At 38.9% G+C, this 103,811-nt stretch overlaps 2 protein-coding genes across 9 annotated transcripts; one reads left to right on the top strand and one right to left on the bottom strand.

Moving 5' to 3' along the window:
* Positions 1–4,220: 4,220 nt before the first annotated feature.
* zgc:92429 (uncharacterized protein LOC445063 homolog) lies at positions 4,221–15,965 on the top strand. The gene is made up of 11 exons (XM_057320906.1): positions 4,221–4,753; positions 5,298–5,347; positions 5,515–5,571; positions 6,095–6,249; positions 7,094–7,197; positions 8,000–8,052; positions 8,923–8,993; positions 9,292–9,394; positions 9,536–9,655; positions 15,340–15,402; positions 15,564–15,965. The coding sequence occupies exons 1-11, from the start codon at positions 4,690–4,692 to the stop codon at positions 15,882–15,884; spliced, it is 1,161 nt and encodes a 386-aa protein (XP_057176889.1). The 5' UTR covers positions 4,221–4,689; the 3' UTR covers positions 15,885–15,965.
* Positions 15,966–16,138: 173 nt separating this feature from the next.
* On the bottom strand, positions 16,139–95,235 carry si:dkey-172j4.3 (diacylglycerol kinase delta). 8 transcript variants are annotated; one of them, XM_057320536.1, is made up of 29 exons: positions 95,102–95,235; positions 93,889–94,115; positions 37,664–37,774; positions 37,477–37,557; positions 37,246–37,350; positions 32,776–32,908; positions 32,404–32,510; positions 32,203–32,328; positions 31,839–31,941; positions 30,761–30,920; positions 30,386–30,494; positions 28,311–28,450; positions 28,148–28,232; positions 27,534–27,619; positions 27,296–27,395; positions 26,900–27,104; positions 25,614–25,712; positions 24,841–24,931; positions 24,171–24,278; positions 23,338–23,434; positions 22,887–22,994; positions 22,286–22,399; positions 21,935–22,069; positions 21,623–21,783; positions 21,249–21,363; positions 19,148–19,246; positions 18,946–19,062; positions 18,371–18,479; positions 16,140–17,940 (listed from the first exon to the last, which is right to left on the bottom strand). In XM_057320536.1, the coding sequence occupies exons 2-29, from the start codon at positions 94,063–94,065 to the stop codon at positions 17,891–17,893; spliced, it is 3,231 nt and encodes a 1,076-aa protein (XP_057176519.1). In that variant the 5' UTR covers positions 94,066–94,115; positions 95,102–95,235; the 3' UTR covers positions 16,140–17,890. The 8 variants fall into 8 exon arrangements, with proteins under 8 accessions (XP_057176201.1, XP_057176267.1, XP_057176435.1 ...); XM_057320789.1 differs by having other exon boundaries at positions 18,946–19,059; positions 19,157–19,246; XM_057320617.1 differs by lacking the exon at positions 95,102–95,235 and adding an exon at positions 94,637–95,010.
* Between the last annotated feature and the right edge of the window lie 8,576 nt (positions 95,236–103,811).

The raw sequence follows: 103,811 nt of genomic DNA, 5'->3' as shown, positions 1-103,811 counted from the left end.
GTAGTGCTTTGTTGTATTTTCACGTCCGTCAGTGTGCGATTTCTGTTGAATTATTGCACGGTTTCACTGCAACCGGAATCCATCCGATAATTACGTTGTAGAATCAATCAAGCAATGTTTCTTTTTGTATCTTTTGTTCAAAGATTACGTGAAGTTGTTAACACAAAAGCAAACAGGAACTGGAGCTGATTGTAATGTGTGGAAGGAGATGTTGTACAAACGCATTATCCACCAACTCGTTCTCACTCCCGACTCGTCACATATTTACGCTCGGTCAGCGGCCCACGGCGTCACTTTTGAACGCGCAGGGTACCCCTTTGGCGTCGTTTTTCGACGAACAGGGAACTGCTTTGCTGTTTGCTAAATGCTCCAGACCGAGATTCGTGCAATTCTTAGCGTTTCATAATTATTTATGGTTTTAATATTTTGTAGCACGTAACCCCAACCTAACCCTAACCACTTCTCAGCCATATAAAACACAGCACGCGAATAAAAGTACAGTCACGGGTATTTATTGCACAAACTGACCAAAAGCATTACAAAATATAACAAACAGCTCGTTTCGCAGACCTTTTTGCACCAAAGCCATACGATAACTTTACATGAAGACGCCGTGTGTGTCCGTGAAGGCATGAAGTCGGCTCCCATTCAAAATATAAACCGGAACAGCTAGATGCAGTCGGTCGCGGGAGCCAATACCGTTTCACGTTCAAAGCCAACGAATTGACGCCATCGGTCACGAGACATGGGAGAGCCAATGGCATCGAAGATGACGCAACTTCCTCTGGCGGCAATATTTGAACGTCGTTCTTCGCTGGATGTGAGATTTACGGCGGACGGTGATCGCTTTCACATCTGTTCCTCATTCAATTCAATCGTTTCGCGTTGGTACCCTTGGAATATCTGTATTTTTGAACGACATTGTGACTGCTTGTTTTATGTGTTTTATATTACGATAAATAAACTGTAACATTACTTGCTCAAACTGAAACTGTCTGAATAGCGTCATGTAAACGCAATTATCCTGGCCATTAAATTTAAATTAAAACCCCGAAACATAATCATTGCAAATTATATTCGATATACATTTTCATAATGACGGTAAAATTCGCATGCCCTTCACGTCGAAAAACGACGCCAAAGGGGTACCCTGCGCGTTCAAAGTGACACTGACCGAGCGTAAATGTGTGAAGAGTCGGGAGTGAGAATGTGTTGCATCCACCTGACAAATAAAGAAATAAATAAAGAAGCTTAATATAGATCTTCGTAGCGATGCCACAGAAGAATCATTTTTGGTTTTGCAAAGAACCTTTAAAACTAAGGGTTTAAAAAGAACCATTTGGGGTTCGTTGGATGTTAAAGGGTTTTTATGGAATGATACCGCCCGACAAAGAACCCTTAAGGAATCTTGAACATTTAAAGGGATACTCCACCAAAAATTCATTCATTTGCTCACCTTCAGGTTGTTCCAAACCTGTATACAATTTCTTTGTTCTGTTGAAAACAAAGATATTCAGAAAAATGTTAGCAACTGACATTTCTGGGACATCATTGACTGCCATAGTAGGAAAAATGATTTTATCATTTTTTTTGTCTGTTTAACACAATTAGATATTTTGAAGAATGTAGGAAAGCAAACAGTTCTAGGGCATCTTTGACTATCATTTAAAATTTTCCTACTATTGTAGAATTGTACTACTATTGTACTATTTTCCAAATATCTTTGTGTTCAACAGAACAAATACATTTATATAGGTTTGGGAACCACTTGGAGTGGGGGGGGGGGTAATTCATGACAGAATTTTCATTTTTGGGTGGAGTATCCCTTTAAAGAGGGATACTCCACCCAAAGGGAATGCATTTTGCATTTAAAAAATTAAACCTATGTGCTAACATTAGTTAATGCTCGATGAACTGACATTGACAACTTCAAAATATTAAGCTTAATAAATGCTGTAAAAAGTTGTTGTTCATTGTTAGTTAATGCTGAATGGGACCTTATTGTAAAGTGTTACAGATGTTATTATTTACCCCAAAAGAAGTATGTTTAATAGTTTTTATTGTATAAATGCTTTTTCAAATGCTTTGCACACAGTGTAAAAACTTTCTGGTTTTTCTTCAGATGTGTACAGCAATTTTTGGGAAAAGGCTTGATTGTGCTTGTACAACATCTCTGTCAAGATTGGAAAAGCGCTTGTATCAGTCAACAATGAAAACCTTTAATACTTAACCTGAAACTAAGCCGTCCTCTTGAATTCTTAGTTTTTCCTGTGAGCTTCATTAAACAGCACTGGTTGAAGTTAATGGTCTTATGATACCAGTCTCTCTGAACTCCTCATTTGTATGCCTGCAATGAGATGCTCGACCCAGGACCAAGAGATCTGATAGATTTAACTTGTTTCAATTTGACTGATATAATTTGTACCAGTTTTATGCATGTTTTTGTATCTGTCATGCCTGGGAAAGTTTCACGATTCCATGTAATGTTTGCGAAGTTAATAAATATGGTGCTGTTTTTTAGTAAGCTGTTGTTATTGTAGTGATGGACGGGTTTTGTGTATATCTGTTATTTTTCTCTTTTATCTGTGATTGTTTGTGCTGATCTGGGACGTTAATTCTTTCTTGCAATTTTGCTTAAGTCGGGCTTTTGTTTCGTTCTTTCTTTCCATCTCGGTCTTTATGTTGTCTGTATCTGTGAAGAAAATGTATGGTTGCAAGCCACTAACCTGAACCATGAGTGAATGCCTTGTGAATAAATGGATTTAACGCTTGCACTCACCAGTTTCTTAATAAAGAACATTTTTAACAGATTTTTATCTTGACAGCTTATTCTGAACATCTATTAATATTCATCCACGTAGTCGAACCTTGCTTCTGACTCCATCCCTCAGGGTTTCTCTTACGCAACTTGTTTATTAATTGTATCAAGACTCCAGATGTTTTTAAGACTTGACTCCTAGATTCTCCTAGAATTAAAAGTACAGTGGGTTTAGCTAAATAAGGAGTTTGAGTTTATGCTGGCTGTGGATTTATTTGATCTTTCCTAAATAAGCCGTATGTCACAGAAAAAGGCAGAAAGATCAGTAGAAAAATTCATCTTCTTCTAAATTGAAGACTATATCTGGAGGCAGCATACAGTATATTACATGATTTAACTAAATGGATGAAGCTTTCCTTTATCTTTTAAAATAGATAAAGTAAAGTAAAACAATGCAAGCATCACTGTTATTATAAATCACAATTAGTTTTAGGGATTTAAACAGATTACACATAAAGCATATAACCCACCATGTGTACTACAGACATGAATGAAACTTCAAATCACTTCAAGTCTTTTTGAACACTTGTGGTAATACATTTTTAAGCATCACTTTTTTAACGTCCATCAGAGTCCTATACATGCACTTAATAGCCAAAAACTTGGACACAGGCTTAACTATTTTATCTAGAGCAGATTATTACTATTCATAAAATAAAACAACTCCTTAGACAAACATTTGACATAAATCGCCTTCACAAAGCTGAAGCCAACAGAACAAACATCAGTGCCTGACCTGAGTCTCAATAGGACCAAACAAATCTTCTTAAATAGTCTACAATGTAAAGCACTCTGTGAATAGTGAAAGTTAAAATAATTGCCACGAAAAGACAAACACCTTAAGTTTTTACACCTGTAAAAATACATGTAAAAACGCCAATATTCTGGCAGCTGGCAGCATGTTTTTTACATGTTTTTCGCATGTGATCACATGTATACAACATGTGTTTAACGTGCAAAAAACACGTGTGATCATGTGCAACATGTGGTGACGTGAAGAACATGTGATCACATGTGGAGACATGTCACATATGTTATCCCATGGGTTTTTACATGTTATCCCATGGGTTTCACGTGGGAATTCACATGGAATTCACACCAAAATGTTCCAAAAACACACATTTCACATGTGATCACATGTTTTTTTTGCACATGTGAATTTCGTGTGTCTTTTCTGTAAGGGAACATTTCAGCAGCTGGAGCGCCATGAAATACCCTAAAATAAACATTTTTGTAAAGTGAAATTACATGTCTTTCATTATACACCTAAGTTTTGCTGTCTATTTCTGTAATTTGAAATTTTTTACAATATGTGAAAAATCTGTAAAATACAGTTTTACAGTGTACTAATATGCACTTCTTGGGTACAGAGGTGTACTTTTACTAATTTTGACCTTTGTTTTGGTAAGAACCCGAATATCACTGAGGCACTGTACTGTACAGACAAGCACTTACATTTACTTCCATTGTAAAATCTAGCATTGTTTCTGTTTTGAAAACAATTGATAATCTGTTTAGTAATGGCATCTTGTAACCTTTAAGCTCACAGTATCAGCTGTGCCTCTACCCCCACTGCCCCCTCTCTCTGTCTCTGCCAAAGCCTGGACCCCGGAATGTCACACTCGCTCAGATAGAACCCAACAGCTGTAAGGAGAGAGAGAGGGTGGCTCTTGCTATTTATAGAGTTCATTCAGACTAGGAAATCTCTTTCCCGCGACTTGGTTGTTCTTTCTGGATCTCTTTTCTGAAAGTTCTAGAGAAGCTTCACCGTAGCGGTGTCAGTTCATAAGTACGGCGAGCAGATAAACAAGCGAAGAATCCCGTGATAGACTGAAAGACCAAAAGACAACGTGAATCTCAAACAGGCCAGCATGGCTTTACTTTGTTACAACAGGGGCTGCGGAGATCGATTTGATGCTGACAAAAACTCACATGGTATTTTCAAGCTTTTGTTTTGCTTTTATATTATCAGTGGAGAATGTTGAGTCTTCATGATCTTAACACTAAATATGGGTTGAGCATGTGAAGATCGTGATTGGTGTTACAGGCTTACATCTTAACTATGAGTAAAAACGTTTTATACAAACCTATGAAGCTGTTACAATAATTGTATTCATTGAATTATTTATTCAAAACAGAGTCGACCACTAACTGCATGAATGAGTCCTGCTGGTCTCCGAGACCTTGGGTTTGAGTGTTAAACAATTTTTGAAAGCGTCATTTGTTAACCACATTTCACAATAGGAATTTACATGATGATGTGATTTACAGATTTACACAGATTGGATTCATAGTGAGTTTAGATAAAGTCTAGGGCACATGTTGCTGTAGATGTTCTCATTAAATGGTACTTCCATAAATAGCCCTTCACAGCAGGGGTATTGGGCGCTGTGTTTGGTTTGCTTGTAGAGATGCATAAAAATAAGACTTGGATTAAATGTACGATCTCCAACGTCTTGTTTTCTCTCACTGCCTGAAGATGCCTGTTGCTATCACCCCGGTGTGCCAATCTTCCACGATGCTTTAAAGGTGAGCACAAACTCAACAGCATCCCGTTCTCAATACAGACCGTTGGCTGATCTGTTCATGCTGCTGGAACTTGATTAGCACATCAATGGTGTGTTTGTGTGCTTGTTGGGGTGCCAAATATTCATATTGTGCTGTCTGAAGTTCTTTGTTTTGGTTTTTCTCCTCAGGGCTGGTCCTGCTGTAGAAAGAGGACAACAGATTTCTCAGAGTTCCTGTCAATCAAAGTATGCTTATAATATGATTTTCATGACATTTTAATATCCCTCTGCTTTTTAATGCATTGCACGCAGTGAAACAAAGAGACAGAATGTGGCATCCTCAAACTTGCTTAGCAGGTACAATATCTTACCAGATATACCCTGATACTTGTGTCATACCACCTTGCTGAAGTATCACTGTAGTACTGTATCTAAAATCCTTGAATTCGGTGGAGTGACAGAATTAATTACATTTCATTTATTCGTGTAGCAGATGCATTAAGAAATATACAGCAGGAGCCAGAATTCATACTGCAAAACCCAGAATAGGTGAAATCACTTAAATCAGAAAGAAGTTACTCTTTTCAAATGTAATAATGGTAATCATTGTGCATTTTGTACATCATTGCATACATTCTCCTAAAAGAATGCGTAAAGATACATTCACAGTCGCACTGCCTGAAACATCTTTCTTTTCTGGGTACACTAATTATTTGCGCCTCTTCAAATATTGATTGGCACATCCTGCCCTCTGTGCTCATCCTCTCAGGGTTGCACCCGCGGGCACCATAGTAACGAGAAGCCTCAGGAGCCGCTGCGACCCGAAGTGACCACCGATAAAGGAGATGTGAAGCAGCACAATGGAGAAGAAATGATCTACCAGGGACCCAAATCAGCAGAAGCTCTGGAAAAGGAGAGACCCAGGTATGTCTACATATAAATAGTAGGTGCAGAGAGTGATGTCTCGTAAAATGTGCCAATTAATCGATCAAGTGTTCGTTACGTATTCGGTCACTAAATGCTAGGATTTTATCAGAGGCAGGTAGCAAAAATGCACTACAGTCATTGCATCTTTTGCTGACAAGGTTTATATTTTAGTAGGGAAATATTGACGCTCTTAAGGTAAGGTTTAATGGAATTACATATCCAAGAAAAATGCTTTGCGCAATAACAATGTCAATATTAGTTGCCAGCCCATAGTTAAAATGGACCACTTATGCAGTATTTGTAAAAAAATCACAATTCAGTCTCACCCCACACCAGATTACACAAAAAATGGTATATAGCAATGCATTAAATGTCAAATCCAGTAAATTATGCCCGAAATAAGCAACGCACATGCACACACACATACAAAATAATTGATTGTAATGTACTGTATTTATCAAAACGTGGCCCATAGTATATGCTCTATATGTGCAGTTGATAGAGTAATAGCAAACATTTTGAAATAAAACTAACAATGAAGATAAATATCTAAATACATATATTAATAATATAAAACAATTTAATATTAACTGTCTGTTTTCTAAATTTTGCTATGTCACACCATAGGACACGTGTACCATATTTGTCAACTACCCATATGTAGTGCAAAAATACCGTCTTCCTCACATTCAGTTCCAATCTCCTTACCAGCACAGAGCTCTGCACAGATATTTCTCCCTCTGAATACAAAATGTAGAATACATTGTATTTTCTCTTTCAAATCCACTTTGCTTTTTAGGTAAAAACAGACTGTGACATGTTTTTTAATTTCTCCCCACAGTTCAGATGAGCCAAAGTCGAAGCTGAAGGCGAAGATCTCTCCATCTCTGGCTCAGATTGCAGAGACAATGAAGATCACTGAGAGAGAGAAGAGAGAGAAGTTAGGTGAGCATTTTGAGATTGTACCCTTACGGTACAGCACGTACAGACACCTACACAGAGTCACCTGCAGAAATGTTTTGGCTTTTATATGCATTCAAAGTACACAGTCTCTCTCTATACATGTCGCCCTATCATCCTGTTTCAATAGAAAATGTCTCCAAAGCAATTAAAACACTTCCTACAGCCAATTGACTTAAAGGGATAGTTCACCCAAAAATGAAAATTCTATCATCATTTACTCTTCCTCTGGTAATTTCGGACCTGACTTTCTTTATTCTGCAGAACACAAAAGAAGATATTTTGAAAAAGGCTGGAATCCGAACACCGGCGCTACCCATTGAGTTACATTGGTTTTGTTTCTAAAAAACACTAAAAGTGGTTCCCCTATGATTATGAGACAAGAACCACTTTTAGTGCTATATAGCACTATTTTTTTAGAGTGTACAGTATACAATAGAAGCAATTGGGTATCGCCGTTGTTTGGTAACCAAGATATTTCAATCTTTTGTGTTCTGTAGAAGAAAGAAAGTCATACAGGTTCGAAATGACAAGAGGGCGAGTAAATGATGACATAATTGTCATTTTTGGCTGAAACTATCACTTTAAGGGCATACAAATGTAGCTAATGTAAAGTCCACCTGTCATGTTTTATAACTTTAGGGCCCCTGTAAAAACTCTGTTAATGGAACAACACTATTGTCAATTTTTGTTTTGTTGTATTTTCATGTAAAATTTCGGTTACTCTACAAATATCTGACTTTGTTTTCATCTCCTCTTTTCCCCATCTTCCCTTTCTGTCTGATAGAGAGTGAGGTTATCTTTGTTGGAGTCCGGTGCAAAAACGCAGGATGCAAAACGGTGAGTTACTGTGTGAATGTGTGTACCTGTAATTTTTTTCTCAAGTCCTGAGGGACAGAACAAACTTGCTACAGGGCACGGTACACTTCTTCATGACTCCTTTGAGAGTGAAGCTTCAGTATTGCTTTCACTAATGCAGAAATCATGATGCAAATCAGCCTATACTTAACATGTTATGATGCCCTCTAATGGTCATAATGAAGAATAACACGGCAGCACTGCGTATAAAATGGATTCTATTGTGAACTAATCCAGGCCCTGTGAATCAGTGTAAAAGGACTGATCAGGGATCAACCTTCACTTATCACTTGTTTTATAAGAACAGAATGTTTAATGGACAGAGCTTAGATGAATGGCTTCTGTTAAATGATCTCTTCTCTGGGAAAAGATCTCCTATAGTGGATTAGTTTGCTGAAATCCTGAAAGTTCATCATGTTAATGCAGTGAATGTTAATTACTCACAGGAGCTGTTCTTCGCTCCAGGCGAGAACCGGATCCTTGTAACAGGTTGATAACATGATGTTGATTACACTTCATTTTTTTCACCACTGAGAATGAAAGTGCAAAACGTCAAGCTCTGCTGCAGCTTCTTCTTCATTTATCTGTTTAGAACAGCAATGAAATGAGTTTGTTATCAGGTGTGAGGGCTGTAAATGAATGAGAGCGAGCTTGTGCTGATTCGAGCTGGAACATTCAGATGTATCTGCGCTTTATAGTTTTTTTGTCTACTGTAAATATGCCGTACGAGTTACTGTAAGAAGAATGTAGGCAGATACTTTTAAATGCAGGTACTGTGTGCAGTATAAGATGTACAACAGTTTGTAGGTAATTCTTTAAATGGCCCAAATGTCCAAATGTTTTTGTGTTTAGACTTATCAAGGTCCAGAGACTGATGCAGACGTCTGCTCTTATCATCCAGGAGTACCAGTTTTCCATGAAGGGTAAGAAACTTGGAGCATTCAAGACTTTTTTGCTTACTCAACCTCTACCCTATTCATATAGAAAGTGTTGTTAATAGCAATATATTAAAGCGCATACAATAAGGCCTGTTTTCATGTAGCTTCTCTTTGTCGGAGACCTGAGCTCAAACTGGATTTTATATGCAGTCTTGTTAAAAAATAAACAAAAACTGTAAATAGAAAAGTGCTCATAATAGGAGTATGTTAAGACTAGACAGTAGTTGTTGTTTTCATGAGAGGTGTGATGTGCGATAATTCATGTCTGTCAATCATTGTCCAGATACAAATATTGGAACTGCTGCTGCATAAAAACCACTGACTTTAATGCTTTCCTGGATCAGAAGGGTTGCACTGCAGGCAAACACCGCTGGATCCCAAAACAGGTAAGACCTTCTGGATCTTTATGATACGTATTTAACAAAAGAATATAAAAAGTAATATACTGTATTCATACACTCCCAGTGTCCCACTGAAGTGTCAGTGTTGATGGCAGAAAGTTAGATTTTATTTTCTTTGGTCTACAGGACAAAAAGAAGGTGGGTTGCCGGCATGATTGGCACCAGACTGGAAACCAGGTCGTGGTTACAATCTATGCAAAAAACTCCAGTCCAGAGCATTCATATGTGGAGGCAAACCGCACAGTGGTAAGTTACACATAACATGTAACATGTAACTATCAGTGTAACATCAGAGTCACTTTACATACTGTAAGCATCAAAGGAGTCAAAAAGAAGCACTCCACATCAGTCTCAGAAGAGTCAACAAGTCACTCAAAAAGAGTCAACAAGTTAAAAAAGAGTGACTCCACATTAGCATCAAAAGTACAAAAGTGTCAGTTTCCATCAGCATCAAAAGAATCAGAAAAGAGCCACTTTACATCAGCATTAAAAGAATCTGAAAAGAGTCACTCCACATCAGCATCAAAGGAATCAGAAAAAAGCCACTTTACATCAGCATTAAAAAAATCTGAAAAGAGTCCACATCAGCATATAAAAGTAAAAAGGGTCACTTTACAGCATCTAAAGAGTCAGACTCACTTTACATCAGCATCAAAAGAATCAGAAAAGAGTCACATTACATCACATCACATCAAAAGAATCATATCAGAGTCACTTTACATTAGCATCAAAAGAGTAAGAATCATTCTAGATCAGCGTTAAAAGAATCAGAAAAAAGTCACTCAACATCAGCATAAAAGTAAAAAAAGTAAATAGAATCAGAAAAGGGTCACTTTTTTAAAAGCATCAGAATGAAAAGAATCAGAAAAGCATAAAAGTAAAAAAGAATCACTTTTACACCAGCATCAAAAGTCCAAAAGATCAGCATCAGAAGTCAAAAAGAGTCAGAAAAGAGTCACTTTACATCCGCATCAAAAGAGTCAAAGTCATTCTAGATCAGCGTCAAAAGTAAAAAAGTAACTTTACATCTGAATCAAAAGAATCATAAAAGAGTCACTCCACGTCAGCATAAAAGTCCAAAGGGTCACTTTACTCAACTCAACTCAACTCAACTCAACTCAACTCAACTCAACTCAACTTTATTTATATAGCACTTTTACAATTTTCATTGTTACAAAGCAGCTGCACATGAGACACATTGACTACAAGCAAAACAATCAAAGTTGTACCTGCAAAAACAAGAAAAGGTTAAAAACACAGAAGACAGACATACCCACACACAAAACACTCCACACACACAACACGCACACGCACCAACACACACAGACACAGAGACACACACACACACACACACACACGGATGCGCATGCACACACACACAACAAACACACACACACGTACGTACACAGACAAGTACGCACACACACACACACACACGCTCAGTGAGAGCACACATTTAGGATAAAGGAGAGAGAAGCACAGGTCAAATATAACAGACTATAAATTCCTATATGCAATATTAATTAAGTAAAACTTTAAAATTCTAAAGCAGCCCCCCCGGTCAGGCAGATAGTGCAAAAACAGTATGCAAACGGTGGCGAGGAACCCAAAACTCTAATCGAGAAAAAAAACCTCAGGAGAACCCAGGCCCAACCAGGGGATTCCAGTTCCCCTCTGGCAAAAGCTGCTGCCTCTGCACAAGCTCCAGAGAACTTGCACAACAAGGCTAAATAAAATAAATAAACTTAATAATAAAATAAATTATAGTTTAAGATTATCATTAATAATCTAATAGCATTTGAAGTTTTGTGGTGAAGACATGTCAAGAGACCGCGTCCTTCTTTATCCAGCTCTATCATCTCAGCTCTTGTCAGGTCCCCACTTCCCATTCTCCGCTCTACCATCAGGTCAGGCCATGAACTGCATCCTGCTCGCTGTGGTAACCTTGGAACAATGAGACAAGACTGGCTGAGAGTAGAGTACTGTTCTGTACTCTTTGATGCAACAAGTACATCAGTTGTGTTTTTGGTTCCGGTTGATCTAACTAATGCAGCCTAAACCCTCTGAAGATTTATATTATGGAAGAGTAGTGTATGCAAGATTAAAAAGATGCGTCTTTAGTCTAGATTTAAACTGACAGAGTGTGTCTGCCTCCCGGACAGTGCAGGGAAGACTATTCCAAAGTTTAGGCGCTAGATAGGAAAAGGATCTACCACCTGCACTTGATTTTGAAATTCTAGGTATTACCAACTGACAGGACGCCTGAGAGCGTAATGCACGTGAAGGACTGTAATACAAAAGGAGTTCATTCAAGTACTGAGGAGCTAAACCATGTAAGGCTTTATAGGTAATAAGCAAGATTTTAAAGTTAACGCGATGCTTTATAGGTAACCAGTGCAAGGTTGACAGAACCGGGCTAATATGTTCATACTTTTTTGTACGTGTAAGAACTCGAGCTGCCGCGTTTTGGACCAATTGGAGTTTTTGTAATAAGCCTGCAGGGCAACCACCTAACAGTGCATTACAGTAATCTAGTCTTGATGTCATGAATGCATGAATTAACTTCTCTGCATCTGAGATTGACAGCATATGACGTAGTTTAGATATATTCTTAAAATGGAAAAACGCAATTTTACAGGTGTTGGCGACGTGGCTCTCAAATGACAGATTACTATCGAATAGAACGCCAAGATTCTTTGCTGACGACGAGGGTTTTATGGAACATCCGTCAATAGTTAAACAGTATTCTTGGTTGTTACTTATAGCAGTTTTCGGTCCAATAAGTAACACTTCCGTTTTGTCCGAGTTCAGTAATAAAAAGTTGTTACTCATCCAGTTTTTTATATCGACTATGCATTCCATTATTCGATGGAACTGCTGTGTTTCATGAGGCTTCGAGGAAATATAAAGTTGAGTATCATCAGCATAACAGTGAAAGCTAACTCCGTGTCGCTTTATTATATCTCCTAGAGGTAGCATGTATAATGCGAAGAGCAGAGGCCCTAAGACTGAGCCCTGTGGTACACCGTACTGGACTTGCGATTTGCGTGACACCTCATTGTTTATTGCTACAAATTGAAAACGGTCGGATAAATAAGATTTAAACCATTTCAAAGCTATTCCCTTAATGCCGACATAATTTTCGAGTCTATGTAGGAGTGTGCTGTGGTCAATGGTATCGAATGCAGCACTAAGGTCTAGCAGCACCAATAACGAGATACAACCTCGGTCAGACGCCAATAGCAGATCATTTGTAACTCTGATCAAAGCAGTCTCTGTACTGTGACATGCTCTAAATCCAGACTGGAATTCTTCATTGATGTCATTCCTTTGGAGGAAGGAGCATAATTGAGTTGAAACTACTTTTTCCAGAACTTTAGATATGAAAGGTAGATTCGATATAGGCCTGTAGTTCCTTAGTTCTCTAGGGTCGAGTTGGGGTTTTTTGACAAGGGGCCTTATAACAGCCACCTTATATGCTTTAGGCACATGTCCTAATGTCAGAGATGAGTTAATAATACCAAGAAGAGGATCTATAATTTCTGGGAGCATCTCTTTCAGTAGATTTGTAGGTATAGGGTCTAGTATGCATGTTGTTGATTTAGATGATCTAATAATTTTAGACAGCTCATCTTGATCTACGGTATAAAATAATTGCATTTTCTCCTTAAGGGCGCTGTAGTTAGTTTGTTCAGCGGGTTTCACTTCTGATTGCATTGTTATAATTTTTTCTCTAATATCTTGGATTTTATATGTGAAGTAGTTCATAAATTCATCACTGCTATGCTGATATACAGGATCAGAAGTCACTGACGATTTATTTTTTGTTAATTTAGCCACCGTGTTAAATAAAAACCTAGGGTTGTGCTGGTTTTCTTCTATTAGTGATGAAAAGTAGGCGGATCTAGAAGTTATTAGGGCTTTCCTGTATTTTCGAATACTATCCTTCCATGCTGTACGAAATACCTCTAATTTAGTTTTCTTAAAGTTGCGCTCCATTTTTCGGGCCGCTTTCTTTAAAAACTTCTACTTTAAAGCATCTAAATAGTCCAAAAGGTCAGCATCAAAAGACTAAAAGAGTCACTTCAAGTCAGCATCAAAAGAATCAGAAAATAGTCACTCTACACCAGCATCAAAATAAGCAGATAAGAGTCCCTTAACATCAGCATCAAAGGAGTCATTTTATACCCTGTCCACACTAGTGCGTTTTCGTTTGAAACTCATCTTTTTCTCTCCGTTTTGGCCTTTTGTCCACACCGAGACACTGTTTTTGTCAACGAAAACAGAGCTTTTCGAAAACACACTCGAAAGTGGATACATTTGTTTTTTAAACGCCGTTTTGGCGTTGTAGTGTGGATGAGGGAAACGGAGGGGTTTAAAAACGATGACGCGTTTTTCGTCATTTGACGCAGTTGTTTCTGCTGCTCTCTCGTTTTCGTGTCTACACAGGACGCAACCGACGCGACACGATGAAAGACATTAGAGACGCATTAGAACCCATTATAATTTAAAACATTTTCCACACTTGATGCGGCGCGCCGCGACCAACCAAACCCATTAAGAACAACCCAATAAGAGCGTCCGGTGTAGACACGGTGTCAGTTCATGCATACGTTAGATCGCATTTTAGGAGACGGAATATTTAATTACTGGCAGTTATTGTTTGGCAGCGGAGCGCGAGATAAGTTTCACTTTGGCAGCTTTTGGGGCGATTCACATTTCGTGTGTAAAACCTCGAGGAAAACGCGAGCCGCGCCACTTTCTCTAGTCAAATGAACTATTTCCATCTTGATGCGGCGGTGACACGCCTAGAAAAATATGCACGCCGCACCGCATGTGAGTCGCGACCGCGTCGCTCCCTATTTGCGTGCGCCTGCGGCATGTCTACATTTTAAATAACGAACTTGCGTGCACAAAAGACGCGAAATGTGAATCGCCCCACCCGCCGCAACATCTCTTAAGTTACCTCATAGTCCGTCTATTTAAAAAAAAACTGTGTCTTCGCTCCACATTGCCACGACATAATAAGGCATAAAGTAAATAAACGCCTGACATAAATGTCTTAGGTTTTACCCATGCGCAGAACATGGATGTAAGTGTTTTCAGTACGTTTCAGTGTGGATGTGCAGCCCAAGGTTGTCTAAGAAGTTGTCTACACGCCTAGTGCGTTTTCATTTGAAAACAGAGTTTTCGTTTTCAAAACGCTCTTCGTCTACACTATACACTAAGGCCCGATTCACATTTCGTGTCTAAAACGCGCGGAAAACGCGAGCCGCACCTCTTTCTCTCTTCCAATGACCAGTGGTGCGCGCGCGGCACTCCGAAAAGTTGAACTATTTCCGTCTCGATGCAGCGCCGAGGCGCCTAGAAAAATGTGCCCCCACGTTGCCCCCAGTTTGCGCGCGTCTACATTTAAAATAACGAATATGCGCACGGAAAAGACGCGAAATGTGAATCGGGCCTTTTGTATAGTGTAGACGAAGAGCGTTTTGAAAACGAAAACTCTGTTTTCAAATGAAAACGCACTAGTGTAGACAACCTCTTAGATCAGCGTCAAAAGTCAAAAAGAGTCACTTTACATCAGCATTTAAAGAATCAGAAAAGAGTCACTTAACATCAAGATCAAATTAATCTGGTAAGAGACACTTTACATCAGCATGAAGTTAATCAGAAGATTCACTTGATGTCAAAAAAGTCAAAACGAGTCACTTTACAGCATCTAAAGAGTCGGAGTCAATTTTTTAAGTAAAAAAGAGTAACTTTATATCAGAATCAAAAGTCAGACTCACCAGCATTAAAAGATTCACTCCACATTAGCAGCAAAAGCATGTTACGTGAATTTTGTGCCTATTTCTGTCTTGAATCAAATCAAGTATCTAATTAATCAATTCATGTTTTTTTTTCTTTTTGTCATCTCTATCAAACTGCAGTTAACATGCCATATTCAGTTTGAGGGTGACAAAGTGTTTCACAAGGACATCCACTTATGGGGGGTAAGATTACTGTATTTACAAAGTCTTTCATGATTTTGCACCTCTGTATTAAACAGAAAACAATCTGTAAAAATTTCCACTGTTATTTGTACTACTATACCATTTAAGTCTTATAGCAGAATGCAACAGCCAACAACCCTTGTCAACCCTTGTTCTTTTAGGTGATTGATGTGAACAACAGTTTTGTAAACATGGTGCCCTCTAAAGTTGAAGTGACCATGAGGAAGGCTGACGCTGTAGCCTGGGGAAAACTGGAGGACCCCAAGCACAAACCCGAGCCGGAGTTCACCAACGAGATGAACGAGCCGGAGCAAGAAGATGCCAAACCAGACTGGGACATCTCAGATGATGACATCAGTGAGTCGGACTGGGAAGATGATGAGGAGGACAAGAAAGACAGCAAAGAAAAGAAAGAGGAAAATAAGACAGATGATAATCCTCCTGAGCTAGAAGAACCTGCTGATGTTCCCCCAGAAAAATAAAACTGTGTTGTCAAGCGTAATTTATGTATTTCTTTACCAATAACACATGATGTTTATACAGCACATAGATTGGGCTGCTATGCTATAATATGATTTCTTGCTAAAATATGTTGGTCTTAAAACCGTTGGCCCCCAATTTTGCACATCAGGTTCAGAATATGCATGTTACTTTTCATTCTTAATTGGACTTAAAACGTGGTAAGTATCACCAGTTTTCTGTGAAACCAAAATAATAAACAGGAACACAGATCAAACAGCAATGGTCACACTTTATTTTTGCTTCAAGTCAACAGCAACAATCCTGAAGTAGGTGCGTGCCCGTCAGTCAGTCAGGGCCCAAGGCCATGGAAGCTTGACTGCACCCATATGGCAAAACATTTTAAATTAAAGGATAAATAATACATTTAATTTAAGTAAACAGTAGTCTTGACAATGAAAAGGGTACCAGCGAAAACAAAGTCAATCTCTTTTTCTGTTCAAATAAAAATACATTTCTGTTCATAAAATAACTGCCTTCTTCTTGTACCTGATAAATACAGTCCTATAACCAATGGCTTGATACGTGGAGATGATAAAGTGATGCATTTCTGCACCAAACAGCAAACGTCGATCAAAACTAAACAGCACACAGCAACAATTCATCACTCATGAGGAACTTTTCAACGAAAACGTGCAAAACAAACGGTTCAAAATAAAAATACAGTCCATCTTTTAATGGCAGTCAGCACCTAAACTGTCCATCACATTTCTGTATCAAGCCCACATTTGCAATGTCTTTATTTTTGTACAGAGCAATACTGCTAGACTTTGGCTCACAACTAAGAAAACAAATAGGTTGTCCAGTATGTATATTTATTTGAATGGAAACGTACCATTGGAATTTTGATAAATACTGCTTGCAAACTATACAGCAATATTACGATAAAAGTTCAAGTTTTCTTCACCTCTGCATTTCCATTTACAGTAAGATTGAACCCTGAAAAGGGACAACGTCTGAATAACATTCATAAAGTTTGATTATAAACTCTCTTGTAACATACCTTAATCCATGTATTTTCAAGATAAAACAACACGCACACAACCTTTAACTTCTTTTTTTCAGAAATTTGTTTTCTATATTAAAGTGCAAGGCGAGATAAAATACATTTTGAAATGTACGACATACAGCATCACTTTCTTTCACAAGATTTCCCTGCAGAAATAAGGAAAGTATGAGAAACAGCTCACTTTAAACCACTGCGCTCCATTTACTGACTTGGCACAAGATTTACGGCACTGAAGCTTCTAGAACAACGGCTCAATTGACACACTAGTGACACACCATCACAACTTAGCTGACAATCAAGAGATAAAGAGAAAATAGACCTTTTTTCTGCATAAGGGCATGAAAGGCATGCAGAAACCCAGATGGTCTTCTTCTAGAGATATACAGAGACTAAATGCAGATTTCTAACTATTCGGCCATTTCGACGAATAAAACAGGCCCACCATACATTCATTCATCAGGATATTCGTTTTTGCTTTTGTTTCATTGTCAATACAATTTTTTCGCATTATTCGGTTGGATTTTGTTCTTTTCTTGTTCAGATGGCGACAGGACGTGACGAAAATAAGACTTTTTGTTTTCTCTGGAGAACAAAGAAAGTTTGTGTCTGACGGCTTGAACACTAAGGAAAAAAGATGAAAATAAAGTCGATCATGCTTGGGAACGGCATTGTTGAAACAGAAAGAGACGAGCAAGAGTGGAAAGATTGTGAGAGATGTGGTCCAATTTAGTTCTCTGATGATGGCTCCATAAAAACCATCGACAGACAGAGGATAAATCAGAACAATAACCACAAAAGTAATTTGGTGCTGGGCCACGCCCCTCCAAAAGAAGCTCATAAACACTGGGGGGTCGGAGTTCGATGTGTGTCTGAGCAGGTGGTCTCACACCCTCATTAACCGGGCTTAAAGCAGCATCCCATGGTCCTCACGGTAAAGGTGCAGCAAACCATTTTACTTCTTCAGTTGCCTGCAGGATCTACATCACACACCCCCTTGATGTCCCATGTACCTGATAGGGGCATACACATGTGTTACCAAATAATTTATAGTTAATGATAATGCAATGAAATTTTTTTTTTCTTTTTTTGGTTCACCTTAAAATGGTTGCCTTTCTCATTGAGTTGACTAATATTTTTAAGTTAAATTAACTTGTTTTTTAAGTTGAACCAACCATTTTTTTTACAGTCGCCTGCCATGATTCAATAATACGCTTTAATTTTTTATGTGGTGTCATAAAATTGAGCTTTCCTGTAGCTCAGTGGTAAGAGCATGGCATTAACAACGCCAAGGTCGTGGGTTCGATCCCATGGATTTGCACATACTTCGAAACAAATGTATAGGATAATGCAATGTTAGTCAGCGTAAATGTCAATGGGATTAAGAAAACAAATCTAGAAACTTGATGAGTAGTGCAGGAGAGGAAATGTCTCTTAGAGTACCTGACAGAGAGCTGTTAGACCGCTGCTTATGCAACTTCTCTCTCTCTCTCTTCCCCTTGGGCATCATTTTCAGCTTCATACTGCTTTTCCCACTTACACGGGTCGATTCCTGCAGCGACATACACACGAGAAACATCAGATCTATATTACTGAGACACAGCTGGAAATCTGCCTTCAGGCTTGTCAATAATTCGCTTCAGCAGGAATTAAATGCATGTGATTTTGAATTTTTTTAAAAGTTGAACTCATTAAAAAAAGCTCCTGGTAGCTCTGTCTTGAAAGGTTTGTACGTCATGGCTAAAAATATATTTCTTATTTTTTTGAAGAGCAAATGAAATGGATCTTTCATGTTGCACTCTATTGACCAAGAGAAACTGATGGCACCCAGAAAGCATCACACTCAAAGCAAAGCAGCTAAAGGCTAAGCCTTCAATCATGGCTAATAAAAGCACAACGCAGGAAGAGGACCAGACAGAGACCAGAGGCTGTTACTTTTTGAATGAATGTCAATGGAATAGCTAAATAAGAGTATCTTTGCTCAAAGTTCAACATTAGGAATTGAAAATATGGCACACCTCCTCAGAGCAGTGCATGCTGGGACAGATCCAGTGAATATCCTCCAACTTGTGTAACTCGGTGCTGAGACTGTCCACCGTGGAAAGAAGCTCCTCTTTCTGAGAGGTCTCCAACTGCTACACACACAGTACAAATCATTATCATACTTCAGTCTGGATCTGAGCCTGAACATGCCAGAGAAAGCAAGAGATTAACACTGACGTCTCTCACCAGTAGTTTTCCTTCCAACAGCATCTTGGTCTCTTGCTGAAGGATTTTACTGCTGTTGACAATGTCTACTGCTGTACTGCGACTCAAACCCTGCAGAGAAAAACACACACGGCTCTGACTTTAGTTCGACTTTCTGACAATCTCATGCTGTTAGTGATAAACACACACAGTGTTGTTTAGTTATTCTTCAGTTCACTGGTCAATAGAGCTCCTGTGGAGAACAGCTTGAGTGGCTAAATACAAACACAATGAAGCTTCTGCAGGAAGAGAACTATTGACACTTAAGCCCATTGCACATTGAGTCCGAAATTTGCGTCCGAAATTTCCGCACGTTAAAAAATAAATACGACCTCACGTTGTGTCAATCACATTTACACACTGCCTCCAATATTTTCGTCCTTCATAAAAAAATTTGGACCAGGTTCGATTTTCTGCATTTCCGCATCCGTAGGCCTTTTATAACAATTCAGAGACACCGTACAAACGAGAGGCAAATACGAAAAAACGCACACGAAAATTTCGGATTGTATGTGCAAAGACCTTTAAAGGCGCACTTGTTAACCTTGACTCACACATATAAATATATAACCCTTGGGGAACTAAAGGTCCAATGTCTAATTTTTTGGTGGATCTATTGACAGAAATGCAATATAATATACTGTACATAAATATGTCTTCAGAGGTATATAAAGACCTTACATAATGAAGCTTTTTATGACCTTAGAATGAGCTATTTCTATCCACAATTCGCCATGTTGTTTCAGTAGCCCTAAACGGACAAACTGCTCTACAGAGTGTGTTTCGTGAATACGTGCTCTACTTCGGGAAAGAAGCGAAAACGTGAGGTGAGGTTGTGAATTGTAACCAACGGCTCACTCCACCCCTCCCTTTCGAAGCACTGTGGTGTCTGACACACATTCGCTTCTTTGCCGAAGGAGATAACGTATTTACGAAACTCGATCTGTAGAGAAGTTTGTCCATTTAGGGCTACTGTAGAAACAACATGGCGAATTCCATACAAGGGGACCCGCGGTGTATGTAGATAGAAATAGCTCATTCTAAGGTAATAAAAATGTAACGCTAGGGCTATCGCGATTATTAAATAATCGTCTCATCGCGATTGTTTGACCTCGTTGTGATGGTTTCAGATCATCGCAATTATTGCACATCTCTATAGAAGACACTAGGGCGAGCTGTAGTGCATCTGCATATTGCATATTTTAGTGTATATATTGTAACTAAAGCATGGTAATACTTGTAAAATGTACCACCACAACACAATCACTTAAAAAAAAGTAAAGCATATACCATAAAAATAACCTGCAGTACAATTTAATATTATTTCAGTGTGAAAACCAGGCTACCAAAATCTCATTAACATAGAAGTAAACTTTCATTGTAGTCTTGCAAGTGAGAAAAAAACTGACTAGAAGCTTTTCTATGACTGATAGCATTTAAATGGTGGCTTCAATTCACTCCTGATCAATTTACTTAATTTACAAGTATTTGGCGGTTGTATTATTGACAGGTAAAAGCCTAAACCTCAAGTATGATGTCCCAATTTTTTCTTATGTATTTCCAAGAAAAAGAACATAGTCTTTATATTCAGAACAATATTGTCGTTTCAAAGCTGAATAAAAATGTATGAGAATTAAAAGTCAAAGCTCTAAAACAGACAATTAATCGTCATAATCGCAATGATTTATTAGACAATTAATCGTCAGCCAAATTTCATAATCGTGACAGCCCTACGTAACGCTTCATAAGGTCTTTATACACCTCTGAACACATAGTTATGTGTATCATATTGCATTTCTGTCAATACACCCTCCAAAAAAATGACACACTGGTCCTTTAATATTTTAGGAATAAAGTCAAAACTATATGAATACATACAGTATACTAACTACATATACCTGATTTTTGTATCTCATTCCAAATCCAGTACTTTCTGAAACCTTGCTTTTCTGCGCACTGACATACTTAAAAATATCCACCTGCCCAGTGCACAATACTTTTTCTAACAATTCATCAGTAATTATTTCTGTGTTTATTATTCACATATGCATGCATCCAGGTATCCGTGTGTCACCTCAGGGCTGGAGGGTTTGGAGGGAAACGCTTCGCTTAAAACCGCAGCACTGGCATTGACAGCATGAGCCAGCTCCTGCTCCACCACCTTATGACTTTTAGCCACCTCGCGAATTCTACAAAATATTCAACAAAAACATAAGCATGATTGTCAAGTATTTAAGCCTTTCATACAACTACAAACTCATTAACTGTAATAAGTAACTATAATAAGAGTCATTATTAAATCTGACCAACCAGCATACAGTCCATTTCTTCAATAGCTCTCTTAGCAGTTTCTCAACACTTAAAAGCTTTAACTCTGATTGTGGTGTTTGAATTAAAACCAATTTTATTCAGGTGTCATTGTGGTCAAACAGGTACACACAAACACACCTGTTGATGAGGACGTCGGCCACTAAGCCCAGCTGCTGAACCTGAGCACATTCTTCCTCTGTTAGATACTCCATTGACTGCTGGGAGTTCAGTCGAGGGCGTGGAGGCCGGCTGTCACCTTTGCGTTTGTCCTCCCATGATTTCAGCGTGCTCTCGAATGCCTATCACCATAAAAACATCCAATATTGACCGAATGCTGAACGTCTCTACCTGAAAAGACCAGCTTTTGAATAATTGGTAGCTGGTGAATGAAGACCAAATCTAAGCTGTTGAAGCTGGTTAACAAAAGTCTTGTCACACACACAGACTGACCCTGTCTCTGGTAAGCATCTGGGCTCGATTCTTGTGGATGATTTTAACAATGCCAGGCGGCTGAATCCAGGCCTCTCCATCCACCTGCACAGGTACACCTTCATCACCCAGGATGGTGATCTTCACCTGCCGACACTGAGGAGAGAAAGTGTCAAACAAATATACAATAAAAAAATTGATGTATTTTGTGCACAGGTGTTCATTTCTAACTAAATGAAATTTCTGTTACAGAACGGGTAATGTTACACTTTAAATGATTGCTTATTAAAGTCCAACATAAATCTTTTGAGTTTTTGAGCTGTCTGATGTCAGCGTGTTAGCGTATGGGAGTGTGTATGTGTGTGTGCAGACCTGGGCGATGCGGTGATGCTGTAGGTTGATGACTCGAGACATGGCCATCTGCATGCTGCCAAACACAGCCACCACCTCCAGCTTCTTATCGTCAAATGACGGAGCCCCAAAATTCTACATAAACAAATACAACAAGAGAAATGCCTGTTTAAGGGCCTTTATTGTACCAATTCCCACTGATACCCCACGATGAATATATTTAGCATTTTGAAAGTGGACCGTTCAGTGTTTTATTTGCATTTCTCATCCTCATACTCCTCCGTTTCCTTCTACATATTCTACACCTGTTTGCATCCTTCCCCCCCATATATGCAACTTGTCGCACTGACACATTTTATTGCATTTAAAAAATGATGATGAAAGTGAATTGATGGATTGATGACTGGTTGTAACTGTGGCTGATGTATTCTGAAAGCTTTATTTGCAGGAAATAAACAGGCCGGGCTGTTATTTATTGGCAGCTCGGAGATTTGAGATGCGCCGATGATAAATGCATGGCTCTGATTCAAGTGTATATCTCTGAGCTGATTCTACAGTTTGTTAACTAAGTGCTCTTCAGAAGTGAAGTTATAACTGCTGCGTTGAATTGATGGATGCTTACGTTGTCCTCTTTGGTGCCACCCCAGAAATTAATTCCTCCTGCATAGCTGGGGATGTTTAAGACAGCAAGACCCTGAAGACTCGGCAGGGACATGGGCACTCCATCACACTGCAGAGAGAGAACGAGAGAGAGATGGGGTTACATGACGTACAGTTTCTCAGAACAACACCTGAAACATAAAACCATGTGTGTGCAGTAAAGTGAGAAGTAAAAAGCATGTTTCCTTTTCCTCAGAGGTTACTAGAGGGTAAAATCCCATTAAGCCTGTGTTCTGTAGGTGTTCTTGTAGCTCAGCTTGTCTAGCAAAGACCATGGGTTTAATTCCCAGCAAATGCACTGTACGTACTGATAAATTGTAAAACGTATCGCAGGTCACTTTGGATAAAAGCATTTGTTAAATGTGCGTGTAAATGTGTTCTTCTTGTTCCCTGCCTTTGACACACATGCTCACCTCCAGCTGAACTCTTTGTTCCAGGTTCTTGTAGGTTTTTTGCACCAGTTCTTTGGTTCCTAGAACTCCGTACCACATCATGTTTTTAGTGCGACTGCTGTTAAAAACACAAGATTTTACAGTATCATACAAACAAAACCAGTCAAGAGGTTTCTTCAAAAAACAACAAAACACAGACGGTTTAGCACCTTTCTGTTAAACACTGGACGTGTTTCAGTTCTTTCAATGTGTTTGTATGAAGTGCTTCTCATAAAATAAATGAAGTGTAGTCAATGATTGAGCAAATTCAATACAGTTGCAACGGAGATGCATTACTGTAATGATATGAGTTCAAATGGGTTGTGAATACATCTGAGAGACACAAAACCCCATTAAGATTCTCCATACATGAAAGGATAAGTTTATCATGTTTTCTCAAAATGTAAATCTTTCACGTAGTCATCACACTCTTTCTTTTTTCTAAATTGCGGCCTTTGCTGCTAATGTGCAATAAAAGTGTGATAAGATTTCATCTTTACTAAGAGCCTCACTGTGTTTAGCATTTGGTCATTACGGTGGCCTGGAAGTGCAAAACAACAACATATTGCAAAACTAATAACAAATCTGAAAAACACAGTAACTATGCAATTCCAACAAATGACCTACCTTTTCCAGTTTGACTTATTTTGTTAACAGAATTGTTGTAGTGTTTAGCAATTTGTTGTTTCATTCTGCACTTCATGGCCTTGGTGGGTGATTCTTAATATTATGCAACATAACATAAAACCTCAAAAAACGATACCCTCACTGCTACATACCCTCAATGGTGCACAGCAGTTTGCAAGCTCTCTTACCTGCACTTTTTGGGGTGTTCGTCTCTCTTGTTGTTGAATTCTAGAGATATTTTGGCATCCAGCCCGATGCCGAAATAGTTATTCATCACACACTTCTCTGTGCACTGCCTGTGGAACAGAGAGACAAGCAGAACTGATGGGAACTGCTGTATGGCCAAACGAAACATCCGTAAAAGTCCAAAGGGACTCAATTATGTTATGACTGGAACAATCAAAAATAGCTTTTGAGGGTGCAGAATTGATGGTGGAAGTATTTGTAATGCTCAGACCACAACTATCTACAAAGAGGTCAATAATCCTAACTCTCTAATCTTTGCTAGATGATTATTATAGGCTATAAAATATAGGCTTTGCTTTAAATCTACTCATTTAAACAGCATTTGTGTGTCAGCATCATCTGCATGTTAGCACATTCAGTTAATCTCTGTGAATCAGTGAAAACAGGTTCATGTCCACTGATACTCTCATGTTTTAAAGGTGTCAGTGAGTGCAAGAGCTAACAAACACTGAGGTCTATTACAGTGTCAACCTAATTCTATTGAAACCTCTCATTCTGTATCATGACTGCTCAGCTCTGGAGGAAGATAAGAGCTCTGTCACACGTGTGTATGTGTTGGTGTGTGTTTGCACAGGCGTGTGTATGTGTTGGTGTGTGTTTGCACAGGCTTACACGGAATCTTCAGAGAAAAGCACAGTGCTGAAGCTCTCTGACTTCTCCAATAAAATAGGGGTTGTGGTGGTTGGACTCAATGTGGTTTGACCTGTCAATAAAATAAAGAAGTGTAAATGTGTCAGCAGCCACAAATAAAAAAGAGATGCAGTTTAATGAAAAAATGAATCTTACACTCATCGGATCTTTTTTTTACCATTGTAGCTGTGTCATGTCTCGTGTTTTGACGCCCTTTAACGCGAGCTGTGCAGTGCTACACATGAGCTCTTGATATTTCCAATGTTAATTAACTTTGAGCCTTTTGAGCCTTGGCCTTTTGTTTTTTTTTAGTTCTTGTTCGTGCTGACAGTTTTGAAGGACGACCTTTTCTACTGTTTAGTCTCTCAGTTTCTGAAACAGCCGAGCCCACCAGTGCATTCAAACACATTATTATTATGCCTTTATTGTTTATTGTCTTTATATCAAATATCTTCAGCATTCCCTTTATTCTTCATCTGCACAGCTGTAGTTCACATGCTGTTTTTTGCTTAGCAACTGTGGTAGGTGTTTTATGTAAATGATGTTAATTGATTCACAGGTGGAGGTTAACTGCAAATGCAACTGCATTTAGGGAATTATGAATCTGTGTGAAGTTCACTGTATAGCTTCTTTGCATAAAACAATGTGTCAAAAACCCAGTTTGATATGAAATTTAGCAAAATGGGAGAACAAAGCATATAAATAAATGTGCAAGCCACTTGATACTATGAATATGCATTGAGATTGTCACTCACGTGACTCCGCCTCTTTGAGGTCCTCACTGCTGCCTCTTTTCATTTTTGAAGAGGAGGACATTCTCTGCACCTGGGTGTGTCTGTTCTGCTCATCCACCACTGAGGAGATAGCGGGATGGAACCAATGACATTAATAGTCAGTAAATTTCCCAGTAACCATATACATACAAACCAGATATGTTCATTTTAGATTCAATTACAGTCAAGAAAAAATATATATCAGTGGCGATCCGTGACTCCTCTTCCGGGGAAGCAGTAATGCGAAGCTCGGCAAAACATGTATTTAGCCCGTCATGTGTGTGGCGCGGGTCATGTCAAAATACGTGCCTGCTGCAGACGTGTCTAAAGGGTTTTTAATAAAAGAGACGCTCGCGTTTGCTAGATACTCGCTTAGTCTTATGTGGAATCAGAGTTAAGTGTTAACGCAGTGTCTTCTGAACACGAGCGTCTCTTTTATCATAAACCCTTTCGACGCGTCTGCAGCAGGCACGTATTTTGACATGATGCACATAGGTTCACGTGAAGCGCTGAACGCGTATTTTGAATTCCTGCTTCCCCTGAAGATCGCCACTGATATATATATATATATATATATATATATATATATAGCCACAGAAAAAAAAAGAGATTCCAAATGTTCATTCAATCAGGATTTTCAGATGTATTGTGGTCATTTCAGTCTAGTGTCTGTTGAATTTCAACAGAATCAAACCTCAAAGTGACATAAAGTCATCCAACAGCAATGTGAAAAGCTGACAGCATGACAAGACACATGAAAACTGTGATTAAAAATAGAGGTTATCACATAAAAAAATAATTGTTCAACCTTTCCTAAATACATGTACAAATATTACTGTTGTATTACTTAAAAGTGAATATGAACTTGTTTTCTTTGCAGTATTTGAGGTCTGAAAAAATACAGAGCATCTTTTCTGTTATTTTGATCTGTTTCTCCCGTTTTCATTTTCTGCAAACAAATGCAAATAGTTTACAGAATGAAACAAATATGAACATTTTACCTAAACACATACCTATAAATAGTAAATTCAGAAAAACTGAAAATAATTTTGAAACGGTCTCCTTATTTTTTCAGCAGCTGTATTTAGAGGAATTCTTTTTATTATACAAGATTTTATTAAAGCATTTCCTTGCTTAGCTTCAAGCTTTCTGTAAATGCAAGGTGATGTGCTACTGTACTGTACAATCATTTTAAAGTCATTTAATTCTGGCCCAAATTTGTCCTGTGCACAATTATATGGATGAAGTCATATAAAATGATGTATAACCTTTTTCGGCTTGGTCTATGATTTGTCTGAGTGCTTTCTTCAGGCTGTTGGCCCTCAACATCAGCTGCTCTCTTGATCTGAAGGGTTTGGACTGATCAGTGTCGCCCTCCTCTGGTGAGATGGACCCGGCCGGTACCAGCTGGGCATTAGCATCGTCGCTCAGAGCCTTTACCAGAGAATCCAACTTTTCATTCAGCATGGCACACTGAGAGAGACGAGCAAAACAAAACAGTGATGTTGATTTCTGTTGAGTTTACCTGGCTAAAGAATAGGGCACGCCGTGCAACTGAGCTTTCTCTGCTTTAGAGTTTCATTATTCTAGTCCCTTCTCGCTCAATGCACATATTATACAACTGCTCACAAATACACACACAAACTCAAATCAGCTGCCTTTACCTTTTTTGCCATTGCATCAGCTTCTTCTTTATTCTCTGTGGCTCGTTCGTAAGTTTTGCCGACCTCACCCACAAAATCATTAATCGTCCCACACAGAAACCTACAGACAAACAAACAGAAGGAAAGAGAACGACAAACATGAGGAAAAAATGAGTCTGAACATGACTTCTTTGTGAATGTATGTTATACTACAAACATACCATAACCTTTATAACACATACACACAGATTTCACTCACTTAGCAGATGATATTACATCACTGTGTTTGTCTGAGTCCAGGATTTTGGTCAAGTGAGTGGCAACAGAATCAGCATATTGTGTAATCTGGAGACACGTTTAAAAAGAAACATTTTATGCACAATTCAGGTCATGGTGCTTAAAGGGACAAGCCACCCCAAAATAAAAATTCTATCATCATTAAGTCACTCTCGAGTTGTTCCAAACCTGTATACATTTCTTTGTCTGGATGAACACAGAGAAAGATATTTGGAAGAATGGCCACCATTGACTGCCATAGTAGGAAAAATTACAATGGTAGTCAAAACTGTTTGCTTTACAACAATCTTTAAATGATCTTCCTTTGTGTTTAACAGAACACATATTTTTTTCCTACTATGGTAGTCAATGGTAGCCAAGAACTGGCTAAGTTACAAGCATTCTTCCAAATATCTTGTGTTCATCAGAACAAAGACATTTATACAGATTTGGAACAACTTGAGGATGAGTAAATGAAGACAGAATTTTTATTTTTGGGTGAACTGTCCCATTAAGATACTATATGTGGGAACATGTCACAATAACGTCATATTATTGACAATACTGATTATGTATTTATGTGTGTTTGAGGATGACCTGTAGGGGGCAGTCTGATGGATCCTCCTCCTTTATGATCGCTGGAGTGTGTTTGGTGGGCACTTCATAGGTCATCACACACCATCTGACAGTAAAACACACAGAGTTTGATGACGATTCTTCATTAACATGTTCCTTCTCTCGTTGTCCTGTCGTCACTCACCTGTCCAGCATCTTGGTGGTTGCTCTCTCCAGTTTCTCCAGAACCTGCAGCAGCTGAGCATCGTCATCACAGAGCCCTCCCCAGCCCAGCACACGCGCCAGGTCATTTCCTGTGCCCAACGGCAACACGCCCAACTGGCACTGTTAAACACAATAAAGACCTGCGTCACATTTATGTATAGGGCAGACTTTATCTGGGTCTAAAATAAAGTCAAATTTATGGTACAGTGGTTGTAATATTTTATTTGTGATTTGGCACATACTATTGAACTTTAAACTTGCAAACAAAAGAGGAGAGTTGTTTGCGCATGACTCGAAAAAATAACCAAGAAGGCCACAGTCCACCAATTTTCTCGTTAAAATGACTTGACACCAGTGTTCATTTCATTGATGAAAACGAGACACTAACTAAATAAAAATGAATGCATGATAACTGGGTTTTCTGAAGTCCGCAGTCAACGCAGCCATCTACCAGGACATTTTAGAGCACTTCATGCTTCCTTCTGCCGACAAGCTTTATGGAGATGCTGATTTCATTTTCCAGCAGGACTTGGCACCTGCCCACACTGCCAAAGGTACCACAAGCTGGTTCAATGACCATGGTGGTACTGTGCTTGATTGGCCAGCAAACCCACCTGACCTGAACCCCATAGAGAATCTATGGGGTATTGTCAAGAGGAAGATGAGAGACACCAGACCCAACAATGCAGATGACCTGAAGGCCGCTATCAAAGCAACCTGGACTTCCATTACACCTGAGCAGTGTCACAGGCTGATTGCCTCCATGCCACGCCACATTGATGCAGTAATTCAGGCAAAAGGAGGCCCAACCATATAATGAGTGAATAGAAATGAACATGCTTTTCAGAAGCCTGACATTTCTGTTTAAAATATCATTTTTTTTATTGATCTTATGTAATATTCTAATTTGTCGAGATTGGTGGGTTTTTGTTAAATGTGAGCCAAAATCATCACAATTAAAAGAACCAAAGACTTAAACTACTTCAGTCTGTGTGCATTGAATATATTTAATACACGAGTTTCACAATTTGAGTTGAATTACTAAAATAAATGAATTTTTCCACGACATTCTAATTTATTGAGATGCTGTATATTCTGTGTCTCCACGCGGTTTACAAAGCGTCTTATTTTCCTTCACGATCGCCAGTAAAATGCCGCAAACTTGAAGCGCGACTGCAGGTGAGTCACCCCGAAACACATTATAAAGGCAAGCTAAAACGTTTTTATATGCCTATGTTAACTTATCCGCTAACACGAGCTGCTGCATAACGTGAAATGCAACATAAAGTCAGCCAAAAGAAATCCAGCGCTGTCCTCTACTGATTATAGAAGTGATGAAGTGAGTCAAACTGTACATTCGAACCAAATATGTAACATGTTTGCATGACTAAAGAAATGTAATACAATTTATATAATATGTCTTTTTGAAAGCTATTTCTCATTCATTGCAGCTCTTTCTTCAAAGAGGCATGCCATGAGCCAATAGCCTTTGAGTGTGAGCCCTGTCACAGCGTTTCATTGGTTGAATGAACTGAATGAATACGCCCTACTTAACGTGTCATTTGAGTCAAATGGGATTGAATGAACTGGAACATGTCGTTCATGGTCTAATATTCTGTGTCCCAACAATGCAAATCTAGTTACTGAACTTTTCTGAAAAATAAAGGTATATGACCTGGTTTAATTTCATTCTAAGATGAAGTAAATGATGTCAAAACAGTTGAATATTTGTGTGGAACATTTAATTACACCAAGTAAATGATTTAAACCATTTAGATTTTAGTAGATTAAATATAATGTATATTTATTCGACTAAAATGTTTTTCATATTTCGTCGACTAAAACTAGACTAAAACTAAAATGATGCGTTGACTAAAATGTGACTAAAACTAAATTGCATTTTCGTCAAAAGACTATGACTAAAACTAAATCGAAATTTTCTGTCAAAATTAACACTGCTTGACACTTACAAGTACAGTCCTGCAAATCTAACTATGCATTGAAATATTCCATTCGGTTGTTGTAAAAAGTAATAATAATACTGGGTGTTCAGACCTGTTTGTGTAAGCCAAGTGTGTCTAGCTCAGACAGAACCCAGCCCACACTCCCATCTCCACCACAGACCAGAATACGGAAAGTCTCAAACTTCTGGAAGAGACGTAGCCTGTACACGCAAAAATATGAAAAAAACACCATATGTGTCAAATTCACTGCCAACAAAATGATATGCTTCTAAATGTCACAATATTTTTAAAAGCTGCTGTAAGCATGATAGTGCATGATGCTTTTATGTTTTGACTAAGACTATTACAGCCATCCAGTAAAAATGTTAAAAGCTAGATCTTGTTGACTTTGACATTAAATTAAAGGAATCCTGACTCTTCTAGTGCCTTACAAAGCTTTTAATTGAAAGCTCGGTGTGGACTTTACCCCAGCTGTGGACCGCCGTTCATGAGGTCGAAAACCTGCGCCGGGTTCAGAAGCTGCTTAAACCTGCGCAGGAACTTAACGCCCTGATTATCACCGCTCTTACTGTTCACCAGCACCAGCAGAGGACTCGTGCAGGACGAACTCGTGGCGTTCCAGAAGCCTGCAGGAGAGGGATGTGAGGGATGAAGGAGGAGAATGAAAGGATTGGAGAGGGAGGAGAGGGGAAAAGAATTTAGGAGGGGTGTCGTGTGTAAATGTAATGATATTTGACTACTGTCTCTTTAAGAATGTCTCTAATAGCACAGTTGGACGTGGTTATTGCATGTCTTTGGGCATGTCCTGCGCCAATAACATGTTTTGTTTGGACATGCATTACCATATAAATGCCATGAATATGATTCATTCAGAAACAGGGTATACCGTATATGAAAATTCAAGCGTATTACCATCTATTAATATGCTTTATTATAGAGGTTCATGTGAGCTTAGATTCAAAAATTTTTGTCTGCTGTTAATTGTTTAAGGAACAATGGCACACATTTGATGCCGGACTAATCCTCCAGAACATTCTGGCACGATAATTCAGAGAGAGAGAGAACATTCTATATACAGTATAGCTCTCTATTAAAATTGATAAGAAATCATTGTCTGCAGAGTAAAAATTGTAATGCGCATTATAATAATTTAGGACTTTTTAAGGTCCTTTGAAGAACCTCATATTACATTATTGAATGAATTTCTTTTTACTTTTGGGCATCTGTTGGCATCTTAATTTAACCTAATTTAAAAAGATGAAAATATAGTTTAAATAAATAAATTGAATGATTGCAGGAATATTTTTTCCACTATAAAGCGAATCACCTTAAACACGCTAATAGTGATAATTATATTTGAAGTAAATATAGCAAAATATCAGTCAAAATATTGACATTTATTCATTTAGCAGACGCTTTTATCCAAAACAACTTACAGTTGAGGAACACAACAAAACACAAAATATGTAAACAAAAGCATATGAAAACATATACGGGTGTTATGGACGCAGCAGAGCTGATGCAGTTGCCAGGGAAACCCTTACCGTCAGAGTCAATGCTGTTAAGTGCAGTGGGCGGAATTATGGAGACCTTAAACTGACCCAGAGGACAAACCTTCCCCAACTGCTCCTTGCAGCTGTTATGCACCTACACGCACAGGGAATGTATAGTGAGACATCATTACAAAGACGGTGCAATGACCATCAGTATACCAGATGGAGACACACTGGTTCCACAAGGTACACACCTGTATAAATATGATGTCATAGTTTTTTTTCCAGTAAACTGTGGGTGTTTGTGAGATGTTTCTAGTTGTCATGGTTACAGAACGAAGTGGGTGTTAATGTTGAGGTGTGTGTAGGATAGAACATATACGCAACACTGTGAGTGGGCTGGAAGGTGACGTACAATGGCTTTGCACCAGAGGCAGCGCCAGTCCTGCAGTCGACGAACGCTACCGCAATTTTTGTCGCACACCAAACACTTAGCACTGACCGGCAGGTTCCCCTCCAGCCACTGGTGTGGCATAGACACCTGTACATACACATACAAACATTTATTTAGGCACAGTAAACACCATTACATTTACAGTAAATGAGGTTCACTTACTCCCTCCTCATCTTCGATGATGTCATTTCCTATGGAGGCCAAAGTGGTCCACTTACAGTTGTTTGTGGATCGCACGGCACATCGTTTATGGGCTTTAAATTTGCACACTTTGACGTGCACGCACACACAGTGAAAAGACAACATTAAACATTATTCTATAAACATCATTAGAACGTAATAATAGGCTGACTGCAATGTTCCTATTTACAACTCATCAATTCAGCTCTAAACAAACAGTCATTGTTTGTTCTGGGTACTGAAGAAACATGCGTGAAAGGGTAAATTGCACAGAAAGGAAAAAATAAAGCATATTGTTTATAAAGGGTGAGCTAGAGAAACATTAAAAAGCACAAGACTTGTGTGTTTGTTTACCTTCACAAGAAAGGCCGTGAGAGGTGACCCCGGGCAGAGCCTCTCGACACACATTGCAGAAGGTGGGGCGAGCGTGAGAGCAGGCGTACCAGTTATGCATCCCGGAAAAATGCTCCATGTTAAACTGACTGGCCTGAAATCAGCGAAAACATTGACATTTACGCATTTGGCAGACGCTTTTATCCAAAGCGACTTACATTGCATTATCCTATACATTTGTTTCTAAGTATGTGCAATCCCCTGGGATCGAAACCACGACCTTGGCGTTGATAGCACCATGCTCTTACCACTGAGCTACAGGAAAGCTAAATTAAACAAACATAACACATCTATATCTCTGGATTATACTGTGGTTATATGTATCAGATACAGATACAGAAGCTACCCTCAAACCTTTGAAAAAGATAAAATGACTGAGAATTTTCATTTTTGGGAGAATTATTCAACGCACCGAATTGTTTAAACCAGTGTTCAACAGTTTTGGGATATCTTAGAAGAACAAAAATATCAAATATTTTTGCTGCACAGCTTTTTGTTTATTGGAGACGCTTAACTAAGACTGAAATGTACCCATGAGGAAGAACTGTATTAGCAATTATCAGCATAGGATAGTCCTGTCACGGTCCCACCGTCTTGTTTATGAAATTCTAGTCCTGTGGTGGGATCGGGGCAGAGTCCTTGGGTTTTATGTGGGAAGACCATGAGATGTTTATGTTTTTACCTCTCATGTGTTTTTCCAGTGTCTCGTCTCTGTTCCCATCCCTCTTGTTTCCTCGTTATCTTTCCCTGAGTGTTTAATGTCTCACACCTGCCCCATGTCGTTATCCCTCGTTTGTGTTTCCTATAAATACCCTCTTGTTTCTTTGTCTTGTGCTTGTGGATTGTATGTGTTTGGTGCCTGTACTGTGTGGATTATGTTTGTGCTCTCACCCGTGTTCCTAGTCCTTGCCCTGTTCGTGTTTCGTGAGTTTTGTGCTTTATGATTTAAGACGTTTGGTCGTGTCCTTTAGTTTGGTTTATTTGTCTTGTTTTCATTTTGCCCCCTCGTGGGAAGTCTCTTGTTTTAGTTATAACTCTTAGTTTTGTTTTTCCCCCATCGAGGGTGTTTTGTGTTGTGTTTTTGAATAAAGTCTTTTGTTAACCCCTTCACTGCCTGCCTGCGCTTGGGTTCTCTCTCCACACCTCATCCTTGACAGAATCCACGAGCCAGAATTGAACCCAGCAGGCAAATGGAGGCAAGGCGATCCAGGCAGGCTCATCTCCTCTGCGGTCTGCGACAGGGCTACTCCGACGTCTTGGAGTTTGCCGACCGATTCTTGAGACCGCAGGGGAGATGGTCCATGATGAGATGGAGCAGATGGCTATGTTCAACGGCGGTCTGAACGAACCGCTGTCACGGGCAGAAATGAGGATGCTGAGACCGCTGGGCTTCACGGACATGATCAGGTAAGCCATGAATCGGCCGGAGCCCAGGGTCTCAGTCCAGCCCAGTCTTTCTTCCCCACTGCCCAGTGATCCCGGAGGATCGTGCCATCCAGATCGGGTGTGGGCATCACCTCATCCTCGCTCACCCTCGGCAGCCTCCCCTCCACCAGTCGCTTCGAGGAGGCGGGGGAGGCGAGGTCCTGGGTGATCCTACCTCGAGGCAGTCCCCCGGAGCCAGCTGCGCCCTTCAACCTCCTTCCTCACCGACCACCAGCCGGGTGGTTCGGCTGAAGAAGAAGAGGCAAGCGGGAGGGGCTCCAGTCCGGTGCAGCCGGCAGTCCAGTCCGGTGACCAGCCGGCATCCAGTCCGGTGTCCAGTCCGGCTCCAGTCCGCGTGTCCAGTCCAGTGTCCAGTCTTGTGTCTAGTCCCTGTGTCCAAGTCTTGTGTCTAGTCCCTGTGTCCAGTCTTGTGTCTAGTCCCTGTGTCCAGTCTTGTGTCAGTCCCGTGTCCAGTCTTGTCTAGTCGTGTCAGTCTTGTGTCTAGTCCCGTGTCCAGTCTTGTGTCCAGTCTTGTGTCCAGTCTTGTGTCCAGGCCTGTGTCCAGTCTTGTGTCCAGTCTTGTGTCTAGTCTTGTTGGTCAGTCGGGTCTAGTCTGTGTCTGTGTCAGTCTTGTGTCCAGTCCTGTGTCAGTCTTGTGTCTAGTCTGTGTCTAGTCTCAGTCTGTGTGCTCTAGTCCTTGTCGTCCAGTCTTGTGTCCAGTCCTGTGTCCAGGTCTGCTGTCCAGTCCGGTGCAGTCTCCAGCCGTGCTGTCCAGTCTCTGTCGTCGGGCAGTCTTGTGTCCAGCGCCTGTGTCGTCAGTCATGTGTCCGGCCAGCACCTCGTCAGCCTGGCCAGTCCGGGCCAGTCCGGGATCCAGCCGGCGTCCAGTCCGGGTGCACCGAGCGTCCAGTGTCCAGTCCGGTGCAGCGGCGTCCGTCTTGTGCCAGTCTTGGTCCAGTCAGTGTCCAGTCTTGTTCCAGTCCGGTGATCCAGCCGGCGTCCAGTCCGGTGATCCAGCCGGCGTCCAGTCCGGTGATCCAGCCGGCGTCCAGTCCGGTGATCCAGCCGGCGTCTCAGCCGGTGATCCAGCCGGCGTCGTCCAGCCGGGGATCCAGCCGGCAGTCAAGCCCTGTCCAGCCGGCCTTCCAGCCGGCGTCAAGCCCTGTCCAGCCGGCCTTCCAGCCGGCGTCAAGCCCTGTCCAGCCGGCCTTCCAGCCGGCGTCAAGCCCTGTCCAGCCGGCCTTCCAGCCGGCGTCAAGCCCTGTCCAGCCGGCCTTCCAGCCGGCGTCAAGCCTGTCCAGCCGCTTCCAGCCCATGGCCGTCGAGGCCACCTGAGTCAGCCTGGCCTATTCCGAAGCCTCGGGGGCGCTACGGGAGCGCCTGTGCAAGGGTCTCGCTGGCTTTCAGCCTTTCCACCCCGCAACTTTGGCGGTCATTTGAGGCCCTGTCCAGCCGGGCCTATTCCAAATGCCGGCGTCCTCCGCGCCACTGTCCAGCCGGGCCTCTTACCAGCCGCTCACCGGCCCACTCCTGGTGCGGGTCCCTGGGAAAGACTCCCATGGGAAGTCACAAGACTGTGTCCACCGCCAGGCGTCCTCCTAGCTGCTCCTAGGACTCAGCAGCTGTCTGCGAGTGCAGCGGGTACTGCGGAATCGTATTTCCCCTCACTCGCCCTCCTCGATGTGTCTTTGCCCTGCCTATGTCCCTTGTTTTGAATACTCCCAGCCCCTTTTGACTGCCCCCTTTGAACCCTTGTTTTGCACCACCCCCCCTCCCTTGTTTGTTATTTTTATTATCTCATCCCAATCCTGTGGTCTTGTTGTCCTGTCTGCCCCTTGTTATGTTCATCATGTTTGTCTGGTTTTTGTCTTTGGTCCAGTCTGTCATGTCTTGTCAGTCACCCCTTGGTGAACGACCTGGAGGTGTTCATTAAGGGGGGGGGGCTCTGTCACGGTCCCACCGTCTTGTTTATGAAATTCTAGTCCTGTGGTGGGATCGGGGCAGAGTCCTTGGGTTTTATGTGGGAAGACCATGAGATGTTTATGTTTTTACCTCTCATGTGTTTTTCCAGTGTCTCGTCTCTGTTCCCATCCCTCTTGTTTCCTCGTTATCTTTCCCTGAGTGTTTAATGTCTCACACCTGCCCCATGTCGTTATCCCTCGTTTGTGTTTCCTATAAATACCCTCTTGTTTCTTTGTCTTGTGCTCGTGCATTGTATGTGTTTGGTGCCTGTACTGTGTGGATTATGTTTGTGCTCTCACCCGTGTTCCTAGTCCTTGCCCTGTTCGTGTTTCGTGAGTTTTGTGCTTTATGATTTAAGACGTTTGGTCGTGTCCTTTAGTTTGGTTTATTTGTCTTGTTTTCATTTTGCCCCCTCGTGGGAAGTCTCTTGTTTTAGTTATAACTCTTAGTTTTGTTTTTCCCCCATCGAGGGTGTTTTGTGTTGTGTTTTTGAATAAAGTCTTTTGTTAACCCCTTCACTGCCTGCCTGCGCTTGGGTTCTCTCTCCACACCTCATCCTTGACAAGTCCAGCCAAAAATGAAAATTCTGTCATGAATTACTCAACCTCAAGTTGAAACCTGTGTAAATTTCTTTGCTTGGTTGAAGACAAAGAAAGGTATTTGGAAGAATATTTGCAACTTAGATTTCTGGGACTACCGTAGTAAAAAAGAATATTGCACATTTTTTGTTCTGTTGAACACAAATTGAGATATTTTGAAGAATTTAGGAAAACAAAAAGTTTCTGGGGCACCTTTGACTACTACCATTTTAATTGTTTTACTATGGTAGTCAGTGGTCCCTCAGAAATTTCATTTGCTTACATTTTCTAAATATCTTTCTTTGTATTTGACAAAACAAAGAAATGTATACAGGTTTGGAACAACTTGATGTTGAGTAATTCATGACAGAAATGTCATTTTTGGGTTAACTATCCCTTTAATGCACATATTTGAACTCTTAAGTAAAGGGTGGATAGGGTCAGCGGTCAGGGTTTAAAAACTGACCTCGTAAGTCTCCCATTTCTGCACAGACTTCAGAGAACTGATCCAGTCTTCCATCTCCTTCCTGCTCTCTGCACACAACATCAACTTACGGAATGGAGTGATAACCTGAAAGAGAAACAAAGTTAAAAACGGCCATAATGAATGAATGACTGGAAACCTGGTGAGATTGGTGAGATTTTTCAAAATGCTCACTAGATTTTGGGACAGCTAGACGGTGGGGGATTTGCTTACTGTGAAACTGTTATTGATGTTCTTGGTGCTGGTCTCGGCCACACTGGCATCTGAGAGGTCGACCTCATCAAATATGAGAGACTGTAACAAAACAGCAACATGTTTCTGAGAGACCCACCAAAAGCAATCAACCTCAATCTATTGGGGTCAATTTACCCTAAAAGGAGGCAGTGCCCCCTATTGTTACCTTTGCATCTTTGGCATAGTAAAGAGTCCTGCCTCGCAGTTTGAAATATCTCCTCTTCCATCTCTGAAAAGAACTGGTCTGTTTCAATAGAAGTCCCTCCTTCACACTCTTCTACATAAAAAAGAGAGAATGAGAGAGAAAAGGTTAAACTAGCACACAAGCCAGCTAATGAAATACAACATCTGTTTATATAAATGTGTGTTCATGTGTGTGTGGACATTTTTCATAATGAAACATTTTCATGCCATGGTGGAACGTGCTATTTTTAGAAACTGCTTCACAGTCCTTACTGGTGTTTATGAACTTGCTTTCTTTGCAGGTGCATGAAATTCAAATCTCGTGCTTGTTATACTAAAGCACAATAAACAACGAGTAGAAACTCTTGAGGTGCCTTGCTTTAAAAAAGCAGTCCAAACAAATTTACTTTTCATTATTGTTTCAAACCAATATGACCTGCTACGATGGAACATAAAAGGTAGACTTTTACTGACTGACAGCCTCAGTCACCATTCACTTTCATTGTTGGGCAATTCCAGCATTATGGATGTGACATTTTCAGTCAAAACTTGAAATATAAATTCTCAGAGAATGTATTTATAATCAATATACTGAATCATCTGCAAATATTTCAATAAACCCCTGATGAGACCAGACATCAGAAAAATATCAGTCTATGCACAGGTTTTATATTTTAAAAGAGAGAAAAATTCATGTGTTATGGATGTGCAATAAAGGATACAAGTTTTTGAGACAACATAGTTCGCAGGAATTCTGTGAATTAAAATGAGCAAAACTAGAAGCAATAATACCCAACAAGGTTCGTTCTTTATAGAACATAAAATAGGTATTAATTTTCCATTTTCATGTCTCCATTTATGAAGAATATGGACGGTTATGGATGTGACAATTCACTTAACGGACTATAGAAATTATGCTTTAAAAACACAAAAAAGCTTTAAAAACTTTAAGCGAGACTTTACGTGGATATTTAAACCACCATTATTGCATTTGCATGGAATAACCCTCTTTCTTTTCCATATAATAAAACATGATTTGTATTGAATTGAATTTGGGACTATAGTAAGTCTGTCAGTCCCTGAACTGTACATAACTTAAAAAGTTTAACGATTTAAAGGTTCTAAACGTTAAGAATGTTTATTACATGGCTCATTTGAATGCTTGATTCTGATTGGCCAGTCGCGACATTCCAAGGGTTGCTCAAAACTAATAACACCCTGTAACCCGGATGCTGCAAATCATTTTGAGAGGTGCAGTTTTTTACAAAAACTGTTCATTTTGAATATTACACAAAAATGAATTATAAATATGTCTTTTAATAACATATATGACATTATATTTACAAATGATTAAACCAATTTGCCTGTTCGTGCCGTTTGAACGTCGTTTCTTACTTTAAAACCGAAACTAAACGGCTTTTCCTTGCGGAAGGTCTGCGAAATAAGCCCCTTCAGTGTGATACAAGATCCTCCTCTTCACGTTGGGTCCTGATCACACTGTCGGGTGTCACGACTGGCGTGGCGAGAACCCAAACGCAGGCAGGCAAAGACGTGGTAAACAAGACACTTTATTTGCAAGACAAAAAGGAAAAAGCAAAACACCCACGATGGGGAAAACTGAACTAAGAATATTTATAAGACAGGCAAACAAAAACTTCCCTCAAGGGCGCAAAAACGAGAACAAAGAAAAATCAAATTAACAAGACAAGAAACTACCTGAGAAACAAAGACAGATGACGTGGGACGAACTGGATACATAGACACGACGTAGTATACGACACGCAATACAGAACACCATGAACAATCCAACAGCACAAGACAAAGAAACATGAGGGTATAAATAGAGAAGACAAACGAGGGATAACGAGCATGGGCAGGTGTAGAACATAAGACACAAGAGGGAGACAATACAGGAAACGAGAGGGGCGGGGCCAATGACAAGACCTGAGAAAACACATGAGATGTCAAAAAACAAACATCTCATGGTCTTCTCACATAAAACCTAAGGCTTTGTCATGGCTCTGCTACAGGACCAAGAAAAACATGACTAAGGAAGCAGAGCCATGACAGAAGCCCCCCCTTTAATGAGCACCTCCAGGTGCTCACCAAGGGGTAGACGGACAAGACAAGGAAGACTGAGACAAAGACAAGACCAGACAAAACATGGAGAACAGAATAAGAGGCAGACAAGACAAAATAACAAAGGGACTAGGGTGAGACAATAAAAACAACAAACATGGGAGGGGGGGAGGGGCCAAACCAGAGCCCATAGGGGGCAGTCCATGGAGGTGGGGAGAAGTCCCAGTCCCCGGCTGCACCTGAGGGTGCGTAGTCCAAGGGGACGTAGGAGGAGTCCTGGGGGGAACAGTCCTTGACCCTGGGGGTCTCCCCGGGGCCGGCTGGCTGGGCAGGGCTTGACGCCGGCTGGAACGGCAGCGGCTGGACAGGGCTTGACGCCGGCTGGAAGGCCGGCTGGAACAGGGCTGAGCCGGCTGGATCAGCCGGCTGGGGATGACGCCGGCTGGACCAGGCCGGCTTGGGTTGACGCCGGCTGCACCGGACTGGAGCCGGCTGACCACCGGACTGGACGCCGGCTGGACCACCGGACTGACTCCGGCTGTCACCGGACTGGTACTCCGGCTGGACCACCGGACTGGACTGCCGGCTGGACCACCGGACTAGGACGCCGGCTGCCCGGACTACACGCACACGACTGGAGCCGGCTGCACCGGACGGATCGCCAGCTGGATCACCGGACCGAACGCCGGCTGGATCACCGGACTGGACGCCGGCTGGATCACCAGCCTGGACACATGACTGGAAAGACACAAGGACTAGGACACAGGACTGGACACCGGACTGGACGCCGGCTCGCACCGGACTGGACACTGGACAGACATCTGGCAGCACCACCGGACTGGACGCCGGCTGGCACCACCGGACTGGACGCCGGCCGCACCACCGGACTGGACGCCGGCTGTCACCGGACTGGCACGGCTGGACAGCACGGCTAGCACCACCGGACTGGACGCCGGCTGTACCGGACTGGACGCTGGCTGCGACGGACTGGCGTGTCCCCCTCCTCGCTTCTTCTTCCTCGACCGGCCCACAACAACGTGTGGCCGGTTGTTGCAGGAAGCGGTGGGGGACACGACTAGCTCCTGTTGGAGGAGTCGGACGGGGAGTCCCACGACTCCCTCCGTCCACGCCTACCACGGAGGCTAGCTGGTGGTGGAGTTACTGCGGGGGGTGAGGCGGATGGAGGTGCCGAGTTCCCCAGGGTAAGGGGGCCAGGACGCGATCCTCCGGGACAGTAGCCAAGGGAGTGGATACCCAGTCTGGCACTAAAGGCCAGGGATCATCCCGGTTGACCACGTACTGATCATGTCACCCAACCACGGGGAGCTCAACATCTCCACCTCGGCCCAGCTTGAGAGGCTCGGTGAGGCAGCTGTTAAAAATAACCTTGAGCTCTGCCTCACCGAACTCAGTCTCCCCCGCAGCAGCCACAAACTCCCGAGCGAAATCTCTGATCCCGCGATCCCCCTGCTGAAGCCCAAACAACAAACAAGTCTGGCGGGCTCGCAGGGAACCGTTCATGCCTGCTGGGTTCGTTTCTGCTGTTAGTTTTGTCACGACTGGCGTGGCGAGAACCCAAACGCAGGCAGGCAAAGACGTGGTAAGCAAGACACTTTATTTGCAAGACAAAAAGGATAAAGCAAAACACCCACGATGGGGAAAACTGAACTAAGAATATTTATAAGACAGGCAAACAAAAACTTCCCTAAAGGGAGCAAAAACGAGAACAAAGAAAAATCAAATTAACAAGACAAGAAACTACCTGAGAAACAAAGACAGATGACGTGGGACGAACTGGATACATAGACACGACGTAGTATACGACACGCAATACAGAACACCATGAACAATCCAACAGCACAAGACAAAGAAACATGAGGGTATAAATAGAGAAGACAAACGAGGGATAACGAGCATGGGCAGGTGTAGAACATAAGACACAAGAGGGAGACAATACAGGAAACGAGAGGGGCGGGGCCAATGACAAGACCTGAGAAAACACATGAGATGTCAAAAAACAAACATCTCATGGTCTTCTCACATAAAACCTAAGGCTTTGTCATGGCTCTGCTACAGGACCAAGAAAAACATGACTAAGGAAGCAGAGCCATGACAGTCGGGGGGTTTATTTCTGCGATAACAACCGGCTGCCTGTACATTATCCCTTACTTAAAACAACAAGAAGGGGAGTAAATTATTACATTTATTCTGAGCTATACCTTTATCAATTCTGCAGTGCAGTAACAATAGTTTATCACTTCAGTACAAGTGCTACAGTTATATTTCAACACTGTCATTGACCGCAGGGGAAAAGACTTACGAGGGCTTATGTAAGTTTATTGGTGCATTAAAATACTGTCGAATGTGCTGTTCGAGTCTCTTTCTGATCACATTTTATCTGAAGCAGGAAACAGATTTACTGTAACAAACATAATTAAAAATCAGTTTGTACTCATAATCTTTTCTTTTCATTTGTTTCCTCCTACGTCCTTTCCTCTAAACTGGCTTTGTTTATAAGAAAACAGGAATTAGGGTAAAGCAAGGTTAGGGAACAGTAAAACCTGCTCTGCGTTGCCTAGCAACAATTCTGGCCACATTCCATAAAGTTCACTGTGAACCTCTCAAACACAGTCATGTCATCAACTCATCTCCAACTTTTGTCATAAACCTTGATGCTCCAATCTGGATTCAGCCTTCCGATAAAGGACTTTAAACAAGTCATCAAATCCACTACACTCTGAAACTAGCTGTACCTCGTGTCGGATATGCAGTGCAATCGAATTACAACCAATGTCTGTCCATGTCTAAACGTGCTGAAACATATTCTGTCTGCTGTGCTGAAGTGAGAAGTGTTTCAATCAGTCAGAAGTGAGAGGAAACGATAGCGTTAGCGTCTGTCATGCTGCATGGCTGTTCCTAATCATTAAGGGAATCAGAGTCGTCACCTCGCCTGGCGATCTGCCAAGAGTTATGACGTACATAAGTAGGTAAGCAATCAAAAGAAACGGAGGAGAAGAGATGTGAGGAAATGGAGAAAGTGTGTGTGAAAGAGAGATCTATACACAGTGAGTCACCTGTTACATTCTGAATGTCCCCTTCAACAGCTGTCTCATTTCCTTCACCCTAAAGAGTCTCTCAGCAGAGCTGAAAAATGTCTGTGAATATAGTAACTTAAAGGGATAGTTCACCCAAAAATGAAAATTCTGTCATCATTTACTCACCTTCGAGTTGTCCCATATCTGTATAAATGTCTTTGTTCTGATGAACACAGAGAAAGATATTTGGAAGAATGCTTATAACCAAACAGATCTTGCCCCTCATTGACTACCATAGTAGGAAAAATACAATAGTAGTCAAAAGTGCCCCAGAACTGTTTGCTGTCTTACATACTTCAAAATGTCTTCTTTTCTGTTCAAATATGACTGTAATGATCTTACAAAAATGTAATAGAAAATATTGTAAGACATACTAAATATATTATTCTTCATTCAGTTCTATGCAACAGAATCAAACCTTTTTTCCAATTATCCAAATAATAATTACCCTAAAAATAATAAGTGCACAACTTCACACGCTTATATTTTTAAACAGAAACGACAAGTCACCTAAAACATACTTATTAATTATTCACAGTATTTACTGTATCTTATTAGCACAAATTTTAGATTTGTCTTTTTTTAATAAATTTCTCTGAGGGACTGTTATGGTTTCGGTAGACGAAGGAGACGAAGGTAATCCACAGTGAGAATAAATTTAATGAAAGAACTCGATACAAATAAACAGAACTCCAAGAAGGCATTTACCACACAGTAGACAAGACAAAGAACAAATGAAAAAGGCAGTGGCTAAATAGTGTAGGCTACAAGTGATGACGATAACAACTAACAGGCGCGAGTTAAACAAAGGAGGTACAGGTAAGGGATCGTGGCAAAATTAAGTCCAATGGCAAAAACCGGAGAAAACTAAATAGGGAAACAGACGTAAATGTGACAGGGACCCCCTTAAGTGTATTTTTTACTTCTTATAGGGGGTCCCTAATGCCATATGGGGGGTCCCCTAATTTAGGGGTTCTCAGCCTTTTTGACTCCAAGGCTCTCTATTGTATTCAACAATATTCACAGGCCCCCCTCCCTCTCACAAAAACTAAAAATTGCTACCCAGTAAAATATTTTAGAGCTTGACATTAATAAAAAAATCATTTATTTAAACATACTTTTGGTTTAGGAATACATTAATGCATAAAATATAATCAACTCAACACAAACAATATATAAAGAGATCCCTTTAAATCCCTCTAAATCCGTCAGGCAACTTTTTGTTTGAATGATCATTTGCGTCATGCTCCTACATTTACTTTAGTAATTCCAGAATTATTTGAGTAACTGATACTATGTGTGGAGAGCATTCACTCAACATCGTAATCTCATTTTTGACGGATGTGGCTTTTAGAGGGTTTTGCATCTGAACTCTTCATATGTAAACGAAAAGATGATACATACATGTACTGTATGTGAATACTGAGGTGTGAGTGTCTAACGCCTCCTTCAGACTACACAAATTCAGCCCAATTTTGACATGATTTGTGTGTCGTAGCATGTCGTGGTGATTCATAAACGGTGTGTCGGGATGCAAGATTCAATTGTTTCGCACCCAATAGTCTGTCATAGTATACCACAACCGATACTGTGTACTGAAAGAAAGAGTATCATAATTTTTTTTCATTTTTCATTTCATTTTTATCATTTTTTTCTTGTCAGTTAGGATGGGGTTCTGTCACAGCCAATACAGGCCCGTTGCCAGGGGAGGTTCGGGTGGTTCGAACAACCCACCCCTCACTGTTAAAGGTCCAGAATTTAAGTCAGTTTTTTTGTGAATTTTTGTAATGAAAATGTGTCCTTTTAAATAACTGCCAATAATTAGGATCATGGGCGTCGGAAGCACAAAAAATATTTGTGCAAAAACGAATCCACCTTTTGCCAAACTAACTTCTACATTTTCACATCACATATCATATCGTACAGGCATTTATTTTTCAACAACCTACGGGAACATTTTTGTTATTTTATTTTTATCCGACTTCAAGGATTGCTCTATCGACAGATAGAACAGACACTGGTTTGAGACCCGCACGGAACAATTAGTTATTTTGGTAAACCACTAGCTATCAAGCCCCGTTTATAACCACATAATAAGTTTATCACTTGTTAACTTTATTATTCATTATATTTATTGAAGTTGAATGATTTATAGGATTTATTGGTAATAGGCCTATTAGGTATAATTATTGACACCCCACCACAGACCTCACTAACTTTCAAACCCTGGCTACAGCCATGAAAGGGCTAACCTTGGGTAATACTGGAGTCATGAGGATTCATGTGTTAAAACCGCCCAGGTTAACTACATGTTAGTGCATGTTTGTTAGTTAATGTATTAATTAACACCTCAAAGTAAAACTTACCAAATGGGATGCAAGTGGGAGAAGCCGGTCATCATGATCGCAAATGACAAAACTGTTCATGTTCCGCAAGGTAAGATTCAATTCATTTACATTTAACCAGTTTAATATGGAGATGCACTGACATGTAGACCTTCGTTCATGTGTTTTTGATCTGCAATGAACATGACGTGAGAACAGTTAGCTATTCAGGTTTGTATGTTCGCATGGACTCGCTAACTTTACCGTTTTTAGCCATTGATACCTTGCTGCAGCACATGATGACATTAATGTGTTGATACTCGGCTGCCATTGGCTCATCTGCGTTTGAGGGGAGGGGTCAATTATGTGATGAAGGAAAGGTCTGTGGATCTATGGCAACCAATACTTCTGCTTTTATGACGTTCCCTCAAGCAAATAGCACCACAGAGTGATAAAAGATAAATGCTGGTAAACGATAGCGGATACGCAACCCCGTGAGCATTAAACTTGAAACCATTCTTTCTGACGATGTGACAGCCAGTACAAAACACACAACATTGGTACAAAACACACAGCATCGGTAAAAACTGCGTATTTATGCTCTTGTTTGTGAAAGACACTTGCTAATTCTGCATGTCTCAATGATATCGTGCACATTGTTGAAGAGACAGACATTATACCCAGACATCACTACCTGCATCTCTTCAAAGCAGAGCAGCTTCAACATTCATAAAATATGAAGATTCTCACACTTCACTTTCATCATTCACACACACACACGCACGCACACACACACACACACACACAAGGTAAGGCGTCCAGACAATGTTGCATCACACCTACACATTTACTCACACGTTGCTTTGTTTTACTATATTGTTGAGGACCTCCTATAGATTTCAACTGTTTTAGTCAGGCTAATAATATTAATGTCCTTCTTAGGGACACCTAAAATGTGCTCAGAAGTATAGCCAAACCTACACATACCCCCCCCCCTCTCCCCACACACACAGGGATGTCAGAATGGTGACTCAGAGCTCTAAGGACAGACATTCTCTCACAATGATTGCTATTTTTGTTTAATCTCTACCCCAGTTCCTACCTAATATTTCATTCTCCTTCGCTTTATTTCCTCACCCTCAGCTTCTATATTCTCCTTATTCTTTTCCTCCTTAATGCGTCATTGCAGTTCCCCCTGTCATTTCTTTTTTCCTTATGACGTCATTGTCTGTTTCATCCTCCTCCTCTTATTTTGTCCCCTCATTCCTCTGAAGGACACAAAATCTGCAGTGCACCCCATAGCCCTGGAACTCCATATCCCATGATTCTTTTCAGCAAGATGGAATATGCTAACGTCCATCTCAATGGCAGTCGCTCAGCCTACTCATGGGTCTTTAAAAGTACATCATTTAAAAATCTGCCATTTTCCCTTGGAGTTTTTTAACCAGTGAGCCGTGAATGTCACGTCATTCTGGATCCACAAAATAAGGTCACGCCAATGCTGTTTGACTGATGGCACTACAAGAATGTCCTCAGTCTTTTAGAGTGATATTCAGCAGTTACATCAAAGGCTGCAGACAAAGAAAACTCATTTTCAAACGTTCAAAAATAATATTCTAATTGCACAAAAATATTATTGAGAGATTTAATTTATCCTTTTTAACTATTGATATTAATATACTGTCTCCTGACCCCCGAGTTATTGTTAATGTGGATGTGAGTGGCTGGTTTAGTCAAAGCAGCACAGCCATTAGGACAATCATGTGTCATTACACAGATAATGAGACTAAATAACTCATCTCCAACCCAGTTCAGCAACTGCACGATTTATGTTAGAAGGAGAGGGATGTACAGCGATTACGCCACCAAACACGTAAAGAAAGCATGAGACAAAATGAAAAGAAAAGTATAGCAGGGTCCTTAAACAAAGGATCCTAAAGCAATAAAGCCAATAGAAACCAATCATTATGCTTCAGCCACTCTGGTGGGATATTTTACCACATGTACTGTACATCATAGACATACATGATGAAATGCAGCTAATCCGAAATTTTCAATTGCATATTTTACAAGGCACAATGTGAATTGTACAAAAATATAAATCCCCAAACCCCATCCCTAAACCTAATGTCACTGACATGAAAGCAAAACATACAAATTAGATGTTAGAAATGCATTAGCCACCTTATACAAAAATTACAAATTCCTGAGATTGTGTTGTCTGTTCCTCACACAAAGTGAGACTTTAGCATAAGATTCATTCTGACTATTACAATATATCTATGTTTTTTGCTTTACAAGCTTAATGTCTGCTTTCATGACAAGATCAATGTAAACATTTCCAACATGTCTCCTATTATATTTCATAATATAAGAGTTATGCAGGATTAATCTTTTAATCTAAACGAACAGAATATTTAGTTTTGTTCAAAAATGACTATACGTCCTATCAATCACGCACAGATGTGTTAGATATAATAAGTCTCACAGCATATAAAACATCTAAAACCATGTCGTATGACCAGACTGATAATAAACCAGCAGAAGCGGTCATATCACCACACAATCGCGCTGATTAGATTACTTAATAAAAGCAGAAACCAATCACCCAAAACATACAATAAACTGACAGCCTAATTTCAACCAATCACTCTTATCTTTTAGTTGCCATGTGAACACCAATGAGCTGTCTGCAAACACAGCTGTCATTCAAACAGTGTTCCAAAGGTGTGACCAAAAGAGAGTGAATAATAACATGCCTGTAATAACCTTTCTTGCATATAAATGTTCTTCAAAAAACAATAAATATGTTCAACTACTTTCCCTTAAAGGGGATGTGCAACGGTGTTTCATGCATTCTGACTTCTTTACAATGTTAAACGTGCTGTCTTCTCATGAGTAAAATGGTCAACTTGTCAAAAAACGATTTGGGCGTATTATGTAGCCCTCCCCCCGGCACACGCCGTATGCTTTCGGAAATAATCGTACAGCTGTATCTATCTTTTATAAATGTGATCAAACTAAATACTCTTCAAAGATACGAAGTATGCAATACTACTCTATAGGTACTCAAGATTAATATGAGATTGGCAGAAACCGCGAGTGTAAGAGTTTAATCTTCAACAGCAAATGTCGAACTTCTCATTTACATAACGTTACAGAATGCTTCTTTCTGTGAAAGCCATGGAACAAGGCATGTAAACAGTCAATAGGGCGTCCTTGGAGTTGCGAAGGCTGAGAGCCGCTGTTCAAGAGCTGTTAATAAGAGATGTTTGATTCCAGACTCTGTATGTGGCATGTATACAGTATGTGTCCAATGAGACCGTCTGGGTAAGAAGGCACAGTCTGGTTAAAGTTGAGTTAGAGCCAGACCAATTACCCAAAGCGCCCACAGAGACGATGAGTCCCTTTCACAGCTAGTAATTAACCTAATGAACTGATTACAGCCCCAGCAGTACATATCTATGTGAGTGTTTGTGGATGTGTGTGCATGTGCCATATAATTAAAGACTAAACTTGCCAAAGGCGAGAATTTAGTACCTCTGAGGTGTTGCCTTGAAGAAGCCAAGATTCGTACAGTTATGGTGTCAGACGTGTGTGCTAATGGGAACTACAGCACACATACATGTTAAATAAATATTTCTAAACAATTATAATAAATCCTACTTTATTTTTCGGAAAATGTTGTGCATATGCAATATGGGTGATGTTAAATATACTCTGAAAATATTACCATGTTATTGTGAACCTGATATTGACAATAACATCATGGGGGATTGACCCCTCCTAATGACTGACTTCCACATAGTCCTAAATATGTGGTTACAGTACTGTACAGTACTGCTTCGAAATATAAAGTACAGTACAGTAATGCATCAAACTTTTTTAATTCAGACGTAAATTGATGTAAAACTGTCTTTAAAAGCTTTACTTGAAACCAGGACAACATTAGCGTGAGTGTTTGCTTTCCCAGCGTGCATCTTGCCAGGGGGCGACGAGGGATGCCGACAGCCGGAGAAAGGGAGAGAAACGCTTTCAAGTCTTAAACAGGATGAAGCTAGTCACCAGAGAATGAGAGACATAAAAGACAGAGTTCTTCGAACTGCAAAATGGTCAAGTGATGTACTCCCCCAACACCCCAGAGGGCATCTAATGCTGCGTCTGCCAGCTGTTTCACACATTAGTGTTTATGGCATGATAAATGAATCCATTTCACTTTGTTACCACATTGATCTGAGACATGTAATGTCTGTTTCAGACATCAGGGGAAGTGGTATGAGATATATGCAAATAGGTGTATGTGCAATGTATGGAGGAATGCTGATCATGCTGCTAAAAAGATTGGTGTGGTTGGACTTCAGTTTAATATTTGGATTAAAAGACTTAATCAGGTGTCGGTTAGGTTTCATAGTTGTCGTTAAATGTTGATATTGTATAACCTGGTCTTGCTGGGAATGTGATGAGAAATTTGATTTTGAGTCTGTGACACTGTTGGGGAAAAACAGAAAATCAAAAGCTCCCTTTGCCCTACAATTAATAAAGAGAAAGTTCACCCAAAAATGAAAATTCTGTCATTTATTTACCCTCATATTAAACCAGTATGACTGCAGAACACAAAAGAAGACATTTTGAAGAATGCTGGTGACCAAACACTGGCCGTACCATCTGACTTGCATTGTTTTTTTTCGTCTATACAATAGAAGTGAATGGTACTGCCGTTGTTTGGTTACCCACATTCCTCAAAATATCTTATTTTGTGCTTAGCAGAAGAATTTTCATTTTTGGGTCAACCGTCTCTTCAAAGGCGTAGTTCCCCTTCAAAATGAAAATTCTGTCATCATTTACTCACTCTCTTGTCATTTCAAACCTTTATGACTTTCTTTCTTCCGCAGAACACAAAAGAAGATATTTTGAGCAATGTTGTTAACAGCCCCCATTCACTTGCATTGGTTACAATAGAAGTGAATGGAGGGGGGGGGCTGTTCTGTTACCAACATTTTTCAAAATATCTTCTTTTGTGTTCTGCAGAAGCTCCTTTAAGGCTAAAATAGGATTAGATGGGATAGTGTTTTTCTTCTAAAATAAATGTATGTACATACACACGCACGCGTTTATGTGTCTTTAGCAGAATTGTTATTCACAACAAGGTTTTCATTAGCGTTACAGTAATCAAAACAGCACACACACACACCCTGCATAACTCATAATTTGAGCAAATACAGAAATGCATGAGCACACAATGACAATCATAAATCAGCAGGTGACAGAGAAAAACAGAGGAGGAGATCACCACATGGGTGAGACAGAGAAAGCATCTCTCTCTTGAGAGCCTGTCAATGCGAAACAAACAAATTAGATCAGAAACGAAGACTACCTTATTTCTCTAAAATAACACACACACACACACGCACGCACGCACGCACACACACACAAGTTTGTTTTGGCCTTCTTAGGGAACTTAATTGCTTCTATTGTTTTTTTATGTTTTCTATGCCCTACGCCTAAACCATCCTCACGGAAACCATTTTCACATTTTCAAATAAGCATCATTCACAATGTTTATGAATCATTTTCCTTCATAAGGACTGCTGGCTGGTCCCCACAAGGACAAACACACAAAACCACACACAGACAGCAATACATAAAAGTCAGTCACACACATTAAGGAAGACCAACAGAATCTAGTATCTCAAACCTCTGAGCAGATGCTACTGCCGATTGTCTGTCTTTCTCCTGTCGTTCTTCCTGAACTGCTCGATGAAGTTTCTAAAAAGTCTTCTTCTCTCAAACGGCCGACATCTCCCTGCCTGGCCCCATCACAGCCAAACAAGAAAGGAGCAAAGCAGCACATATCGCCTGGACACAGCCGGGGCATGATGGGTCCCTTAAAGCCTCTACTCATACATACAAACGCTAATAAAACGCTGCAGAAGTAGCAAGCGGTAACACGTGCCGACTTCCTCTTTGCCGCACCTGAAAAGACACGCCTTGCTTTAAAACGTAACTTCCTCTTACAGGTGAGGTGATATGTCAGCACAGCCTGTTACATATGACCTGCCTTCTGAGAATGAATACACACACAGGCGTGAGAAGGTCTAAATTTAGACCTAGATAAACAAGTTTGGTGAGCATTATTACTGAGCACACAGATCCGCACTACTGTAAATCAAAACACAACCAAAATAAATGTTCTTATTGGCTTTCATATCCTGAAATATACTGAAAATATATATATATATATATATATATATATACATATATGAGGAGACCACCAGATAAATACATTTGACTGTGCTAATATACATCCACACGAATGTGGATAAATAGCAATGAGAATAAATAGGCAGCAAAGTGAGACTTTTGATGAAGTTGCCTGCTACACTTTCCTGTAGCTCAGTGGTTACGCTGCAAACAATGACTTTCTTACTTAGTCTTTTTTTCTTGTTTTCCAATAAAAATGTCTACAAATTCTTGAATCAAGATGCATTTTCTTGATGAGCAAAATGAGCAAAAAAAAACAAGACTTATTTTCTTAGGTCATTTTGCTCATCAAGAAAATGCATCTTGATTCAACAATTTTTAGACATTTTTACCGGAAAACAAGAAAAAAAGACTAAGTAAGAAAGTCATTTTTTGCAGTGTAGAGCATGGTGCTAGCAACGCCAAAGTCATCGGTTCGATCCCAGGGATTGCACATACTCTGATACAAATGTATGGTACAATGCAATGTAGGGGCTTGCGTGTGTGCGTAAATGTAAATGTTTTCCAGATTTTTTCCCCCAGAAAAAATGGTGCCCATTTCGTCACCTCAGAATTATAAGGTAAATTTTTTGGTCAAAATGTAGTTATTCACATATTCTTATTCTGTGACAAGGTATTTACATTATGGTGTTTTTCTTTACGTTGTGTTCATGTTGAGACTTTTTATAAAAACAAAAAGGTTCTGTCTAAAGTCAAATGGAATGCAAAAACTTTAAACAGGGTATCTGCAGGTTTCTGAGAGTTTCATTTAAGACTTTTTAAGACCTTTTTAATACCGTGCAGAATGAAATTTAAGACCAATTTCATAGCAACAAATTTGCACTTCCCCATGGCTAAAGCTCCAACTTTTCTCCATGTGGTAATGTCCAGTCCACTCACCTAACGAACCCCCCGTGAACGTGTTATTTGTTAGTTGGTTGCGCCTATTTTGTTCTGCTTGACAAATAGATGTACATGATTTTAAAACGAAAATGAAATCTTCTTTACAGCGTCGGTTCGACTGCATTTCTAAGACCTTGGAAACGCGGATTTAAGACATTTTAATGCTAATTAAGGCCTTATTTTGACATTATGGAATTTAAGACTTTTTAAGACATTTTAAGGATCCGCGGACACCCTGTTTAAAGCTCAATATCTCAAAACTGCTCAGAATGCACACAGAACCTTATAATTCCGAGTTGGCGATTTGTCTATTTTTATTTTTCCTAAACTATTTTGAGTAAAAAGTTGAGGAAAATTTAACTACACTGAGGGTCTTGAGCAACAAAACTTCAATATCGGACCAATAAATCTTTCCTCTGCCCATTTCTTTATCATCTGATCTAAGAGTGTTCCAAGGCAAACAGACAGGCAATCAGATTTCTCAGTGATAACAAGTTCCTTAAATGAAAGAAAACGCTGGAAAATTAGTAATATCTGGTTAACATCTTGACTGTGGAACACTGAGAAAATCTAGAAGTGTTAGTTGTCACAGAAACAGGTGGGATGTGGAAGATATGAGCAAGATGCATTTGGTGAGTGGTGGAAAAATATGGAAACACAGACCGAAACGCTCACACACACACACACACACACACACACACACACACACACACACACACACACACACACACACACACACACACACACACACACACACACACACACACATGCACGCACACACACACACGCACGCACGCACGCACGCATGCACGCACACACATATGCATGAAGGGTGGGCTATGACGTGCTTTGGCGGCTGTGTCATTTTCTCTTGGAAGAATTGGACAAGGAGACACTTTAATGAGACCAAGCAAAATGATACGATCATCATCTCCCTGACAGCAAACACAGACATGATTCGTTCTGATGGATTTCCATTCTACAAAACACACAAATAGTCTTTTGCCTAAATATTACGGTCACTTTAAACCTTCTGGCCTAGTCTGCGATTTTATGACCTAGTAATAAGATAAAATCTTCTTATATTACAAGACAGTTTTATTTCTTAAGGCTCTGGTTATGAGAATAAAATGTGTAAGGGAGAGATGTAACTCTGTTGTACCGAGACAGCCAGAACAAGTGTTTTAGTGGATTGCAATTCATTGTAAAGACACTAGGGGGCACTTGAGCTGTACTTTAGTTATTTGTAACTGTCTGTTGCTGTTTCTGGTGAGCTGCAAACACTCATACAACAGTATGTGCTGAAAACACACACACACACAAACAGATAAACACACACATTCATAAACCGCCAGTAACATTCACACTGGTGTAATTCCTCACACGCAGCAGACATTAAATGGCGGTACATTACGCATGACATTATCAGATCTGCACGCATGCAGAGGTTCGTCAATAGAAGCCAACTGTAGCATGAAAAGATTCATCATCGAGACTTCTGCCTAGTCGATATGCAACGCAGAAGTAAACAGGAGGACGGCTTTTAAAATGGTCTCATACCAAGGCCACGTTACGATACCATATAAGCACACACACGGCTGAAATGACATGGACAATTTATAGAATTCCTCACACATCATGCTGGCGGAAGAAGCAGACTGCTGCTGGAGAGTGAAATAAAATGCTGCACTTCCTCAGACGCAACGAAGCAAGTTAGCACGAGTATTGAAATGGTGAGCCAGCTAAATCTGTGCTATATGAGAAAAGAAGAATAGACTCTCTGTACACTAAATTAAACACCAATGAACCCCGGGCATGCAGATTGAGTTGCTCTGTCAGTCAAGACTACTCTCTTATGAATACTTCAGCATAAGAACCGGCTGGATGTGGAGACAAGATTTTAGTGTGTCATTATGATCGACAATTAGTAAATGGAGTTCCTATTCAAAACACTTACACATTGGAAATAAAATGAACGCACTGTATGTATATACGCACAGCTGCTACGGGAAATTGGTCTAATCTCATTGTGAGTTATGGTGATGCTTCGCAGCCATACACCACAAATCTGAGCTGATTTTACATAATCCCTATGAAGAGAGAGAGAGAGAGAGAGAATAAGGAGATCAACGTAAATATGACAGGGAGGACTATCTTGGAATTCTTGTCGGAAGACCGATTCCATTCAGTCCTCTAGTATCGTTAGTTCTTTCTCTTTCATATTTTCTTACATAAAGACAACCACGAAACAACACTTTCTGTGCCTTCTGATTTAATACATTCATTTTCTATTGGCCGCTCCTCACAGAGGAGCCACAAGTACTTAGACAAAGTAAGAGAGGCTCAGAGATTTCCAACAGAGGTGACATCACACACAGAGTGAACACCTGTCGTTCCTCTCATAAGCACTGGCGTGAACAAAGCTTTCAGATTGAAATCTTGTCACTGCTGTTCCTTTATGACACACACACAAACACGCAAAAAGTGGCCCAGTCACGACATGCTCCTCAACCTTGAGTGTGCTGTTGGATGTGCCGTCGCCACAGGAACAATCCCCAGCCATTCTGGGCGGGTAAGTGGTGTTCGACTGAAGAGCTTTTGTCTCTCCTCACACTCATCCACAACATCCCAGACCTGACACAAGCTACTGAAAACCTCATGATGCTATAAACATATACTTGTAAAACAAGACTGGGTTAAAATTCAGAAACTGCAATAAACCTTTCTGAAATGTCACTAAAATGGATTTGGTATTCCTAGCTCAATAGGAGGAGCACTATGGAGGACTAAACCTGCAAAAATTATAAATAAAATATAATATATATATATATATATATATATATATATAAACGAATAAATGTAATAATATGAAAATAAATAAAGGAATGAATGGTTTGATAAAACAAAATAATTCGTTTTAGCTATTATTGATCTTAGCTGTAACTTTTTTTTCATTTCTTAAATTGATTTATTATTTTTTGTGTTCTTTTTTAAATTAATTTTTATTATTATTATTATTTACTTTTAGATTATTTTATTTATCATTTCCTTTTATTTTTTACATTTATTTATTTATACGTTTATTTATTTTTATTTATTATCGCATGTATTTATTTCCACTTTTATTTATTTATTCTTGAATTTATTCTTACTTTTCTGTGTCTTGTATGATAATTAGATGGGTTGGTCTTGCCTACTATTGGTTCAGCGTAGATTGAAGCGTTTGATCGATTACTCTTGACTTGTTTTGGACTAACGTCACGTCACTCACTGATCGTTTGCTTCGTGTATAACGTTAAGTAACTATGGCGGGCGCACAATTAGCTAGAGAGTTACGGCATTTAGCCAATGAAGTCGATAACCATGCATCAAATGACTACGTGTCATTTAGATTAGGTGCATTTATTGATGTTTTATTACAGATTGACGGCGAGATTATACAGATTATACATGCGATAATAAATAAATATAAAAATAAATAAACGTGTAAATAAATAAATGGAAATGATAAGTAAAATAATCTAAAAATAAATAATAATAATAATAATTAAAAAATGGACACAAAAAATAATAAATCAATTTAAAAAATGAAAAGAAAAGTTAAAGCTAAAATCAATAATAACTAAAACGAATTATTTTGTTTTATCAAACCATTCAATCCTTTATTTATTTTCATATTATTACATTTATTCGTTTATATATTTATACATTTATTTATTTATAATTTTTGCAGGTTTAGTCCTCCATAGGAGCACTGCGTCAGCAGTGCAAAAGTTATGGGTTTGATCGCCATGGTATGCAAATATGATCAAATGTAAACACTAATGTATAAAATGTATAGTCACATTAGTGTTTACCATATACGTAAATGTAAAATGTAATTACAATACTTGAATTATATTATGTTTGATTGTGCTAGTTAGCTGTGTTTTTTAGTTATTATTACAAAACAACCCAACAAAACTGAGTTATCTGTTTTTGCAAATGAACTCTTCACTTATTCTTATATTTCACTCATTGATTCAATTGAAGGACTTCTAATATACCTATGGAAATTTCCTATTTTTCGCAAAGACACCTGCCATTACAGCTTGTGTGTGTCCTGTCAGCAGTTCCTTTCTTTACTGGCAGTGCTCAGCTTCCTCGGGCGGTGAAATATTTTCTGCAGAATTAATCAATCACAGAGCATGATCTCTATGCAGATTAATCTCTCTAGATACACCAGTGAACACAAGCTTCCCAAACATTCAAGTAACATCCTCTCAATGTCAACTTGAATAACGCTTATAATAACTCAGCACCTCTGGAGGATGTGCATGGGCTGATCACACGCACATCATATTTGACTCTGCATCTTTACACAGCTCTAAACAACAATTTTTCATAGTTATGAACATGCATAGCTGTGAGACTATGTCCCAAATAACGTTTGGGGTGGTTTAATGGACAGGAACCTTTGATACAAACAATTTGACAATGTCACAATGTGTTTGCCTACACTGGCTTGCATCAAGAATCTCTGCTGGTTTTGTATACGTCTATATTTCTTTAGGCCCTGTTAGAAATACGGATACTGGTGTGAGACCAACATGTGTAAGTGGGGGGTTCACAGTCAAATTTGGAATGTTCTCATACTGGGCACCAGCGCTGTGTTGTTGGTAAAGAGACACACTACCCCTGTATGTCTCCCTAAGTGTAAGATTCCACAAGACCCTGTGATCACTGACTCTCCCCTAGGAAACCATGTTGCCCAGTGTGACCAGCAGAGTGTCTCAGCGGCTCATTAGCGAATCGGGCCTTTCATTGATCGGCGAGCTAATTACGACTTACGCTCTCCGTCCTCTTTCCTTCAGTTGACACACTATCCTCTAGGGTTGCACGGTGTACCAGTGCTACGGTAGCATAGCGATGCTAAAGCTTCAAAATACCCGCGTTGCCTCTCTATTTTTGAAACTGTAGTATCGTAGTACCGTAGTTAATGTTGCATATGCGCATTAATATTTATTTGAACACTTACATATGCCTGTTTATCTCCAAAATGAATATGTGTTTTGAATGTCTCGGATGAGTTAATGATTCAAATTGGTGATTTGAACGAGTTGGTTAAATCAGTGGTTCTCAAACTTTTTTGTTGTAAGGCCCCCTTTGTGTAGAGTGCATTGCTTTGCGGCCCCCCAAATAAAGGCTTATAATCTTAAACTTAAAATTTTAATTAAACCAAGAAAATATTCAGTTAAACAATGCTAAAACATCAATTCTTATGGTTGGTGGCGTTGTTTTTCTGATGTTTGATTGCACAAAATGTATGATAAATATCTATATTTCTAAAATGCCACAAAATCTGTGGCCCCCTTAACCATCTTGGGGCCCCCCAGGAGTCCACGGCCCCCAGTTTGAGAACCACTGGGTTAAATGATTCACTAACTCAGAAAATTGACGCCACCTACTGGCCGTTTTAGTTCTGCATTTAAAGTAAGCCTAATATTTCCCTTTATAAAGACTGCTGTATCAATGAAATTTGTCCCACATTTGAATTAGTTCCTACGTGAAAAATGATCTAGTGGACTTTAGTATTTACTACAGTAAACTACTAAAACTCATAGATACTAGTGTTTTTGAGTCTTATCATAGTAAATATTTAAGTATACTACAGTATTTATAGTATTTACAAATGACTAAATGTAAATGTATTTGCTACAATTTATCCAGTTACTACAGTTAATACAACAACATATTCTAGTGCAAAATATAATACAGTTTACTATAGTAAATACAAAATGTTTAATCTAAATCTGTGTTTTTGGTATAGATTTGAATTATATGGCACAGCATCGTGATACTACTTGGTATCGAGATACTTCAGCTGGTATAGTATCGTAAGACATGTTTATGGTACCGTGACAACCCTCCTCCCCTACTCGCCATCCAAACTACCTGTTTAACAAGGCTTACGTGAGAGCAGCTCTTCCATCTCTCTGTCTCTAAAGCGGAACGACAGCAGATATCATCTTCCATGGGACAATCAGACGGGGTCGTATAACCCGTTCTAGTTCAATTACAGTACAGTACACCACTCCAATCAGCTACTTCCAGCATTAATATTCAGCAAGTGACGATTAGCATGTGTGTAGTGTATTGTCTAGTGTGAGTGTATGTGCATGTGTAAACAATATACATTTCTATCACCTCGTATGTTTCGATTCATTATGGATTTCTAGGATAGATTTTCTCACTCACAAAAAACTGTTTTTGGGACATGCATAATGTTACTTTAGTATTTTTGAAGTACCATGGAAGTTCTCATTTAAAAACTATTACAATACAATACATTAACATGGTAATCATTCAGTAGCGTTGTATATATTATTATCTTATTGTTTCATATACTTTATCATATTGTTTGTATCATATCCTACTGTAAAGGATAACCATAACAGAACCATCTTCCTACCACAATACTTTGTGTAACACCGTGTCTACATCGGATGCGGCGCGACAAAAACAATAAAACGCAATAGCACCCATTATAATTTTACATCTTGTCCACACTGGATGTGGTGCGGCAATCCCTTTAGAACAAGCCGTGCGTCGTGTCGCGCCCGGTGTAGACACGTTGCAAGGGTTCCTTTTTCTTTGTAATTGTTTACCTCTCTCATCTGTCTCTTTTTCTCCATCTTTCTGTATTAGGAATGAATATGTGGGTGGTTTTATATGAATTCAGTAAAAAGAGAGAGAGAGAGTCATGACCATCACAGAATTATTTTTATACACAGAGAGAGAGAGAGAGAGAGAGAGAGAGGGAAATCACTAGAAAATCACAAAGTAGATTTTACTTTTCAATTGACCCTTATGAAACAAAAAGATATAAATAGAATGCAAAATATTAAATAATACATTTCCATATAGCCTACTGCAACCAAGTGCTTACATTTTTCAATATATGAAAAGCAACGATTCCTTATTATTCGATATATTAATATAATGTATTGATAATCTATTATTCTACATATTTTCAAATATTAAATGATTTCATAATGAGCAGCAGGGACTTCTTCCACAAATTCACTGAGAATGCACACACTGTATTTTGCAGGGTAAACAGTCTTTGACCGCTCACTGTACACCCAATAAACACCTCATTTGCGTGCTCATTTGCGTTTAGACTCAGGTCATACAGTCCACACTATTGCTAATGTGTTAAATGTGAAATTGTTTAGTAGGAGATTCTACACAGAGTAAATTCTGTCAGTCCTGAAAGAACTCCATCTGCGTGTGCGCGTATGTGTCTGCTCGTGGAACTAACCCTATATGCATGTTTGTTAGTTTATGACTAAGCTTATGTGGGTGTAGGAGAGAGAAAGTCTATGCCCGAAGAAGTGTATGTTAGACTATGTACTGTTTCAATGCTATATGGGTTAGTAAGTAAATGCATTCATCTTATTTACCTTATCATTACTTTGTCTTTCTTAAATGCTTAATTACTTCCTTAAATAAATCCCGTTTTCTTTATTAAATTCAATAACTGCTATATTGGTTGTTTAAACTTTTTAAGCGCTTTGTTGTTTGCTCTATTACTGTCATTTCACTTCATTCAAAACGTATGATTATATGATGAATTATGGCTTGATGTGTGTGTGGTCTGGACTTGTGTGTAAAAACTGTCTGTTTTTGCAATACAGACTGATGGTAGTGAGTGAGTTACTGTGAAAGTGTGCATTTTACTGTGAAGGTTCCCCCTCTCTCTGCCATCCACAATGCAAATTGGCCCTATACACAAGATCTCAATAACACTCATACACAACCCTAATCTCACCTAACCAGCCTCCCACTCTCTATCTCTCCCCTTTTCTCTCTTTCTTTTCTCTATTCATCCATTATCACTCCATCTTTTAGGCCAATGCAACTTTCTCCTCTCCGTTACACATCTACGTATCGTTTAGCGCTCCCTTCTTTTATTTATCTCCTTGTTTTCTTGAGTGTTCCTTTTTTAGCAAAGCAAGGCCCTAATTTACATAATCTATGACCACTGAGCAGAGAGAAAAATTCCTTTAGTGTTCTTGATGATACTCAAGGCTAAATCTTCACCTCTCTCTCTCTCTCTCTCTCTCTCTCTCTCTCTCTCTCCAGCAAACTCTTGTAGGCCAAAGAGCAAAAAAAAACTGTAGCCAGTAATAGTTTGTGTGACATCATCATTCTGCTAAAGAACCCCATTTTATCCCTTACTTCTATACTTTTCTTAAAAGGGTCATATGACACGGCTAAAACGTGTATTATCGTTTGTTTTAGATATAATGCTATGTTTATACACGATTTAAGGTTCAAAAACGCTGTATTTTCCTCATACCATGCATGTTTGTATCTCCTCTTTGCCCCGCCTCTCTGAAACGAGCAGATTTTTGACAAAGCTCATGGCTCTGAAAAGCGAGGTGTGCTATGATTGGCCAGTTAACCAGTGCGTTGTGATTGATCGAATACTGCAAGCGTGTTACGGAAATGTAACGCCTCTAACCATATTTGGAACATCAGGTTCCAAAGCAGTTGTACTGACAGGTACGCCCACCTTACTTGCGTATACATTTGGGCAGTCTTAGTCAAATCATACCATGAACTGATGTAGATTTGTGGGGGTGTGGTTACACGAGGTGTTTCATGCAGGTCTGGGTGAGCATTCGCTTTTAGATAGAATGCATCTTTTGTTCCGACACTTTCATTTTTGCAATTTTACGTGTCTAATACATGCATGGGCAACGTATAACACACCAAAAACAAAGAAAAACACGTATTCGCATTATATGACCCCTTTAAGCCCTCCTTTCTTTATTCTTTTACACTTCTTTGCATTCACTCTAAAAATGCTGGGTTGTAGTCAGTCTACTGAAAATCACCACAATATTCAAACGGTTCTGCACTCATTTGAATATCCAGTAAATGGCAAAAAATAGACATCTAAATATAGCCCAAATCAACATGCATGACCTAAAAACCTTATGACAACATTGAGGCGTTTCGCCCAGCCTCAGATGTGCAACTTTACATGCAAAACATGCATATTTGCAAGTCAAATTGCAATTGTACAACATCCAACAAGACAAAGATAGACAAAAGTACATAAAGGCCGCAATAATTCATTAGTTTTTTTAATTCAAGTTCAATGATTTAATTATTAGTGGTGCTTGTTAATGTAAGCATTACTGTTATTACTGCTTATACTGACATTAGAGTTAAGGTTCTAAACAAACACTTACAAATACTTACAAACTGTAAGTATTAAGCTGATCAGGTGGTTTGATGAGAGTGGTGGTTTGATGTATTTTCCAAACAAAGAGATGAATTTTGCTTGGTATAAAATTGAAGAAATCATAGTTTTGAAGTCATAGTCATAGTCATAGGCATAGTTTTGTAGTCAAGACCACCTAAATCGAGACCAAGACAAGACCAAAACCAAGGCAGGCGGAGACTGAGTCAAGACCAAGACCAGCACTCCTAAAATTGAAAACCTTTTTTGCAATCATATCTTGGAAATTGTGGGCCTTTGTATTAATTGTGTTGACAGATTTCTTCTAGGACAATCCCCCATTCATCTCTTACCAGCACAACAGTAACAAAAGAAATCAAATAAGAAACAAGTTAATGATTGCCAGAAGTTTCACATCACATCACATCAATGATGTTAACACATAAATCAGACACCAGCAAGACCAAGACTGGTATTGCAACACTAGGTGGGCAACCATTTAGCAATCCTATCAACCACCCAGAACATCCTGTTAAACACATAGCAGCCCCTGACAAAATCTCAAAACATGAACATTGTGGAGGTGACTTTTGTGTGGGCAAGCACCACTCAGTTTGAAAAAATAAACGGTAAAGTAAAATTTAAGTTTAGAATCAGAGAATCACTCTTAATGTTTGACTGCATGCACAAAACTGTATACACCACTGTTTAAGAAACTAGAAAGTTCTTTTGGTCAAAACCAAGAACTGACATTTTCAAAGGAGATATACGTGATGTTGATTTTTTAAGAGAGAGGGCACGCTCAATGTGAATGCATTTCTAGAAAGTGAATAATAAAAATAAACGTCGCTTGGAGCTATACTGAGAGAGAGGAAGCAGAACTGTGGGTGTGTATTCTCCTCCGCAGTTTGTTGAGGTCAGTGAGAAGAGTGCTGGTGTGTAGTACGCTCTCTCTGGCCGCCCCCTCAGGCCCTGCTGTTGTGTAACCACACCGCACTGCAGCTACACACACAAAAATCATAAAAAATCTAAGTGAGATATATGTAGGATAACATAAGTGTCTTAATGTGTAACGGCGTGTTGGTCTGAAGCCACCTGGATTATGGAGACCAGACAACAGTCCCTATGAAAACAGCTTAATGAACTCACTGTCTTTATCTAAATAAATCTTAAGATGCTAAGAGTTTTCACTACTGTATGTAAATTACCTGAGGACATGTGTTTTATTAATTATGTCTCTTAGTAGAGTCTCCCTTGTCACAGGGCAACTTTCCTGTTAGCTATAATATACCATTATTATCCCAATATATAAACAGACGTCAGTGGAAAGTCCCCATCAAACAAAAACATGTTGTTTAGCAGTGTGAACGTTCATTTTAAGGTCATATAGAGAGAGCACTAAATACATATATGCATATGAGAGAGGGTCAACGCAGTGGCCTGACTAAATGCTCCAGTATTGTGTCAAGAGAACATTTTCCATTATTCCTTGTTTCATTCAGCATTCATGAACAAGTGGCGAGGAGAGACCAAGCGCTAGAACATACATTTTGGTTCATAGGGCACTGTGAAACATGCACAGTTTGACACAATTACAAACCCTGAGGGAGACAAGTTAAAGCACTAGAATGTGACAAAGAGAGATGGAGCCGGATAACTGAGTCTGTCTATTTAACAGTGACATCTTTTCAATGTCCAACAGCAGGTGATAAACAGAAAAAATAAGGATAGAGAGAGAATGATGGAGTGAGCTTTAACAATGTTTGAGGACATATAAGAGAAAACACACTTTTGTTTAACAGTAAATGCAAAGGGTGAGTTCAAGTAAACCAGGACATTTTTGTCATCTCAATGTCAAAATGTGTCCCAATTTACCTGAATGAACACACACAAACATACGCTTTTAAAGGGGTGTAATTCTTGTTACACAAGAAGGACAGAAAGGAATTGCAAAAACAATGTTCCACAAACACACTCCTAGTCTTGCATTGGTCTGACAAACATGTAGCAACCCCCCCCCCCCCCCCATGCCACTAATTGAGGAAACAACGTTAAGAAATGATACACTTCCACACAACGACACAATTCAAAGTTTGCAGTATCATTTCAACCAACAGAGTCACAACAAGGCTGCTGGCACAGGAACAGAGACCACAAACCCAGACCAGACTGAAGAGCTAAAACTAAATATAGGCTGGTCTAAATTTAACCCAGTGTACGCATGAGAAACTTTGACAAGCTTTAATCAACATCAGCTGCCGTTGTCGATCTTTGCTAAGATTGAGGGAAACCATACTGGCCACAGCGACATCTCCCAATAACATCTGCTCCTGCATCAGAGCTGTGGTGAAATCTGCACCATTGCAGCAGGCCTCCAGTGTGCTCAACTGCAATACAGAACTCTTACAATGTATTCTTAAGTAAGTTTCTTAAAGTTTCAAAACATGTGAAGAGTGGTTTAAAGTTCAAAACTGAACTGTGCTGGGTCATTTGGGTGAACCAAACCAAGCTTCAAGCTGAAGGCCTTGCACAATTTGTTTTGTACACTTATACACTTAAGTGAGAAGAGAAGAAATTTCAAAAGGGGTTTTCGTAATGATGTTATTTCGTTATAACTATATTTACAAAAAGGAAAAGAAAGAACACTCTAAAAAATGTAACAGTTATTTTACGTGAAACAATTTACACAAAAAAAGAGAGTCATTTTTAAAGCTGTAAAATAAATGGAGAATATTTAAGTAAAAAATCTGAATCTGAGTAACTCAAATATTTCTATTAGAATTCACCAAAAATATTAAATGTATATTAAAAATAGAATTTGCTAATTAAATACTTTTTTTTCATTAAAGGCGCAGTTCTTGAAAATCAGCGGCCACTAGCGTTGTATTATAGTTTTGCAACGAATCTCTGAGTCATTTGCTCACCCCTCCCTTTCGAATTACGACGGTGGCCGCAACAATAAAAAAAAATGTCGTCTACTGAGACAGCGGATAGCAGTGATACAAGCAATGATGTTTCTTTACAAAGGTAATGCATTAACGTAATTAATCCTTTAACATGTATTCTATTGCGAAAGTAACTGTTACGATTCTATAATTAGATATATTTCTTGCGTGCTATCTAGTACACGCTGAGAGTAGTGAAGTAACTAAAGTTAGCTAATCGTAAATAGCAACGCTGTTCAAATCGTTTGATCTGACAGCGACATAGGCAGTTAGGTGTAAGTTAGTAGACGTTTGTCTCCCCCTTTGTAAAGTCAGGAACAACCGGAGTACGTACCGCAGGGACGGAAAAACATTATTATTCGGAGGTTATATGGCCATTTGTATAAAATGCTAATGTTACCGTTTCAACAAAACAGTTGTTTGGTAAACATTGAAAAAGTGGAAACATTGAAAATGTTGAATTATTTTACCAATCTGGTAATAGACACACCGATGTTTATCCTGGATTTCTGCCGCCGTTTGTCTCTAATTCGTCTGGCAGCATCACGTTTGCGCTTCTTTGACGACGGAGATTGACGCTCTGTCAGCTCTTGTGCACAATACGCATGGTCCTCCATTTTATCAAAACTTCTAATCAATTGCTTCAGCTAGACGACGACTACTCCTCCTTCTCTCCGTACTACGACTTAATACTTTGTGCGTCTTCAACTCAGTGATGACGCAAGCTGCGTCTAAAAACACACACGAAGACCAACATATACGAAACGCACTCTGTAGAGATGTTTGTCCGTTAGAGCTTACTGTACAAAACATGGCTGCGCAACATAACAAATTCCATGTAGATAGGCCCGCTCCCTAGATACAACTGGTTTATTCTAAGGTAATAAAAACATAATTTTTCATTACGTGAGGTTTTTATACACATCTAAAGACACAGTTTTGTATGTTATAGTGAATTTCTGTTAAAAGATCATACAAAACATCCCGCACTGTACCTATTTTACTGTAGAATTTTTTAAAATATGCCCCACTGAAAAAATCAGTTAAATTATTCTAAAAGATTTTATTAAGTTAATATAAATGTTTATTTTTGTGATATTTACTAAGCCACACTAATTTCCAAAGTGAGGGGTACTTAAAATAAAGTTATAAAGGTTTGAAGGAGAGGAAGTATAAATGTGATTTGTTAGGAAAAAAAGACATGTGCTGCTTCTTTTTCTCATACACATACTGTATGTGCAATGGTGTCTTTTGTCTTTGGGAGTTTTTGCGTGTTTTTCTATATTCAGGCATGCTGCTTTCCTCCCAAACCCTCAAACACATTTGATCGAGGAGGTGAGGTTCAGTATGTGTGTGTTTGTGTGTGTGTGGGTGGAGAGGGTGCTTCAAACCTTTCATCTCAGGGTGAAGCAGAATCCCTCCCCAGTATTATATCATCTGCACCTGCACTCAGTTTGTGTTTGCCTGTATGTGTATTTGTATGCATGAAAGGGTGCAACCACACCCATACCTTATAGAAAGCATTTGACACTGAGTGATGCTGTCTTAAAATGGATCCCTGCGAAATGTGGCATCGCCCCCAAATTCAACAAAGCTTTACTGGCATGACAGTAAAAGTAACAATCTACACTAAAAAAGAAAACTTTTTTCTACCACCATAACACAGGTGCTAAAATGGACAGCCACGTGATGAATCGAAGTTTTTCACAAGCCTTTTCCATAGTCTGTTGCCAATAATTGTATAGAGATGGTGCACGGTGTAATACAGATACAAAACAATCAGCTGACACTAAAATAATGCTGCAAACATTAATTAAAGAACATAAAATGTAACTTAAAACACTTATAATTTAAAAAATACAAAATCATCATCTTGATGTTCACAGTTAAAATATATGGTAATTTACTTTCAAAAACATATTTCACAATTTTATTGTTTATTGCAATGTATCTATTGGAGTTTTTCACTGTATATTTATGCTGTAGCATTTTTTACACTCTTTCTCCATTGAAATGTCAAGTGAGTATCAAAGTATCAAGGCTTTGCAGTTATTACATAGCAAAGAAACTCCATATAAAGGTTAACATTTAAAGAAATTAATTTCATAAAGTCCAAAGACAAATTTTTACATACAGTAGGGTGAAAAAAATCACCATACACATCAATTTTTGAAATGTGTGTATTGTATTTTTTGATCATTGATAATAATAAAGTGTGCTTCCTTCAATTGTTTGAGCTCTTTACAATTATTTCCTTATTTGGTTTCCAGGATTTTACGTTTCTGTTCTTCTTTAAATGGCTAGACTGTGGTTGCTAAGTCTGTACTTGATCAGATGGTAATGACTCTTCTAATTCCTATGATCTTTTTAGGGTCCTGAGGCACTTTAGTTTGCTTTGTGTTTTAGTAATAGTTTTATTTTTCCAACATTCCATGTTTAGTAAACTGGTTTATGCTTGATTCATCATTGGTGCTGGTTGGAGATTAGGAGAAGAGTTTTCGGCTATAACCAGCTAAAAACAGGAGTTATTTAACAGTTTTGACCTTTTACTTAAAGCGGCCCTAACACACGCGGTTTCTGCCAATCTCATAGTAATCTTGAGTACCTATAGAGTAGTATTGCATACTTCGTATCTTCGAAGAGTATTTAGTTTGATCACATTTATAAAAAATAGATACAGCTGTACGATTATTTCCGAAAGCATACGGCACGTGCAGGGGGGAGGGGTAAGATGAACTAAAGCACGTGCGCACCCATTGCCAACAAAACACAGACATCAGTTTCACTCACCGCGTGCGGTTCATGTCCGGCATCTTTTAGCGCTGGGACGGCTCAATATATCAGTTTCAAATGATCTCCAAATCCAGCATTATATCCACTGTTCATATAACATTCATCATCCAGATGCAGTGAAGAAACAAACACCTGAACTTCGCGAACGTATACTCTCTCTCTCCTGCACACAAGTGAAAGTGACGTCTGCGCATCTTCCTTCTCCTGCTGTCCTTGCTGCCGTGTGGGCGTGCCACGTGCTTTTCCGGGAGAATTGTCCAATAAGGGACTAAGAAAAAATGTTACGAAACAGTTTTATATGTTCGAAAAAAACTTTCAGAAACCTGTACGATCGCTGGGGGAGTGTATCGAGCACAGAAATACTACGCATTACACCCAATTCGTTTTTTGACAAGTTGACCATGTTAAGCATGAGAAGCATAGGCATAATTTGCGTGTGGACGGGTGGGACATGTCCCCACCACTTTTTGCCAAAGTCAATTTTGTCTCCACCACTTATTGGAAGAAATAAAAAATACGGAGTGTCTATTTACCGAGCAAGTAGCCTGCTTTGTAAGCAGAGGCTATTTATAGTAACTCCGCCCATCAGTTTCAGATTGGAATAGACAAAATGTAAGGCACACGAAAATCGACTGCTATAGTGGCATAGAGTGTAACGTGTTACCTACTTCATGTCGTCTTGGGTTCGGGACTGCTGTTTGCTGAACTTATTCCCTGTCACATATCAGATTGTAAAGGTATTTTTTTTTAATAAAACGATGAAAATATTTGAAAATGGCTGTTCAAGTCATACATGTACCAAACATTTTGCGCTTAATTGCACTTTGGTGCTATATATTCGTCCTTATTGTTCTCGACATGCAGTTGCTATCGTCTATTGCAAGATTAATTACATTTTGATACTTGATAGAAAACTCCAATAAATGGAAAAAGTCACAACTTTGTAGTTTCATGAGTTCAAAACTAAATTTAGAAATTTTGTTGTATATTTGTAGCCTATCTGGCAATGCCCGTAGTAAGAAGTGAAAATAAGATTTTTTTTAAAGATATTATTTTTCCATCTGTTTCCCCTGTATACTTGAATGTTTGTCCTTATTAGCAGGCGGTTCCCAAACGTCTCAATCCTTGACCCACCGACAGGTAATCTGTGTCAAACACCAAATTTTTAACATGGGGAAAACACACATTCGTTTCAGTAGTTTTTATTTTATCACAAATTAATAGATTTAATTGCGTATGGCAACAGCCATCCTTACATATAATAAAGCACAACATGCTTTAAATGATCTATTGATGAAAACATGATATAGTTTAAAAACAATTGGAAGCAGATCTGATATGTGAAAATTTAGAATAGTGAGTTCAGCGGATTCGAACCTGCTTCACGGCAGTGTCAATATTATTTGTCATGCGTCTTTCAGAATTAACGTTACACCACTGAAGCCGTCGATAAAGTGGCGCAGTCTTTATACTGTTTCTAGAGGAGTCACCTACATTTTTTTGCGCTTGCGATGCCCATGAATATTCCCAACGAGTTATTACAGAAACAATTTATTAAAGTATTTTTTGTGTTGTCTTTGTCTCCACCACTTTTCAAAACAAAGTTACGCCACTGATGAGAAGACGGCACGTTTAACATTGTAAAGAAGTCAGAATGCATGAAACACCATTGCACCACCCCTTTAAGGACTTTCTATTGAAGTTTGTTGTGTAATGTTGATTTTAAATATTTCAGCGGACAAGCAGTAGACGTTAACTGACAACACAGACCTGCATAATTTAAACCTACATTTTCATACGTTTAGTTCTTCTTTGAAGGTTGATAGATTTCAGAGTAGGGCTGCCAGATTTTCACTACACGATTTTCATTATTTATATATATTATAAACAATATCATGGTTATATCATGATCAGCATATTGATAATACCCCTACTTCAGAGATTGTCTCAGTTGACTTTGGTTGCAATCAAAAATGTGCAAAAAATGTTTAAGAGAAAGGATTTGAAATATAAAATATATATATATATATATTTATATATATATACAGGCAGAATCTAATTCCATGAAACACCCAAAGATTTCTGTTGGATTCATACACACATAATTTAGGAACTTCTTTCCTTGCATGTTTGTTTATTGCAATTTTGGCAAGTTTGATACTGCAGCTACGAAAAAGTGCAACACGTTTTACCACATCACTCGTAACTTGTGCTCTTGCAAGGGTGGTGAGAACTGTTCTTAATACATTCACTTCTAAGTACATATACTGTAGACCAGGGGTCTTCAACTAAAACTGCTTGAGGTCCAGTAAATTAACCCTCCTTACCAGCCAAGGTCCGGACAATTAACGTAAATACCTAAAAACACGAATTGATGGTTTTTGGCAGACAAAAGAAATGAGCATGGAAAACATTTTTATTGAACAAAATATATTATGTTCTCATATGGATAAACATGTCTTTTCATATCTATAAGACGACACAAGTAATACTACACAAAATATATATTTTAATGCTGTTCTGTAATGTCCTTTAAGTTGCTTTGTTCTGAAATATTTAAGATCAACCAGTAACAATGTCTGACATAAATATAATGAAGGAAACAAATGAGACTCTGAGCAAATGAGACAAACTGGCCTCAAGAATAAATGCGTATCTGTCGACCCATTCACGCTCAAAGCGTCAACGTTTCTAACATTTGAAAATGCCATTGTTTTTCAATCACTGACAGTTACACCTGTCTGTGCGCCGCTCTCGGCTCTCTGCACGACGTCTGAACGTAGCAACAACAGTCAGTGCGCAACTGTGCATTCTGTCCGTGGCGCCGTAGGACGCAAACTGCTACTGAGCGGCCCTTGATGTGCCTGGTATAAATTTGATTGCATTAGAAAATAGCGTTTGGTGTTTATTTATTTACTATGTCAAAAAGCTTGCGGTCCGGACGGATGCATCTTTTGATCCAGATTCGGACCGGAGTCCACTAGTTGGCGACCCCTGCGGTAGACTCTAATATGTTTACATTATTATTTTTGAAGCACTGTCATCATGTCGAACAGAAAATAATAGATTATGTTTTCATTTCAAATGTAATTTATGTGAGCTTTTCCTAGAGCTGCGACTGCAGAGGTGAAGCAATACATTTTCAAGTGGACTGCTACACTACAGTAGAATGATAAGGGTTAAGTCTTACCCCAGATTTTGAAAGCAAGGTCTGTAACTGAAGCGCCACTCTTCTACTCTTACTGTAGATGTAGAGTCTTCTGTTGGAGAGCTGCGTGTCAAAGTGCGTTGTGTAACTGACACGCGCGGCTCAAGTGTTCACCAGCAGGATGTGCTCTAACCTTCACTACAGACCTCAGAGCTGCAGGTTTAATTCACAATAAATATATGCTCACACACATGCACACCCATGAGACCCTCAACCTTAAACCTCTGTATCGCTAGGAAAACAAATTCTTCCTGTATAACTCTTGGCCATCTTATTTCTCTCTCCCTAGAAGTTTCCACCTTATTCTCTCGTTCTCCGTCTCTCTCTCCCGTTTGTTCTTGTTTTACAAATCTGTTTTGGACACCTGAAACCTCTTTTGTTTCAGAATCCCTCCTTACCAGCAGGGTTGTACAAAATTCAGAATTGAATTGAGAATGACCCCTAAATTCCAATTCAATTCTTGAATTCGAAATCGAATTTGCAAACAGGAAGCTGAATTGCAATTCAAATTCAAATTGCAGAAATGAGAATTGGAATTCCATATAATTCAAAGAAATTCATGATACATAATTAAGGTGTATTTAACAATGAAGCTTTACAGTATATATTACATATGATTACACCATGAATTTCATACAGATATTATTGTATGGACTTTATGTACACAATACTTTATTATAGTAAATAGGCCTATTTTTTTTTACCACAAATTAACATTAAAAACATACTCTATAAAACAGATCATTAAAATTGTAATAACTTTCAAATTGTGGAAAATGATAGGATAGCACTTCATTTCCCAGAATACCTTGCTGTATCCAAGTCTTCAAAATGGTTGAACAAACATTCGAGGAACTGTTGACCATTAGATGCAACAATGTTACCCTGTAAAGTACTTTAATAAGTGATAATTGCATTTACCAAAACATTGTTTCATTTGATTACTTTGAAATGAAGATATTGCTAATTATTCAACATTAAGGGAATGTATGCTAAATGTATGCTAATTAAGAAAAATGTATGTTAAAAGTATCACATTCTCACTGATATGTGATAAGAATGAATTTCTCTGAATTGCAATGAATTCAATTCCACTTCCTGTAATTCAAATTCAAATTCAATTCAACATCCTGTAGGGTGGAGTCAATTCAATTTCAATTCATTCATTTAATTGAATTAAATTCTGAAATTCTGAATTTTGCACAGCCCTGCTTCCCAGCTCTACAAAGATCTCACGTGGAACATTACACGTTACAGTAAGTGTGGCTGCTGGGGACCTACATAACCATACTTTAGTTGTACCCAAAGTGAGCACCACCTTTATTTGGGGTTGCCCTCATGTGTAAAAAATGATGTAGAATTAGTGTAATTTTTAATTGTAAAAATGCAGAATGTTTTCTGTTGGGTTAGGATTTGAGTGAGTTATAGTATTTATAACTAGTTGTGTCTAAAAACACTAATTTTATGATATGTATTTAAGTAAATGTGTGTGCGTGTGGAGAAAGGTATTTTCTCAAAAATGCTACAGCGCATGTGGGTGGGTGGGTGTACGTGGGTGTGTATGCGTGTGAGGGATGGCACGATTGGAAGCTCTTTCCTACAGAACTACTGTATAATCATAACACCACTGTTTTTCTCTTCTCTTTAAGCAAAGATCTGTATAAATCTGAAGCTGTCTGACCAACGCTACTGTAAATTCAATTCTCCTCCACATCAGAAAGCAAGTTTTGCTTTATTCGTCTGTAAAATGCTACTCCATTCACAACAGAAAAACTTTAAGCAATGGATTGCTGATAGCAATATTTACTACTTCAGAAGACCCTAAGAGAAATACAGATGGGTAACATTACTATAGGTGACATTACTATGGGTGAAAGTTTGAAATTACATTGCTGTAGACTAAAAAATTAACAACATGGAGTGACATGTAGAAAACATGCTTGTGATTAAAAGTGAAACATGAGAGACGCTTGTATGCCTCGCAGGCATCAAACCTGACAGCAGGTAGCGTGGAGAGAGAGATTGACTGTTTGTGTGTGTGTGTGCGTGTGTGTCTTGTTCTAATAAGATTAGATGTTCAGATGGGATTAGTTTCATATTGCCGACATTCTTATGCCAAGCCTGCCCAAAGACAATACCATCTTCTTATCTGCACTGCACATATTTAAACTAATAGCGCGCACACAATAACTCTCTCTATAAATATCAGTTGACCATCTTCAAACAATGTACCTATAACTAACCCATACATTTTAAATATAGCAAAAATATGTTTAAGCTTGGTAATACAGTTATGAAGTTTTTTTTTTGGTCGCAGTACATGTCACAAAAAAGTACTTTACAAGCCATGGTTCAACAGTTAACACACATTCACTTGACTTGTTAGGCTACAGGTTTAAGTTTGGCCTGCAACATGTGCCCATTCCTTACATTTTAATGTTGCGCAACTGTAAAGGTAAAATATCATTTTTTTACTGTTTAATCTAAAAAAATGCTGTAATAAATAAAATAACCATTAACTTAAAATAACATAAAGCGATGAAAATTCTGTCATTAATTAATTACCCTCATGTTGCTCGAGAACCGTAAGACCATTGTTCATCTTCAGAACACAAATGAAGATATTTTTTAAGGAAGTCCAATAGCTCTCCTACCACTCCCCTAAAGACAACAATGTAACTTATATTCAAAGCGCAGAAAGTTGGTCATGGAAGAGAGAAAATTTTAAATAAAGTAGTTTTTTTTCTGCATAGAAAAATGATTCTCATCCCTTCATAAAATTAAGGTTGAACCACTGTAGCCACATGGCCTATATTTCAAATATCTTGAACTTTCTGTTCTTTGAGTGTAGAGGTAGGTTGCGTTGCTGTCTAATTTTCATATTTAATGAATATTTAAATATTTAATTTAATGCATACTTGAAAATCTCATTGTATTGTCGCCGCCGCAGTCACGTCGTGGAGACGCTGTGTGTTTCGTTGCGAAACGAAAGCCTCTTTGTTTGCTGTTCCAAAAGATAAGACAACTAAAATTAATGGTTACATTTTATTTACAATACTGTTCCAGAACAGTACAATCCGAATATTCAAGTGTGTGCAGCGCATTTCACAGATGATTGCTTCATGAACCTGGGAGAGATCAAGGCCGGCTGTGCATGAAAGCTTTTGTTAAAAAGTGGGGAAATTCCAACCGACAACTTCGCAAGGACAGTCTGGCGCTTCAGATTCGCAGCCTGTAAGTATAATTTCATTGTAAAAGACTTGAGTTGAGTTTATCGTGTTTGTAGCGCATGTTGTTTCTTTGTGTGATCTGCAAATGCAGACACGCGCATAACGTGAAAAAAGACAACATAAGTCCTAATAATCAGTAATTATATTTCAACTAGAGGCAACAAATGTCGTGTTTATAATGGGGTTTATTGTCTTTGTTGAGTCGTGACGAGACATGGCGTAACACTGGTTGATCATTAACGGCAAATCTTTTTAATGTCGTATATAAAAGGTAAAACAGTTAGCTATAGTTTTTAACTATTTAACATAATATATATTTTTAAAACCTTACCAATCCTTTACATCCTGCTCAAGTCGCATTGGCAAAGTTGATGTATCGGCTTGATCATCTTCATTTTCTGGATCAGATTCGGGCTCGAATTGATAAGGAAAGTACCGATGACATTTTATCACCTGTCAGTACAATTGCTTGGGAACATGATGTTCCGTATATGGTAAGAGGCGTTACATTTCCGTCACACGCCTGCAGTATTCAACCAATCACTACGCACTGGTTAACTGGCCGATCATAGCACACCTCGCTTTTCAGAGCGATGAGCTTTAAAAAATCTGTGCATTTCAAAGAGGAGGGGCAAAGGGGAGATACAAACATGCATGGTTTGTGGAAAATTTTAACCTTAAATAATGTATACACATTGCATTACTATGGAGCTATTTTAGTCTCATTAATTATTCACGCGTGAAACAAGATACACACATGTGTAAACAGTTTCACATGAATAAAGCCTAATTTACATGCACAAAGTATAAATATACATTTAAAAAAGCTATTCACGTGCGTAAAACAAAACTATTTTCTCATAAAGTAAACATACGAATGTGCACAAATATTTTGAAAGTTTAAAATGTACACGTTTATCGTGTTATGTGAATGTACAAATCGTCACTCATGTGAAAATCGCCTTGGATGTGTGTGTGTTTTTTGAGACTCTCCTGGCAGCGCAACCCCTCCCACATGGGTTGTTGTACACTTTAGCCAATCAGATTCAACCTTACCATTCAACCAATCATAAACGCGGAGAGCATAGGACTCAAGGAAAACGGCTCTGCACACCTTTTGCGCAGTTTGACTCACTTCATGTGTTGCCAATTTAGTGATTTTTCAGCCCCCTCTAGCGATATATTTCCCAAAAGGCGGTTAGCTACAAATCTATGTGCCCATACAAAACAATGTTTCCAAGAACTAGTCATTTATTGTCCTTGTTTGCCCTTGTTCATTTAAAACATACATTGTATGGACATACAAACATGAACACATCTCATCTATCAGGCACAGTTTGTTAACCAGACGGATTTTAGCAGTTCAGTGGAAGTGACTGCTGGTTGTGTAGTTTTAAGTGGTCATGTTCACTCACTATTTCATACTTTTTTCTACAAAATAAGTTAATAAAAACAGATTTATTGTGTGGCTGTATTATGTTTTAATACAGCTCAGAGAGTAGAGTAGCGAAGCTTTACAAATGAGCCTTTAGTGCTAACACTAGTGCTCCTTGAGTTCTGTGCTCTCCACGATTATGATTGGTTGAATGGTAAGGTTGAATCTGATTGGCTAAACAGGATGACAACTCAAGTGGGAGGGCCAGCGCTGCCAAGAGAGTCTCAAAATACATACAAACAAATCCGATTCACATGTGAGTGACAATTTGCACATTCAAATTCAATGATAAACTTGTACATTTTAAACTTTCGAAATATTTGTGCACAGCGGTACGTCTGTGAATTGTATTAAGCATTTGTGAAAAATAGGATGTAACAGAGGATATAATTTTATTTTACGCACGTGAATTGTTTTTTGTGAATGTATATATATAATTTGTGCACGTGAATTAGGTTTTAAGCACGTGAAACTGGCTACGCAAGTGTACATCGTGTTTTATGTGCGAATAATTAATGAGACTAAAATCGCTCCATACATTACATCTCAAACAAACGATAATATTCGTTTTAGCCATGTCATATGACTCCTTTAAATGCACCTGAAATAAACTCTCAAGGCATCTCTGGACATGATGTTCATGTGTTTATGTCCTCATACAGTGAGACACATACAAATCCATGAGCGTCACGCGTGTAGCACGTTAAACTGTGCAACACATTCACTCATACACGCAGAACCGGCAGATGACGTTTAAATAGCAGGATTCTGCGTCCGCATCACGGAAGTCATAGGGCTCTAGATATAGGCTATAGGGAAACGAGTTTCAATCACAAAATAGACTAAAACTAAGTAAATTAGCAGTGCCCCATCGATTAACGTCACACACAAACAAGCCGCTCTGTCTAATGCACTTGCAAAACTGTATCGCACTGCACTGCCCTGGTGAAAAACACTATAAGTTGGTGCCAGAGTCCTTTTTTGGCACCAACTCCTCGTCTGCCATGCTGCTAACTTACTGATTTGTTTTCAAATACATCACATATGGAAACATCCGAGGCAGACACGTACAGTATATACTTTGGCCAATCAGCACAGCCATCTAGCAGAAAATCATTAAGCTGTTCAACTTCACGCGGCACTTCGCAGACCTCGCAGCACGGCGAAAGTGATTCGAAAGCATACAGAGCTCTCTGCTCTCGCAGTGCTTCAATGTCATACGCCAATGGGTCTGTGCAGCACTGAATGATGTCGAACACACCTCTTGTTTTAGACGACAGACAAGATCATGATCCTCGCGATTCTGTAGAAAAGTGGATTGAGGACGCCTTCAAGATCAAACGCGATTTAAGATCGTAAGGTGGTAAGGTAAGGAAAGGAGGTTTGAACACTAACCAAAAAAAAGTACGGACTGCAGCTTTAAAGTTATATCTTCATTGCTGTTTTCCTAATGTGTTATTATCACTAAATGAAAATGATTATATACGTTGTTAGTCACTCTCTCTTTCTCTGTCATTCTTTCTTTCTTATTTTTGCTCATGCAGTAACAGTGACCTGTAAAAGGGTGTGAGTTCAACCAACGTGCATTAGACACACAGACCAAACCTTCAGTTACTTTACACCTCTCAGCGACAGAGGCATTCTGGGAAACATGACCACCATGTCAAGGCACCCTGCTTGCTTTCAGTCTGTTTCCCTTATTTAGCCAAGTTTCTCTCTCTCTCTGTACATCTCTCAGTATCATACTTTTGGCCTTGATTCTGCTGAAAGTTGCAGGAAATAACAAGCAGACGAAAACCATCTTCCTGCAGACCTGACCACAGCCACAAATAGATCTGAACTAGCCTAAAAATGACTGACCTGCTACCAATGCTTACTGGAACGGGAGTAAAAGAGAGAGAGAGAACAATATGAAACCTCTATATGCGTGAAGCCAAAAACCACATCCTTCATGTACTGATGACAACATGCAACTGCCACATTAGCAGGCTGGGTACAATCGAACAAAAGCATTTTGATTTAGACAAATCTAAACACCACACAAATGTAGTTTTGCATGCATGTTTGAGAGTTTAGCACTTCAGTGTGTGTGCGTGTGTGTGTGTGGTTTAGTGCACAGATGCTGATGTATGCGGTCATCTACAGTATGAGAGCTTTTATACTGGACTCCAGATTTGACAAAAGCTGGACACAGAGCAATGACCTTTGATTGCATCTCATCTCAAAAAGAGCTTTCTCTCTCTCTCTCTCTCTCTCTCTCTCTCTCTCTCTCTCAGAGCTGCTCTCCTCTAAAACTCCATGAGCGGAGCAGAGTGACGGTGTAGCGTATGAGTCATTCATCCCCGCTGCCCCTCTCTCTCAGCTCTGGGTCTGCACGAATCAGAGGCGTATCTATCTTTTAACTTTGGTCACAAAACCAGCAGAAGACCTGTTAGTTTTAAACCAAAACCACGTTTTGATAAGTGTGTTTACAAAAGAAAGCTGTTCTGGGATGTGGGACATTTAATCCATACTGTACGAGCCCAGCTTATATAAGAACTAGACATATGAGATGTGCTGTATAGTCTGAGTCATCTCTGACCTGGGATCAGACTTCTCTGCAAGTATATTACTCATACTGGGAAAGCCATTTCAACCATCTGTGCTCATCGATAGATTGGAATATACAGAGGGAGAGTTTGTGTGGGGGTGCAAAATGGGGGATAAGATTAAGTTTAGCAGTTTAGCATTATTAAACACATGCTAAACAAAGTTGTGTTTGACTGTCCTGACTGCATTAGGCCTCTGAATGCTTCCTGTTTTGCGGATAGTGTAGCGTGAATCAAAACCCTGCTCCGCTATTTTTAGCACTACTTTAACACTTTGAAACACAGAGAGTGTAAAAGAGGAAACACAGAAGTCGACTTCCTTCCTGTTTCAGTTTTCTTCATTTAAACTAGGAGAAGAATAGATGTGAGAAACTGAGTGGGTGTCATCATGTCTTAATGACTTTTTGCCCTGACTGGGGAAGAGCAGATGATGTATGATGCAGTGAATGCTTTTAGCTATAATCTGGGCTCAGACAGCAAACAGCAAACTCAGACCAAACAAAGTAACATATAATAGTAAAATCTAAGTAGGCTAAATGTTTGTGGTCCTGATTAACCCTACAGTGTGGGGACCACACAGAGATAGTAATACCTCTCTAATCTTTGTTAAAAAAAACAAAATTATTTTTATTTGAAAATGTCAAAATGCAGAAAGGTTTCCCTCACTCTTAAGGTGCTTCACGATGCCATAGAGGAACCTTTTTTACTGCCTAAATGGACCCACAAAGAACTTCTCTGTATCACAAAAGGTTTTTTGTGGCGAGATGCTTCTTTAGATTATAAAAAGGTTAAAAAGAGATGGTTCTTTAAAGAACCTTTGACTGAATGGTTCTTTGTGGAACCAAAAATGGTTCTTCTATGGCATCGCTGTGATGAACATTTAATGCACCTTTATTTTTAAGTGCTGCTGAAAAACAATAGAACCATGCCCAAAACACAATAGAAAATTAAATGGATGAAATGATTTTAATGGGAATTGTATTGGATTTAATGGACACTATAATGGTATCTACTGGTATGTGATGGATTCTATTGGTGGGGTGGTATCTGGCAGATGGGAACCAATAGACCAGGGCTATTCAATTAGTTTGTTATGGGGGCCAGTTCATGAAAAGCATCCCAAATGAGGGGCCGGAGAGATATGGCTTGCAATACGAGGGATGACACAACAACAATAAGAAATCTGTTTTATTTTTTCCCAAATTCATTTTTTTCTGTTTAAATTTTTCTGGATTCTGTGTTTTGCGTCCTTTACTATACAATATATTTGCCCACATGAAAAAATACTTCAGTATACTACCACTTATAAACTATTAAAAAACCTGCAGTAGATACGTTGAACGATACAGGGAAAAATAAAAACAGAAATACATTTTTTTTTAGTCTACTTAAATGTAAGTAATATTTTTTATAATAAGTTCTAATTTTGTATAATTTTACTAGCACGTTTACTTTAGTTTACTAGGGCTTTAGTTTACTAAAGTAAATAATATACTCAATGGTTGAACTATAAAAAAATCAAGAGGGATGGTGTGGTAAAATGTGGGTGTGTTATAACTTGTTCAAGTTAACCAGACTTTTATTTTGACGGGTCGCCGCAAAGGGTGTTTGGTTTGACAGTTGCTTTTCTCACATGAAACAGTGAAACAGGTCATGTACATGCGTTCTCTTAAAGCTCCACGAGCACACGCAAAACAATTGCAGATTACATATTTACACACCATCTGAATATTTCTAAAATTTCTCATCCACAATTTGAAATGTACTTTTTGAAATAATACATTTGCCATATTCTGTGCCATTCCGCATTATACAGCAACATATGCCTGGATTCCATGATTCAATCATAGGGTCCTAAATTAACTATGGGAGCCTGTATGTTGTATTATTGCCCCATAAGGCACCCAAAGTTTTTTTCTACATTTAAACGTGCTGATATTGTATTTTAAACTGCACAACAAAAACATTGGTGCATTGTAAGACGCCCAAGCAGGCTTTTCTACATTCAAACATGTTCATGTGTTGTATTTTAAAACGGCATAACAAAAAAAAAGAGAAATTCAGTGAAACAATATTAACCTACAGAGACGCTGTTCTCCGACGAGCTATTCTCCGCCCTTGCCTCTGTATTTTTGAAATGGTGGGGCTATTCGTGCTAGCAAAATGTCAGAAATGAAACTAATAAAAGTTAGTCCGTCATCTATGGCGTTATTGTAATGACAAATGTCGCAAGCACATTATTACAAGGCGAGAGCGCATTCTTGTAATACGAGCGCGCGAATCTCAACGCTATTACGCCGATTTCCTTTGCTCATGCACAAAACTGGACGCGCGCTTTCAATTATACGCTGCTCTCTTATGAATTTTCTCTCCTCTCCCTCAGTGAGCGGGTGCGCACTCAAAATGCGTTCCGTGTGTCCACGAATCCTTTGGTACTCTTGCTCTCGAGAGGTCCTCCTGTGTGTTCCAGGCATTATAGGCTGTCAAAAGTAGTCAACCAATCAGGGATAGGCTTCCACGACGGGCCAATGAAAATGCGACCTCAACTACAGTAGGCCTAATTGTTAAAAATGCTTGATAAAAAGAGTTGTTTTTTGTGTTCTTTTCTACAAAAGTGTCATGTTAATGTGTAATTCTTGTAAAACAGTATATTGTAAATTGCTGAGTTTCATTCTTATAAAATCTTTTAATATATAAATCTTTTAATGAGTGGATTCTTGTAAATTACAGAAAAAGATATGTGATGTATTGTGATATCGGCTGGGTACGACATAAAATAAGATCAAAATAATACCTTTTTTTGCGTGTCTTTTATTAGCACCCGCTAAGTTTAATGTGTACAGTAAGACACATGGTAAGTACAGCGTGTGTGCTGCGTTCTCCTGGGCATCTGTGCCTCAGATAAGCTTCAGGCAGCACTAAAAGCAACCTGCTGCATCTATGAACCTCTGTGTCTTTGTTCACTTGTCCTCTGCTCTCTCGCTCTCTCTTATACACACACGCGTGCTCTCATGAAGTCAGAATGAGAGCACTCATTATGACAGGCTTTTCTCCGGCGAATAAAGGATTGTTAGTGTTTGTGAAATGCTCGTGGGCCCAGAGTGAAAACATGAAAGGAAGATGGCAAAAAAGAGAAACGCTGGCAAATAAAACGTGCTGTGTACTTGCAGATGGCATTTTGTTTAACCTATGTTATATCACTTGCTCTCTGAGACCATTTTGGTAGTTTTTATGTTTCACCACCGGTCTTAAAGGGGTCATATGTCTTTGTTGCTTTATAAGTTGCCCATGCATGTATTAGACACGTAAAATTGAAAAATTAAAGTGTCGGAACAAATGATGCATTCTATCTAAAAGCGAATGCTCACACAGACCTGCCTGAAACGCCTCGTGTAACCACACCCCCACAAATCTACATCAGTTCATGGTATGATTTGACTAAGACTGCCCAAATGTATACGCAAGTAAGGTGGGCGTACCTGTCAGTACAATTGCGTTGGAACCTGATGTTCCAAATATGGTAAGAGCCGTTACATTTCCGTCACACGCTTGCAGTATTCAACCAATCACTACGCACTGGTTAACTGGCCGATCATAGCACACCTCGCTTTTCAGAGCGATGAGCTTTGTAAAAAATCTGCTTGTTTCAGAGAGGCGGGGCAAAGGGGAGATACAAACATGCACTGTATGTGGAAAATACAGCGTTTTTGAACCTTAATTCGTGTATACGCATCGCATTACATATAAAACAAACTATAATATTTGTTTTAGCCATGTCATATGACCCCTTTAATTAATATAGAGCCTTACAGTATCAATTCGGATGCACCATAAACAAAAAGCTTTTTGTTTGATAAAGCCATTGTGTAAATACCCAATTTATAAATGTATTTGTCACCCATGTGTCCAAAAACAAAGACGTTATGGTGTGGCTGGTCATGTGATCTAAACATGATAGTGTACTTGCTCCATGTACTGTAGAAGAAAACAGCTTTTTCAAGGGAGTCTTCCCCTTAGTAAAAGTCACATTGTACTACTTTTTTATGCAAAAACGTCAAACTCTTTCTATCCACCTGTATTCCTCTCTATGATCGTCAGTCCTGTTATTTAAATGCTCGACAGTCTTTCTGTCCTCTCGGCATCTCTAGACAAACCAGAGATCCTTCAGGCCCCTGTCAGGCCCTTCTTGTCTCTCTCACTCTCTCTCTGTTTCCCTCTCTTTCTCCTATCTACTCCCTCTCTCTCCGCTCCATTGCCCTAATGGACTGTCAACTCAATGATGTACGATGCTTTTCTAATTAGGTTTTCAAGTTCAACCCAGAAAAAGAGAGAGGGATGAGCAGAGGAAGAAAAGCGAAGTGAATAGGGAAGAGAGATACATGAGAGAGAGGCACTGTAAGGTGAAAGCAATAATGAAAATAAAAACACCCCACAACAAAAAAAGTGAAAAGAAATGAAAGGATTTTGTGTTAAAATGAGAAAAAGAAAATCTGAGTAATTTTAGCAGACAATCAACTCTCAGGTGCTCTCAAGAGTCATTTCTAAAGAATGAAAAAGTATAGCAACCATTAGGGGTATATTTATAGGAGATGATTACATTTTTTTTGTCTTTTATTTGTTTTGTTTGGCTGCAAAGATATATATTTTTAAGACCAATCATGTTCCTTCTAACATTGGCAGATTTCTGAAAGAGGATTACAGTAAACATCATCAATTAATATTACCTCAAAGTTGATAAGTTTGATAATGTCTCCGGAAATTGTTCATATGCTTCAATAAATAAGCTATATCCGTTTTTTTGGACAATCAGATTTGTCTCCATGAGTTCCTGCTCTCTCTGTTGCTTTATTTGCCATCAGCATGTCTCACTGTCTTGAGTTTACAGCTCTCTTACGCTACAGAGACCTGCAGAATCCACTGGAACAGAACATCAATACAAAATGGTTTAAAGTCAGAATGGCTTTACAGATAAGGGACAGACATACTGGCTATCCTTTTCTCGCATTACTCTTACCTAATTTAAGAAAACCAACGTATCATTTAGCCCATAAAACAGTGTGATGTCAATTGTGGTGTTTTTAGGCTTGTTTGTTTGCTTTGGTCGGAAACGCAGACAAATTTCTCTTTGGTAATATTTGTTCATAAAAGTCAAACATTAACAAACATTTTCTCTTAACTGCATTGTCGCTTGCCAAGAGAGTTGGGCAAGAGCTCCAAATTTTGTTGTGGCTTTCTTTCTGTTAATAGTTTGAGGTGGGCAATCTCATAGTTTTGGTGGGCCAAGAAAAACTTGCTGTTAAAACAGCCACTGGTAAAGCATTTACAAATGACATGATATGTATGTGATATATAAAAATATTTAGTCAGAATACTCCTAAAAGGCTTTTCATGGAGAAAGATTTATGGAACCAGATGGTATAACAGGAGCTAACTGGATGACATAAATGTAAACGCGAGAACTGACGTTTACTTCAGGACTCTGAGAAGTTAAAGCTGTATTCCTTCATCACACACATCTGACATACATTAACAGGTGATACCAGGCCTTGTTATGAGAAACAGGCCTTGACCATCCAACAAAGGCTGTGAGGTGTCTTGTCACACCAGCCATTAAACAGCCATTAGTGGTGGGTTGTTGACTACATTCACTGTGGGTTGTTCTTAGACACCACATAAGGTCACCTTCCAGGAAACACAACAAAGGATAAAAACACAGGGTCATTCCTAGACACATGATACTATCCATTTTTTCATGTAATTCTACCGGGGATTTGCAGACGCACAATGACCCTTGACCTCTTCTTTGGGATGATTCTGCATAAGGCTACTGCACGAAGGTCAGTCTACAGTGTGATCTACAGCACTGTGGAAAAATGTAACCTATTACAGCCCTCTTAACATCCAGAACAGAGCATGGCCTGAATTTTGTCGTTTTTAAAGATGACACCTGGCAGGAACACTGCCTCATGTTACTATAGTCTGTTCTTGTTTAAAGGGGTCATTTTACGCGGCTAAAACGAATATTATTGTTTGCTTAAGATGTATTACAATGTGTATGCACGATTTAAGGTTAAAAAACGCTGTATTTTCCACATACCGTGCATGTTTGTATCTCCTCTTAGCCCCGCCTCTCTGAAACGCGAGGATAATTAAGCTCATCGCTCTGAAAAGCGAGGTGTGCTATGATTGGCCAGTTCACTACTGCATAGTGATTGGTGGAATACTGCAATTGTGTGACGGAAATGTAACGCCTCTTACCAGGCTGTGAATCTGAAGCGCCAGACTAGTGATGGGAATTATGATTCATTTGAGTGATTCGTTCTTTTTCAGTTAGTTCACCAAAATGATTCATTCAGATTCGTTCACTAATTCGTTCACCCAGCCAACATTGCTATGTGGGCCCCATGTGGGTTATATCTGGGCGACATGGGCTCCACATGGGCATGGGATAAAAAAGGGCAAAATATATGGGCCCCATGTGGGATTACAAATGTGGGTCCCATATAGGTTTGCCCTTATGGGACCTTTATGGGCTGCATGTAGGCACACGGATTTTATGCTTAAAATACATATTATGCCTTTAAACTCCTTTAAATGCGTACATTTGAACATTTGTATGTGGGCCCCATATGGGTTTTATCTGCAATGTGGGCTCCACGTGGGCATAGGTTTAAGATGGGCAAAACATATGGGCCCCGTGTGGGATACCAATATGGGTCCCACATAGCTTTGCCCATATGAGACCTTCATGGGCTCCAAGTGGGCATATGAATTCATGCTTAAAATACATTATGCATTTGAACTTTTTAAAGTTCTTATATTTGGTTGATAATCCTTTAAAACATACAAATATCTCAGATATTTAGGCTGATTTTGTTATGTATTTAATGCAAATGGAGTTTCTGGAATATTTTTGTTAATTCATTCAATAAGCCTGTATCAGTATTTTCTTCCTTTCACTATCCTAACTGTATGAAAATCAACCACGATAGATAAATGCAGAAATCCAGGTCAATTTACATGAGTCTCACAAGCGACGTTCTTGCTCAATGTGATAGATACTTTCGACTTCGTACTTAGCTGCGCAGACCGACCGGCTCACATCACACTACCGCGAGATCAATCAGGAAGCACTTGCCTAGAAACGATGTCGCAGTATCTTGATGTCATAACCCGATTGCTTTCCGCAGGTGATGCATGGAGTCGAGCACACCCCTGACCGAGAACACTTTGTTCCGCTTGACAAAGTAGTTCTCCTGAGTTTTGGTAGATTTTTCTTATATCATATAAATATTATTTTGTTGAAAATGTTTAATGTTTAAATGACAGCTATTGATTTAAGTCAAATAAATAAATCAAACTACAGAGGAGTTTCTTTATCGGCGGAAGGATATCTTTGGCAGAGCAGTGGCGCGCTGGCAACTCCACCGAGCAGGAAGTTTGACGAGTCGGGACTGGAAATAATAAAAAATAAGAAGGTAAAATTCATATTTTCTTAAACGTGTTTTTGTTATCCGTGTTATCAAGCACCGGGAACCCTGTTTTGACCGTCATTTTCCTTTGCACTTTGTAAGCCTGCGTGTACCTGCCATTTTTCCACCTGAGGTCAAATTGAATTGACTTTACCACAGCCTATGACGAGTGACACTAATTTACGATATTTAACCATTTAATGCCATTCTTTTTAATTCCTCAGACGTCTAAAGCTCAAAAGGCTTATGTCAGAAACGATGTAACGTTAGGAAATAAATTGTAATCTGTTCTGAGACCAGATTTATGCAGCCCGCGCTATCGTTGTCTGCTGCCTGTGTAAATTAACGTTAGTGCTAGAATGCTAGTTCCCATTACATTTTCAATACGTTAATGTGTTCTTCAAGAACCTTGTTTTTTACTGACAATGTACATTATATAACACGGATTTGTTGTATTTGCGTGATATTTCTGGTTCGTGTAGTGCTAATTATAAATGAAAAGCCTGAGAAAGAGTTCTCAGCGTAACGTTACCAGAGAGTGGTTGACAGCACGACGTGAAAATGTCCCACCACTTATAACAATGTATTAAAATATGGGTGCATTACTAAAAAGCACAAATCTCATGACATGACAAAATTTCTCCAGGATTTAAAACCCACTCGGACCCCAGGGGGTTAAATGATTGATCTGCACATAGATGCAGCATCTTTGCCTTCATTATGCAGACTACACATAACAGATTGTTCATAAGATTATATAGTATATACTGTACTTGTCAACTAATAAATCTGTTATTGTGAGGTGATGCATTTTTGAATTGTTTGACATTAAATTGATAGCATGTAGAGTACTCATTTGTGCTGTAAACTATGTGATGCTGGACATATCAAATAACTGTATTTGTGTTCTTCTGTTACAGGTGTGGACTGAAACCACTGGAGCACGAGACAGGGAAATGCAGTCTGGCACAAAACATCAGACTGTCAGCAGTTTAAGCGTTCAAAATATTTTTTGTTCAGTTGAGTTTAAAGTACCCTTTCTAATCTGAAATCTATCAAACTATTTTGAATGAATTTAACATTTAAGACTGTTTTTAAGGTTGAGTTAAATATTCTGTGTTAAGGATCAGAAAATTATAATAAATTTGATATTGAACATCCATGTGTTTTTCATTTTCAGAATGCACCTATTATGTTTATGATGTACAGGCAAATATATAGTAGTAGACATATAGGGCCTTGGTTTAATCCACATGGGTTTTATAAAGTGGGACCAATATGGGCCTTATGCATGTTTCCCACTTGGGTCCCACATGGGCCCCACTCAGCTACGTAGGATTCATATGGGCTAATTCACATAGGGCCGACATGGAACCCGTGGACAAACCCACTTGGGGCCCATGCCTCAAGCCCATATACATTGGCCCCACAAAAAAATGTTGGCTGGGTCAGTGACCATTTCTATAATATGCCAGCAGGTGGCGAAAAAGTTGTGTTATGTCAACGAACGTATTAATGGACGTATAAACTGATTACAGGCTTTATTAAAACGTGTGTCTCTGATCTACTCATTAAATAAATAAAATTAATCTAAATAAGTGGTTCAGATGACCAACGCACAAGGTTTTTCTGCATAATTAAAAAGTTAATTGTTTGGTCATTTACACATTCATAAATCTGGGATTATGATAAACGTGAAGTTTATGTATTTTAAATAAACAAGCGTGCAAAGTAGCCTACCTGTAACTGCGCTTTGCATCCGCTTTCTGCTGATTGCTGAACGAGACTCACATGCTAAATGACCGACCTACAGTGTACTGTACACTCTCGTTCAATTCGTTCATGAACGACATGTACCAGTTCGTTCAATTCGTTCACGAAAGAGATCTCTCTCTCTCGTTCAGACTCAACAGCGACTGGGTCAGTGTGGGTGTATTCGTTCGGTGGACTATCTAACCAATTACACGTCCCTTCGGAACTGGAATGCTATTTGCTGAAGTGACGCGAATGAGAGCTAACCAATACTTTTTTGTTTTACAGTTTTTAGAGAAGTGCATGACATGAATTAAACGTAATGAAGTCGTTTTTATTTGAAAGTACAATAAATGATACAAAATGCACACAAAACACCTGTGCTTGCAGTACAATAACTGAGTAAACAGGGCTTGACATTTTCCATGCAATAAAAATGACAATGTTAAATTTTCCTTGTTACATTTAACCATCAGCTTGCATTATTTAATTATTTTCGTAAGGATATTTACATTGTGTCCGTTTCTGTACTTGTTGAACAAGAGACCTCATCTTTCATTTCGTTTACGAGGCAGAAGTAACAGCTCGTTCTTGAACGAGAATCAGCGGGTCTTGTTCAGACTCAAACACAGGCTCGTTCAGTGAAGGGCGTATTCGTTCAGTACATTCAACCAATGATATGCTTTGTCAAAGCTCACTCTCGAACGCCATTGGCTCGTGCTTTAGACACTCTTTTAAACCAAGACGCTCTGTGCTCGAGGGAGAGATTTCAGTGAACGAGAAATATGAGTCATTGCATTTCGTGAACGATTCGTTCACTTGAAAGATTCGTTCAAAAAGAACGATTCGTTCACGAACGAAACATCACTATAGAAACATCACACGCTTATAATACGCGACCTTGGGCTTCTTTTTCTGTCAAGTCGCGTTAAAAAATCACTTGTTGCGGGTTTTGGGGCTTATTTTAAAAAATATGGTTGCTTGTTCTGAACCTGACAAGCAACTTTGTTTCTTTACATCTATGGTCGCTGTTTTGTTCAATCCATTAACACTGTCTGCTCGAAGGTAGGCTTTTTGTACTACATGCGGCAGAGCATAACATCACAGCACTGCGAGAGCTACTTGAAAGCATACAGAGACGTCTACTGTCGAATCACTCTCGCGGCACTATGATGTCACGCGCCGATTGGTCTGCGCGGAGCCGCAGAAGGTCACACAACATATCTAAGCACGTAAAACAACATAGAGAAGCCAAGAATGTTACAGTGGTCTCTTCACTTAATCATCGGCGCTCTTTGGATAATCGGAGGTAAATATACTAAACAGATGAAGTATTCACTTAAAGATAAAAAGCTTTTTATAACCGTGCTACATCATTAAACATGTTAAAAGTGTAGATCTGCGCGTTTGGGTACACAGCGTTATTCAAGCCTAAGCACGTGTGAATAGCGTAATTTGTCCTCAAACATACCGCCTCCTTTCCCCTACCAACTAAACTAAATGTATTACATCTGTCACGATTAGAATGAAATGTGAAAATGAACGAAACGTTCAGATCTGATCACAGTGCAGCAAACGGGTAGGGAGGGATGACCCTATTTATTAGGCTATAAGGTAAACATCAAACATTTTTATTGTATTAAATAAATGTATTGATCATTGCAGAATATAATTTTAAAAAGTATACATCAAATGCATATAGTTCAGTTTTACTTTATTATAAATGTGTGGCTGTTACAGCTATGTTAAGTGGTCATTATATCTTCTTCTTTTCCATCTCTCCAGGCCTATATTGCTCACATCAGAGATTTGCAATTCATTTTTGTAAAATAATTTATGTTTGTGTTTTTCAAACAGGGTAGTGTCAGTTTAAAATGACCCAGGCTCGTTCATTAATAATAAATAATTGATAATGAATTACATTGATGATCATGAATAATGTTGGGCTTGTTTTGGGCTTGTTTTTGGAGCTGCAGTTGCTTATGTGTCTTGCAAAAGTTGTCCTCGCGGAGTTTTAACCGATGGAATTGCCCCACTTTTTAACAGAAGCTGCCGTGCATGGCCAGTCTTGATCGCTCCCAGATTAGTGAAGCACTGGAACAGTGTTGAAAATAAAATGTAACCATTCGTTTTTTGTTGACTCATCTTTTGGCAGAGAAAACAAAGAGGCTTTCTTTTGGCAACGGAACACACAGCGTCTCCACGACATGGCTGCTCTGGCGGCGGTACAATGAGATTTACAAGACCGCCCCCATTACTTGCGTGTAGATTTGGGCGGGTTTTAGTCAAATCACTCCACGAGCTGACGTCAAGTTGTGGGGGTGTGGTTACATGAGGCGTTTCAGGCAGGTCTGGGTGAGCATTCGCTTCTAGATAAAATACATCTTTTGTTCCGACACTTAAATTTGTGCAATTTCACGTGTCTAATATATGCATGGGCAACTTATAACACACAAAAGACAAAGAAAAACACGTACTTCCGGCGAATGACTCCTTTAAGCTAAACGAAATGTGCACATTCCAACATTCCACCAATATTTTATCTAATAGTAGCTCAAAACACATCAAGCAACCGTTTTTTTTTGTTACTGTATATTTCCCCAGTGCCCCACCCACCCGCACAGTGAGTTGCACTTTTCACTTCTGTTCTCTCATTTTTAATCATGCTTTGTATCTTTTTCCATTATCACAGAAGGTTTTTTTTTTTTCAAAAAGATGTTTTGTATGGCCCTTGACTAAATTCTGCTTTGTCATTCAGTTACGCAAAGTCTTGCTATGTTTCCTGTTCCTCATGAGGCGACATCAGAATCAGAATCAGAATCAGAAGAGCTTTATTGCCAAGTGTGCTTGCACACACAAGGAATTTTCTTTGGTGTTGGAAGCTTCTAGTACAGACATTCAATACGATGACAATACAATATAATATGATTTACATCGTGTCTCACACTTTTTTAAGCTGGCGTACTTGAATAAAGAGCCACTTTTGAAACAAGCATCTTTCTTTAAGGTATAAAATCACAGCTGACTACCCCTTTGGGATCTTTAATAGCTGAAACTGATTTTATAGTAAAAATCCTAATAAATGTTGCACACAGGTCTGTTTTGCTCCTGTCATCATTGCTACATGGGTCACTTCCTTGTTCGGTCCAAAGCCTTGAGGAAAAGTGGCTAATTAGGACTTTTCTGCCATTCTCTGTCTTTGAATGCCTACAGACGAATGTCTGCATCTCTGAGCTCACAATAAACACAAACAACACACATGCTTTACTGTAAATTCTTCCTGCCTCCAGTTGCTGCCCAGAGTCAGAAGTCATACGAGTCTTATGTATGTATCTCTTTACCCCTTAGAGAGGAAGAAGCAGAATAGGGCTATCTAACACAGAGTATTGACACAACACACTGATAAATGAGACCCTCAGAGCTTTCACTTGTTACAGGATACACATACATCACTGTTACTGTCTCTTTTATTCACACACACACACGCACACACTCACCGTACTGTATGAGATATCCCAAAATGCAATAAAAGCTACCACATCTTTTTTTCTAGGATTAACAACAGCAAGTAAATCATTTCTTTCTATATTTATAAACATTACAAGATGCATTTTAGGAAGTGGCTTAGTAATTATTATTAGCTTTAAACGACAGGGCAGTCAATGGGAAGTCCCCATTTAGATTGTAAACATGTCTATGGCAAGCATATTATTATTAATGGATGTGTTTAGCTAAATCAGATGTGCATGTAATTTGATGGCTTTTATATTAATTTAATTTAACTTTATTCATTTAATAATCAAAAAAAGTTTATATATTTGTTTAATTTGAATATACAGTAATTGTCCAAAACCGTTAACTTTGGTACTTTAAAATAGGCTATGCTTTTATAATGATCAATTTGCATTAATATTCCAATAAAATTCCCAGCAAGGCTCATACATTTTGCCTGTGACACATACAAAATATTTTGCACTTCACATGTTTAAATGTCAGTGTGTGCAAGTCAACAGCCGGTAAAACTGAATTCAGTCAGGCTGAAATGACACAATTAATAATATTTAACAGGGTTTAACGAGTATGCTAATTAAAGGGAAAGCACTAATGAGCAGGAGGAAGAAGCATGCAGTGTTTGCCGACACTGATCTGAGCACACACACCATTACTTTTCATCAGTTTTAAATGTCAGATTCTACAAAGCAGCATTAGCACATGATTTGTCAGAGACTATAGCCTGTCTGATGTATACGGCACACAAAAATCAACGTTTCAACTTGGTTGGCTACCTTTACACAAATTCAGAGTAAAGATGCAGAGTTTTTTTTTAATTGTACATCTGGTGGAAACATATTAACGTTTTTAAGCTAGCAGCTGTTAGCACGAAGACATTATAGGAAAAATTAAGTTGATTTGTCTGTATCTGAGATAGAAATTCTGAGATTTGTTTAAGACTTCCAAGGAGATATCCACAGAATATAGCAGAGGTGCATATTTTACTTTCTTTTTTGAGATACGTGTGAAATAATCTGTACTTTCTACATTGCACAGACAGAAATTCCGGTTATAAAATCCATTAACATTTTCTTTGTGTTTCTTGGGCTGCAATCGGTCAGATTGTATGGTAAACGTCAAAAGTCTGTGATATAGGCTACACAATGATTCAATCAAATAGACTTTGACATGTTTGTATAAATCCTCTGGCAGCTGATGTCCGACAATTTCAAATCTTTGTGCCTTTATCATCACATAAAAAGTGTGTTTCTCTTCAAGAAATGTTTTCTATGAATTACAATTTTTTTAAATAATAATCAAACAGTATTTTATGTATATGAGATCATGAATGGAATACTGTTAATTTCCAACTATTTAATGTAGAATTCGTAAAGAATTCAAAGTATTTCAACATGACATATTAGTGTCATATTAGCTGTCTAAGTAAATGAAAATGTTAACTTAATAGGCATCTATGTAATGGCCTGATTGAATTAGTTCAGCTTCATTGGCTTACTGATACTGACTAATATCCTGCTAATTTCATCAACTATGCACTGAAGATAAGTGAAACTGACTTTTGCTGATCTGCTGGGGCGGACTGGCCATCTGGCGTACCGGGCGTTTTCCCGGTGGGCCGCTAACGTATGGGGCCGGAACGGAGGCTGTGGCCGCTAACGCATGGGGCCGTAACGGACGCGTTTGCCGCTAACGTATGGGGCTGTAATGGAGGCATTGGCCGCTTAGACGGACATATTATAAATGCCAGGGCCGATTTTTCTTCCCAGTCCAGCCCTCTGATCTGGGATCAGGTTCAGTTTACTACAACTAGGATCTAAATAATCACATACACAAAGCCAGCCGTTTAAACCCACTCAGTATGTTTCAACTGATATGAGGTCAGTTTTGACATTTTTAACTGAAAAGACAGAGATGCTCAAATGTCTAGATGCGGGTTTCAATAAGAAAGTAGACGCGAGGTCTGTTTTAAAGGAAACTTCTAGCCATATTACTACAAAACTGCACATGATGATGATATATGATCAATGTTTGAAATCTGTTAAGTCTTTAAAACTGTTCACTGGGTCAAGGCCAAACAGTGTCAGAGGAGTATATCTATAACCTTTGCTCTGTTATGATGACACCCAACTTTCATCCTAGAAAACAGGAGGTCTCAATCTTTAACAGTCACATTTTACACCCAGGATCTCACAAAGGGTTAAAGGTCACCTGACACATAAACTGAATTGTTGAGAGTGAGAAGCACAAGTGAGACACACCTAATTCTGTTGTGCCTGCAGGGTTTGTTGCCAAGTATTATTCTTTCAAAGAAAAAAAGACCTCTCTTAAATTACAGAATCACATAATTTCTGTCCCCAAAGATAAAATTCCAACAGCACTTGATTGATTTTATCTGAAAGGTGAAGCTGTTTTCAGGGTTCGTTTTTATGGGAGCAAGTTGTCCATTGTTTTCTGGTAAATCTTCATAGGTATTTTGCATGTATAGACATTATTATTAATGATATATGTTGGCCAAATGGTTTGTTATTTTTGTACACTATCTTTTACTTTTTTTCTATGTGTTACTGTTTAAATTTGCTATAGAGTGCATATACTAGTCTGTTTAATGGCACATTCCATTGTGACATCCTACCCATATAGTGTTTATTGTGTGTAAAAGATATGTCCTCTTCAACACTGTCTGCTCAACAATTCTGCACTTCTCATTTTATCACAATGCAACACAACACTAACAGATTTAACAAGGCCATGTGAGGAGTCAAGGGTCAGTGTAACACTATGTGAATTCAAAAACACACTGAACCGTACACTGCTTCAAATCAATTTTATACTTAAAAACCTTTTTTATTATTATTAAAAAAGTACATCTGCATCCCTTTTGTAGACTAGATGTCGTCTGTGTAGCATAATAATCTTGCTAATGACTGTCTCCTATCCTGCTGCCCTTTCAGAAATAAACATTAGTCCAAACTGACATTGATATTATACATATGCTGTACTAGTCATGCCAAGTATTGACCGGATGCTGAACCACGAGCGACTGTCCCCTGGATCAATATGCAGTGCTGCCATAACTCTGAAATGTGTGTGGATGTGTGTGCAATGCATATTGAGCTTTTCACTGTAACATGAATCTATAGGATGTGGTTTCCAAATCTGACTACAGCAACTATATATTTTTTCTTACAGAAATAAAGCTACTAGTAGGCTATAAAAAATATACATTGCACGAAAGAACTTAAATTTGTTGTCGATTGTTGTTTTGTTTTACAGCGTGTGCACTTAAAGTGTATTTATCCCTGGCCCTCAACAACAACAAAAAATGCTCAAAAACATTCAAAATGTATTTGATGTGTAATTTCCTTGTCTTTCTAATTTCCCTAGGCTACATCTTACCTTGGCTCGGATTTGACCGGAGGTGGATACTTTTCGGATGAGTTTGTGCGAGGTCTCCTCGGGCTCCCCGTCGCTGTCCGATGATTCGTCACCCGCTTCAGCTTGAGAGTCCGGAGAGGTCAGAGACTCCCGGGTCTCCCGGACATAAAGGACGTTGGGATTGAACTTCGAGGCCATGACTGCACTCGATTTTCACAGCACTCGTCTTCTCTTTTGCCAAGTCAGCCCTGAAAAAGGTACAAACATCGTTCTGAAGCGAGTAACAGTATTGAATTCCAAGGAGACATCTTCTGCTTTCGCTTTGCCTGAGCAATACTACAGCGAATTCAGTTCCTATAATGAACGTGCTGAGGCAAATAAAAAGGGAACGACTACACGAACCGAAAGACGGATAACAGCAACAGGCGATTATTTGTCTATTGCACAATACAGACAGTGAAACTCATTGGCGCTCAGAATCGATACAAACCGACCCGTCATAATCCACAGCTACTCGCTGTCAGGGCTTTGAGAGATCCACGAGCTCACTGACTGTTGCGCGTGCATTCATGGTCAGCTGCGTATCCGCTGCGCTCACAATCATTCGATTCGGCGACATACATTATCACCTTTCTCGGTAGTAATAATTGACTCGACTCCTGGCCCCACATGTTCGCAAAATACTGCTTTAATGTGTCTAAGTGTATTAAATGCGATTTTTCTCCATTGGACTGCAGGTCAATATTTTCAATAAAGATCAAATAACAACCTGTTATGTTGCCGCGCATCGGCTGTCTACATGCGTCCATCGGCAGGCAACGGCGTTAACGAGCAGGTCGCTTTGCAGAGCAATAAAGAAAAAACACCAGAGGCTTAAAGCGACAAATAAACGCAGGCGTGTAACAACCTTTGGATTTGAAGAGATTATATTTACAGAGCCGTATGTCTGACTCAGAACAAGCAGCGTGTCCTGTCTTTCCAGGCAAAACAGTCGCGTTATAAGCAGCGCATGTTCAATGCAACTCATCGTATTATTTCAGTCTTGCACCATTCGGATGTATCGTCATTTAAAGTAATCTGTTAATTGTTTCATTCGTTTGATGCTCTCGGCGTCCCGCTCGGCCATCACTTTTCAATTGACAAATAAGACCCAACTGTCACACTCACACACGATTCCCTTTGCGGCTGCTGTGTCCATCAAAGGAAAATGTAGACGTGGGTGGTTTGTTTTTACCTTTGTGATGCAGCGTCTGGCTCCCGGTGACCCTTCTGTGTGTTCTTGTTGCTTTTGATGTGTTCTCGCAGCAGCGCAGTTAGATGCTGTCAAACGCGCTTCTGTCGCGCTCCACGCATAGCATCGGATAAGATTTGAATAGAATGGGAGGGGTAGACTACAGCGGGCTGCGAGACCGTCTGTGTCAGCACATCTGGGGGGATTTGCCAAAAATATCTTACTTTTTTTTCCGAGAGAGATTAAATAAATGATTGCATTATCTACTTGTTATCTACTGTAACAAAACTTCAGATTGTTGTAGGATGTTATAGGAAGAGGACATCGTGGACGAAATATGTGATTGTTGCTACATGTCGAGCTCAATGGAATTGTTGTGATCTTTCAGGGAGTTAAAGTTATAGCGAGTCGGGATCAGTTAGTTTTATTGTGCTATGAAATATTTCTGAATTGCGCGCAACAGAAGGTTGGTGTTAGAATACAGAAGGTGTAATCTTTTTAAAATGTATTTCTTGTTTTGCATCTGCATCCATCCACAATATTGAGTTCTGATTGAGGCTAACTTTCTTGTGTTGGAAGAAGGATAAAAAATTGCAACAAAGGTGCTTTAAAAATAAATACAAACCTGAGTGGAATCTGTCAGCCTGTGTAAGTTTTAACGTTCACATCACGTTGTTTGAAACAACCTGAGGGTGAGTAAATGATGACAGATTTTTCATTTTTGGATGAACTATCCCTTTAAGGTAAAATGAAAACAAAAATCATGAAGTAATAAAAGTAATAAATGATCATGTTTCACTTAGCCTTATGGAATTTCAACATGCAATGTGCTGTCAAAGTGTATTTTTATTACTTTATGTGAATCCACCCCTCTCTTAAAGGTAAACTTTAATTAATCATTGTAAATTTGGATATGTTTCTTGTTAAATCTCAGGTCAGTTTCCTGACTATAACTGCTAATCTGTAAATTACACGTTATACAAAAATGTTTATGAATATAGAGGCCCCAACACACAAACTCCTGAGAAATACAATATTTTGGGTGCAGCTTTTTGCTGCCACCCAGCGGCGAAAATTCGCTCTATTTATATCACTATTTATATAATTCCCAATTAGATAATTATCAAGGTCACTCAGCTCTCAATACAGACATTCAAAACACATCCAACGTTTTATATATACAGTAAAGTTCAATGTAAAGTCTGAATTCACAACGTTTTGCTTTATTAACAAAGACATCCTGTACATTCAAAATGCTTTTGAATGCAAAGCTCTCTATGATCCTGACTGAGAACGTCATAAACTTTAAAGGTAATATGTTTTTTTTCTCGCTTGACAGTGTTGAGAACAAGCTGCACTTACAATGTGTATATTTATAATACAATCAATGTTATGATTTAAAGTAATGAAATTGACATCAGTAGCTTTGTCGCAGGTATAGCCAGTTTAGGCTTCAAAAATCAACATAGTTTATATATTATTATATATAATAATAGTTATGGTATATTATATAAGTTATTATATATTATTATAGAAACGCATGCATATATTTAAAAAATCATATTAAAATGAATTTGTTAAATGAGTGTGTGTCACTGCTTGTACACAATGTGCAATCTGGTCCATGCAAAAGAATCTTTCCGCCGTTTGTCGGTTGCCATGAGAACGCTCCGCAGAGATGAAGTTTGCCTCAGTGAGCTAAGATCAATGTAGAAACAATCGAGAGGGAATATATTGGAAAATGTCAAGGTTGTGCATATAAGATATAAAACAAACAAACAAGGAAACACACAGGCAGACAGACAAATAGACACACACAGACAGAAAGATACAGTAGATAGACAGATTAAACGGTTTCAGTCATTCTGTTTTGATACTCCACCTGGTTACTTTTATTTCAGATGATGGAACATGGAAGATTCTCTTTGATCATCAATAAAAGAAACTTTTTGAAAATACACCACATTTCTCTTTGTGTATGTGTCCTTGACACCTGCGATTACAGATGTAAAATTATTGACACATTCACATTTACACTGTGCAGAGTCCCTGTAACAAGCTTTTGTACTGTTTATGTCCCCTTTGTATTGTCTTTGCAAGATGGACATGAATAAATATTAAAACATGTGGATTACTGTCTCAAAGGAACTGAATAGTAATCATGCAAAAGAAGGAGACTGAAGCAGGATTGTAATATTGTAACAGCAGAGCACGGGGGAAGCAGGAGAACAGAAATTGCTTTTTGGGTGGATTGTCCCATTAAAGGCGAATGAGAAATTCAGTTAAATGGAAAAGCAAAATGACAGTGTGCTTGTTAAGAACACGTCAAACCTTTTTCTACCAGACTCTCACCTTCTAAGAGGGATAATCTGACAGGGCATGACTGTATATGAAACACAGTGTAGCAATCTCCACATTCTTCTATTTCTCTGTCATTTTATGTTAGAGCTGATACGTGACGCTTTAGACCAATTTCACATGCATAAATCAATATATGCTGGCATTAAGCATTATTTGTTCAATACCCCATTGCAAACCTCTGAAGTGCAACAATTTGCAGTAACTAGCTACATTTTGACATTTGACATAACATGCTAATTGGTTCAGTAGTTGAGAAATATTATCGAAAGATCAATGAGTCATTTAGAACAATCCCAGTGGGCTCTTCAGCAGAGTGAACAACAGTCATTGCCCTTTTGCTAATGTTAAGATAAAGTTGAGATTAAGTGTGCTGAGTGATGACCAAAACGTACTGCTTTACAGAACCAAACCAGATGTTTCAGGGTCATCTACTGAACAAAATATTTCAGATACTAGCTCTCTATTTCCTTGCATTTAATAATCCAGAAATCTTGCTGGCTGGCCCTTCTGATCCGCTTTCATCATGTCATCATCTTTTCACATCTTCACACAGTCCATAAATACATAAATGCCCAAACCCCTGCTGTCTCCCTCTTAAGGCTAATATGAAATGACATGCTCCCATCGGTCAGAGGTGGGTAAAGCTACAGCATGGGAAGGTCTACTCAAAGTGGAGGCTAACACTTGTCTCTGACCCCCTTGGGATTAGTCTTCCACACAGGGGCACCTGCTGCTCACTCAAACCAGCCGAACCCCCGCTGGGTATGAGTTAACTGCCACAGGTCCTGTTGGATGAGGAGCAGATCTGGACAACAGTGAGAGTTTAAGAAGTATATAAGGAGAGCGAGAGCAAAAGAGAGAAAGAGTGATACGCAGTAAACAGTGTATAATGTATATATAATGTCATACTGACATTATTAGATGGAAGAACAAACCCGGATATTTAATTTAGGCCAGCCGCATCACCAGCTTCAGCAGATATGAATGTGAACACACGCTAACTTGGCTTTCAAAAACTGCTTTGAGGTAAAGCATGTAAGCTGACCTTGAGGCTGAAGGTTCCGTGTGAAGCAAATCCACCTCTTTGATTTTGCTGTCTGCCTAATGCAGTCTCTCAGTTTAACACTCAGAGATGGGAATACTTAAAGGTCCAGTGTGTCATTTTTGGGATGATCTATTGATAGGAATGCAATATAATATATATAGCTATGCCTTCAGAGGTGTATAAAGAGCTTACACAGTGAAGCGTTGTTTTTATTACCTTACAATGAGCTGTTTCTATCTACATACATCGTGGGTGCCCTTGCATGTAATTCGCCATGTTTTGTCAGCCGTCGTAGTGTTTCGAAAGGGAGGGGTGGAGTGAGAGGTTGGTTGCAATTCGCAACCTTGCTGCTAGATTTCACTGACTGGACCTTAAAAGAGATCACAGAGTTCACAGAGAAATGAAAAATTCTGTCATCATTTACTCACCCTCAAGTTGTTCCAAACCTTTATAAATGTTTTTGTTCGGATGAACACAAAGAAAGATATTTGGGAAAAAAAATGTTAGCAACTGAGATTTCTTGGACATCATTGACTACCATAGTAGGAAAAATGAATGCATCTTTTTTGTTCTTAATGAGATATTTAGAAGAATTTAGGAAAGCAAACCATTCTAGGGCACCTTTGACTGTACCTTTTTAATATTTCCTTCTATGGTAGTCAGTGATGTCCCAGAAATGTCAGTTGCCAATGTTTTTCCAAATATCTTTCTTTGTGTTCATCAGAACAAAGAAATTGATGCAGGTTTGGTACAAATTGAGGGTGAGTAAATGATGACAGAATTTTCATTTTTGGGTGGAGTGTCCCTTCAAAGGGAATGAGAAATTCAGTTAAATGGAAAAGCAAAATGATAGTGTGTTTGTTAAGAACACATCAAACCTTTGTCTACCAGACTCTCACCTTCTAAGAGGGATAATCTGACAGGGCATGACTGTATTGGAAACACAGTGTAGCATTCACCACATTCTTCTATTTCTCTGTCCTTTTATGTTAGAGCTGAAAGGTGACGCTTTAGACCAATTTCACATGCTTGAATCAATATATGCTGGCATTAAGCATTATTTGTTCAATACCCCATTGCAAACCTCTAAAGTCCAACAATTTGCAGTAACTAGCTACATTTTGACATTTCACTGTAAATTCGTATGTAATGGAACTTTATGGTTTAGCATCACAGACTCAGACTGACTAAATGTCATGTGATGAAAGTAGCAAATGTTATAAGAGATGATGTAATTGTGATTGCTGTGGGTAAATCTTTACAGATTTATTTAAATGTCATTAAAGGGATAGTTGGTAACCGGACAATAGTGGTACCCATTGACTCGCATTGGTTTTGTGTAAATACAATAGAAGTGAATGGGATCTGGCGTTGTCTGGTTACCAATATTTTTCAAAAATTCTTCTTTTGTGTTCTACAGAAGAAAAGTCATAGAGGTTTGAAATGACAAGAGGGTGATTTTTTGGGTGAACTATCCCTTTAAGGGGTGCATTTATTTATTTCACACATAAACCTTACACTGTAACACATTTCTGTAGTTTTTACAGCATTATTACTGTAAAATTATCAAATCCTTACTGTAGAACCTGTATACAGCAGGTTTCTGTAGATCTGCAAAGCATTGTGGGAAAATTTTGGTGGCGGGAAAATTCTACAATAAATATGTTTATGCTGTGAATCATTATACAGTAATTTTTAACAGATTTTTTGTCAGAACAAATCTGAAGAGACTCGACAGATTCTTCAAAATCTTGACTTCAGTAAAGTATTTTTTTCTAATTTTTATCATTATTTGTTGCTATTATTGTTTATTTAGCGCAGTTTCCTCTTGTCAGGTTATCTGTGCGTTGTATGAGTGAGCTGGGACAGATAGCGAGAGAACAACACAGACATGAGCAGGTATGATAGCGTGTGCATAAATAAACGTTTTGCTCATTTAATGATATATTTTCTTATCTGGCAAGATTTTATTGATAACATCTTCAGTTTGGCAAAGGATTCATGCTGCTGGATAAAAATAAACCGGAATTGTGGAACTTACAGTAAATATATTTATATTGTGAATCATTGTACAGTAATTTTTAACGGATTTTTTATCAGTACAAATCTGAAGAGACTCCACATATATTATTTGTTTCCATTATTGTTCATTTAGCGCAGTTTCCTTTTGGCAAGTTGTCTGTGCGTTGTATCTTTACGAGTGCTCAGCCTCTGGCTGCTGGGAGAGATAGCGACAGAACAACAGGCCAGGGGGCTTAACGTTAGCTGGTAAACTAGCGTGTGCATATTACTACAAAAATAAACGCTTCGCGCATATAATTATATATTTTCTCATCTGGCAGATTTGATTGATAACATCTTCAGTTTGCGAAGGAAGGAGTAATGCTGTTGGATAAAAAATAATCAGGAATTGTGTCCGTGTGTATGTGTGTGTTTGTGCGTAGCCATGTGAAGGAAACCGATAAGTTACTGAAGTGTGCTGAGCTGAAAGAAAACGCAATAACAGGTAAGTTAAGACTTTTAAAGGGTAGACAGTTCATATGCTTTATAAGATCCATTGCAGGGCAAGCTGCAGCAACCAATGTCTGAGAATGTGTGCAATTTGGGCTTTGTGCAAAAAATGCCCTCAAAATTCAACATAAAAGGCCAAAAAACGCCCTTGAATAATACAACTAAAAGTGTAATAGCTGTTACGATTGAAATGAAATGTAAATAAAGTGTCTTATTACATCTAATCACTGCATATTTCTTTTACATGTGTTATTTACAGCGGTGAGCCTTACAACCTGTCAGTCTCGGCGCATGAACGTAGTGGCCAATCAGAAGTTTAGATGAGTCACCGCTTATAAAAACAACAGGTTGCAGATACGATGCAAGTCAGATTCATTTATTAGAATGGAAGTTTAATGCAGTCAACTTCATTCATTATAACACGAGATTATAACTGCAATCATTTACTTTTTCAGTTATGAGTTTTTAAGTTTTGTTTATTCCCGGTTTGAAAAAAAATTCTGCTATGCTACTAAAAGAAGATGCATTAGGCAAAAACAGCAATACCACCCATGAACCATTTACATTTATGCATGTTTTTTGTGCAATCCCTGGGATCGAACCCACAATCTTGCGTTGTTAACGCAATGCTCTTACCACTGAACTACAGGAACGACCATTTGTCTTTATAGTCAATAAGAATGAACTGTAAGAATGGCATGCTAAACAATTTTAACATATTCTATTATTTGACAATAATAATGATGAAAATATCAACAGTAATATTAAGCAGGGATGTTATTTTTCAGTATAAATACGGATTTCCGTATTTTTTGACCTCGCTGGGATCACCCGCGTAAATTGCTTATGTGCGCGTGGTAATCATACAGCTGGCCAACAGGATCATTTCTACGCTCTCTACGTCATGCACACACTTGTTATAAATGCTGAGCGACCGCTTCATTCAGAAGAACATCATTTTGGGATTTATCTTTGTTTCCAGAGATTCCAAGCAGACTAATAGAAGCCAAACACGGCTGTTCTGGTAGGCTACTCAAAAATGTGTGTGGTGTCATTTTTAATTAAGTGGGGAACTGAACAGCGTTTTGTAACTTATACAGAAAACCCCGAGTCTGGAAATTGAGACGTCTATGATATGATTTAACATTAAAACATTATCTATATACAGAGACTAAAATAGGCCATTCCGTGATTTGATGGCTTGAAACTATACAAATGGCAACTATACAAATGGCCGATCTAGTCACTGTAATTTAAACGCGTTTAAGTCTCTACTGAAAGCATACATTTAAATGATCTAAAACCGCAACATGCAGCGTTTGCTTGCTGTATGAATGACGTAGATGCGCCATCTAGTGGCTGTGTATGGAAGTCTCTTAAGGCCACAATATTCTTTACTTTTTGTTCAATTATTGTTAAAGGAGTTATTGCTGATTACAATAAAATTTAAAGTAGGCCTAGTATAAACTACTCAAGGGCCATTTGTAAATGCCATCTTATTTGACATTAGCATAAGATATTTGCACAAACCATCAACCTATTTTATTAAATATTGTTTAGGTGACTGTTAAACTAATAAACATTTGATTCTCTTAATAGGACTAGGTGGTATAATTCCACTATTTCAGCACAATTGAAGTTCCCAATAGGACATTTCCCACGCCTTATGCGTGACAGGGGGAAGCAGTCAAGAACAGACGGAATTGGAAAATTATAATAGTTTGTTTTTGTGTTGCTAAGTGAAAAATATCTATTTTTGGCAAACAGTTTCCTGTTTTTAATCATGTAACATTTAAGTGTATAATGAGTCTATGTCTTTTTTCTTTTACTGCAAGGAAGAAGACTCCAGTTCAGGAAAAACATACAGGACCAGAGTCAGTTACAAATAATGTTTTTTTCAATGATATATTGTATAGATCTAACAATGTAGTTTTTTATTATAAACATTTATTATATCATTTTAAAATGATTGTGTTTTATAAATTTCTAATTTTAATTTTACAAAATAAAAAAATATATTTACAAAATAAATAATGTTTACATGTTTACAATCTATTTTTATGCCTTTATGCATTGTCACATGAGAAATGTTGTAAGTCAATAAATGTAATTTTTGTGGTAAAAGTGGTGTCTTTATTTCACAGTACACAAAAATTAACGCAGTAATGCGTGTTACACTAGTGTAATAATTGCTGTGATAAAGAACACATCATTCTAATGCTCTAATTGCAATTACAGAACTGTGATTATTACTGTAATAAAGAATTACAGTATTTAATAGTTATTGTGATTAAACTTACAGTCAGCATACTGCGGAATGTTTTACAGCAACTTACTTGCCAATTGCTGCCAGCAAGTTGCTGTAAATTTCACAGTATTCTTTTTACAGTGTACGTTAGGACTTCCAAAAGACACAATAATTTGTAAAAAAGGTAATTTAAAATAAGAATTTACTATATAAAGTTATATTTAGTATACTATATAAACATGAACACTTTTACATTATTAAATGAACAGTGGTATATGTGCATCTCCATACCAAATTGGGCTTCAAACAAGATGGGTTTAAACCTCAACAAATATACAGTTTCTCATTGCCTATTGAATATGTGGCAGTATAGCTACTCTAGAAGCTCCGCCCACTCAAGAGATGCTCAGCAGTGTCGTTAAAGGTGCAGTTTTTTATTAACAGCGACCACTAGCGCAGTATTATAGATTGCAACGAATCGCTCAATCTAAACACGAAGGTGGCCACCATAGTACAAAAAGATATCGTTCTCATGATGACTCAGGGAA

Source organism: Triplophysa rosa, linkage group LG1 (assembly GCF_024868665.1).
Source record: "Triplophysa rosa linkage group LG1, Trosa_1v2, whole genome shotgun sequence".
Classification (NCBI taxonomy): domain Eukaryota; kingdom Metazoa; phylum Chordata; class Actinopteri; order Cypriniformes; family Nemacheilidae; genus Triplophysa; species Triplophysa rosa.
The sequence above is the reverse complement of the archived record's forward strand: the minus strand, read 5'-3'. Positions and strand labels throughout refer to the sequence as shown.

Excerpts from the sequence above, each read along its gene's own strand:
- zgc:92429 (XM_057320906.1), top strand. The coding sequence starts at position 4,690 with ATGGCTTTACTTTGTTACAACAGGGGCTGCGGAGATCGATTTGATGCT. Across the intron at positions 5,348-5,514 it reads TCTTCCACGATGCTTTAAAG|GGCTGGTCCTGCTGTAGAAA; the intron begins GTGAGCACAAAC and ends TTTTCTCCTCAG. Across the intron at positions 8,994-9,291 it reads GTACCAGTTTTCCATGAAGG|ATACAAATATTGGAACTGCT; the intron begins GTAAGAAACTTG and ends ATCATTGTCCAG.
- si:dkey-172j4.3 (XM_057320218.1), bottom strand. The coding sequence starts at position 51,080 with ATGAGTAGAGGCTTTAAGGGACCCATCATGCCCCGGCTGTGTCCAGGC. Across the intron at positions 32,511-32,775 it reads TCACGGCCTTTCTTGTGAAG|TGTGCAAATTTAAAGCCCAT; the intron begins GTAAACAAACAC and ends TGCACGTCAAAG. Across the intron at positions 32,329-32,403 it reads TCATCGAAGATGAGGAGGGA|GTGTCTATGCCACACCAGTG; the intron begins GTAAGTGAACCT and ends GTGTATGTACAG.